Source organism: Gossypium arboreum, chromosome 9, assembly GCF_025698485.1.
Source record: "Gossypium arboreum isolate Shixiya-1 chromosome 9, ASM2569848v2, whole genome shotgun sequence".
In the NCBI taxonomy this organism is placed as follows: domain Eukaryota; kingdom Viridiplantae; phylum Streptophyta; class Magnoliopsida; order Malvales; family Malvaceae; genus Gossypium; species Gossypium arboreum.
The window spans coordinates 86897398-87041576 of record NC_069078.1 but is presented as its reverse complement, the minus strand read 5'-3'; the positions used below and the strand labels follow the sequence as shown (position 1 = coordinate 87041576).

The 144179-nt window shown below is 29.3% G+C and overlaps 17 protein-coding genes, 1 long non-coding RNA gene and 1 pseudogene across 20 annotated transcripts in view; 10 read left to right on the top strand and 9 right to left on the bottom strand.

The window, feature by feature from the left end:
- Positions 1 to 3107, top strand: part of LOC108450141 (U-box domain-containing protein 44-like) — a 4807-nt gene extending 1700 nt beyond the window's left edge. Inside the window, exons 2-4 of the mRNA XM_017747631.2 lie at positions 1 to 615; positions 1011 to 1329; positions 1431 to 3107. The exon at positions 1 to 615 is cut by the window's left edge and continues 748 nt beyond it. Coding sequence (XP_017603120.1) covers positions 1 to 615; positions 1011 to 1329; positions 1431 to 2926 — 2430 coding nt within the window. The 3' untranslated portion in view covers positions 2927 to 3107. The remainder of the gene's footprint in view (positions 616 to 1010; positions 1330 to 1430) is intronic.
- Positions 3108 to 8473: 5366 nt separating this feature from the next.
- Positions 8474 to 10864, top strand: LOC108453586 (3-ketoacyl-CoA synthase 11). Its single transcript, XM_017751776.2, has 2 exons — positions 8474 to 9458; positions 9810 to 10864. Exons 1-2 carry the CDS (start codon positions 8664 to 8666, stop codon positions 10614 to 10616), a joined length of 1602 nt encoding a protein of 533 aa, XP_017607265.1. The 5' UTR covers positions 8474 to 8663; the 3' UTR covers positions 10617 to 10864.
- A 1823-nt stretch (positions 10865 to 12687) lies between these two features.
- On the bottom strand, positions 12688 to 15270 carry LOC108450224 (uncharacterized). The gene has a single exon (XM_017747747.2). The coding sequence runs from the start codon at positions 15206 to 15208 to the stop codon at positions 13817 to 13819; it is 1392 nt and encodes a 463-aa protein (XP_017603236.1). The 5' UTR covers positions 15209 to 15270; the 3' UTR covers positions 12688 to 13816.
- Positions 15271 to 17472: 2202 nt separating this feature from the next.
- On the bottom strand, positions 17473 to 18269 carry LOC108450841 (uncharacterized). The gene is made up of 3 exons (XM_053018662.1): positions 18221 to 18269; positions 17850 to 18028; positions 17473 to 17625 (listed from the first exon to the last, which is right to left on the bottom strand). Exons 1-3 carry the CDS (start codon positions 18267 to 18269, stop codon positions 17473 to 17475), a joined length of 381 nt encoding a protein of 126 aa, XP_052874622.1.
- A 7429-nt stretch (positions 18270 to 25698) lies between these two features.
- LOC108449955 (uncharacterized) lies at positions 25699 to 27748 on the bottom strand. The gene is made up of 3 exons (XM_017747352.2): positions 26800 to 27748; positions 26511 to 26700; positions 25699 to 26425 (listed from the first exon to the last, which is right to left on the bottom strand). The coding sequence occupies exons 1-3, from the start codon at positions 27217 to 27219 to the stop codon at positions 25896 to 25898; spliced, it is 1140 nt and encodes a 379-aa protein (XP_017602841.1). The 5' UTR covers positions 27220 to 27748; the 3' UTR covers positions 25699 to 25895.
- A 12567-nt stretch (positions 27749 to 40315) lies between these two features.
- LOC108450842 (putative calcium-transporting ATPase 13, plasma membrane-type) lies at positions 40316 to 41220 on the bottom strand (annotated as a pseudogene).
- A 420-nt stretch (positions 41221 to 41640) lies between these two features.
- On the bottom strand, positions 41641 to 46370 carry LOC108450843 (putative calcium-transporting ATPase 13, plasma membrane-type). Its single transcript, XM_053018661.1, is given in 3 exon segments — positions 41641 to 41840; positions 43351 to 43780; positions 43782 to 46370. Coding segments are annotated over 3 exon segments (3219 nt in total).
- A 12164-nt stretch (positions 46371 to 58534) lies between these two features.
- Positions 58535 to 59511, top strand: LOC128280613 (uncharacterized). Its single transcript, XR_008270704.1, has 2 exons — positions 58535 to 58800; positions 59274 to 59511. It is a non-coding gene; the product is annotated as an uncharacterized LOC128280613 (long non-coding RNA).
- Positions 59512 to 65578: 6067 nt separating this feature from the next.
- Positions 65579 to 69814, bottom strand: LOC108453232 (pyruvate kinase isozyme A, chloroplastic). Its single transcript, XM_017751223.2, has 6 exons — positions 68978 to 69814; positions 68805 to 68895; positions 68515 to 68708; positions 67776 to 67897; positions 67045 to 67523; positions 65579 to 66259 (listed from the first exon to the last, which is right to left on the bottom strand). The coding sequence occupies exons 1-6, from the start codon at positions 69566 to 69568 to the stop codon at positions 65958 to 65960; spliced, it is 1779 nt and encodes a 592-aa protein (XP_017606712.1). The 5' UTR covers positions 69569 to 69814; the 3' UTR covers positions 65579 to 65957.
- Positions 69815 to 78364: 8550 nt separating this feature from the next.
- Positions 78365 to 81841, top strand: LOC108453875 (uncharacterized). The gene is made up of 3 exons (XM_017752231.2): positions 78365 to 78622; positions 78740 to 78943; positions 81278 to 81841. The coding sequence occupies exons 2-3, from the start codon at positions 78752 to 78754 to the stop codon at positions 81635 to 81637; spliced, it is 552 nt and encodes a 183-aa protein (XP_017607720.1). The 5' UTR covers positions 78365 to 78622; positions 78740 to 78751; the 3' UTR covers positions 81638 to 81841.
- Positions 81842 to 81887: 46 nt separating this feature from the next.
- LOC108453876 (guanine nucleotide-binding protein subunit gamma 2) lies at positions 81888 to 84650 on the bottom strand. The gene is made up of 4 exons (XM_017752232.2): positions 84176 to 84650; positions 82347 to 82399; positions 82197 to 82241; positions 81888 to 82085 (listed from the first exon to the last, which is right to left on the bottom strand). Exons 1-4 carry the CDS (start codon positions 84281 to 84283, stop codon positions 82001 to 82003), a joined length of 291 nt encoding a protein of 96 aa, XP_017607721.1. The 5' UTR covers positions 84284 to 84650; the 3' UTR covers positions 81888 to 82000.
- Positions 84651 to 89490: 4840 nt separating this feature from the next.
- LOC108450700 (vegetative cell wall protein gp1-like) lies at positions 89491 to 91243 on the top strand. Of its 3 annotated transcripts, none has more exons than XM_053018841.1 (3): positions 89491 to 90030; positions 90597 to 90680; positions 90885 to 91243. In XM_053018841.1, exons 1-2 carry the CDS (start codon positions 89523 to 89525, stop codon positions 90641 to 90643), a joined length of 555 nt encoding a protein of 184 aa, XP_052874801.1. In that variant the 5' UTR covers positions 89491 to 89522; the 3' UTR covers positions 90644 to 90680; positions 90885 to 91243. The 3 variants fall into 3 exon arrangements, with proteins under 3 accessions (XP_052874801.1, XP_052874800.1, XP_017603923.1); XM_053018840.1 differs by having other exon boundaries at positions 90597 to 90688; XM_017748434.2 differs by lacking the exon at positions 90597 to 90680.
- A 2345-nt stretch (positions 91244 to 93588) lies between these two features.
- On the top strand, positions 93589 to 94200 carry LOC108450844 (uncharacterized). Its single transcript, XM_017748614.1, has one exon. It carries the CDS (start codon positions 93589 to 93591, stop codon positions 94198 to 94200), a length of 612 nt encoding a protein of 203 aa, XP_017604103.1.
- An 8761-nt stretch (positions 94201 to 102961) lies between these two features.
- LOC108450845 (uncharacterized) lies at positions 102962 to 103549 on the top strand. Its single transcript, XM_017748615.1, has one exon. The coding sequence runs from the start codon at positions 102962 to 102964 to the stop codon at positions 103547 to 103549; it is 588 nt and encodes a 195-aa protein (XP_017604104.1).
- A 1970-nt stretch (positions 103550 to 105519) lies between these two features.
- Positions 105520 to 109551, top strand: LOC108450349 (uncharacterized). Its single transcript, XM_017747928.2, has 4 exons — positions 105520 to 106164; positions 106678 to 107330; positions 108220 to 108410; positions 108858 to 109551. The coding sequence occupies exons 1-4, from the start codon at positions 105678 to 105680 to the stop codon at positions 109234 to 109236; spliced, it is 1710 nt and encodes a 569-aa protein (XP_017603417.1). The 5' UTR covers positions 105520 to 105677; the 3' UTR covers positions 109237 to 109551.
- Positions 109552 to 114466: 4915 nt separating this feature from the next.
- On the top strand, positions 114467 to 116208 carry LOC108452058 (calmodulin-like protein 11). The gene is made up of 4 exons (XM_017749794.2): positions 114467 to 114689; positions 114786 to 114943; positions 115055 to 115135; positions 115867 to 116208. Exons 1-4 carry the CDS (start codon positions 114614 to 114616, stop codon positions 116002 to 116004), a joined length of 453 nt encoding a protein of 150 aa, XP_017605283.1. The 5' UTR covers positions 114467 to 114613; the 3' UTR covers positions 116005 to 116208.
- A 5989-nt stretch (positions 116209 to 122197) lies between these two features.
- On the top strand, positions 122198 to 125697 carry LOC108452190 (putative calcium-transporting ATPase 13, plasma membrane-type). The gene has a single exon (XM_017749960.2). It carries the CDS (start codon positions 122492 to 122494, stop codon positions 125549 to 125551), a length of 3060 nt encoding a protein of 1019 aa, XP_017605449.1. The 5' UTR covers positions 122198 to 122491; the 3' UTR covers positions 125552 to 125697.
- A 674-nt stretch (positions 125698 to 126371) lies between these two features.
- Positions 126372 to 129233, bottom strand: LOC108489957 (ATP-sulfurylase 3, chloroplastic). The gene is made up of 5 exons (XM_017794728.2): positions 128481 to 129233; positions 127412 to 127817; positions 127073 to 127333; positions 126913 to 126999; positions 126372 to 126837 (listed from the first exon to the last, which is right to left on the bottom strand). The coding sequence occupies exons 1-5, from the start codon at positions 128978 to 128980 to the stop codon at positions 126700 to 126702; spliced, it is 1392 nt and encodes a 463-aa protein (XP_017650217.1). The 5' UTR covers positions 128981 to 129233; the 3' UTR covers positions 126372 to 126699.
- A 4166-nt stretch (positions 129234 to 133399) lies between these two features.
- LOC108452073 (pentatricopeptide repeat-containing protein At5g43790) lies at positions 133400 to 135419 on the bottom strand. The gene has a single exon (XM_017749811.2). The coding sequence runs from the start codon at positions 135322 to 135324 to the stop codon at positions 133549 to 133551; it is 1776 nt and encodes a 591-aa protein (XP_017605300.1). The 5' UTR covers positions 135325 to 135419; the 3' UTR covers positions 133400 to 133548.
- Between the last annotated feature and the right edge of the window lie 8760 nt (positions 135420 to 144179).

The window sequence follows — 144179 nt, the reverse complement described above, 5'->3', positions numbered from 1 at the left end:
GGCAATAGGAAAGAAAGAGCTGAAGTTCTCTTCTTGGAACAAGTTATCGAGCTACTTTCTCAAGCGGATGCAGCGAGAGATCACAAAGAAATGAAGAAGCAGTATTTTCAAAGGGCTCAGGTTATAGAACGGTACGATACACAGAAAGAGTACATCCCTCCACTTAAACCTTTCAAATGTCGTATAAGTGGGGAAGTAATGGTTGATCCCGTAAGCCTTTGTACTGGTACCACGTGCGAGAGAGCTGCTATTGAAGCTTGGTTTGACTGTGGGAAGAAAACTGATCCAGATACCGGTGATGTTCTAGAAGATAGTTCTTTGAGATCTAACCTTCCACTCCGGCAATCAATAGAGGAATGGAGAGAACTGAACTATTGCCTTAAAATCCGAGCTTGTCAGGCAAAGTTGTCATCAGGTGTTGATTTAAAAGTCGAGGAAGCCTTGAACCAAATGCAGGAGCTTATCAGAGAAAATTCTATAAACAAGGACTGGATTTCCATCGGAGGGCTCACTGATAGAATAATTTCTATCCTCGGAAGCTCTCACAACAGAGAAGTCAGGAAGAAGATTTTAATCACCTTGAAAGATATGGTGGAAGGGCATGCAAGAAATAAGGTAAGCCGTAAGCATACTTATAGGTGTAATACCAGGACGTGGTATAATGGAATCCTGATTTCCGCTTGTGAACAAAATATTCATTCATTATGTATTGTAGGCTTTGAGGAGCCTGACAATGTATACTGTTTAGTATATGTACTTATGTACACGTGTATGCATTCACGAAATACATACATATACATTCATTAACACCCTTGATTTGATGACCCTAAATTGGATTTGATTCACTCTATACCGGGTTATCTATGGCTAATCATTCTGATTAGAACTTATTGCCCTGCTTTTAAGTAAATTAAATTTTCGGTTTTCTTGTTCAGTCATTGAATGGCTTTGTAAAAGACGAGGAGAATTCTTTCATTACTGACTATGTTGTTTTAAACAAAAAATTATAGGAAAAAGTGATTGAGCATCAGGGGTTTGATTACATTGTTCCGTGTTTAGGCCGTGATCGAAGTATCTCAATGGCTGCAGTTGAACTGCTATATGAGTTATTGCAAGATAGATCTAAATGGAACGTGTCTTTTTGCTGTCAACTCTCTCAGCAAAGCAGCGCAATTCTTTTTCTTGTTACCCTTCTAAAGGGTCCAGTCAGAGAGTCGGCAGACTATGCTGAAAAAATATTGAATAAGCTTTTCGATGTTGACGAGGAGAACATTTCTCGAGCTGCCAAGTCAGGGTGGTATAAACCACTTATTGATCACATCGTTCAAGGTTGGGAAATCCTTCTATGTGTCCTTTTTTAAACATCTTGTCTTTTTGTTAAATGATCCTACTCGGCATAGTGTACATTGATACCTCCGTTTACATTTCAGGGCCGGAGTCTTCACGGATGTCAATGATGAAAGCATTGGTTACTATGGAATTGGTTGATTCGAATTTAAAAGTTCTTGGTGAAGAAGGGATCATACCTCCATTGCTTTCGATGGTGGCATCCGGCAATATTGAATTAAAGGAGTTGTCATTATCCGTTTTGGTTAAACTATCCAGTTGTAATGCTAATAAAGAGCTTATTGCTACTGGTGGTGGAGTTCCTCTTGTTCTGAAACTAATGTTCTCTCCCCATGTGTGTACAATTCTTATAGTCAGATGCTCCGAGATTGTTGAGAAACTTTCTTCTGAAAGCAATGGGGTTAAATTTTTTGTTGATGAAAAAGGGGTTCAACTTGAATTGGAGCCAATCATCCGTGAATTGTTGGCTTTGCAACAAAATTCCAAATCATCGAACAATTTCCGGAGGCCTGCTTTACGTGCACTGTTAGGAATGTGCAGGTCTGAAGCTCAGCTGGTTAAAACTGCTGTTTTAACTGCCAATGGTGTATCATTAGTCCTTCCTCTTCTCGATGATCCAGACTCGGAAATAAGAGAAATTGCAGTAAACCTTCTCTTCTTATTTTCTCAACACGAATCACAAGGAGTTGTAGAATACCTTCTTATGCCGAAACGGTTGGAGGGTCTAGTGGGGTTTCTCGAAAATGACTATAACAGTGATGTCAAGATGGCCGCTGCCGGTTTATTAGCCAACCTCCCAAAGTCTGAAACATCACTAACGAAAAAATTGATCGAGTTGGATGGACTTCCGGCAATTATAAATCTTTTGAAATCCGGGACGATGGAAGCTAAAGAACATGCTTTAAGTGCTCTCTTTAGGTTTACAGATCCCGCAAATGTCAAGTCACAGCAGATTGTGGTTGAACACGGAGCTTACCCTTTGTTTGTAAATTTCCTCAAAGTTGAATCAGTAACAGCGAAGGCAAGAGCAGCGGCTCTTATTGGTAACCTATCAATGAGCAGTCCTAAGCTCACTGTGGCGTCCAAAAAAACTGGTTGCTGGTGTTTTCGAACATCTTGTGTTCCTGTATGCCCCGCACATGGTGGTATTTGCAATGTAAACACCTCGTTTTGTCTGTTGGAAGCAAAAGCATTGCCTTACATAGTAAAACTCTTACACGATGAAGTCGAGGCGACTGCTTATGAAGCAATTCAGACTCTTTCAACATTGGTTCAGGACGGTTGTACGCAGAGAGGAGCCATTGTCTTGCATGAGGCCGGAGCAATAAATCCCATGTTAGATATTTTGACGTGGGGAACGGATTCTCTGAAGGAAGAGGCACTCGTTCTCCTGGAGAAGGTTTTCATTTCTAGGGAAATGGTGGACAACTACGGAACAAAAGCTAGATATCTTCTTGTTGGTCTGACTGGCCGGAATGTTCACGATGACGGCCGTCCGGGAAGGAAAGTTGCGAAAGTTCTATCGCTTCTCGAACGATATTCAAAATCTTCAACGTCTATTATTCCAGGACTGTTTTGATGAAAAACTATGATCACTGAAGCTAAGAATTCGACATTAGACCGACATATCCCAGGGTATGTCGACATTAGTTAACGTTCCTGGTGTACACATTTGTGATGCAAATTTCATTTGGTCTACACTTATTTGGGAATACTATTATTTGGCAAGACGAATAGGAGTATCTTAATGGTTCGAGTAACTCATGATAGCTTAACTACTGAGTTAAGACAAATTGAACAACATAAATAGTACTTAACTACTGAGTTAAGCATAGAAAATTGTATGTTATTCGATTTTATGTGAATCTCGAACCCAAGCACATGCAAAATCCCAAATTTTACCGGAAAACCTCTTTAGCAGGTAATGTTAAATAAAGAAGAAATCGTTTTTTCCCCCGTTTCCAAATTAGGCACGAGCTAAATGAAGGCATTTCAGTTTGTGAAAATTAAGTTGCCACTTCAATGGTAAAACCGTAAATGCGGCATCTCGTTTCTACTCAAATCGCTTGCCTCCATTAATAGTAAAAGGAATTCTCAGATTTTAGTTTCTTTGTTTAAGAAAGCTAAAGCAAAATAATTAAAAAATTAATCGAGTCTATCGTCATAATAAATTGAATTTTTAATCTTAAGTTAGCAATCATTTGAACTTTTAAAATATAATTTTTTGTCAAAACCTTAATAGATTGTTAAGCGGTGACTGGACAAATAAGGTGAAAAAAAAAATGATGATGTGGTGATCGACGTAATATTTGACCTGAAAAAAACGTTGGTGTAGCATTCCATGTCAACCGTTATGCCACTTGCCATACCAACACCGGTTTTGATAGAAAACCATATTTTAAAAGTTTCATTGATTACTAACTTTTAATTAAAGACTTTTAGTACTTAAACATTTTAAGAAGATCAAAATTTACTATTAAATCATACTATACTTAAACTATAAATTTAGTTCCTATATTTTAGTTTAGTCAATTATAATTTTATCCTTTTAAAATTAATTTTATTCATATTAAAATTTTAAATTTTAAAATTACATGAACTAAAAATATCAAATAAGTAAAAATATATAATCCTAATAACAAAACTTAACCTTTTAAAAGGGATTTTATTTAACCCTAAAAAGAATTTTTGTTTATATGATACTATAATTTTTCATTAGTCACATCATAACCAAAAATTTTTACTTATATATTAACATTATAAATTATTCACTTACAACTTTAAAAATTAGTGATTAAAAGAATATATATAACTTATTTTACAAATGGTTATCAAAGTAATTTTTTTTTAAATTAATCGATACCAAACATACTAAATATAATATGAGTGCATGGATCAAATAAACTAGAATTCGATTTTTTTTCTAAAAAACTTTTTATATCTAAATTGAAAAACTATAATTTATATAATAAAAAAAGTTACAAAGAATGTGAATTTTTTTGAGAAAGGAAATGGGTCTCCTTGATTAATATTTTACATAATTTAATGTTATTAAAATTCAATTTTTTCCCCCACAAAGCATTAAACATTAAGTATTGAGTGAGAAGATTGAATACAAAATGACATTAACCCAATGAAGAAAAGTGCATGCATGGCATGGCATTGGGACAAACCTTTATTATTAGATGATTTCGTGTTAGGGTTATTTCTTGCGAAACCATTTTTCCTCAAATTAAGTGACCCATAAATCTTTAGCCCCCTACGCCACCTTCATCACCAACACCAATTATAAAAATATTTATATCATCATTTTTTTCATTAGGGTGGATGAAAAATATGAGCAAAAACTAGGTTTTTAAATATATATATAATTTTAAAATAAAATGAGTAATTTCATCCATTTATATAATTTATATTAAATATAATGTATTAGGGTTGTAAATAAGACATTGGTACTCAAAAGTTAATCAAGTTCGACTCGAAAAAATTCTGAATTTAAGTTTAATATTATTAACTTTAAACTTAATTCTGTAGGAACATAATTGAGTTTGAATATGAAAATTGATAAATGAGCTTAATCAAACTCAAAGAGTTCAATTATATCTTAAACTGAACTTAAATTTAAAAATTAATGTTTGATAAAGCTTGAGTTATACGTTGAACTTTAAATGTCAAATTAATCTTAAAACTGAGATTGATAGCATGAAAAGGACATAAAAAAAACCATTCTTTTAACAAGCAACAAATAATTATGTGCCATAACTTGAATTTGGTTTGTGGGCTTTATGATTAATGTTAGTGGGTATTTGGTTAGAAGATTGAGCATTAAATATGGGATATTATTTTAATTAAAGCTTGTTGGATAACCAAAAATACAACCGAAAAGATAAAAAAAAAAAAGCCTCCAAGTTGGACACGCAATTTCAACAATAAATAATAAATTGGACCAAAAGGAAAATCAATATATCGAGATTTTGGGAAAGAAAGACGAAGTGATGAAAAAGAGAGACTTTAGTTTCAAAGTCAAAGGGAGGCAACTGTTTCACTTTCATATGTTAGACGTTAGCTAGCTGTTATCTGGCACATGTTTTATTTATTGTTTAGGGGGAAAATAAAATTCTTATTACATTCCAAAAATGCCTCAAATACCCTTCCATGGGTATAGGAAAAATGGTCTTGTTTAAATTACAATTTCATCCTATATGAAATTTGACAAGTTACTTTACTTAGGTAACATTATTAAACTTTTTTTTGTTAATTCTTTGGCTCACGGGGTTCAATTAATAATCTAACAATTTAAGTTTGTGTAGTAGATTATTTTTTAATTTTTGTAAAATATGAAGATTAAAAAATTTTGTCTCGAGATATAAATAATTATAAATTTAAATATTCACTCAAATACATTTTATGATTAATATTCGAAGTTTTATATTGAGTTAAATTGTATCTAATCTTTACGAAAAAAATTTGGAACATGTAAATAGAACCCGAAATCATTGCTAAAATTATGGTTTGAAGTTGTTTAATTTGAGACTTAATAGACATTTCTGTTTTAGAACAAGAAGGAAACTAGGGAATTAAAAATATGTATTCTTCATTTGGGTTAAACTTTAAACTTGTAGGAAATGTACCCAAAGTTTTCTTGTTTACAAATTTTTGGATTAAACATTTTCTAGCTTCATTGGTAAGGTTGAGGTTACAAGAAGTTTGAGTTTTTGAGTTCAAGTTTCACTTATCTGGGTTTTTTTATCAAATTTATTTTGGTTATTAACTAGTTTAATTAATTAGTTACAGGGGCGAAGGTAGAAAATTTTTTTAGGGAAGGTCAAAATTAAATTTTAATTTTTACGATAATAAAAATAAAATTTCACCATTTGAATAGCTTATATCTTTGTAATTTTAAAGGATTGAATTAAAAAAATTATTTTTAGGGGTCAAAGTGTAATTATATCTTTATTAATTTAAATTTTAAAAATTTAAAAGGCTTAAATGAAAAAAAAATTATTTTAGGGGTACCGGGCCCTGCAAGCCCCTAGTTAAGTTGAATTGATTTAGTTGCTCTTTATTCAGTGTAGTTATTGTAATTTTTATTTTTGAATATAATAATTTTAATTGTTTATTATTGAAATTGTTGTATCTTAGAAAAACATTCACTTTAAATTGATGGCCAAATCTTTATTCTTATCAATTAAAGATCTCAAATTTTATTTCTTTGTCCTCTGTTGGACTGGTAAAAACACTAATGAAGTTGATCATTCTCTAACAAGGGCAATCTTATCTCAAGCGGATTATTTTGAGTTTGTTATGGTGATAATGAGGAAAGCTCGGACCTTGACTTGAGATTAGATTATTTTCCTCATTGTCTCAATTTTTTCGAATTATTTTAGTGATATGATATTTTCGTCAATTTTTTTAAAATTTATCATATTATAAAACTTCAAGCTGATAAAATTAAAGCTTATTATATTTTGAATTTTGATTCAGTTGATTTAATGACACGTTAAGCAAATGAGATTTTAAATATTAAAATATATAATTTTAATATCAAATATAGTATATAATTAATAACAATTGTGTATTTGACTTAAGAAAGTAGTTGATAATGTAAAACTAAAAGATTAAATGTTAAAATTTCATCAATTTTTTAAAAATAAAATATATTAAAATGGTTTTCATCAATTTTAAAATATATATATATATTAAAGTTATTTTTTTAGCCGTTCAGACAAATTTTAATGATGCATCTTATTAATTAAAGCATTATTTCTTAATTTTATTAATTTATTTGGCCAACATTAAATAGGTGAGATCTTCAAACTCCTTAGTAATTAGATGGTTTAGGGCTATTAAACCTTGACCTTAAATTCAGTGGTACCTATCTATATATACAATGGCTTGTTTCAAATTTCCTAAAAAAGAATGTGATGTGTGCAGGCATTGCTAATTTCTAGTGAGATCAGCAAAAGGATGAAACGTGTATACACTGAAAGGCTTAGAGTTGCTTACCAACACCAAAATACAGATGGTGGTATAGGATTTAGAGACTTGGAGCTTTTCAATTTGGCTCTATTATCAAAACTGGATGTTAGATTTTCTTTCTTGGACATGGAGCAGGCTTATGGAAGCATTGTTATGGCAAGTTTTTAATGGTGAGAAAGTGGAATTATGAGGGTATAGATGGGTTTTGGGGATTGAGGGGTATAGATTGAGAGGTCTAATAGTGATCATGATTTAGTACCTAGTATGGTTGCTGGTTGAAAAGAGATGAGATTTGACTAGTATTAAGGAACCGTTCTTTGAGGTTGAAAAGAAGGCAATCTTGAAAATGCATATTATTGGTAAGGATAAGTTCATTGGCATTTTAATAGCTGGGGCTCTTATATATTCAAATCGGGGTATAAAATCTTAAGGCTAAAGTGGGGGATTAATACCTATAAAAACTTTTAAACTATGGCGGATTATTGATATCTAAAAATGTTTTGCTTAAGGGTGAAGTATCTTTGATTTTGGTCCCAAATTATTAAACATTAATTGATAACATCACATTTGTTGATTTCTAGAACATAATCCGAAATTCCAACATAAATAATTAAATTAATTTTTTTTAAAAATTGATATTGAAGCATTTTGGCTTCACATCAATTGAGTTAAACTTTGAGTTAGGCTTATCTAATCGATGATCGAAATATTCATTTAATTTTGGGGTGCATTATTAAATTTGAACGGAGCAAGACATAGTTATGATTTTATTGTCGATTGAATCTTAGTTCAATTGGTATAAATATTATTTCTAAAGCAGAAAGACGTGAGCTCAAGTATATATAGTAGTACTGATAGATACTAAATCAGTATTCATTAGAGCAATTTGACCAAGTTGGAAACCCTTGATCCATGCACTCAAATCACATACACAATATACAGGAGTGGCAAATCTGTAATTTCCTAATTACGAGAAGGGCGAAAAGTAAATCATTATAAAATATTTCCATAACATAAAAAAAAAATAGAGAAAATAAAATAAATAATTTTCCGGGTTGGCGAATTCAATGCCAAGGCGTGTTAACAATTAAAAGTTCGTTGGGGTAGTTGTATCCTCCCATCTCTCTTTCCCCCCTTACCTCTTTAAATTCTCCACTAAGCCTCTTCCCCCAAACTGCAAGCAACTCATTAACTCATTCATACATTTTCCTTCATTTTCTCAGCGAATTCGAAACCGAAAACGCAAGAAATTTTTCATTTTTTCTTGATTCCAGGCAACTTTTCAATCTGGGTTTTGCTTGAATATTCATATTAACTTTGTATTATACATAAAAAAGATGACAGAAGCGAGTAAGAAAAGCATGAATCCGGAACCAGTTCATGTTCAAAGCACAGCTTCGTCAAACGAAACAAGATCAAACAACAATCTCCCCAATTTTCTTCTTTCAGTGAGGCTAAAATACGTGAAGCTCGGCTACCATTATTTAATCTCCAACGCCATGTATTTAATGCTGGTGCCGTTGTTAGCCATTGCTTCAGCTCATCTCTCAACGCTCACGGTCCTTGATTTCGTTCAACTATGGGACCAACTCAAGTTCAATCTTGTCTCTGTTACTTTATGTTCAGGCCTTTTGGTTTTTTTAGCCACCCTTTACTTCATGAGCCGTCCCCGGAAAGTTTATTTGGTGGATTTCGCTTGTTATAAGCCGGAGCCTGAACGGACTTGTACCAGGGAGATTTTCATGGAGAGGTCGGGTCTTACTGGAAGTTTCACTGAAGAGAACTTGGCTTTTCAAAAGAAGATACTGGAGAGGTCTGGTTTAGGGCAAAAGACGTATTTGCCTGAGGCGGTGTTGCGTGTACCGCCGAACCCTTGTATGGCGGAGGCAAGGAAAGAAGCGGAGGCAGTGATGTTTGGTGCCATTGATGAGCTGTTGGAGAAGACTGGTGTTAAGGCTAAGGATATCGGCATCCTTGTGGTGAATTGTAGCTTGTTTAACCCTACACCGTCGCTTTCCGCCATGATTGTTAATAGATATAAGCTTAGAGGCAATATTTTGAGCTATAATCTTGGTGGAATGGGTTGCAGTGCTGGGCTGATTTCTATTGACCTTGCTAAACAAATGCTACAGGTATGTTGAATCTCATTTTTAGGGTTTAGTTTGCTATTATCTGTAATATTCGATAATTGGAGCATTTAAAAGTCGAGTTGGATGAGGATGTTTTTACCTTAATATGATTTGGTCATGCACTTTTGGGGTCCAAGTACAAGGGAAATGTATCACAGGTTAAGAAAATTTGGTGCATTTATTTCTCTCTTACATAGCACATGTGCTTGGTCCTGGAAATTGGCCAAGTAGGTGAACCATATTAAAGGATGACTGCTCCTGTTTTGATTTAGGCCGACTGACTTAGAAGAAAGATAGGTGTTATTATAGTCAATTAAATATGAAAAGCTGAATTCGAAATTATCTGAACCGCAGGTACATCCTAACTCTTATGCCTTGGTGGTGAGCATGGAGAACATTACTCTCAACTGGTACTTCGGCAACGACCGATCCATGCTAGTCTCTAACTGCTTGTTCCGTATGGGCGGTGCCGCGATCCTTCTATCAAACCGGTCATCCGATCGCCGCCGCTCCAAGTACCAACTCATCCACACCGTACGAACCCACAAAGGAGCCGACGACAAATGCTACAACTGCGTCTTCCAACGTGAGGACGACACCAAACGAATAGGCGTTTCCCTCTCCAAAGACCTCATGGCGGTCGCCGGCGAAGCCCTCAAAACCAACATCACCACCCTCGGTCCATTAGTCCTCCCCATGTCCGAACAACTCCTCTTTTTCATCACTTTAGTAGCCCGAAAAGTCTTCAAAATGAAGATCAGGCCATACATCCCGGATTTCAAACTAGCTTTCGAGCATTTTTGCATCCATGCAGGTGGGAGAGCCGTGTTAGATGAGCTAGAAAAGAACCTTGAGCTCTCAGATTGGCACATGGAACCATCGAGGATGACACTTTACAGGTTCGGTAACACGTCGAGCAGCTCTTTATGGTACGAACTAGCTTACTCGGAAGCCAAAGGAAGGATCCGAAAAGGTGATCGGACATGGCAGATTGCATTCGGGTCAGGGTTTAAATGCAACAGTGCTGTATGGAAAGCATTGAAGACCATTAATCCAGCAAAGGAGAAGAGTCCATGGATTGATGAAATTGATGAATATCCTGTTTATGTGCCTAAGGTGGCCACTGTTTCTTCTTCTTCTTCTTCCCAAAAAACCATATAATTTTCATCATTCAAAGGAAGAGAATAGAGAGAAAGAGAGGACTTAATCAGTAATTATTAGAACTATGATTTATTTTTATTTTTTACATGTTTAATTGTGTGTTGATTTGAAGATTAATTTATTCCAAGTTGAAGATATATATATATAATATTTCTTTTCATTTTCATTTTCATTTTCATTTTCATTTTCATTTTCTTTTTAGTGTTATAAAAAATTATTGATGAAATATTGATGTTGTAGAAAACAAATTTGCTTATTTCTTTGATTAATTATTTTTCTTAACCAATTGTTTATTTTTCCTACTATCTCTGCCCAACATTTTTGTTCGAGTCAGTTCACCTAATAAAATGTTGAAATATTTGGGTTAAAAAATAAAATAAAAATTCTTTTAATGAATATATTTCATGTAATTTATTACCTAAATTAACAATTAATCTATTATTTGATAAATTGTTTATTAGATTAGTAGAAATTTAAGTACACAAGATAATTATATTGTTTAATAATAATAATAATTTTAAGGTAAAAAAGAATCTTGAATTTTAAAATTTACTTGTTTCATATTTTTATTTTACTAGCTTCTAATGTCATGTGTGATTTTACATATAATATTTAATTAGTTTTTTACATATTGTACTTTTAATTGTAGTAATTAACGTAAAATAATGTATTTTATTTGAATTATTGAATATAATTTAAATATATTAATTTATCAATTCAACTATTAGAATAGAAAATTTTAAATAATAATTAAAGCATTTTTAACATATTCAATATATAATATGGTTTTACTTTATGTAATTAATGCAAAGTAACATTATGCAAAATAATAACTAATTAACATAAATAACTCTAATATTAATTAAATGATAATTAAAATACTTAAAATTCTATCCTACGATAACTTTATTTTACATAAATAAAATTAGCACAAATTTTTAACTAATAATTGTAAATTATAATTATACAATTTTTCCTATATTTTCAATTCAACTTTTTAACTAATAATTATAAAATAAATATTATAATTATTTTAGATGTGAATTTAATAGTTTGATGCACAAAATCGTGCTTATATATATTATAAATTAATATATTATTTTAAATAATTTTGGATAAAAATAAATATTTCATTTGTTTAAAAGAAAGGAAAGATATAATTTATTTTGAATATATGATTTTTCTAAAATTAAAACCAACTTAATATTTTTAATATTATATTAAGTGATAAGTAGCTACTATTCTATTCAATAAACTTTTTATTAAAAATTTTAAATTAAGCCTAAATTTATTATAGTTTTCAAATACATATAAAAATTAAATGTTAAAAATTAAAATTTCAATGATCTATGAAGTACACCCTAAGCTAACAATTGAATTTAATTAATACCATAATCGTATTTTGGGGACTCAACTACAATATTTTGGAGTTCGGTTACCAATTTATAAATATTTTGGAGTTTGGTTACCAATTTACAATCTAGCTCATTGTTTAATGTTATCCGGTGAAATTAATCCTAATAGTATTATAATATCAGGAAAATAATCTATATTTTTAATTGAAAATTTATTTAAAGCATTATTATCAAATACGATGATAGTAGAGTTTTTTAACTTTACATGCTACTTAAAAAAAACTGATTATTTTGAAGTTATATTTAAACAAATAAAAACTAAACAAAAATACTTGATAAAAATTTTAACTCCATTTATGAGATTAAAAATTTCACATAAAATCCATCAAATAATCTAACCTTATAACACTTCTAGAATATAGGCATAGTTTAAGAATGCTTCTCAAAAATGCTTTTGAGAAAAAAAAAAACATTTTTGAGAAGAAACTAAAATTTCTGACTTGGCAACTTTTTAATTTGGGAGAAATATTTTTTCTTTCAAAAAACAACTTGTTTAAAAATATTTTTGTCTCAAAAAGTATATTTTCTAAAAAAAAAAAAACCACTTTTAACTAACATTCTTATCTGGTAAGTTTAAATGGTCTTTAATTTAGGATACCCAAACAACAATAGAGGACATCAGTATCCAAACACTAAACAATGGCATAATCATAGGATAAGAAAAATTTGTGCATTTATTTCTCTCCTACATAGCACATGGGACTGACAATTGGCCAAGTAGGCCAGCCAAATTGAAGTATGAAAATGTGCTAACAGTCAATCAAGTATGTCTGCTCTTGAATTTAATAGGCCAACTGAGTCAAAGGAAAGACAGGTTATAGTCAACTAAAAATGAAAAGGTGTCACTCCTAAATTCCAGCTGTCCTCATAATTATTATTTCGTGAACCCGAAATTATCCTAACCTCAATTTCGAACCGTTTGATATGTTGTTGAAGTACTAGTGACTGTAATGCTATGGTCCAACTTTTATAGGTGCAACCCCAACTCTTATGCCATAGTGGTGAGGATGGGAACATTACTCTCAACTGTTGGGAACCACCGATCCATGCTGGTCTCAAACTGCCTGTTCCATATGGATGGTGCTGCAATGCTCCTCTCAAACGGGTTGTCTGATTGCTGCCACTTGATTACCAACTCGAACTGGTTGTCTGATCGCTGCCACTTGAAATACCAAGTCATCCACACTGTACGTACCCATGAAACGACAAATGCTACAACTGCAGCTTCCAATGCGAGAATGACACCAAAAAGATCGTTGTTTCCCTCTAGAAAGGCCTCATGACCGTTGCCGGAGGAGCCCTCAAAACCAACTTCACCACCCTGCTCTTCCCATGTCTGAACAACTGTTTTCCATCACTTTAGTTGAGAGGAAAGTCTTCAAAATGAAGACTACGCCATATACATCTCAGATTTCTAATTAACTTTTGGGCATTTTTGCATCCAAGCAGGAAGGAGAGCCACGTTAAATGAGCTCAAGAAGAAGCTTGAGCCATGGATTGGTGCATGGAGCCATCCAGGATGACACTTTACAGGTTCAGGAATATGCCGAGCAGTTCTTTGTGGTATGAACTGGCTTACTCCAAAGCCAAAGGAAGGAACTGAAAAGGTGATCTGACATGGCAGATTGCATTCGGGTCTTAATTTTTGTCCACCTCAAAAGAATTTTAAAATGGCAAACCATAACTGCCAAGACATGCTTAAATCCTAATTCTAATATAGCGATGCTAATTCCTAATCTTGAACACAATCTTAAAAGTTGATATTGCTGAATTTGAATGAGCATATTAATTGCTTGCATCTCCAATTCTATTAATGGAATCCATATATGCTCCTGAAATCGCCAGTCTCAGTTTCGTAAGGAATTTATTTTCAGAATCACTACTTGAAGACGAACAAGGCAAAGCCTTAGCAGCGATAAGAACGAAATTCTCTACATTTCCAACATTGATTTCATATAATTCAGGGAAAACCTCCCGAAATTCATGTATCAACTTCTCGTAATACGATCTACTTCGAGGGATCACATTAATAACAAAAATCCCGGATTCACGAAGAACCGATCTAGCAGCCAAAAGAACATCCCTCCTAAAAAATTCTATTGGGGGAGCACTAACACCATTTCTTGGATCATCAGAATCCAAATCAACCATAATAACATCAAACTGAGGAACGATGTTACCAACAACATCTCCATGTGCAAGTCGGTCCATAAATTCCATACCATCTCCAACATGAACCTGAACTAAATCTCCATCCTCCAATCCAAAGTACTTGCGAGCAACCCTTAACACCTCTTCATCAACCTCAACACCAACAACCTCAAAGTCCAGTTGTGTTTTCAAAAACCCAACTAGAGCTCCACCTCCAACACCAAGACATAAAGCTTTAGGTCTTAACCCGGATTCAACATGCTTTTCAATGCACGACCCAATCAAAGCAAGACTAGCCACCATTGGCACCAAATAAACATGCACCAAAAGCCCCAAATCAGGGCTAAACTCTATACTATTGCTTCCTATATCAACTGAATCCAAACAAGAAACCTTGTTGGGCACAATTCGAATCTCTGTTTGAACCAAATTAGGCATCCGTTTAAACCTTAATCTCCTCCTAAATTCCCTACTTTGATCACTAACCTCTATCTCAACATCTTCAACAAGCATTTCACCAACAAAATTCCCAATACATTTCTCTAAAACTAAGCTACAAACAATATTATCCTCATAACACAAAAAGGGTACTTCCAAGTTTACATTACGGAAGTAAATTTTAGGAGATAATGCAATTACCAGTGGTTTTAGCGAAATCTCCAGGTTGTTTAGGGAATCGGGATCGATCCAACGGCGGTAAATGCAAGATGAACTAGAGCCGTTGATGATTGGTTGTTGTTCTTGTCCGATTAATATGAGGCGTTGGATGTTAGGGGAGGAGAGGAGGAGTTGGAGATGACCGGACTCCGTCGTGAAGATCCAGTCGGACTCGCGGTGCTTGGGGACGATCATGGCGGCGACACTGGGAATGAGAGGAGAGGAGGGCTGAATCGGTGAGTCGAGGACAGCGATTCGAATGAGTGGGGAGGCAAGTGAGGGATTGAGGGTGGGATCAGGGTTTGGGATGGCGAAGGAGAGGAATCGAGAGGGTTGTAGTGTTTCCAAGATGGACATGTCTACCTCCATTTTTGTTTTAGATCGTTTTTGCAGTGGCTTCAACTTATATAGAAAAACAAAGGTATAATTATGAATTTTATCTCTTATTTTATAAAATTGATACATTAGTCTTTTATTTAATTTATCTGAATTTAGTCCTAGGAAAATTAAAAGGTTAGTCCAGTGATGGGTAATATGAACTTTGATTGTTGATTTTTGCCGTGTGTATAAATTGTTACTGATTTTTATGTTAGGTCTGATAGTGTGTATAATTTGTTAGAATATTATGAATGTGATATAGATGCAATTAATATCATAATTATTTAAATAGAAAGAAATATATCTTTTATATTTTTTAATAAAGTTAAAAAAAATTAGAAATGGTCGATTGAGTCTTAACTCGATTCAATATTGTACCATTGTAGGAGGTAGTGCGCTGAAACTCAGTATAATCTTATTTAAGAGTTGTGGGGATGAACTATAAGTAATTTTAGACATTGTATAAAAAAATTAGAAATATTTTACTTAATGGTTGATTTCAATATGCAAAATGTGGACAAAGATATAAAGGAGAATCAAATAATACGGTTTATCAAAGAATAAGGGTGTTTGGTTAAAAATATATATAAGATTATTTTAGGTAATAAGATTACGACAATATAAATTTAGGAGATGAGATGTCAAAATGTAATATTTCAGTATTTGGTTGATAGAATCTAAATATACAAAGAGGCATATTTTACTAAATTATCCTTGTTATAGAATTGTTCTTTTAATTTAATCCTTAAAATTGAATTTTGTTATAATATAATGATATGACATTATGAGATTATTTCATAATATCACTTGAAATTTTAAAATTTATATAAAATCTAAAGTGATATAATCTCATAGTGTCCTATCACCATTCTTTAACAGAATCAATGTTTAACAATCAAATTATAAAAAACTCCTAAGTTATGAGACTAATGTATACCAAAAAAATTCAGGGATGAAGATAAAAAAATTACTAAAATTAAAGGCTAAATGTTAATTTCTCTCTTAAAAATATCACCTTGAGCCCAATGACACTTGGGCCTCGAAAAGCATTCTTCCGGTTTGTTTGCCGGCTTCTATGGATCACAATGTAGTGGGAACACATAAACCAAATACAACCATTAATATAGACGTACAACTTATAGAAGTAATAAAATTAAAATGTATAAAAATATTAAAATAAAATTTTAGTTGAGTAGCAAATCAAAGATTTTACTAATACAATTAGTTCGGGTTTAAATCTTAATAATATAACTTATTTTAATTATAAAAGTCATTTCTTTAATTTTTCTAACCGAGTTAATGACCCATTTAAAGATGACACCAATTTAATCATAAGCCTAAATAATAGTATATGTAAATATATATATATATATATATAATTGATGAAAATAATAAGGTGTGCATAATAAAATTAAAATGTTTAAAAGTATCAAGATAAAACTTTAGTTGAGTTGTAAATTAAAGGCTTAACAAATGCAATTGGTTCGGTTTCAAATCCTAATATATGCATATTCTTATTAGTTTTTTAAATAAAAAATATTAAAGTATTCTCAAATAATATAAATTATTTTAATTAAAGGAAGGACATTACGAATTAGTGACTTAATTGAGATTGACACCAACTCAATTAAAAATTTAAATAATAGTATGGACATAAAATTTAAATAAATATACCTATATTCAATTACTTGTAAATTTATTGAAAATTATAAAATTATAAATTAGTATAATTGAGGGAGAATTTGTAATTTAATTATGATGTCTCCGGTATTTTGGTATCTATCAAAATTTGAATAAGATGAATACAAAATTAAATGTTAGGCTCATGTGCAATATATAATACATGGCCTAAACGGTTTTCCTAAAACCTATAACTTCTTTAATATATATGAAATTTAATAAGTTTTTGAATTTAAAATTTCAAATTATAACTTCTTTAAATAAAAAAATAAAAAGAAAGGGTAGAGTTAAAAATTTTGAATTGTGGGGTAATTTTTTTCAAATTAAAGTCATAACGATTAATGCATAATATTAATTCTTAATAAATTGATATACGATTAAATGTAAAATTGTTACAAAACTATTGAAACAATAGCTAACCGAAAGGTACATCAAATAAATTCAAATAACACGTACCTCTTTTACAATTTTCTACTATGTTTTATCATGGGTTGAAACAGTTGAATTATCTTCTCTTTATCAATGTTGTTAAAAATATATTTCTTAGCATATGTAATCAAACAACCATTCATCCATTAATCTCCAATTCGATTCTTCAAACGATTTTTCACAATTTTCATCGTATAAAAGACTCTTTCCACACTTGTTGTAACAACTAGCAAAATCAATGCTAACTTAATGAGGCAATATACCAATGGATAAGCAATGTTATTTTTTGTATCAACCATCTTCTTATAGCAAGATCTTGAATTCCTTTCAAATTTGATAACTCTCCATTTGATCACATGTCAATAATGTATGTCTCCAATTGATTATCAAGTGCAAGAAATTTAACCGGAGAAAAATCAGATGAATAAATTTGATAAAGACAAATCAACTTCTATTTGTCAATAGGTGCAAAACCCTCATTAGGACATAAGTAAGATACACATAATAATAGTTTCGTATTTACTTCATTGAAACAAATGTTAAGCTCTTGAAGTTGTATATCTATAATGGTATAAAATATCTCCACATGATAATAATGCATATTAGTTACCTTGTGAGCTTTCCTCCGTGACCTTCCTCTGTCAACAAAGTCATCATCCAGATTAGGAACATCAATATCGTGCTTTTGACAAAAGGATGATACTTTTGAAAATAACAAAGTCCATCCATCTTCTTAGAGCTTTTGTAATCGTTCTTTTAAAATCCTTACCAATAGGATGACATTAACAATATCTTCATATTTTCTTTGAAGTGCTTCTTACAAATTATTTGTGATCCCTAACACATGTCTCATTAAATGCAAAGAAAAAACAAATTCAAATGAATGCATCAAACCTAACAATGTATTAGCTTTTGCCTTTTGATTAGATGGTAATCCAGACATTTATTATAATTTCAAGTAGATTGACTATCAAAGTGAACATGATGATTATGCTTAAAAGCGTATCATAGTGTGATCCCCAGTGAGTATTGCCTGGTTGAATAAGAGTTCTCTCTTGTCTTGATCCTCGTCCAGAACAAATTTAAGAATTGGACAAGGCCTTTTGAACTTCAAAAATTTAAAAGTATTAAAAGATTGATCACCTTTCTTAAATAAATTTTAGAGAAAAATAAGAATTTGAGAGGAAAGTGATAATGTTGAAAGAAAATAAAAGGATTTGAGATTTTGGAGATTTTATAGTGGGTGAAGAGATATTCATTTATTTTTATATAAATTAATTTTTTCATAAATTTTGGTTGGATTAAATTTTTGTGGGAATTATTTTTAAATTTTTGTGGGGACAACTATATTAAATTAAAATATATATAACTATTTTTTTTTCTTTTTGGGGTCAATTGACCCCACAATCTTTCAAGTGGTTGAATAGAAGTAAAGAAAAACACAATTTTAAGAGTTGAATAGTAAAACTATAAATGAAAATACGAAATGTCATTGTATTTATCAACTTGAAACTCTAAACCGCGACTTATTGATTGGGTATTCACTTTTCTAATATCATAGATTAAGTTTGAATCATAATAATATAAAAAAATTATATATACCAACTTACAAGACCAACGCTAATACATAATTAATATAGGATCGACGGCTTCTATTTAGGATCGTGACATCCTCCCTCCTTCAACAAGGGTTTATCATCTCTTAATGTAACATCATTAATTCTCTCATAACATACTTATATCACAATCTACATTAACCAAATTAATATTATCGATTGTAGGAGACGATATTATCTATAAGAAGCAATTGTTAGAATTATAAAATAAATTTAAAATAAAATCTAATAAATCAGGATCTATCATATCAAATTATCAAAATAAATCAAGAATAAAATTAGATATGAAAACATACCTAAATCCATGAATTACTTGAAGTTTTTCTAATTTTGAGGATTTGATCTTCCAAATATTTGCTCTCTTTTACTAAAGATGAGACATTAGAAAAATATCTTGTATGTAATTAATTTGGGAGCATAATCTTAATATTTATAACATTGTCATATTAGTTCTAATTCCTAATTAGCCCATCATTAATTAGAATTTGATTAGAACTCAATTACTAGAATATCTACACATATTTGACCCATACTTTATTTAATAATTAAAACCCAATAAAACTTTAACTAAATTAGATCACTTTTAATTTGAACTAATTTATCATTATAATAAATAATAATATATAATTACATTTATTATATATATGATGTCTATATTTTTAACATCAAACCCATAAGTTTAAAAGGATCTTCACAACGCATGACAAAATCTTCAATGTTAATCCAAGCCAGCTTTATCATGGAATTATCAACTTTGATATCCCACCTGCAATATATTATAAATATGTAACTATATATTATTGACATAAACTGATCAAATACAGATTACATCTAAAAGAAAGATGAAAGTGGGTGGTTGCTTGATTTGCAAGATGCAACCTGGATTTAATTATAGTTTATTGCTTTGAAAATGTTATCATTATTAGTTAATTATTATCAAGTACTACAATTTTACAAAAGGAACCTGATTTCCACTTCTGACTTGTCTTATTCTTATAGTTAATCATTAATATTTTAACAAATTAATTGCTCAATTTAACATTAATAATTGCTCTCATAAAATATTTTTTATTAATTGAGAATGTTGATATATATATATATATATATATATAATAAAAAATCAAGTTATTCTTCATAAAATATAATTAGTATAAAAATTCTAAAGCTAATTACTAATATTACACTAATACAAATGTATATATATACACGAAAGACACATAGTCACTTTTTAATTTACAAATAAGAACATAATGTGTTTCAAATAGCATTTAAATTCACGTCATCCTGTATTAATAGTAATATTAATGTTAATCGAGTTAAATAGTTAATCTAATATTGTATTAAAGTTTTTAAATATATTAGTATAAGTTATTCTCGTAAATTAAAGAATAGTTGCATCGTCGTATTTTGTTGGTGTGAATTGGTGGCGAATGCCACCCAACTATCCTATGCATTTAGGTACCCTTCTTTTAACTTATTTGGGTTTTGTAGATAATTTTATTTTTCAACTGGAAAAAACAGAATTAATTTCTCTAATGTTGAAGTAATCTACCATTTTCAATGTTTTAATTGATTTTTGGAGGAATATTCTATTATTCGGTTTCTTTTTAAATATTATACATTGATAATTTCTTTTTACATATATTATCTATTAACTCAATTATATTTTTTTATATGTTGTTTGTTATTTTGGTATAATTCACGTGTATTGGTAGACAATTCTTGTTATTTAATCAGAATGAGGTGAACATTTTTAACCAATGGGTAGATTTCATATGGCGATCAACCTTTATTTCTTTTTAATCTGTTTTTTTAATAGTTTTAATGAAATTGTCATTAAAAAATTAACGGAATAATGTGGAATTTCATATGTGGATTATTTTTAATAAGATGTAATTTATTATTTAAATAATTCAATAAGATAATTATACGAGGAAATAATAAAATAAATAATATATTAAATTAAAAAAACTCTTAATTTAAAGGAAATAAATGAAATTATCTAAAAAATAACTTAATAAAAAACTTCTCAATAAACATAAAAGATTGAAACATTTCAAATTAGAAAAGAAAAATTGAAACATTAAATTTATTCATTAAATATGTTAGAAAAAACAAATTGAAAAAAAAGAACAAGTGTTGATGGCAAAAAATAATACTCAAAATACAATTAAAACTATTTTGACAAAACATATAAATATTAATAGCTAAATTTTTCATTAATCCTTAATTAATAGATGTTTTAATTGTTGTTTAATTAGTGTAAACATTTAAATTTTTAAGAAATTGGTGGAAAAAGTACAAGTACCTAATCGAGGAGAAATATTTTTAGGTACCACATTGTCAGCTAAAGTACAGTGGAGAGTTAATCAAATTTTCTTTTTAACGAGGAAAAAGGTACAAAAAGGAAAAAAAAATCAGCCCCCTAAACTTTTCAAATCCTGAATTGAATTTAGCTGTTACCACGTTTTAATCTATAAAATTTTGTAACATTGTAAAACTAAAAGAAAAAGGGAAAATGACAAATTATAACAGAGAAAAAGTGTTTCTTTCAAATAATTGATGTACGATTCATTAAAGAGTTAGATTCATAATTATTCATCTATTTAATTTTTTTACCTTTCAATGGTTTACATTAAGGATAAAATAATATTTAGTCTTTAAATTTAATAGTTTTTTAAATTGATGTTTAAACTTTTTGTTCTTCGTTAATTTTAATTTATTAATTTAACTCCTGAACTTAGATTTGTTTAAGGTATGATTTGGTATTTTGAAATTATGCCATGCCATCACTCAATAAATTTTAAAAGTTGTAGATAAAATATTATTTTTAAAAAGATTTCAAGCGATTATGTGGCATAATATCAAAATGTCACATTATCATACATTAATGGAATTTGGTTTCATGGACCAAATTAAGAAAATTTATCAAGTTCGAGAAGTAATGTCGACCAAAACAAATTTAAAGATCAAAATGAAAAAAAAAAAAAGATAAGCTATACCCAAGGTCATTAAACTATTAGTAAGATAAAAAAAAGTTATAAAATGGTCACTAAACTATTTAAAAGTTTTCATTTAAGTTATTGCATTGTTAAAATCGTTGTTGTATAGCATTTTTTGTTCGCAACGTCTATACCAATCGAAAGATATTCTTCCCCTTCTCTTCTATAGTTTTTTTTTTTCATGAAATAGTTTCGAACATCATGAATTTACAAATCAAAATCCAAATAATTTTCTTCTCTGATCTTCAACACTTTTCGTCAAATCAACTTGGATCTGAGGTATGTTTTTCTACTCATCGACGAGTACCGATCCACTATACTGATTGTCAAATTACAGCGTGAAACTCACTAGTTGGACTTTAAAAAAAAAAACTTAACAGCCCAATGATTGAAGTAAAAACTCTCGAATAGTTCAATGACTATTTTATAACTTTTTAAAAATAAGTGACCAAATGTAAAGTTACTAATAATTTAATGGAGTTGAATGTTATTTATCCAAAAAATTATCAAATTCAAGAATTGAATGTGGCTTTATCCCTTTACCTTATAAACAATTGAAAAGAACAAAGCAAAAATGAAACAAGTTTAAAGAGGGAAAGAGACCAAAACAGGACCACATGTCACCAATATACAAGACTCCATAGACGTAGTGGATAAATAAGGAAAGAAACTTAATGAATAGATTCAATAAAGCTATATATATATATATACACACATATGTGTATATATATAATATTAAAAATTAATATAACGTAACATTTTCTAATTTTATTAATTTTATTTATAAAAATTTTAAAATTTCTTTGATAATGTATGAAGGAAAATGGTTGAAAGAAATGTTAATATTTGGGATAATGTATGAAAGAAAATAAAAATAAATTTATTTTATGCTTATAAAAAAATCATTTATTTTATTTTATTCAGACCATTTTGTGGGAAGAAAGCTAATAGTTGGTGAGGGGTTGCTTTCATGAAGACGTTATATTATTACTATCCAACTTGGGCAATTTGCTTTTGATTATTTTTCCTTTGTAATAAAGACAAAAAGAAAATAAAAATATAAAATAAAATAAAAAGGAAGAAAAGGATGACCCACCAATCCATTACCAAACCTAAAAAACCAATAAATGGAAAATTAAATATATAAATATTAAATACCATAAAAATAACATTAACACAAAATATCTCAAATTTTATATAATAAAAATTATTAACATATCAAAATTAGAGTAACAATTTCATAATATTATATTTACTTAATAATCTGAAAATATGTAAATTTTAAATATTTCAAACTCTATAATTTGAATTCATAAAATAACATATACTTATTATGATACATTAATATATATATATATAAATAAAACATTAATTTAGAAATATTCTAAGTTTACTTATAAAATTTAAATTTTTGGGTCACCGTTACATTGAAAACAAGCTTCGGTATAAAAATTATTGATTAATGGCCCACGACAATGATTGTGAGATGTATTATTTTTCTTATAAAAGTAACTAAAGCATTAAAATAATTAAACAAATATTTTTCCTTAAACAAATTGATAAATGGAAGAGTTGAAAATGTCAGCAGGCTGGGGATTAAACAAAAAAATTATTTTTAATTTTATTGTTATTAGTATGAGAGGTAATAAATTTAAACATGGGAATTTTTTAACTTAAAATAATTAGAATAGTAATCACAGTCGATGTAATTATACGGAATTTTAATTTTTAGATATGTTTTGTGTCGCGAAATGTAATTATTTCTTTAAAAAAATTGAAACTCGATAAAGCTTTATCTGCATAATTTTCAATTTTAATACGAAATGGAGAGTATTTAAAGTGTTTCGACGATTACTTACAATAGTTACCTAAACATGCAATATATATCTATTTACAAGTATACTCATTCAAAGGTTGTGTTATCTCCAAAACTTGAATGTTCGGTTGAAATTTGAAAAGATTTTGATAAATATTAGACTCGAAAAATAAGTTTTGACAAAAACTTAAGACTGTTTAAAATATGGACTAGGCTCGAGCTTCAATATTCAGAATTTAATCCATTTTGATTAGTTTTCAAATTTATTTTTTCCGTTTGTTTATATATTATGTAACTTTTATCATATAAAAATATTAAATATACATTATTATAATATAAATAGTAAAAAATATTAAGTTAATTCTGTTTATAAATTTAATAAATGAATAAATTTATAATAAAAGTAAAAGATATATATTTTGAAAATGAAAAATAATACAAACATATTTAAATAAATTCAATTATTAATATGCTTGAATAAAATTTGAGATACATATTTTAGATAGAAATGGAATCGAACAATTATACTAATATTGATACTATTTATGAGCAGAAGCCCGGGCCACCTAAATTGGAAAAATTAACTTTTAACCTGTTTATAATTTTCATAAAAGATTTCAATTTTTTTAAAATTCTCCCTTACGCCGAGCCCAAAGGGTTCTATTCTTATGAATTTTTCCCCTAAAAATGCCTTGTTTTTATCGAAAAAGAAAATTATAATTTTTTTTTTCATATTATTAAACCAATTTTTTGAACCCAATTTTCACTTCTTCATTTTGTTGAAATTGTTTGAAGATTGAACTATCTGAAAGCCACCAAGACAGTCAAAATAGGAACCTTCAACATTCAATCAATGGAAATTTGCACACGTGGAATAAAGAAATAAAATTTAAAAATGCTTTTCGATAAAATCATAAATAAATATCAGGAAACTTAGGAAAAAGCATTTTGATTACCAAGTTGTAAGCAGTCTTTATTAAAATTTTAAAAATGTAATAAATAAAAGTTTATCTTTTTAAAATATTTGCTCAATATCCATCCACTTTGTTTGATGCTCGAAGAATGAGACTCCACGAGGCCTCCTTTGGCTTTTATATGCCGTCATAAACAATTACCTCGTTAAGCATTTAAAAATAAAATAAAAACTGAAATCCAATATCCTAAAAAGATGAGAAAAATAAATAAATTATAGTGAAAATAATAATAATAAAGTTGCATACTCCATTGTTCCCTCTCAAGCAACAACACCTACCAAATTTGCACATAAATAATCAAATAAAGGCGAATCATAAAAGACTTAACAATGTGTTTCTGATTTTCACTACATTTGAGAATTTTTTTTTTTTACTTTCTTTAAGGTTTATTTCTGCTCTCCATCCCTATATTCTTTTATGTATTTCAATTTTAATCCTTTTACTTTGCTTCTCATTAACCATGTTGAGGAATTTTACAACCCAATTTAGAATCGAAAATCTTACAACACCATATTCAATATTTTATTTGTTTATTTGGTTTTTCATGTGTGTAATATTAACTACTTGAGCAACTTATTTTTAAATGTCATGTAATTCAATTTAACTATATTAATGGGATATAGAGACTAAATTCATAAGACTATATTATTGTACATTTGAAATTTAGTCACCTATAATAAAAATTAATTTATTTATTTTTCAAATTAAAAATATAAGTTGAATTATTATTACTAATTTTTCTGTAAATTTTAAGTTTATTATTTTATTTTATTAAATGACTACTAAGTAATTTTTTATTTTAAAATCATATCATATAATTTTTAAAAATAATTACGACGTTAACAATTTAATCTCAATTTTGAAATCTAAAAACAAAACAAAAATTAAATTCTGGAGTATAAAATTAAAAACCAAATTCTAAGTGAAAATATAGGGACTCAAAGCTTATTCTACCCTTGTAATCTTCTGAGAAAATTTTACTTGTTTTTTTAATCTCTATTTAATTATTTTTATTACAACGGTTCACGGTAATAGATTTACTGCCTCTTACAAACGAAAGAAAATTGTACGATTATACGATTATACGATTATACGATTTTTTATATTATCCAGATTTTTTTTTATTTTTTATAATCCGCTGAAAATTGTAACAAAATTTTTTTACGGCTTCTCCTTGAACAGAGAAGCCAATCCGGTGACGATCTTGGTTCCTCTTTCTACACTCTTCGGTTTGACCGCCGGCGGCTGCCACGTAGGGACCGGATTCTCCGGTAATTTTATTTCGCCGGAATTTTCCTCCGATAAGGCTGTTTTTTCCTCGCCAAAAATTAAGTCTAGCTCTCCACAACCAACGGAATCGATTGTTTCTTTGACATCGGTTTGGGCTGAAACGTCATCGGTTTGGGAAGAGGTTCTGGTGAATTGAGATAGCCATTTGGCTCGCATGTACTCGGTTTTCCTCCAAGGAGGTAGGTGCATGCCTTTGTTTTTCAAGCTCTGTTTGGCCGCTTCCGATACGATCGTAACAATCCGGTCGAGACGGTCCGGTTTTCCGACGAAAATGAACGGCAGTGATTGGACGATCGCTTTGTAAGTCCCGGTTGATCGCGCCATCTCAAACTCCGATCTGAAATCAACGTCGATCAACATTCTCTCCCCTTCCATAACCACATCTATATACTCATAATCACCTAAAATAACAAGAAATCAAAATTTTAATTACTTGTTTAAGATTACATTTTCAAATTTTAGAATAATCTAGAAAAAAATAGTTACCGGCAGGGAAAGAAGGAGATTTGTCCCATTTTGATTTGCAAATTGAAGAGTTATAGCCAAGTGACAGTAAACCGTCGGTCACGATCTTCCTCAAATCATCTTTCCGTTTACAGTTTTTATTCTTTTCAACGATCACCGCCGTGTCAGCTAAGAGGTTTCTCTCGACCACGGTGGTGCATTGTACCAGACTCTGAAATTAAAAATTTTCAACATTTTTCTGTTAAATTTTGTTGGAAAAAAAGGGGGAAATAGGACTGTCATTTCTTTAATTTTTTTAAGAAAGATTTACCTTGAGAGTTTCGCAAGTATCAGGCGGTGATCCGTTGGAAGACTCACTGAACTCATCAAACTCGTCATCGGAGCTATCGTTGCTGTTACCATTAAAGCAATTACAGCGGTTACGGCCGTACTTAGCTGGAGGCGGCTGCGGTGGCGGTTGCTTGTCGTTGTGGCTATCTTCTATGAAATTTCGAACCATTTTATCCAAACATATCGAACTCGGCTCGAACTCAGTCGTCCCATCTTTGTTACTAAAATGAGTTTCACCAATACTCGACTTCTCCGCTGCTGATACTCTCAGAACGCTCGGAAACTGCCGGTCGAAGAGCCTTTTAATAAGAGATTTAAGCACTGGCTTGACCGGTTCTGCTCGAGCCGGAGCAGTTTCTTTCCCTGCCCGTGAATCAGTGTCGATCGGCTGAACCTTCATCGGAAAAAAGGTCAGAGCTTCTCTTCCCTTCTTTCGGTCTAAAACTCTAAAACCCTCCTCACTTCTCTGTGTTCAGTTCTAATCAAAATCTTGAAATCTTAAAAACTCAACTAAAAAATCTAATCAGTTAATGACTCCGGTTACATCTGCATGTACATCCCAAAAAACAAATCAAACGAGAAAAAAAAAAAAAAATGCATATTAAGTAGCCAAAACATAAGAAGCTGCTTTAGCGCCAAAAGAGCTAGGTTTCTTCGTGAAAGACGTGGCGACGATGATCGGAGATGCGAACATAGCGTATAGAGAGAAAATATCTGTTCGCCGGAATATACATTCTCCGGCAACGGTGAATAGGGAGCTTTTTCTTTCTTTCTTTCTTTCCTTTTTTTTTTTTTTGGATGATGGGAAGAATGAAGGGAAAGATAATCTGCCCGTGGCCTTTTCTAGTAGAGCTCGAAAATTTATTTTCATTTTTAATTTTTTTTCCTCTGTGAAGGCTGACTTGGACTTAGTAATCCCCCCTTGAATCCTGCGTGGCATCATTTATCCTTAATGACGTGGGTTAAATATTAATTTCACACGCTAAAGGAAAGTGAAATTATAATGTTGTCCTTTCCCCCCCACAGTCCCACGATTTTCGGTGGTATTGGGAATTGTAAGGAAATAAGGCGGGGGTAAATTTGAAATTTAAGAAAAAAACGTGAAGGGCAAGAAAGGAAGGGGCATGAATTTTTATTGTGAGTGCAGTATATTATTTTGAGAGGTGTGCGCCTAACATTTTGCGACACGTACTCCATATACAGAGAATCTATCATAACCTTGATCTTGGACCGTCGGATCATGATTATTTGGTTTAATGCTGATGATCAGTTTTAGTGGGGGACGTATCCATGTACCCTTTTTTTAAGTGTTTTATTTTAATAATTAATAGAAATTAATTAAAGATAGAAGCTAATGGTTTTAGAATCGAAGCACCAGGGGAACGGGGTAGTCATTAATATTCTATTTGATTGGTTTGTTGAGTTTAAATTAATTTTTGATTTAAATTAATCAATTTATAATTACTTACGAGTCTACTTAAATCATATTTATGTATATTTTATGGTTCATAAAATTAATTATTTCAAAATTAGCAACTATTCCTCTTAATACTGTTTTACCGATTTACTATTATGCTCAACATTTCTTTTGTCTTATATTACAACTCTTTTACAATTCTTTTTATGAAATAAAATCCTGATTTCTTTTTCATTAATAGAATGTTTGAATAGATTTATGAAGACAAGTCTTTTATTGTTTGAATATGGCAGTAAATAGAACTGTTTAAAAGATAACAGTAAGCAAAGAAAAGTACAAATGTTGTACCATGGAAAACAAAGAAAATATTGTTTGGGTAAAGATGAAATAAAATTGTAGAAATTATGAGAAAAGAAATAAATAAATTTATAGAAATTAAGGTTTATAGTTAGCATCATGATATAAACAATTTAAGTTCTGTTTGGTAAGAAAATTTGAAAAATAATAAAATTAAAAATAATTGTTAATCAAATAATAAGTTGTCACATTAATAAGATTATTGGTGTAGGTTTTGTATGATTGTGGTGTTTTAAATTTTATATTACAATAGTTAGTGTTTCTCTAATAATATATACAAATTTGAATATATACCTTTCTCTATCTGGGTGTTTAGCTTTTATGGACTGCCATGCTTTAATCATAGTTAAGGAATAATATAATAATTAGAAATATATTTTTATACGATTGGGGAAAAAGGGTGGTCCAATTTATAAAAATAAAAATAATAATAATAATAAAGTCTTGGGGATAGGTCACATGAAAATGGGGTAGGAAAGGTACAATTTGATAATGATAGGTGACTCAAATTGCTAATAATTTAGTTGAATTCATGTTAAGATAAGAAGGAAATGAAGATCAAGTCAAATAGTGATTGTTTTTATATAAATTAATTAATATGTATCGCATTTAGGGAATGGATAATATAATATAAATATATATATTTTAGAGAAAGATATAAAGATAAAAAAACTATAAGATATTTGTAATTTAAAATTAAAAAATAATAATAATTGTAGTCATTTGTCAAAATCTAGAGTAATTTTCAATTTTGTAAAGTCTAGTAAGATGATAGAAATTAGTAATCAAACCTTTATTATTTACTATTAAAATTATTTTAAAACATTTTATATTTTATTAAAATAAACCCATTTGATCCAATGGATTAAATCCAAATTTTGAGCATTATATAAAGGAGAAATGGATAATAAAAAAAGTTAAGAAAAATGGGGAAAAAAAGGTTAAGAATTTGATAGAAAGAGTTTGAATGAAGATTCTTACAACTCTTCATATGTACGCTTGTCTGGTCATTATCTTCAATGTTGTGTTCATAAAAAGGCACCAAATTTAAGACATGACATTATTTAGTGTACGACTTATCTCTTTTTTCCCTTTTAATTATTGATTTGTGTGTGAAAGAGAATTATTGGGTACAAAAGATAAAACTAAGCATAATTACACTACAAGTGCTTTTAAAATTATTTTATCAATTATAATATTGGAGAAGTTAAAATTTTTATTTTTAATTAGGCACTAGAAAAATTAATTCCCAAATTCTAGAATTTCCGAATCCGCCTAAATCATTCACCATAAGTTTTACTAATTTCCAAATTAAGGACTAAATGGCATTTTCTTGTTTGGGTGACTAAAACCCAATATGATTATGTTAGAAAATACTCAAATTGCTATTTTAGTGTTATTAAGTTAATAAATTCAAGCAAACATGTCCCTAAAAACGATGGGAACAGAAAGAAACATAGAGTGAGTTCGTTGGAAATATGTATATATCATTTTAGTTTTTAGTAAGTTTAAGATGCATGAATTCAGAGAATATTTTTAAAAAATTAACTTTGTTTTTAGAGAATTTTAAAAATAATTTATAGGCCGATTGAGTCTTAACTCGATTGACATGAATATTATTATTAATGTAGGAAGACATGGGTTTGAGTGCGTTGAAATGTATTACCCTGCTATATATAGGTTGAGGAAGAGAAAGTTTTAAAATTTATAAAAATAGAGATTTTTAGATTAGGTCTCTACCTTTTGTCTTCTTTTTTGAATTATTTTACACATGTTCATTCAAGCCGGGTAAGGTTAGGGTAATTCAAATAGTCTAATTTACTATTTTAATAATAATTTTATATTAATATTTATATATTTTTATAATTAATTTAAGTTGAATCGGCTTAACCAGAATTAAAAGAAATACTATGTCCCAAATTCATCTTAAACGAATAGTTTGGACAAATATATAAAGTAAAATTATGATGGAAGAAGAAAAATACAAAAGGTATAGCAGGGGAAATGATCATATAAAGGAAGGCATCTAATGTTAATTAGTGTGAAACCTTTTGAATTTTCATTTTCACTTTTGAAAGATGTAGGGCTATTGCCAACAAAATCCCTATATTCAAGGGGAAGCAAACAATAATCAAAAAGTTTGAAAAAAACACACCATACCCTCCCTAGCTTTCCACTTTCCTCACACAACACTAATGGGGCCAAACCTAATATTCAATCTTTTCTTTTTCTTCATTTATGCACAAAGATTATGATGGGAAAGCCTAAACCATGTTTCATACATTACAAACAAGCCATTAATCCAATAGCTTTGTGTTTCTTTTTAGGCACAATGTTGGATCTTTGATGTGTCAAGACTTATTTGATTTCACTTTAGTGAAACTTACTTCCATTATGAATATTTATATTATTGATTTTTTTAAAATATTATTTATCACTTTTTTTATAAAATATATATATATTTTAATTTTTGGGATTCCTATGCTTTGAATTGATGTTAAGAGAAACTTGAATAAAAATAAAATGGTTAAATTATTAATTTTGATTCAATCAATTTAATTAGTTTGTTGTATTTTTTTATTTTTTATTTTTGTGTTTAAGTGTTAATTTAACGTAAAATGCCAATTCCAAAATTTGGAGTCTATAGAGTTTTATCTCAATATCACTTTAAGAACAAAATTAAGCTTAGACTGCAAAAATAAATGAAGATGCTTATAGATATATAAAAAATACTACATATTTAAACAATTATAACTATAATGAAATCAATTCAAATAAATTTGTAATATATCTAAATCAAATCAGCGTATTATGGACTTAAATCCAGAATAAATTTGAGAGAAATCTAGACATGGTGATCACGAAGGATGAAACTCAACTCTAGGTAGCAAGGCGCCTCAAATTCATAAGTTGTAATATTATGTAAACATATTTATGAATTTAAAATTTATATTTTTAGATTTTTTAAATATAATTTATAAATAAGTAATTATTTGATATACTAAAAGTTGAATTTAACACTCATAAAAATCCAAAATAAATTTGAGAGAAATCTAAACATGGTGATCACGAAGGATGAAACTCAACTCTAAGTAGCAAGGCGCCTCAAATTCATAAGTTGTAATATTATGTAAACATATTTATGAATTTAAAATTTATATTTTAGATTTTTAAATATAATTTATAAATAAGTAATTATTTGGTATACTAAAAGTTGAATTTAACACTTATAAAATTTTTAACCTTTAACCCACAAAGTTAAAAATATTTCTCAATCAATTTATTTGATTTACAATATTAAGCATTTAATTTAATTTAATTCAAATTTTAAAATTCATGAATTTAGACATAAAATTTCTTGGACAATGAAAGAAAAAGCAATTAACCTTTTGTGTGTTTTTGAACTTTTGATTATAGATATTGATAATTGATAATTGCATAGGAGATGACTACCTTCATAATTAAAGGTTTTATTTTAGTTGAAATCTTTATTCATGTCCTTAGATCTTATTTTCCCCATAAAACTTGCTTTATATATCTCCACTACTCTATATTCTACTCATTAATATCGTTCATCAAATTTACTCACATTTCTTACTCATTGCTCATAGTTAATTGGTGGGCGAGAGCTAAATTGTAATTTTAAAAAATACAAATAAATACGTATATAATTACAATTGCAACTATAAATAATATGCATTCGAATAATTATGATTATTATAAAACATGATCGAATTAATATTTTAACCTAAACTACAATAAATTTAGATAGGATTCAAATACGAGAAGACTTGCATTCAGGGGCGAAACAAAAAAAAATTTAGGGGCCGAAATTAAATTATAATTTTTACGATAATAAAAATATAAAATTTAAAAGATTAAATCAAATTTTTATCATTTTTAGAGGGTCGAAACCCCTGTCAATCTCCTAAATTCACCCATATTTATATCATAATAAAATATGGATCAAAAACTTATACATAATATTTAGGCATAGTAAGACTCGACGATAAGATTTTAAAATTTTCAAATCTCTAAGTTTCAACCTTATATTCAAGCTAAAGTCTAATTAGTAATTTTATTGATGAAAATTTACTTTATAAAACTGAAAAAAATATAGTAGAGCTTTTTTTTAAAAATTTCTGAGATAAATAATTAAAGTTATTTGTTCTTAAAAAAATCATAAGATATCTAGAAATATGATAAAATGGGAAATAATTGTATAAAACAATGACATCACATTATATGTATCATTTTCTCAATAGTTTAACGTCACGTTAGCAATTTCATCCTGAATTTCAGCATTTTCACCCTAAAAAAAAATTAAATCCAAATGAAAACCCTATAATTCAAGATTAAATTGCTAACATGGCATTAAATTATTGAAAATGAATAATATCACTGTTTCATACCATCATTTCTCTAGATGGACATAGTAATATTTATACATAAAAGTTAAAACAGTAAATTAACGGAAGAAAACTTTTGAAAATTTTAAATTTATTTCTTCTCAAATCAAATATTAATATTTGTTGAATATTTAATTAGTAATTAATTTGAAGTTTTGTAATGTTTATAAATTGAATAGAATCACTTTTTTATATATATATATATTTTTCAAATATATAATTAGTTTTGCTCATTTTCCTATTAAGAAAATTAGTGAATGTATTTAAAAGGTCCCTCTAATATAGGGATCTGATTAAATTAATCTCTCTATTATTAAATGGATCAAAAAGAATCAAATAAGCTAGAGTTAACATTTACTATATAAAAATATTATTTTCTGTTTAATGAGTTAATATATTTAAAGTTTTATGGTTTTATAAATGAAGTCTTTTGTTTGTAGTTAAACCGCAAATGAAAACAAATTCAATACATCTTTTATACATTAAATGTTAACTCTATTACAATTTAGACTTATTTGTTTCTTTTTAATAAATTAGGGCTAAATTAATCTATTTAATAATAGAGTGACTAATTTAATATAGTCCCTATAATACACGGACTTCCCAAATACTTTAACCCAAGAAAATCACTATTAGTATTTGTATTTAGAAAAAGGAAATAGCATATCTTTGCAAGCGAACTGCCTTAACCCAACCCAAAACATTTCTAACCCACCACTTTTAATTTAAACAATTGTTAAAATATTCTCTAAGTCCTTGTGGTTTCTATGTATTTAGAATTTAGTCCCTCTATTTTTATTGTCAAATTTGAATCCTCTACTTTTTTCTTTAATTTGAAAATGCAAGAGTAATTTTTTGTACTGTTAAATTTTTTACTAAAATCGGGTCCATTATAATGTCATCTATTTGTTACATGGTTATCAAGTAAGTATTTTTATTGAAAAATATCATACCACCGAATCTAATACAATAATTTTAATAGTGTTAACAATTGAACCTACATTTTTAAATCTTAAAATATAGAAACTATATTATTAAAAATTAAATTTCAAATATAAAAAAAATAGATTTCGTATTTTAACCTTTAAAACCAATTATTCTTTTAAAAATTACAATAAATAAATTATGATATTGTGAATATATAATTAGATAACTCTCTTTCTTTCTTTCTTGAAGAAATGGGTCTTCTGGAATATGCTAATGTCATCATACAAATTGGCCAAACTTTGGTCACCAGTACCATCCTAATATTTTACAAATATAAATTTATATGATTTATAATATTTTTATATTTTATTCAGTATAAATCATACTCATAAAATATTTAACAAATTAAAATATATAAATTGTCAATAATTTTGATTCAAAATTTTACATTTATTATTAAATTTCACAATTAAATTATTAAATAAAATTATATAGAGAACCTATATGATGGCCTGGTGGTCCATAGTATTCACTATCTCAAGTGTGACCTGAATTTGAGTCGCGCTTGTTATTTAATCTTTACAATTCACAAAAAAAATAAAATTATTAAAAAATATAAAATTTAAACTATCAGAAGTGGATCATAAAGTCATGTTGAATGCCAACCAATTAAAACCAAATAGGGGCAAATGTCATAAAGTAGGAGTGCCACTATTACCTCTTATCTTCTCCACCCACAAACACCTTATTTGTTAGCCTAATCTGTATCTTTAATTTCTAAATACCTAATCAAAATTATCTATTCATATTGTACTTTTAATAAAATTGTACCTAATCAAGCTGCACTTCAAAAAAAAATCTAAGCAGATTGTACTTTTTTTAAGGTTTTTTATTTTATTATGTCACCCACTTCAATTTATTTTATTTTATTATATTTATATTTGTTTTTATTTTGAAAAAAAAATATATATATATATATATATATAACAAAACATGTTATTACACTTTAAATTTCTTTCCTTTTCATAAAAAATTAAAATAATCGAGATTTTTATAAAATACGTTATGAATTATTATTTGATATATAAATCATGAAAGTTTTGAGTTTTAGAAATGGAATTAAAAATTCTCAAAATGGAATTATTATGAATTGTAATTTTATGGGAATTTTAATATTTTATATCTAAGAATTGACAAGAATGAAGATTTAATAGCAAATTCTTTCTTCTCAATAATTTAATATTAAATTCAAAAATATAAAAAAATTAAAAATATATATATTACAATGATTAATATGTCCTTAATCCCTTATCATAAAAGACCCAACATTGTTGATGACAACAACTATGTATTTTAAAGTTTGAAGTTAGTGATAGAAGACATTAATAATGAAGGTATATCATTTTGTCAATGTATGTATCACTATCCTATTATTAATATATTATTTTAAGATTTCTCAAGCAATAGGATCCACAAAAAGAGAGAAAAATATATTTTTGTTCATAAAAATTAATAAAATTATTGCTTTCCTTGTTATTGCCTATTGCTTTAGTCACATTGACAACAGCTTAAATATAATCTTTTCTTAATCTTCTTACAATCATATATTAAATTAGTAGGTGCATATCATAGTTTAAAATTAATCCCATTATTGTCATCAAAATTAATTTTATTTTTGCAAGGAGATTATTTTGTAAAACTTATTGACATTTTTTAGTTACATGATTATCAAATGAATATTTTTCTTATTTTAAAATTTCACACAAACTAGTTTAATCGTGTTAACAATTGAAGTTGCATTTTAAAATTTCAAGAAATAAAATAATTAAATTCTTGAAAATAAGCGTAGATGGAGTAAATTTTAAATTTGTAAAATATAAAAAATTACATTATATTTTAAAAATAAAAATACTTGACTTGTATAATATACCTTCCATTAATTATGAAAATATAATATCCATAATAATACCTTGTTTGTTTGTATCAATTACAACAAAATTGGTGTCTTAAACCATGGAAATTTTTTTCTCCATGTATATAATAATGGAGATGATGACTGATGAGGACATAAAGATGTTTGATTAAGAAAGCTATTTATATGAAATGATGGCAGTTGGAACTGTTGTGGTTTGGATTCTTCTTTTGGGTATTTTTTTTTTAAATTTTATTTTTGGCAAAGCCAAACAAAACTTTGTACTAATATTGTTTTATTTATTTGTTTTTTTTACCCTCTATAAGGTTAGGTCCACTTTCAAGAAAAAGAAATTGTATAATTACCTATTTCATTATAGTGTTTTATATATAAAAATTATTATTATTATTATTTTGCTAAGATATATATAATATGGTTGAAGAATTCCATTAAAACATTTTGGCCCCATTTGTGGTTAGTTTGAGTGCGACATCTACATTATGATCCTATGATATTATTTAATGCTCACAAAATTTATTTTATATTTTTAAATGTTAATAATTATTTAATATGCACCTTTAATTGATTTTAATTTACAGACTTCTCATGATTATAATAACTTTGAACTAAAAAGTGTAAGAAGAAACAAACTATCAGCCAAATAACAAAAAATAAGAGTTCGTTTTGAGTTAGTATATTAGATTTTATGTTTCAAAAATAATGATAGTTAAATTAATTTATTAATGAGAAATTATATGATAAATGGATAGTTTTACGTAGATTTGTTTATGGGTCAAGTCGAAAGTCCGTTTGAAAAGTGAGAGGATTTGAATAAAAATATAAGTTTAAAAAATGAGTTTGGATAAAAAAGAAGAAGACCTGTTTAAGAAATAGGTCAAGCCTCAAGTAAGTTTTTTTTAGTTTGGGCCCGACTCAAATTTGCAAAGAAAACCAGTTGTTTTGCTGTTGTTTTCCCACTATTTGCTGCAGTTTTCTCACTGTTTTGTTGTCACTTTACTATTATATATCTCTTGTTTTTGTAATAGCCTAATTTTTAGTGGTGTCGGAACAGTGATTCGAGATCACTAAATTCGACAAATGAGTAGGAAATATTATTAATTTAGTGAGTATAAGTTAAATGTGAAGTTAGGAAAAATTTTGAAATAGTGAAATGTACAAAAAATATATATATATTAAAATAATTAGAATTGAAAACGAGGTATCGAGACCTTGGGAATTTTAAATCGAGCCATAAATATTTTTATAAATATTTATGGAGTGTTAATAAGTTAGTATTAAAGTTTCGTCAAGAAATTTTAAAGTACTGATAGCTAATTGAACAAAAAGGACTAAATTGTATCAAATGTAAAATTGTGGAAAATGATTAAATAGCTTAAATGATAAAAGAAAGAGGGTTTAAAAAGGAAAATAGACTCAAGGTCTATTTGGGCTGGACGGCAAGAGCATGAAATCACCAAGAAAATAAGGGCAAATTTGAAAAATTACAAAATTTACTTAATAAAGCTAGGACTAAAGTGGAATTATCTAGATTTCTCTTTATTTTTCTGCATTCTCATCAGCAAAAACACCATGGAAGAGTTCCCTTAAGCTGTTTTTTCATATTTTTACTGCAAGTAAGTTCAATTCTTGATTATTTCTTGAAATTTTTGTGTTTTTGTGACTTTTACAACTAGGTCCATTTGTTGAATTCATTAGTTCTTGATTCTATGAAAGAAATTGAAAGTTTCTATGAATATGTGCTGGAAGTATATGATGATTTGATATAGAATTAGAGCCTTAAATTGTTTATATGCTGATTTTATTGAAAGAATTGAATAGAAAGTGAATGTTTGGGACCTTAATAGTAAAAGAGTTTGAAGTTAGAGTTTTATGTGGAAATTCTGAATTTCAATAGTTATGAAATAACTTATAATGTCTAGGAAAAGTATTAATTGAGAAAATTAGTTTAATTGAGGGGTTAATTAAGTAAGGACTGAATTGTATGAACTGTGAAATTTGGGGCAAAATGAAAATCAACATTTTGCACTAAAACAGTTTTGGACAGCAGCAATAGTCTAACTTTGAAAAATATCCAAAAATTGTAGAAATATAATTAGAGGATGAATAAAATATGAAATTAAAGCTTATTGAGTCTAGTTTCTTATAAAAGAAACGGTGTAAGCAATGGAATTGTAAATCATGAGATATAATAAGTTTTATGAGACAATGTCAGAATGATTTCGGGTTCCCCTATTCTGACTTTGGAAAATCATCAAAAAGTGAAGAAAAATAATTAAGGGATTAAATTTATATGTTTAAAATCCTTAAAGAGTCTACTTTCAATAGAAATAAGTGGGAACATCATCCGAATCTCGTACGATGAGATGATTAATTCTTAGTGAAGAAGGGTTGGAACTATCAGATAGCAGAACAGGGGCAACTTTAAAGAATAAACTGTACTTATTAGCTAAACCAAAAATTCTGAAAATCTTATAGTAATAAGATAAGTAAGTCTAGTTTCAGGGAAAATTAGCGGATCTTAATTTCGAGTTCTGTAGCTTAAGATATAAATAATTTAGTGACTATGATGCAAATGGACAGTTTTGAATATACATAAGTAAATAGCGAAATTATTGATAATGTTACTTGTTGCATGTTATAAAAATTAAGGATGTGGAATGGAGAGGAGAAGGAGGAAAATATGTATGAATATTCAGCTAGCATGGCTAATTTGTACGTTTTAGGCTCATGGACTAAATTGAATAGAAGTAAAATTTTATGGGCAATTTTGTAAAAAAATGTTAGAAATGACCAATTTGCATGAAATGGATTATTTTATTATTTAAATTACAAAATTGAATGAAATTATTAATTTAGCTCAAGATCAGGGAAAAACATGTTTTAAGGATTAAATTGAAAAGTATTAAAATTATGAAAAATTCTGACATTTTATAGAATTCATAGGTTGTTATCAATTTGTGTGAGAATAACGGCTGGAAATAAAGATTAAATTGCAATAATTTTATTTTATTTTAACCTAAGGATGAAATCGCCATTAATTAAAAGTTTAGGGGTAAAATGATAATTTTGTTTAGAGCATTAGTTGAATGTATTATAACATGAAATAAATGAAAACGACAATCAAATTTCTTTATAAAGATCCGGATGACTTGAATACGAGACTTGAACGTGGAAAAGAAAAGATATCGGATTAATGAAATATCTGATAAATGAATCGGTAACTCCGGTAATGCTCCGTAACTCTATTCCGGTGACGGATTCGGGTTAGGGGCGTTACAGTTTTATTGTTAATTTTGCTACTATTTTAGAGACATTTGCTTGTTAAATTACACCTATCTTAGTGTTATTTAATTATAAAGATTTTAATTTTTTTTTTCAATTTGTTTATAATGTTTTTAGTGTTTTTGATGTATTATATATTTTTAAAATTTTTTATATACAAAATGAAATAAAAAAAATTAAGGGCAGGTGGAGTCTGGATTTTAGCATTCATATTTGGGTCAAAATTGAGTAAAAATTTACACTCATTTTTTGAGTCGGGCTTGAGCCCATCAATCGCTTAGAATTTTGTTAAGGCTCGACTTGAACCCAATCTAACCCATGGACAACTTTAGTTTTATAGGAATGGATTAATTTTTTATATTATATACAAAATTTAAAGTACATAGTTACCTCTATATTATATATAATTTTGGTATTTTAGTACTTTCACCTATTGATTTGGTATAATTTAACGATGATATTAAACTCAAAGCATTAAACCTTAAAATGATAAAATTATTATATCATATTTTTAAAATTATAAATTAATGTAATGATACCTTAAAAATATTATAATTCAATTTTAGTTGTATAATTCTAACTTCACACCTAAATTCAATTAAGGTTTTATTAGACTAATATATTAAATAAGCCCTTAAACTTGGTCACTTTTTTACCTGAGCCTTATATTTCTACTACAATCAAATAGACTCTTAAATTTTAATTACTACTCTAATAAACCATTAAAACTTTAATTAACATCCAAATAATCCTTTAAACTTTTATTTGAGCATAATTCTATCTAAATGATAATCTAAGTTGATTCACATTGGATCCAAATTATTTATATTTCGATAAAAAATTTAGTTTGAAAATATGTAATTTATTAAAATATAAAATTCCAAAATTGAAAACAAGATGCACAATAACAACAAAAACTCAAAAATTAGAACATAATATAATGCACACAAAAAATAACATAATTATATAAATAGGCTTTCAACTTGAAGTGGGCTTTCAAGTCCACTTGCACAGCCCTTTTTTCTTGGTGTACCGTCAAATATGAGCGTCAAATTGTAGGTCCATTCAATATGACAATGAATTCAAGGAAATTCCATTTAGAATAATAGCAACGCAATTTTTATTTCTTGTATAAAATTAGGGTAAATTAATTAGGGATAAATATAAAAAATTATATATCAAAATTTAGAAAAATGGCGATGCAGACTCCCCATTGTCCCCAATTCAACCTCTCAGTATCTGTAAATCGTTTAAGAAATTCCACCATCACCACTTGAAGAACAATGGTTACCTCCAATGATTCATACAAATAGCTTCTTCTATTCGTTTAAGACCTGGCAAAGTATGAAAGTGTTGAAGATCAATGTGTCACCCTAAGGATTGATTCACCATTGAATTGTAAGGTGCTATTTGGTATAGAGCTTGATACTACTTTCCTCCACATGATGTTTGTGATGAGCAGCTGGGTTCGACTGATGGGTGGTTTCGCCATCAACTCCTTTGTAGGCCTCTCAGTGACGAGAGACAAAGCAGCCAATGTATTCATATATAGGTTCCCCCACAATAGCTGGACCGTAGTTAGAGGACTTCACCTTCTGACATTGCTGCTATGAAGTCGATACAAAGTGCAGCAACATTTACAGTGAGCAGGAACCGAATGAATTTTTGGATGTTGGTATAAACACATTTTCCCCACCACAAGACCATGGTGACTGAAGCGAAATTATCGTCTAAGATGATGATATCTGAACTCTCTTTCGCAACTTCAGTTCCTTGAATTCCCATGGATAGACCGATATCTGCTTCCTTGAGGGCTGGGGCATCATTTGTGCCATCTCCAGTGACTGCAACGACTTGCCCTTTCTGTTTCAAGCCTTGCACCATGAGGAGTTTATCGGATGAGGTGGATCTTGCCATGACTTGGATTTTCTCAACTTTCTCCATCCTTTCCTATGGGTTATAATTTCTGAATTCCTCACCTTCTACCACTCCACAACTAGGCATGTCTTTATCAAGCTTGAGAATCTCACATTCTGCAGTTATGGCTATTGCTGTGAAAACATTGTCACCAGTGATAATTTAATGTAAAATAAATGTTAAATATAATTGAGCATTAATAAAAATGTGCATTTACCTTCACGGTAAGTTCTTTTAACATGTTAAAAAAGGATAAATCTTATAATCCCCACTAAATTTTTTTAAAGAAAAAAACATAATTCTAAGAAGTTTTTAGAAGTAAAATTATAGGTATATTACAAGTGCAAGCAATATGCAATTACAATTACCAATACGTAATTAAAAAAATATGAGTAGAATTCTTTTTTGTACCCAAGTTTAAATTTTAGAGTCTACATTATTGAGAGCTTTGTATCTGAATATCACTCCCAAATCCAACAGAACTATGCTGCTATAAAGTTTATACAAAGTGGTACATTTAAAGTGAGCTGGAAATGAATGTATTTTTGGATGTTGGTAAACAGACATCTTCCCCCCACCTCAAGACCGTGGCAACTGAAGCGAAATCATCCTCCAAGATGACGATATTCGAACTCTCTTTCGCCACTTCAGTGCCATGAATTCCCTTGAATAGACATATATCTGCTTCCCTGTGTGCTGGTGTAGTGGTGCAGCATTTGTGCCATCCCCAGTGACTGCTACAATATGCCTTTTTGTTTCAAGCAATGCACCATCAAAAGCTTATAAGTTAAACAAATGTGAATGCCACCAACAGAGGCACTTCTGACTTTGTGAACCAGGTTTACTAGGCATATGCTCTCGGCAGCTGACTCTTGATAAAGCATGGGAGATAAAACCCCATTGAAGGAAACACTTTTGACTATTTGAGGACCGGTCAACAGCGTGACGAATAACATATCAAAAGCTTCTCTCGAAGCCTCAACAATAATAATGAATATTACTATGTATATTTTTCCATTTTGGTACTTAATGATGTTAAAGGTTCTGATACTTGTTTCAACTTTTTTTTTAATGAGGTTAAAAAATTCGCCGCCATGTGGCTCAAATTAGAACATGCCATATGACATTTTAAACTAATCATAATGTGCCACATAAAAATTAAAGATATTTAAGATAAAAACATTAAATTTAAATTAAAAAACACATTTAATTTTGACTTACTGTTAATCTGATGTTGATCGGTGTTGACTATTTACGTGGCGCTATTACAACATGTATTTATATATTTTAGAATTTTATTAAAAATTAATTTTTGAATTTTTGAATTTTTTGAATTATTTATATATTATATATTATTTTAACATTAAACAAAAATATTTAAATATAAAAGTGAGAAAATAAGTAAAATTTAGCATTAAGCCTTTGGAGATGCTAGAAGTTTGAGATCCTTCACATAGAAGACACTAGATTTATTATAAATTAATTATATTTTTTAAAATATTTATGCATTTTATATATTTTAGAATTAGGATTAAGTTGAGATCATATATAAATTTTGATGTTAATTTGTTAAAATTATGATAAAATCGATATAAATTGTAAAAGTTAATGGCTGAGTTAACCTCAAAATTTACAAATCATCTCAATTTGTTAGCTTTTTTTCCCAACTACATGTCTCCTTAGGATCAATCTTCTTGTATATTTCTTTCGTCATCTCAACCGATGCCTTTGAACTTTACCTTTAATACCAGCTACCATAGGGCTAGAATTTTAGTTGGCAAACCGCATGAGCTTATGCAAAATTTTTATTTTAAATTCGTCTAAGTTAGCTGAAGTCTTAAAAGTGAGAATTCTCTTAAGCACTAAAATAAAGAGGAAGCAAAGTCAAATAAAAAAGAAAAATGAATTAACCAAAAAAGTCACAAGAAAACTAGGCACACCAAATGCTCAAATATATTCAATGACTTTAAATGAAATTATTACAAATGAGAGAAAAATCCTTGTTTATAGTTGAGCTCTCCCAAATCTAACAATATAATTTAAATTATATCGACAGTTAAGATAAACTCTATATAATCTTATCCCTTAAAATTAACAATATTCACTAAAATAACTCTAGTTTTACTGGTATATTTCACTAAACTATCAAAGCTTCAATTAAATGAGTTTCTTCATGTATTTTACGGACCGAAACAATTCAAATGAGTTAAATAAATCTCATCTAATTAGTTTACCTTTATGGGAAATTATATATAAAATTGGTCATGAACTTTGATCCGAAGCCCGTACCATTCCATTTTTGATAGCTGAAAATGGGTTTCTTTGGAACAGGTAAGCACTTGACAGCCCAACCAAGAGGACAAGAAGCAGCTGCAATGGCGATGCATGCTCCCCACTGTCCCCAATTCAACCTCTCCGTATCTGTAAATCGTTTAAGAAATTCCACCATCACCACTTGAAGAACAATGGTTACCCCAATGATTCCTATAAACATCTTATTCTTGTGTATATCATCAAATACGTTCTTCTTTTCGAGCTTTCTTGCGTTAAAATTGTTAAAGACCTGGCAAAGCATGAAAGTATTAAAGATCAATGTGTGATTAACCTTCTTTGTCACCCCAAAGATTGATTCACCATTGAATTGTAAGGTAAGTAGAACTGCTATCTGGTATAGAGCTTGAGCTAGTAGGTTCCTCCACATGATGTTTGTGATGAGAGAGAGGCTCGGTTCGACCAACAGGCGGTTTCTCCAACAACTCCTTTGTAGGCAGCTCAGTGGCCAAAGCCAAAGCGCCCAATGTATCCATATATAGGTTCACCCACAATAGCTGGACCGTAGTTAGAGGGACTTCACCTGTTGACACTGCAGCTATAAAGTTGATACAAAGTGCAGAAACATTTACAGTGAGCAGAAACTGAATGAATTTTTGGATGTTGGTATAAACACATCTTCCCCACCTTAAGACTGTCGCAACCGAAGCAAAACTATCATCCAAGATGACGATATCCGAACTCTCTTTCGCAGCTTCAGTGCCTTGAATTCCCATTGATAGACCAATATCTGCTTCCTTAAGTGCAGGTGCATCATCTGTGCCATCTCCAGTGAATGCAACTACATGCCCTTTCTGTTTCAAGCATTGCACCATGAGAAGTTTATCACAGGGAGAGGATCTTGCCATGACTTGGATTTTCTCAACTTTCTCCATCCTTTCTTGTAGTGTATACTTTCTGAATTCCTCACCTTCTACCACTGCACCACTAGACAAGTCTTGACCTGGTTTGAGAATCCCACATTCGATAGCTATGGCTCTTGCAGTGAAAACATTGTCACCAGTGATCATTTTGATGTTTACTCCAGCATATTGGCAATCTTCCACTGCTTTCTTCACTCCAGGTCTGCATGGATCCTTTATACCAACCAATCCTAACAGGGCCAAGCTGTCTTCTTTAAGCTTTTTCTGCTCCTTTAAATTTTGATACTCTTCTTCTGGAACTTGTTTATGGGCAAAAGCAATGCACCTGAGGCTGCTGGCTGCCATGCCTTGAATAATTTCCTCGAATTTCGTCCTTTCACCATCATCGAGATCTTTCACAACTCCTGAAGCATCGTAGTAGCTTGAACACATTGCTAGAATCATCTCAGCAGCTCCTTTCCAGTGAACATGGACAGTGTCATCATCATTCCTTTCAATCAAAACACCACTTCTTCTTCTCTGAGAAATGAAGGCTTCAACTTGAAGTACTGCACAACTCTTCTTCGTTTTCTCCACATCCATCTTCAGTTCCACTACAGCCCATGAAAGGATTGCTTTTTCGGTAGGACTACCTGAGAATTCATATTCTGTTCCTGGAGAAGCTCTATAAAAACTGCCAGTAGTGTTTAAGGCAACACCTTGATGGATCAAATCAACAACAAATGGAGAAATTGAGGAAGCTCCCTCTTCCATAGATTCCTGACCGAGCCAAAACTTCGTAACTTCCATTCGGTTGAGTGTGAGAGTACCTGTTTTGTTGGTACAAATTGTGGTGGTAGAGCCCATTGTTTCACAGGCAGAAAGCTTTCTCACCATTGCTTGATCTGCCACCATTTTCTTCATGGAGTAAGCCAAAGTCAGCGTGACAACCAGTGGCAGTCCTTCTGCAACGGTGGTAATAGCCGTAGTGGCAATGCCCACAATAGAATTTATAATATCAGAAGTCTTTGCCTTGCTTCTATGGAACTCCCGGTTTCCCTTCTCATCTTTTGTATGGCCTGTGAAGTAACGAACCAACAAAACAAGAAGAACCGGGAAAGCAACTGCTAAGCCAACCTTAGCAATAGATGAGGACAGCTTGTTCAAACGTGCTTGTAAAGGTGTCTGTTCATTGGTTTCACGGCTGATTTGGCCCCATGTTGTGTTCGAACCAACCGAAGTAACGAGCATCCGAGCGTCCCCATGAGCTACTTTGGTCCACGACAATAGGAACGGATTTTGGCTGCTATTTACCTCAGTATGCTCAGTTTCTCCAGTCATGCTCGATTCATCTACTTGCAGTGAATGGCCATCTAAGAACAACCCATCAGCAGGAACCTGATCTCCCATCTTTAGGCACACAATGTCTCCAACAACGACATCGAACATCCGAATTTGTTGGCGCTGACCTCCTCGTACAACATCAACCAGAATTTTGTTGTTGGTTCTTGACAACTCCTTGAATTGTCGGTTCTGCATATAGTTACTTATAGCAGAAACAACAATGGGTAGAAATACAGCCGCGAAATTGCTTCCAACCTCATACCAACTGTCTTTGTGGCCATGTGCTTTGATTTTAAACCCAAGTGAAAGAGCTGCACACCCCAAAAGAATCAATACAGCGGGTTCTTTAAGTGCTTCAATCACAAAATGGAAAAAGCCCTTTGTTGGAGGTTTGTTGTAGGTGTTGGACCCGAACGTATTACGTAGGCGTGCAACATCGTCGGCACCACCTGAAATGCCAACTTGAGTGTCAGTTCCAAAATTAGAAGCCACACCATTGACGCCACCAAACTCCTGCAATCTGTCAAGTTTTTTCTCTTTCACTAGCTCAATGAGAGTTCTTTGATCAATTTGGTAGAGAGGATTTTCTTGCATAACATTGACCGAAACATGAGATGGTGAGCGACGAACAACTTTGGCTTCTTCTTTGGGTGTTGGGGACTTGGTGAGAAGAGATGAAAACTTTTTGGAAGCAAATATGGAGTGCCAGGCTTTATCGGATGTGCTAAGCGAGGGAGGGACTTGGATCGTATGTTCAGAGCAAATTAAGTTTGGTTCAAAAATGGTAGTCATTGGAAAAGAAAGAAAAGCAATAAAGCAAGAACAAGATGGTAAACAAGATGGTAGACAATGAAATAGAGGAAATGTTTATGTATTGCTCCGACTTCAGTTTCCTCCACATAAGAAGCAGCCGGGAAGCCAAGCCGTATTTTATCTGCCAAGCCGTATTTTATTTATTATTATTTTGACTTCAGTTTCCTCCACAGAAGAAGCAGCCGGGAAGCCAAGCCGTATTTTATTTATTATTTCGCGCTTCAATTCTCCCAACTTATTTCCTCCAAGCCTGGTTGCTTTAACCCATAAAATATCAATAAAGTTATTAAAATCATAAAATATATTTTTATAAAAATTAAAAAATTATTTGAAATATAAAAAATTAATTTTTTAAAATTTATAAAAACATTTAAAATTATTAAAAATTTGTTCGAAATATAAAAATAAAATTTATTATAAAATATAAAATTTATAAAACAATATAGAAAACATTTAAAAATATTAAAAATATAAAAAATTGTTAAATTTTATTATAAAAGAGAGAAAAATATAGAAAACAAGATGGTAGGCAATGAAATAGTAGAAATGTAAGCAACAAAGCAAGGACAAAATGGTAAACAATGCAACAGAGGAAATGTTTATGTATTGCTTCAATTTTAGTTTCCTCTAACAAGCCGTAGTATTTTAGCCGAGAATCTTATTTCTTCCAAGCCAAGCCGTATTTTATTTGTTATTTCACGCTTCATTTCTCCCATCTTAGTTCCTCCAAGCCGGGATGTTTTAACCCATAAAATATCAATAAAGTTATTAAAATCATAAAAATATAATTTTTAATAAAAATATTAAATTATTTGAAGTACAAAAATATAGTAAAATATTTAAAAACATCTAAAAATTATTAAAAAATTTAGAAATATAGAAAAATAAATTTTATTATAAAATATAAAATTTATAAAAGTAGAAAAAATTAAAATTTATAAAAAATATAGAAAATTTTAAAAATATTAAAAATATAAAACATTTGTTAAAATTTATTATAAAAGATAAAATAAAGTATAGAAAACAAGATGGTAGACAATGAAACAGAGGAAGTTTTACGTATTGCTTCAATTTTAGTTTCCTCCTTAAGCTGTGGTATTTTATTAAAATAAAATTTATCATAAAATATAAAAAATAAAATTATTAAATTTTATTATAAAAGATATAAAAATATTAAAGTTTATTATAAAAGATACAAATAAAATTTTAAAATTTATAAAACAATATAGAAAACATTTTAAAAATATAAAAATGTTAAAGTTCATTATAAAAGATAAAAAAATATAGAAAACTTTTAGAAAATTATTAAAATTTATTATAAAGATATAAAAATATAGAAACTATTAAAATTTATAAGAAAATAAAAACCTTTAAAATTAAAATTTATAAAACATATGAAAATTATAATTTAATCATCTCAAACATCAAAAATAGTTTTGAATGATTAATCGGATCCGCTTTTAATATTTTATTTATTATTCTTTGACGATGCTTTTTATATATAGTCTTGGAAAATGAGTTTAATTTTGAGTAAATATAAATTTAAAAATAAACTGATTTTGAGTAAAATAATATTAGAAACCAAATCAAGATGGCAATACATAATTTTATTTACTTAAAAACATAATTTTTATTTACTTAAAAATTTCAAGTTATATTTTGGTATATTTAATAAAGGTTTATTTTATGCATACATCTCTAAAAACTTCTTTCCCGATTACATGGAAGATCCTTTAACCCTTTTATTAAACTATTTTTTAAAATTGACTTTTCTAATAAAAATATTTTTTTAATTATAAAATAACAGGTTTGAATAAAAAGAGAACAGAGTTTGAATAAGATTTTAAAAATATAAAAATGTCTTACTGAAATTCAAAAAGCGGGTGCATGAATATTTCTTTGAAATGTTTTTATATAAGAAAACAAATGACAAACAATTAGAAAACCAAGTTTTTTTTTTAACAGGAAAACTTAAAAGGACCACTTGGACGGAGGCGATCGTAGGGGGCTGGCATGTGCCCGGCCCCCTAAAATGAAAAATTATCATTTAGGTCCTTTAAATTTTTTTAAAATTTTAAATTAGTAAAAATAAAATTACACTTTAACCTCTAAAATTATAAGAATTTAATTTAATATTTTAAAAATTATAAAGATATAAACTATAGAAAATCAAATTTTCAATCGACCCCCTTAAAATATTGTTCTGGCTTCGCCCCTGCACTTAGAACCTTTGGATCAATGCATTTTTGAAAAATGGATAATTTTGACTCGATTCTTTATATTTTTTTCATTTTTTTAATTTAATCCCTCATTCAATTTTAATTTATTCAATTTAATTCTAATTGCACTCAATTTATAAATATGATTATATATACTATTTAATTTTATATATGATTTTAATTTCAATTATTTATTTTATATATTTACTATTAATTTAATATACGGTTTATTTTATATTCTTAGATATATAGATTTTATATTTTTGCTTTTAGTATATTGCTAATTAATTATAAATTTATTAATTTTAATTTTTTGTATTATAGGTTATTAATCAATTTTATGTTTTATCTAATATTTTTATTCCTTTTCAATATTATTTAATTAAAATATTCTAAAAAATCTAATTTACCACCTTAACATTGAAGCATATAATATATTCAAAATATTGTACACATTTTATATTCCAAAAATATTATATACATAATTAACCCATGTATTACACCGCTATAAAAACTAATATATTACAAACTACTCAATATTTAAAGAAACAATCTGACATGGAGGACGAAAATTGTGATAAGTGGATACCTTATTTGTTTGACACATCGTCATCATTAATATTAAAATAATGTGTGATTCTAATTATCAATTACTAATATTTATAATAATTTAGTTTGATTTATTTTTAAGGATAAATTAAGTTTATATGTTAATTAGAAGTATTCATGAGCTGAGTCGAATTAGTCCCAATCAAAATTTTAGGCCTATTTGTTATGCCTGAACTTGGTTAGACTTGAAAAATAAGCCTAAAATTTTTCTCAATTCCAGCTCAAATAAAAATACTAAAACCAGGCTTGATCCATTTGTATTAAATTTTTATATAATTTTTAAAATATATATAATACATAAAAATATTAAAAATATTAAAATAAATATTTCCTAATAAATTAAAAATAAATGACAAAATATATGTATACTTTGATAACAATGTTTTTAAGAATGAAAAAAATCCTATTTGTACAAATAACATTGTTATAATAGCACTGTTATTTAAGTTAGAAATATGTATTATATTAATCCTATCTTAATAACAGTGTTATATTAGCATGCTATTTTAACGTTTTAAGTAACAAATACAAAGAACTTTTTTATTTAACCTTGTGAAGTTGTTAATAACACTGTTATTTATTTAATAATATGTTATAATAACAGTGTTATAATATATTAAGCTTATTTGTATTGGGCTAATATGTTAGTAATACTAAGAAATTTAAAAATATATATATATATATATATATATATATATACGTAATTGTGTTATTATAACATTAAAATAGGTACAATTTAATAAGTAAATACTTTTAAAATAATAAACTAAAAAAATTATATGAGCATGACTAGATATTTGTTTCTTTCTTTTAATTATATGAACATGACTTCCTAGATGACTTTCTAAAGTTCTCGGCTAGTGGAGCTGCCAAAAAACAGTGGTTGCGTGAAATCAAATTTTTCATTTAAATTTTTATAATTTATAAAAATTTTAAATTAATTTACACTTTAACTCATTTAAAATAATAAAAATTTGATTTAATTTTTAAAATTATAAAGATATAGTTTATTAAAATAGTGAAATTATATTTTTACTATCATAAAAATATATAACTTAATTTCGCCTCAAAAAAATTTCTAACTCCGCCACTGTTGTTAGGTCTAAAAGTTCTTCCTATCCCAAAAAGTTGATTTGCTAAGAAACCTTATATAGAAATTAATTAATGTAATGACCTGAAATTCACGGGCACCGGAAAAGTGAGTTATAGGGCCTCCGTCTTAGTGAAATAAGTTCAAAAATAATTATAAAAAATATTTATGAGCCTAGTGGTGTGTCTAATTAGGATCTAATTAAGCGAATTTAGCTTAATTTAGAGTAAGTAATAAAAAGGATTAAATTGAATAAAGGGTAAAAGTTTAATTATAAAGCAATAGAAAATAAAAGGATTAAAATGGCAATTAAGCCATTGACTACAAATGAGGTGGCATATTGGTGAAATAAAATCAATGATTTTTTTAGGTTTTATATATTATAATGATTATTATTATGGTTTTATATTAAATTGTTATGATTATTTAATTGATAATATATTATAAATAAATTAAATAGAAGACAATTGTATGGTAATAAAATATACATGTGTAAGAATTGTATGGGTACATTTGTAATTTAAATATTTAATTACTTATAATTTAAGTATAAAAATATTTTATAATTATTAATTGTATTAATTAAATTATGAGATTTTCATTTAATAAGCAAATTAGATAATGACATTTGTAATAATATAAATATGTACACTTGTTATATAATTATTAATTTACTTAATATTAAAGTAAAAGATATTTTAATATATTATATTAATATTATATTATGTTAATAAAATAATAAAGTATAAAAGAATTAAAGAAATAAAGAAACAAAAGGAAATAGAAACAGAGTTGAAAAAGGGAAAGAAAAATAAAAGAGAAAACTAAGGATTTGAAGTTTGGAGTTAATTTGGTAAGTCAATTAAGTCTTTTTTAGTTAATTTTGATGTTTTAGGAGCTTTGAAACAAGATTTTGATGAAATTAAGTTGATAGTTCAAGAGTTCATATGTTTCCAAGTAGGGTTCATGTTGGAAAAATTATGGAATTAGGGATTTAATTGAATGAATTCTAAGTTAGAATTGATTAAGGGATTAAATTGTAAACTAGGCTATAAGTTTTATGTTGTAGGGACTAAATTGAAGAAATTTCGAAATTAGGGAAATATGCTGGAAATTTTATAGTTAAATATAAGTTTAGACAAAATTTGAATAGAAAAGAGAGTGAATTGGATTAAGAAAATAATTAAGTTTAGTTAGGATTAAATTGGGAATAAGGTAGGAGTTATTTAGAAATTTAATTATTTATTATAATTAATGCTGTAAATAATAATGTAAATTACTATTATTTTCAGTAGCCAACAAAGAACCGGAAGCATCAGCATCGAAAGGAAAGGAGAAAGTCATCGAGGACTAAAACGGAGAATTACGGTGTGTATTACTATAATTCAAATTTTAATTATTATTGATTGCTGAAATTTTAATTGTTATGTATGGTAAATAAGACTTGAGGTAAGTATGTGAAATCGATATGAATATTGAGTGAAAATGAAAGTGATATAAATTGAATCAAATTGAATTGAATAAATGAATTATGGAATATGTGATTATTTGAAAAGTGTATTGATTGAAAATAAATAAATTGTGACAAATGTATGGTGTTGATGGTATACACTTGTGTGAAAATTAATTTGTATATGAATTAAGATAATAGATATTTGAATTGAATGAGTATTGAAAATTTTGTGTAAATGAAATTGAAATTAGAAAAAAATAAAATAATACCCTATTAACTTGTCGGACTAGATTCGATACAAATGGCATGCCATTGGATTTGTGATGTGATGAAGAGATTGTAGTTCGGCCGAGAGGATGTTTCTGTTATTATATACTTCGTTTTATCCGAATAGGCATTTAATGCCTTATTGGTGTGTTTGGGAGGATATATTATACCGGTGTGTTACGGAGGATTTACAATATTCCGGGTGTGTTTGGGTGGAAATCCGCGTATCTGTCATAGTCCGAGCTTTGTTAATAGGGTAAATAATTGAAATGAAATTTTGAAAATGAGATTATTTATTTTAGTACTATTGAAAAGTACGAGAAAGAATGTATGAAGTAAATTATGAATTGAGTTAGTATGAGAAAAATGAATTATGAATTTAAGATTTATGAAGTAAAATAATTTTATATAAAAGTAGTTTAAATAATTATAAAATTTATGGTTGATGTTTGTAATTTATTAATGTTAAATAGTCTTGAGTTATAGTAATACCATTGAGTATATCCATACTCAAACGATTATTGTTTCGTCTGTGAGTTAGTAGAAGTCAAGTGTCCCTACTCAACATCCGAACAATCCCGACTCCAACACAAACTTGGTGATATATATTTTCTTTTGGGTAAAGGTGGCATGTACATAGGTATTATTTAGTCACTTGAATATGTATATTACTTTGGGTAGTGAAGGATGAATTATAAAATTTAGATGGTTAAATGAAATGGTAAGGAAAGTACATGATATTTTGATACATGAACATTAAATTGTTAAATGAATGAAGTTTTAATCAATTTTGAATGATGCTATGATAGTTATTAAATTAAAATTTTGTTAATAATATAAATATTAGTATATGAATGTGAAATATTGGTGTTGGTTGTTTTGGTTTGAATTTGCAGGAGGTTTAGGTAAAAATAAGCGAAATCTGCGAAATTTTTATAAAAAAAATTGGAATACTCGAACAAGTCCCGTTCTACTTTTAATCGTGTTTGAACTTGAGAGTTCAAGATAGGGACTTAATTATTATATTATAAAATGAAAGTTATATTAATTGTAAATTATTCGTAAGTTGTCTGATATGTCCGGTAATGCCTCATAACCTCGTTCCGGTAACGGTTTGGGGTTAGGGGGTGTTACAATTAATCACGTGTCCACTCGCTAATCTCCACTAAAAAAATTAGTTTCCCATGTATCCCATAAACAATATAAAATTGATAAAACAAATAAACATAAAGAACATATCAAGATTAGAAGTTTGAGAAGAATCCTGAATTGTATTTGAACAAAATGTAAAAATTCAAAAAGAGTTTGCGTTGAATCCATAAATCAGATTCTCCAAAAAAATATGAATGAAAATAAACTGAAAATAAATACTAGTACAAAAGATCCTAAAACCTGAAAACTAAACTAAAAGAAAAAGTCTAAGTTACAGAAAAGACAATTTCTCAAGTGTTTAATGAGCCTATTTATAATATTAGGGTTTACCATCGTCTTTAGCCCTAGTTCGGCTAACGTTTTTTTTTATTTTCATTATACAAACCAAAACACCATTAGCTCTTAATTTCTTCTTGTACAAGGCCGGTATCACGAAATTCATTGCCTATGTCATGACATTGAAGGCAGTTTGCTTGGATAAGGTTCCGCTTTAGCTTCAGGGGTGTATTGCGACATTGTCTAGCTATGTTGCGACACTAAAGTCAATATGGCTATTTCTACATTCTGCTCACTATGTTGTAACGTAAACCCTTTGTGTTGCAACGCGGCGATCAGTATTGAGTTCTCATGCCTTCGAATGGTGTCCTGTACACTCACTAAACATGTTACCTTTCCCTTAGGCCTATTTTGGCCCCTAAAGTCATAAAAAACAACTAAATTACACTTTTTATCAAATAAAAACTAAGATTGAAAAAACTAAATAAAACATATTAAATTTGCTCATATTCAAACTCCTTTAGTATGAAAATTAGTTTAATTTACCGCAACGAATTGCGACAGATCAGATACTTCTTGTATGATTCTTTGGTGATTCTACTCTTTTATATAGATACTAGACATAAAAGGAATGTGCTCTTTTTATTGAAACACGACATTTTGCCTTTTTTTTTTAATTATTAAAAAATTTAAAATTTTATTTTGGTCTCTCTATTATGTTTAAATTTGATATTTAATTTCTATACTATAATTTATACCATAATTAAGTTACTATATTTTTATAACTTTATTAATTAATCTAAATAGTTAATATCATTAATTTTTATTAAGATTGTAACGATTCAATTTTTAATGGTATCAAAATTATGATTTTGGGACCTCGTTTTCTACACGAGTTCATAAATATTAAATTAATATATTTACGGAATTATTATATAGGTAAATGAATTTTGGATAAGTAATTTAAGCTGAATTAGTAATTAAATAAGATTCACGAACTAAATTATAGAGTCTAATCGCTATAAATTCTTAATTAGAAAATCACTTTAGAAATTAAATTACAATTAATCAAAGGTTTAAAATAGAAATTAGACCATGCAAAATTAAACATTAGTGGAAACTAATGATTAATTAACCTAATTAATTTATTAAGCATAAGGAAGCAAATATGGAGTGCCAGGCTTTTTCAGATACGGTGAGCCGTAAGGGTGAGAGGGTCTTGAATTGTGTTCAAAGCAAATTAAGTTTGGTTCAAAAATGGTAACCTTTGTAAACGAAAGCAAAGTAATAAAGCAAGAACAAGATGGTAGACAATGAAACAATGGGAGGATATATGTACGTGTGCGTTTCAAATGCGTGGCCATAGGGATGTTTCTAATCCACCCTTATAAAGTCAACGTTCCCACGCTTATGCGTGGTCTTTATTATTATTATTATTATTATTATGAATTTTTATATATATTTTTATAATTTTTAATGAATAGAAATCCTCTTAACTTGGTGATTAAGATACAATGTGAACAACCATCACACTAAATTACTTTAACTGTTAAAATACATCAAAAAATCTATAGAAGTTAATAATTTGTCAATTTTCCTGTACTTTTTTTCTTTTGGAGTTAATCTTGTCATCTATCATGTTGTGGTTAGAGATATATAGGGAAAATAATAATAAAAATATTTAAACTCATAAAATATCAATAAAATTATTAAAAATGATAAAAGATTGAAAATTTTATAAAATTATTAAAAATAATTAAAATGACTTGAAATATAAAAGATAGAAATATTTAAATTTTATAAAAGCATTTAAAATTATTAAAAATATTTGAAATATAAAGTAATTAAAATTTATTATAAAATATAGAATTTATAAAAATAGAAAAATGAAATTTATAAAACAATATCGAAAACTTTTAAAACAATTATTAAAAATACTAAAAATTATTCAATTTTATTATAGAAGATAAAAAATAGATTTTTTAAAAATTAAAAAAATCATAAAATTTATAAGATATATGAAAATTATAATAATTTAACCGCATTGAACTTACCGGAACAATTTGCGTAATTATAGAGATTTATGGAACTATTCTGGAATTTTCTCTTTTCCTCGTTTATCTTCGATTTCTTAATCTATAATATAAAATTTTTCACTTATCAAATTGACTTCACATTCATTCTATTTCACATCCTTAATGTTTATAATCCCCTTATAAGTAACATTATCTGCAATTTCACTATTTCACTATTTATATTCAATGCCGTCCATCCGTGTCATAGTCACTAAATTATTTTTATCTTGAGCTACAGAAATCAAAATTAGGATACGCTAATTTTTCCTAAAACTAGACTCACATATCTTCTTATCATAAAATTTTTAAAATTTTTGGTTTATCCAATAAGTACAGTTTATTCTTTAAAGTCACTCATGTTCTGCTATCTGACAGTTCCGACCCTTTTTTACTAAAAATTAATTATCTCCTAGTAAGTAATTTGGATGATGTTTCTGTTTATTTTTCTTGAAAATAGACTCATTAAGGATTTTAAACATATAAATTTAAGCTTATAATTATTTTTCTCCAATTTTTGATGATTTTCCAAAGTTAGAATAGGGGAACCCGAAATCATTCTGATCTTGTCTCATAAAATTTATTCTATCTCATGATTTACAATTCCATTGCTATCATCGTTTCTTCTATAAAAAACTAGACTCAATAAGCTTTAATTTCATATTTTATTCATCCTCTAATTCAATTTATACAATTTTTAGTGATTTTTCAAAGTTAGACTATTGCTGCTGTCCAAAACTGTTTTAGTGCAAATGTTGATTTCGATTTTTGCCCCAAATTTCATAGTTCATAGAATTCAGTCCTTGCTCAATTAACCCCTAAATTAAGCTAATTTTTTTCAATTAATACTTTACCTAGAAATTAAAAGTTATTTCACAACTATTGAAATTCAAAATTTCCATATAAAACCCTAACTTCAAACTCTTTTACAATTAGGTCTCAAGCATTCACTTTCTATTCAATTCTTTCAATAAAATCAGCATATAAACAATTTAAAGCTCTAATTCCATGCTAAATCATCATATAATTCCAACACATATTCATAGAAACTTTGAATTTCTTTCATAGAATCAAAAACTAATGAATTCAACAAGTGGACCTAGTTGTAAAAGTCACAAAAACACAAAAATTTCAAGAAATAATCAAGAATTGAACTTACTTGCAGTAAAAATGTGAAAAACCAGCTTAATAAAACCCTTCTATGGTGTTTTTTCTGATGAGAATGCAGAAAAATAAAGAGAAATCTAGATAATTCCACTTTAGTCCGAACTTTATTAAGTAAATTTTGTCATATTCCAATTTTGCCCTTAATTCATCAATTTTCCTGCTGATTTCATGCCCCTTGCCGTCCAGCCCAAATAGACCTTGGGTCTATTTGCCTTTTAAACCCTCTTTCTTTTATCATTTAAGCTATGTAATCATTTCTCATAATTTTACATTTGTTACAATTTAGTCATTTTATTCAATTAACTATCGGAACTTCAAATTTTCTTGACGAAACTTTAATACTAACTTACTAAAACTCCATAAATATTTATAAAAATATTTATGGCTCTGTTTAAAATTTTCAAAGTCTCGATACCTCATTTCGATTCTAATTTTTTAATATTTATTTTTAGTACACTATTCGCTATTTCAAAAACTTTCCTAATTGACATTCAACTTATATTCACTAAATTAATAATATTTTCTACTCATTTATCGGATTTAGTGATCTTGAATCACTATTCCGACACCACTGAAAATTTAAGCTATTACAATGCAGGGTACTATGTTTAAAATTTAATATTTTAGTTAATATTTTTGTTAAAAACAACAATTTGACTATTTTTAAAAGATTAATAATAAAATTCGACTCTTTTAAAAATGTTGAGTGTCAAATTTAGTTTTAAAAAGGGGTAATATATAATTTGGCCCTTGAATTTGTCCATTTTACCTAGTTGGTCCCTAATTTTTTTTAACCTAATTGTTCCTAAATTTGTATTCTGTCGACCAAGATGGTCCTTCGCACTAACACTGTTAATTTGTGTTGATGTGACATTACCAACAAATTTAGTGGTGCCATGTGGCAACCTCTTAAAATTCCATGTGACAAATATAAATTTAAAAAATTAAAAACACATAAAAATATATAAATTAGTTAAAAAATTATTTTTTAACATCAAGAATGAATCTGGACACCTCTTTGTCCAAGTTGTGCTTGTAGTAATTATATATATTTATAAAATATCAATTTTTATATATTAATTAATATTTTCAAATTTTGATTGGAATAGTAATTAAAATTCGCGTTTCGCATCTAGGTGACATGGATGGAGATGGGATAAAGGAAAGGGGCAAAAAAGAGAAAGAAAACAAATGATGATTCATGTTGTAGTAAATTATATATATTAATCATTTATTTATTTACCAAAATCATTTTACAATCTTATATTTTTAATTTAATTTATAATATTTAGTTATTTTATAATTTTAATAATTTTGGGGCAAAAGGTTAAAAAACAGTAAAAATCGAAATATCAATTAAGCTCACATCAGCATATTGATTTATAAAGCTTATTATTTGTCAATATAGCAGCGTCTTTATTTGTCATTTCAATATTTGTTAATTTTATTAATAAAGAAGCTCAATTAATTGAAACTTGATTAATATTTTAATTTTTACTAATAACTTTTAGATCCTTACAATAAATAAATAAAACACTAATAAATCAAATCAAAACAAATATGAGAAAATAGAAGAAAAGAAGAACATAATCTTCAATTTTATGAACACCAATAAACTACATAACGATTAATAAATAAATATTATTAAAATTAGAAATCCTATTATATGTAAAAATCATAAATTTAAAATATAAATATGTGTTTAAAATTAATATACAATAAACAATAAAACATGTGTTTGTAATTAATTAATCATAATAAGATATAAAATATGTACAATGTTAAAATAAAAATAAATTAAATTAATTGTAAATAAACGAAATCTAACACATGAATATGGCTCATTTCTTTTTAAAATTTGGCAGTTAAGTGAAGACGCCCACTATTAGTGTTTTTATTTGTTATTATGGCTTAATTAAGAAAACGGAAGGTGATTGGATGGGACGTATGTCCCACCAAGCATGAAACTTGACTTTCACCGTCAAAGTGGCGAACAAAGGAGATAAGAAAGGAGAAGACGAGCCAAGGAAGGCTACAAACACAGCCACAACGGAAAGAATGATGGAAGAGAAGAAAAAAAAAAAAAAAAAGAAGCTTTTTACAGGTACTGTATATTTCTGGGTTATATAACTTGCTTTTATTTTTACCTTCGTTTGCATATTGATGGATGATTTTCTTGAAAGCTTGTATTTTTTCGTGAGGTCCATATTGTGTTTGGGTATTTAAGTGTTGGAATCTTTACAAATTACAACTCCTTTTTTATGAAGACCTGTATACATTTCCATTCATATTCTTGTTTAGTTACAGATTTTAATGAGAGACAGTGTGATTAGTGATATTAGTTAATAATAAATATACTAGGATTTCTGTGTCATTAAATTGAAGTCGGTGAAAATGGTCATTGGATTAACAGTTATGAATTATGGTCATATTCTTGTGGCTACAAATATTTCAATCTTAAATACAAGACAATAATATGAATCAGTAATAAATGAATATCAATGAATTGTAATTGTGACCTATGAAGATTCTATTTCTTCCATTTTAGATAGCTGAAAATGGGTTCCTTTGGAACAGGTAAGCACTTGACAGCCCAACCAAGGGGACATGAAGAAGCTGCAATGCCGATGCATGCTCCCCATTGTCCCCAATTCAACCTCTCCGTACCTGTAAATCGTTTAAGAAATTCCATCATCACCACTTTTAATGTGCTTTATAATTTTAAAGTGCTTTATAAATTATATTATTATTTTTATAATTTTTTATTAATTTCCATAATTTTTATATTCTATAATAATTTTTTCAAAGTTTTCCATATTGTTTTATAATTTTTTTTTTCTGTTTCTAATAAATTTTAAATGTTTTTATTAACTTTAAATATTTTACTATATTAAATAAAACTTATTTTAATAATTTTATTGATTTTATAAGTTAAAATAATTTTTATCATTTACTTCCACTTATCACAACTACAGCATACCAAATAATGAAATTAACTCAAAAAAGAGTTAACTTTAAGAGATTTGTTTTTATGTATTTTGTTGAATGACAAGAGACATCATTCTACTCATTATCTGGATTCTTCAGGGTCGAATTTTAAAAAAATTGTATAACCCACAAATAGATGAAGGTATACGTTGAATTTATGTCCACTTATATGTTAATGTTGTAATGCACCAATGACTATAATTTATCTAAGCCATAAATAGATTGTCCTAAAGCATTTTTTTTGTTCTAAATTAACATTATACACTGAATTGATATTAAAAAAAAATAAAGAACATTGTTTTGTGTTTAAAAGGAATTTGTATGAATTCAATCAGACATTAAATTTGAATTGGTATCAATGAATATAATTGTACTTTTTTGCCAAATTAACGTTATGCACTTTGAATATAAAAAACTAAAATGATATTAGATAATTACAATATTATCAAATTCATACCAAAAAATGAAATTAAAACCTAAGTACACTATCATTAAAGTAGGCAATTACAATATAAATTCCATTTTAAAGTAAAAACATTCTACGGAAAAATAAAGAAGGAAATTTTGCCTTCATAATCATTATTGGGAAATTTTGTAAGTAATTTGAAGGGAAAACTAACCCAAACCTCAATGCTTTTTACAAGTTGCCTTCCAGAATTTATATGGTATTTTTCGTAAAATATTTAATGTGATATTTATATTTTAAAATTATTTAATTTGGTATTTGAACTATAAATATGAGTTTTATTATAGTACATGTACTTTCATAAAATGTCTAATGTGGTCCATAAACTATCAATATATGTTTTATTATGATACCCGCTTTTAACATTGTTAGAGAATAGCTAAACCAACCAATTGGTCCTAAATTTGTTTTATTATAGTACATGTATTTTTTTGTAATCTAGTTGTTCCTAAATTTGTATGCCGTCAATTTGGTTGGTCCTCCGCACTACTACTATTAGTTTGTGTTGACGTGACATTGCCAACCAATATGGTGGTGCCACGTGGCAACCTCTTAGAATTCTATGTGACAAATATAAATTTAAAAAATTAAACATACATGAAAATATATAAATTAATTAAAAAGTATATTTTTCATGTCAAGAATGAATCTAGACAATAATTTGTCTGAGGTTCATTATAATTGTGGTTGTAGTAATTTTATATATATTAATTTTTATAATATATCAATTTTAAGTTGCTATTGTTGTAAAAATATATAAATTATAATTGATAAAATTAAATAAATTAAATAAATAAAGCCTATAATATATAAATTTATAGAACATATAAATTTATAAAAATATTTATAATATATATTTTTATAATATAAATTTTAAAATATTTTTTACGTAAGCCATTAAAATATATTTTATAATATATATTTTAATTTATTTATAATTTTTATAATATATTTTTAATATATATTTATAATTTTATAAATTTCTAAGGTTTTATAATTTTTATATATTATAGGCTTTTATATATTTAAATAATTTTATAAATTTATAAATTATATATTTTCAAAATAATAAAAATTTAAAAATGATATTTTATAAAAAATTAAAATTACAAAATTATTACACAAACACATTTGTAATGAACATGGATAAATGGTTGTCCGGATACATTTATGTTTAGATTCATTTTATATTTTGAATATTTTTAATTTATGTTTATCACATGGCATTCTGAAGGGCTGCCACACGGCACCATCAGATTGATTAGCAATGTCACGTCAGCACAAATTAACGGTGCTAGTGCAAAGGACTAACTTAATTAACAAAATATAAATTTAAGGACCAACTAAGTTAAAAAAAAAAAATTAAGGATCAACTAAGTACCAATGTACAAACTCAAAGGACAAATTATATATTTTCCCTTTAAAAGAGGTAAACAATAAATGACTAAATATGTCACTGTATCAAACTAAAATAGTGTCATGTGTTCTTCTAGAAAACAACATCCCAGGTAGATGGCTTTAACAAGCCAAATCAAACAAATCCGTGTGGCTCAGATAATCAAATATAACTTATAATTAAATTATCAAATTTTTCACTGTGAACAGATAACAGTCCTACAAGGATCCTTTATACCCACCAGTCCTAACAAGGTCAAGCTCCTTCCATCAACTCTTTTCATCTCTTTTAAGTCATCATACTCTTCTTCTGGAACTTGTTTATGTGCAAAAGCAATACACCTTACGTTGCTAGCAGCCGTACCTTGAATAATTTGCTCGAATTTCGCCCTTTCGCCATCATCGATATCTTTCACAACTCCACAAGCATCATAGTAGGTTGAGCACATTGCTAGGACCATCTCAGCATCTCCTTTCCAATGAACATGGACAGTATCATCATTGTTCCTCCCAATCAAAACCCCACTTCGTTTTTGCTCAAAATCCAAGGCTTCAACTCCAATAAGTACTCTACAACTCTTCTTCATCTTCTCCATATCCATCTTCAGTTCCATCACAGCCCATGAATGGATTGCCTTTTCATATTCTGTCAATGGAGACCCGGCAGTAGTGTTTAAAGCAACACCTTGACGGATCAATTCAACAACAAATGGAGAAATTGAACCACCTCCGTCCTCTATAGACTCTTGACCAACCCAAAATTTTGTCACTTGAAGAGTACCTGTTTTCTCAGTACAAATTGCAGTGGCAGAGCTCACTGTTTCACAAGCAAAGAGCTTTCTCACCATTGCTGGATCTCCCATCATTCTCTTCCCCAAATAAGCCAAAATCATTGTCACAGCAAATGGCAATCCTTCTGGAACTGCAACTACAACAATGGTAACAGCAGCAGCCACAATTCCCACAACAGCAATAACACAAAGCAAGCTTGATTTAAGAGTGGTACTCATTGAAAAACAGCAAATAAATTCAAAGAAGCGAATATGGTAGATAATGAAACAAAGGGAACCTCTTTCGGAGTTTGGAGTGACCAAAGCAACTTAAGCTGATACATTTGTATTTAGTAAAGATGAACGGAGTCCGGGTTTTATGCAATTAAGCAAAAAGCTGAAACGCGTATATGATATTTTCCTTCATTACCATATTCTGAGAAATTGAAGGGAAATTTTGATGAAAAAGTACACGGTTTCTTCGAAATTGCCCTAGAAATTGTTCACGCGGACAAGACAAAACTTCGGCGTTAAGATTCCAACTAAAACAACTGTTTTGGATTTAATCTATATATATAATTATTACTTTAATCTATAATTAATGGATTGTTATGCTAATATATGGGGAATAATAAAAATTATTCTAAAATAATGCAGACAGCAAAAGGCAACATAGGATTAGTGAAAAGGTTGTTTTTGGTCTCTCAAATTGGAAGTTGAAATTGAAATAATTTTTTGTCACAACTGATTTTTACTTTTGTTGAGTGAAACTGTGACGGTGACACTGGTTGAAGCTCCTCTGTTTTCCGGTGGCAGTAAACTTTTTTTCCTTAACAGTGATCATAGCCGATTGATGGTGAAAGATGCAGCAAATTCAATACACAAATGATCGGATTATTCGGAAAATCGAGCACAAACTAAATATTCTTGTTTGCGATTTGTTCACATAAGCTATGGTCACGTATGAATACGAGAACTTCAACAAGTCGGTACTAACAACATTTTGAGTAAAGATCATTTGAAAGTGATAAATATTCTATAGGATCGAACTTGTAAGAGTGTTAAATCAAATTTGATATCATAAAAGATACAAGAGTATTGAAAAAAAGAGGAGGATGAATTGTTTGTGGTGGAAATTACACAGTTTATTAAACGAAATGAGAAGATAAAAGAAAATTAGAATAAAAACAATATTCAAACATGGCCATCAATGATCAATTTGATGTTTACTCCCAAATATATTGGCAATCTTCCACTGCTTTTTCACACCAGGCTTACATGGATCCTTTATACCCACCACTCCTAACAAGGTCAAGCTCTTTCCATCAACCTGTTTCTTCTCTTTTAAATCATCATATTCTTTTTCTTGAACTTGTTTATGTGCAAACGCAATGCAGCTTAGGTTGCTAGCAGCCATGCCTTGAATAATCAGCTCGAATTCCGCCCTTTCGGCATCATTGAGATCTTTCACAAATCCAGAAGCATCATAGTAGCTCGAGCACATTGCTAGTATAATCTCAGCAGGTCCTTTCCAATGAACATGGAGAGTATCACCATTATTCCTCCCAATCAAAACCCCACTTCGTTTCTGCTCAAAATCCAAGACTTCAGCTCCACGAATTAATACACAACTCTTCTTTGTCTTCTCCACATCTATTTTCAGGTCCGTTTCAGCCCATGAAAGGATCGCCTTTTCTATAGGACAATCTGAGAATCCAAGACTGTCGGTAGTGTTTAAAGCAACACCTTCATGGATCAAATAAACAACAACTGGAGAAATTGAAGAAGCTACCCCCTGTTGACCAACCCAAAATTTTATCACTTTCATTGCGCTGCCTGTGGGAGTACCTGTTTTGTCAGAAAAAAATGTGGCTAAAAATCGCATTGTTTTGGTAAGTTAATGAAAAAGGGAACGGCAGGAATACGAGAAGAAGAAGAAAAAGAAGATGATGATGATGATGAACAATGAAACAAAGCAACTAACTGCTTGCTTGGTGTAACTCAAATCATTGGGGTATTAAATAGTAACTAAGCAAGAATATAGGAACCACGGAATATGCTGTTTCGCCTGCATTATCATATTCTCGAAATTCATAAGAAAGTTGAAGGAAAAGGATACGGTGGTTCTTCCAAGTTTCCTCTCAGAAATTGCTTTTTTCGTTTTAGTTCACACCGTTTTAAGAAACGCAATCTTCGGCATTAAGACTCCGGTCCAACTACCTACTGCTTTGGCAGTAAAACTATATATATATATTGAGTTAATTGCACTATACATCTCCAAATTAATCTTTATTCTAACTTGATCCCTAGATTTTACAATGTTCTGATTACATCCTAAACTATTAATATTATATCAATAAAGTTCTATTATTAAAATTATTAATATATCTGTTAAATAAAATACCAAATCTCATGTGTTATAATTTAAAATGAAGTTAAAAAAATAAAACATACCACATAACATTTAAAAGTTAAGACTAAAATTAAAGTAAAATAACAAAAGAGAGTGAACGATAAATGTTTTGTAACAGATTCGAAAATCTTATGACCAAATTTTTTACCATATTTATTTTTCTTTAATTTTATTATTTTAAGCTATATCATGTATGCTTTGAGATTTAAATTAATGATTTTAATTAATAAAATATCATAAATAATTTCGATAATTTGAAAATGTAATTAAAATCAATGAAGGTTATAATTTAGAAATGCATAGTGAAATTAACTTTCTCTTAATTAAATTATATTTTGTTGATATAAGTTAAGGGATAACTTTTTTATTTGGTTCTAAAAGATAACATTAATCATTAATTAATGAATTATTCTGCTCATACGTGGGGAATAATAAAAGTTATTTCAAATAATGCAGAGCATGAAGCATTAAAGGTGTGTTTGATTTGTTAATGAATAAAAAAGAGTATGCTTTTGTATTTAAAATGTTTTTTATTTCATGAAAATTGAAAAATAACCAATTTTAATCTGGTTTCAGACAATTGAAACGTATTAATATAAATTATAAATTGTGACTTCACTTGTAATTCAATCTATACTAATTTTTAAAGTGAAAAGCTCGAAGAAAATATGAATATTTTTAATTTTATATTAACTAAAATAACTTCTTTTGAGACCTTAGTACCACCTATCTCTGGACACCAACAAAAAAAATATAAATTATACAAATTAATTAAAAATAATTAAAAGGTTTTAACAATAGTAGTCTTTTAAGCATTTAAATTAGGGTTAATTAATGTCAAATGTTCACATTTAATAAGTCTTCATTGATTCAATAAGCTGAAAAAAAAAAAAAAAACACCCCACACATATTATTCTCCATTTCTAGGAACCTCATACAGCACAATACATAGTAAAGAAAAAAGGTCGTTTATGTCTCTCAAATTAGAAGTCGAAATTTCAAATAATTTAGGGGGTCACAAAATGATTCAACTGATTTACCTTTGTTGAGTGAAACTGTGACCGCAAGATTGGCTGAGCCGAGCTCCTCTGTTTTCCGGTGGTAGTCATTTTCATCCTAACATTAATCAAAGCCGAATAGATTGCGAAAGATACAGCGAGTTCAATACACAAATGAGTCTACAAGCAGGATTCGAAAACGAACATAATTTGCATCATACTGTGTTGTTTCTAGGGAACATTCATGACTTGGATGGACTGCAACATGTCTGAGACGGCAATTACGAGGTCACCAGATTTGATCATTCCCCTGGCCTTGAGTAACGAGAAGGTTTTGTTAAGGTTGCTTTCCATATCGTCGGAGAAGCCGAGACGGAACGGAATGAGACCCCATTGTAGGTTCAGACGTCTCCTGACAGAAGTTGTGGTCGTAAAAGCAAAGATGGGGCAATCTGGTCGACAACGTGACAGGAGAGATGCCATGTGACCTGTCTTTGTGTAAACAAAAAGGGCATCTACCTCTAAATTGTTAGCTGCAGATCACACAACCAAACTCATGTCAATACCATAATCAATGAAAAACTAAGAATGATGGATGATGTCATATAATTTACTCCATCTACAACAAAACTATCGAAGCATCTTGTGGGAAAATAAAATAAAATCGAGAACAGGACAGGATGAAAACTGGCAACAACAGAGGATAAGAGGGAAGGTGAAGAGAAAAGAACATCACCAACTTTATAAATTTATAAAATTCCTAGGAGAAAAAATGTAAGCAGGTAGATATTTATTATCATAGTTTATCGGATCCACGAGATATTGACAAGCTAGAAAAGGTATTTACAAATCAACTGACATGTGAATAAATGAAGCTATCTACCAAATTCCCGTCTTGAATTGCTTTCCTGAATTCGTTTCTTGAAAAAAAAAATTTAACAAACTTGATAAAAGCAATAATCTCATGCTTGAACGATGAACTATGAATCTTGCCTCAACCGTCCAAATGCCCTCCCAAAACAGTTAACTTGAAGAAAGAAAACGAAGAGGTAAATTACGTAACCCTACAAAAATTCTTTTCAAGACCTACACCCTACCGGGATAAATAAATTTTTGTCTCAAATACTGAAAGAGAACAAAGTTTAATGTCTCAAGATGTAGAGAGTTCGTTTAACTTTGGGCCACAGTGAACTCAATGAAGAGAGATGACACATTGATGCAGGATAGATATATGCGTGCAGATATAAATTCACACATCCATACTTGTGCAAGCACATAATTAGACATGGATTATAGAACCAAAACCAAAGATTCTTACCCATCTTGGCTGCAGAATTACAAATCTCTTCTGAGATGCTATCTGCAAATGAAGTTCCTACATCCGGCAGTACCATAGCCTCGTGGCATTTTTCCTCCCTCCACCATTTCTCTATTCTCACACTAACACTTCTCAGAACAGCTAATGCCTTATCGGGGTACTGCCCCATTGCTGATTCACCAGACAGCATTAAAGCATCAGCTCGCTGCCGTACTGCTTCAGAAACATCGGCAACTTCAGCTCGGGTGGGTGTAGGGTATTCAATCATTGATTCAAGTAGCTGGGAAGCAACAATCACTGGCTTATTCAGTTGCCTGCATAGCTGGACAATCTTTTGCTGAGCTGATGGAACCTGTTCCAATGGTATCTGAGCACCCAAGTCTCCTCTTGCAACCATAGCTCCATCTGATGCTTGAATAATTTCTTCCAAGTTCTTTAATGAGTCAATACTCTCAATCTTTGCAATCACAGCTATGTCACTGCATCATAACATTGAGATGCCGTTTTCAGGAAAGGAAAAAGACTGATATATGGTACTCCTTTTTGGTATATTAGCACTAATGTTACTAAAAGAGTACTTAGTTTCAGTCTCAAATTCTATTTTGTAACCTTTGAAAGCGCACAAGTAGCATCTACATCAAAAGTAGAACCTTAAAGCTTCTTCCAAAATATCAGAATTGACCAAAACTATTCTAATCTTCCAAAAGTGCAAGGGAATGTATGACACTTACCTACCACGTGACCTAGCAGCAATATAGCTTTTGAGATGTTTAATCACTTCAGCAGATTTGACAAAGGATATTGCAATAAAATCAACACCTTCTGCAATCCCAAAGTCGATGTCTAACCAATCCTGAAGTGGAAAAAAGCATATTATCATGCAACTAGGAATAAAGTTTTTATTTGTAGATAACGACATGCAGGCAGCACAACAGAAGAAGAAGGTAATCAAGTGAATGTTACAAATGCATGGAGGCAAACAATAAAGACATGCTTCACTACTGAACCACAAAAGTTTCAAAATCACGAGAACCTACGGGGTAAATATAAAAAATCAGATCCAAAACACCAGTGCTGGGATTGAATGAGTCAGGGTCACTCCACTACCTCATTTCACAAATGGACTTCTAGCTATTAATTTTGAATTTTACATACCTTGGACTTCTTTTTGTAACATTACATAAGCCAATGCCTTGTTGAATGGGAAAAGAAAATGCTAAAATGTTTAACAAGTTAAATAATTAATACCAGTAAGAAGGAAACAGAAAATTTCAGACAAGCACATGGTTAATTCAAAGAGACTCTAAAGTTCTTAATATTGGTAGCTCCTAATGTCTGATTCCAATGTTAACATATGTGACCAAAGACAAATCATAGATACCCTAGGATAAAACTAGCATTCAAATTGGCTAAATCATTCAATACCAATTAACAAAACTCAATGAGCAAAAATGGGAAACAAGTAACAACCTTGGAAGAAATGGTAGGAAGCATTGCATTACGCTCGCGAACAAGACTCCCATCCCTCCAAAAAGTCAAATTGGCTCGAGGAAGCAACAATCCCGGATCAGTGCACCTACACTTAACATCAGGACCAATCTTCTCAATCACCTCAAACCTCACCATTCCACCATCAACCAAAAGTTCATCTCCAACTTTCACATCTATATACCAACATCAAACAATTTTATTTAAATCACCAATAAGTCAGTTTACTCAACATAATTATATTTGTTTTTACTAAAAAATTAAGCTCAAACCTTCGGCAAAACCATCGTAATTCACGTTAATTGTTCGCTCTGGTCGCGGTGTACCGAAAGCTCTAACGCTGAATGTCCAGATTTCTCCATCCTACATTTCAAAAATAAATAACTTGTGATTAATGAGATGAACAGATTTGAAATTTTATCAAACTTTTTTTTTTGCACTTTACCTCAGCTTTAACGGAGGCAGCGCCACCGAGATCTCCCATGTGAATCTCGCTACCTTCAGTATCCATCATAATGGCGACAGCGAATCCTTTCTCCTCGTTAAGCCTCCTCACCCGCTCGATCACCATTTGATGCCACTCGCGAGTGCCATGGCACATGTTAATCCGAGCCACGTTCATACCTCCAACAGCCAACGCTTCCAGCTGCTCGAACCCGCACGTTGCGGGACCAATCGTGCATATTAACTTCGTCCTTCTCGTGCTCCGGAATCCATTCTCCTTTAGCTCCGCCTCCGTCACAGCGTCAACCTCGATCCCGGCCGCCGCTCCCGATTCCGACGGCGCATGAGACTGAACCGCCACCACGTTGTCCGCTGATAAAACCCCCGAAACTCCGGTCTGTCCGTTTCCGGAATCCAGTACTTGAGATGACGCTGCATCGAGATCTGAAGATAACGATTTCGTGATAGTGATATGGTGCTTTTTGCTCGGGAAGTTAATTACCGGGAACCGGGTGTAGGATGTCGACGGAAGTTTATGGAGAGTGAAATAAGGAGCACGGGAGGGAGTGAAAAATTGAAGGGAGCGCGACATTGTTTCGGGGAAAGAAAAACAGTTACGGTGGCCGGAAATGTATGGAACAAATGTAGTAGGAGTTTTCCTTTATTTTCTTTTTCAAGGGTTTTTTTAAGGGGAATTTTGAGGAGGGAGGCGGATAAACCGAAGCAAAAAGAGCCGTGTTTGGAGCTTGGGAAATGCCGCCAAGTGAGCGAGCAACTCACAAGAGACAAACTTTGCTTTTATCTGCTTTCTGCCAAACAGAGCTTTGAGGACTAATGGTTAGTTAAACGGCTAAATAGTACAAATCAAAATATTAGGACCTAATTTTTTGTTTTTACGTGGCTATTTTTAATTGGTTGAATTAGATATTCCAAAAATATTAATTGCACCAGACATCCCCAAATTCTTACCCTCATTTTAAATTAATTTTTAAACTTCAAAACATTCTAATTATATCCTGAATTATTAATGTTATATCAACTAATTCTTTTTGTTATTAAATTCGTTAATTTAATTGTCAAATTATGTGTCAAGTCTTATGTAGCTTAAAACTAAAAAATAAATGAAGGTCATAATTTAAAGATTTTTGATGCAATTATTTCTTATTCAAATGCAATTCAAATTTTTAATTACATATTAGTAAAAATAAATTTAAAGAAGTATTTAGAAAAGAATTTTAAATTTTCTTTTAAAAACAATGCTTTTCTAAAAACAATGATATTTAATTTAGTTTTGGTTTGTTCTTTTTTAAATCCGAATATTATAAGATTATTGCAATTTTTCTAAAAATCAATCAAATTTGTTATCATTCTTAAATTGTTAAACTCTATATTTTGATAAAATTTAATATTTATTTTATGTTCTTAAAATTTTTAAAATTAAGTTTTTTTATTTAAATATTTCAGTCCAAAAATTAAAATCGTATGATATGGGATACGATTGATGAAAAATAAACATGATAAGTTGACAAATTTTATAGAAACTACTAATAACGATAATGATTGGACTAGGATATTTAAATTGAAAAAGTAAGAGGATTGACTTTTTAACATTTAAAATACTGGAGGTAAATATCAAATTTTATATAAATACAGGGACTAACAACAGAGTTTAACCTTTATAAATTATGGTTATTTCATTGCCGGGCTTACGATGAGATTGAACCACTTGAGTTTAGCTACAAGTGAACTGTACAGGTGTGCTGAAAAAGTGTTTTAGTTTGGGCCTTGACGATGTGGATTGATAAGATCGGCATCACCATATTTGATCCTCTGGCCCACTTAAAAAGATGTTTAAAGCAATGTTTTTTAAACGTAGCGGGTTGAATCGATTAAATTAAAATTTTTAAAAATTAATTCAATTGATATAACTGATTTAATCATAATTTAATTAATTTTTTAATTTATTTATATAGTTTTTAATCTAATCAAGCCACTTTACAAATTAATATTTTGATCAATTCTTAATTCAACAAGTATGATAAATAAATCCAATTAAATTCAAATAATATTATTTAAAGTCAAATTTAATTAATATAAAGTTTTAATTTCATAAACACAGTTAAAAAAGGCATGGGTAAATATTGTAAAATCTATCATGGCTTCACCTTTTTACATATTCTGTCTCAATTTAACATGTCTTTATTTTAGATGTTGAAAATTTAACATTATTATTGCTTCCATAAGTAGTGGATACATTCATAATTTCCTCACTCCACTTTGTCTTAGCCCATTCTATATATTTTTTATATTTTTAATTATTCCAATATTTATTTACAATTTAATTTTATTGTTTAATTAAAATATATTTTAAATTTAGATTAGCGACTAATTAGTGTTAGGTGTAGTGGTAAGAGACATTGCACTTCAAATGAGATAACATTGATTCAAATTTTAAAGATAACATTATTCAATGAGACAATTATGAACCCCAAACATAGACCGTGAAACAAACACGAGGATAAAAAAATTAAAATGAGTTAAGATAGAAAACTATTATTGTAATACCCCAATGTTTTGGTTTCAAAGAAATCACAAGTATTTTAAAGGTGAATTAAGTATTTAGAAATAAAGTAGGAATAATAAAATTTATTAAGGATTAAATTGTAAATTTTAAAAGTTGAAGGATTGAAAGTGTAAATTTACCATTTGGGGAAATGGATGAAATTTTAAGAAATATATATTTTTTATGAATGGGACATGGAGATATATTGAGATGTGAAGCTAGAAGATCGAGGTAAAGGCTAAATTGAATAAAGTAAAAAGTATATGGATTAAAGTGTAATTTTTCTATTTTATGGAGGAGGACCTAAATGTAATTTTTTTCATCTTTAATTGATATTTAGAGACATTATGGGATTAAAATCCATATACTTTATGAGATTTATTGATCTTCAATTGAAATTTGTTAAAATTTGATTGGTCAGAGGAAAATAAGGATGAAATTGAAAGAAATTTTCTTTATATTATTTTTAGCATGAGAGAACAGCAAGCAAAAGCAAGGAAAATGAAAGAAATAAAGAAAGGAAGGAAAGCGATGAAAAGAAGGAAAGAAAAATTTTGTATGAATTTTTCCTGTTGTATTTCAAATTTGTAGCCTAATTTAATTTCCTAAAGTGTTAATGAGATCATTTACTACTATGAAAATCAATTGGTTGAAGAAAACTGTGAAGTTCAAGTGAAAAATAAATAAACACTTAATTGAATTTAAGTTAGTTTATTTTAATTTGAATATTTAAATATTTAAATTTTAATATGAAATAATTAAATAAGAAATGATTAAGATTGTTGAATATGTCTATTGAATTTAGTAGTGAATATGTAATTAAAGGCATATTAGTAATGTAAGAAATAATAAAGTGATAAATTAGTGATTAGTGAATTTTATGAAACTAAGGATTAAATTATAAAGAGTGAAAGTTATTTATTTGTCATTGATTAATAAGTGAACAGATGTAGAATAGTGAAAACACTATAGAAATGACTAAATTGTATAGAGTGTAAAATTTGGTATGTGAGATGAATATTGTGATTAAAGGTTTAAACGAAGTGAAAAGTGATATTAAAGTGTTATAAAAGTAAATATCGAATTTTCATGAAATCGGGTTTAAATTGTAAATTGTTCAAAATTACTAAGCATGGTAAAATAGTACAATAAAATATTTAAGTGAAGTGTTATAAGAAAGTAAAGTGCTTAATGATAGTAAATTGAAATCTAAAGTGCTAAGTCTTGAGAATGTATGTTATGTTTGTATTTTTATGATTTGTGAATAAAGTGTACATGTGAAATAAAATTACACTGAATGTGTTTATATGATTCAAAATGAATAAATAATATGATACAAAGTGACATATGTTGATATATAAAGTATGTTACGTGAATAAATGCTTTAGTGAATTCAAATGAAATGTGATACATGATAATAAACTGATTTTAGAGTTGAGAGGGGCTAGGGGTTCCACGGGAACTGAGTTGGTGATATAGGGTTCGGAAAGGATTAGGAGAGGAGTTTCCATTATTAGAGTTTCGTTATAGACAATGAGTTTATGTTTGGTCCGGATATTTACAATATATTGAAATTATTGAACTTTTTTATATTTATTAAAGATTGCAAAAGTGATATATGAAAGTAAAATTGTTATGGTGATATATATGATTCAGTAATATATTTGAATTAAATATTTATGTTATATTTGTGATATGAAAAAACATTTTGATACATGAATGTGAATGTTGATTGGTGATTATACGTGTTAAAGTAAAATCTATAAATTATAAAATTAATTTATGTTTTGAAAAATAAATTAAAAATTTAAGTATATTAGTAAAATAAATTGTATGAATAATAATTCAAAAATTTTAAACTATTCTTGTGAAAAATAAAATAGAATAAAATAAATAAAATAAAGAACACATAAATTTTACGTGGAAACCCTTTCGGAAAAAAACCACGGCAGAGGAGAAGAAAATTCACTATGTCGAAAAATTTTTACTCTAATACAAGAGGAATAGACTATGTCTATTTATAGGCTTGCAAAGCCATATTCTAGTAGGATTGAAACACCTTATCTAATCAATATAAAATAGATGGAGTTTAATAAGGTTTAAAACCTTATTCTAAAATAAAATAAAAGAAGTCTAGTTCTATATGGATTTTACTTTTATTTTATTTTCCATCGTATTTTATTTAAATAAGAATTTGGGTCACTTAATTCTAACAATCTCCACCTTGACACAAATTCTCAATGAACAAGTTCTTCATCGCGAACTTTCAATAAACAAGTTCTTCACCTCTTCCAAAAACCCCTTAAGGGTTTAACTTCAACAATGAACACCAACCAAGTCTAAGCAATGCTCAAACTTGGTTATAGGAAGTGACTTAGTCATCATATCTGCAGGATTTTCATGAGTGCTAATTTTGCTCACAACAATATCACCACGAGCAATAATATCACGAACAAAATGATACCGAATATCAATGTGTTTTGTTCTCTCATGAAACATTTGATCTTTTGTAAGAAAGATGGCACTGATTGTCACAAAATCTTGTCTTGATTTGAAGGTCTTCATTGAGTTCACTAAATAGTCCCTTCAACCAAATAGCTTCTTTACAAGCCTCAAGAATCGCCATGTACTCACTTTTGGTAGACAAAGCGATCGTAGTTTGCAAAGTGGCTTTGAACTAATTGCACAACCTCCGATTGTAAAGACGTAACTCGTGAGAGATCTTCTTCTATCAAGGTCTCCAAAAAATCAGCATCAACATACCCTATAACTCCATCTTTAGTTCTTCCAAACTGTAAGCAAACATTAGTAGTGCCTCGTAAGTATCTTAAAATCCACTGAACTGCTTTCCAATGTTCTTTACCAGGATTCGCCATGTATCTGCTAACTGCACTGACTGCATATGATAAATCTGGACGTGAACAAACCATAGCATACATGAGAGATCCTACTGCACTAGAGTATGGAACATGTGACATGTACTCAATCTCATTATCGATTGAGGAGATAAGGCCGATGAAAGTCCGAAATGGTCGCTAAAGGAGTACTAATGAGCTTAGCACTCTGCATATTGAACTCGCAAAGAACTTTCTCAATGTACCCTTCCGACTTAGGTACAATTTACTTGCTTTTCTATCTCGAGAATCTCCATACCAAGTATCTTCTTTGCTGGTCCTAAATCTTTCATCTCAAATTCTTCACTTAGTTGGGCTTTAACCTTTCTTATCTCTCTTTTATCTTTTCTTGCTATCAACATGTCATCAACATAAAGAAGTAGATACACAAAAGAACCATCACTGCTTTTTCTTAAAGTAGACACAACTGTCAAAACTACTTCTTTTGAAATCATGAGAAGTCATAAAAGAATCAAACCTCTTGTACCCTTGTCTTGGTGATTGTTTCAAACCGTAAAGGGACTTTTTCAACAAGCAAACATAGTCCTCTTTTTCGAGACTATAAAACCTCTCGGTTGTTGCATGTAAATATCTTCCTCAAGTTCTCCATGCAAAAATGCGCTTTTACATCTAACTGCTCAAGCTCCAAATCATGCATGGCCACAATACCAAGCAAAGCTCGAATCGAACTATGCTTAACAACTGGAGAGAACACATCTGTGAAGTCCACTCGGAATTTGATCAGTAACCCTTTGCAACAAGCCTTGCTTTATATCCGGGTTCTTCAACTCCGAGTCCCTCTTTCTTTTTAAACACCCATTTACAACGAATGCCTTTTTACCTTTAGGAAGTTTTACAAGATCCCATGTTCTGTTTTTTGTGAAGTGATTCCATCTCCTCTTGCATAGCAAACATCCACTTTTTCGAGTCTTCACACTAATCGCCTCGAATAATTAAATGGCTCTTGATTCGCATCTATATCTTCAGCCACATTTAAAGCATAAGCAACTAGATCAACCTCGGCATACTTCTTTGGAGGTTTAATTTCTCTTCTTGTCCTGTTTTTGGCGATAGAGTATTGCGGTGAAGAAGCAACTCTATTCTCAATTTTATCTTGGCTTGAGGAGTTGATTTCGTATTAACGATGCTCCACCGCTTTTGGTTTTCTTTATTGGAAGAGTCTTTAAGAGATAAGTTAGGTAGCATAGCAGTTTCATCAAAAACAACATCTCTGCTAATCACAACTTTTCTATTTTCAGGACACCATAACTTATAGCCTTTTACACCAGCTTTATAACCAAGAAAACGCATTTAATGGATCTCGGTTCCAATTTTCCATTATCAACATGAGCATACGCAGACACCCAAAATCTTTAAATCGAATAATTAGCGGGATTACCGGACCATACCTCTTGTGGAGTCTTTTCTCAATGGCAGCGGATGGAGATCGGTTGATCAAAAACATGCGAGAGGTCGCTTCGCCCAAAATGACTTCGGTAAGTTGGCATTTGACAACATACATCGAACTTTCTCCATGATCGCTTCGTTCATTCGCTTCGCAACACCGTTTTTTTTGTGGAGTATGACGAATCGTCAAGTGTCTCATGATCCTTCCGACTTGCACAATCTATTAAACTCATCGTAAGCGAACTCTAAGCCATTGTGCAGACGGAGGTATTTTATCTGTTTTCCCATCTGCTTTTCAATCATAATTTTCCAAGACTTAAATGTGGAAAACACATCGCTTTTCGCTTGGAAGAACGCCCAAACTTTTTCGGAAAAATCATCAATAAAGGTTAGCATATAATTAGCTCCACCTCTCGAAGGCACTCGGACGGCCCCCCAGATCGAATGGATATACTCCAACGTTTCCTTCGTGTTATGGATTCCTCTAGTGAATCGAACTCTCTTTTGCTTCCCAAAAACACGGTGCTCACAGAAATTCGGTTTGCAAATTCCTTGCCCATTAAGAAGTCCTCTTTGCTTAATTCGCCATGCCATTCTCACTCATATGCCCTAGGCGATATGCCAAAGTTTAGTAATATCATCATCGACAAGGAAGAGGAAGCGGCAATTGCATCACCGAGAATGAGAGAACCACAGAAAACATATAACTTGGCAATCTTTCTTTGCCCTTTCATCACAACAAGGACCCTTTGAAATCTTTAAAACCCCACTTTCATTTGTGTATCTGCACCCTTTTGAATCAAGAGTACTCAACGAAATTAAATTTCTTTTCAATTCGGAACATGCCGCACGTCACTAAGTGTTCGACAACTCCATCAAACATCTTAACTTTAATTGTTCCAACACCGCGATTTTACATGAAGCATTATTTCCCATCAAAACAACACCTTCAGACATCTTGTTTCATAAGTTGTAAACCAATCCCGATTGGGACTCATGTGGAAGGTGCAACTGAATCAAGTATCCACTCCTCGCTTACTTTAGAATCATTGATGAAGCAACTAGAAGTTCACCATCATTGTAGTCTTCTACAACATCGACTTCACCAAATTTTCCGGTTGTTTTCCTTTTGATTCGCAGCCTCCCTTTTAATCTTATTTTGTAGCTTATAGCACTCAGATTTAATGTGCCCTTTCTTCTTGCAGAAGTTGCAAGTTTTACCTCTGTTTGAAGATTTCGATCTACCCTTAGATTTACCACGAGGATTCCGTTCCTGTGTTCTACCACGATCATCATCAACATTCCAGTCTTGTCTCCCACGAACAATGAGACCCTCTCCCTGAGAGTTGGGTTTAACCACAAGATGCTTCATCTTATCATACGAGGTTAAAGAATCATAAACCTCATCAAGCGTGAGAGACTCATGGCTATATAAAATCGTGTCTCTAAAGGTTGAATAAGACGGGCAACGAACAAAGTAGAATCAACCCTAGATCTTCCTTATCATCTTGAACCTCCATGGCCTCCAAGTTTGAGAGAATTTCTTTAAACACTTTGTTAAGTGTTCGTGTATGACGCACCTTCCTCCAAACGATGAGCATAAAGACGCCGCTTCATATGCAACTTGCTTGTTAGAGTTTTCGACATACATATTTGTTCTAGCCTCTTCCATAATGCAATGGCAGTTTTCTCTTTCATCACATCCCGCAAAATTTCGTTGGACAAATGCAGATGTAATTGTGTTAATGCCTTTCGATCCTTACGCTTCTTCTCTTCATCTGTTAATGTCGAAGGCATCTTATCTATCCTAGCAGGGCATCCTTTAGATCCATCGTGCAAGAAGCGCTTGCATCTTAATTTGCCACAACGCAAATCGGTGTTGCGATCCAACAATGAATTTCATACTTCAAAGACGCCATTACCGTGATCGAGATGAATAACCCTAAGCTCGATACCAATTTGTGAAAAATAAAATAGAATAAAATAAATAAAAATAAAGAACACATAAATTTTACGTGGAAACCCTTTCGGAAAAAAACCACGGCAAGAGGAGAAGAAAATTCACTATGTCGAAAAATTTTTACTCTAATACAAGAGGAATAGACTATGTCTATTTATAGGCTTGCAAAGCCATATTCTAGTAGGATTGAAACACCTTATCCTAATCAATATAAAATAGATGGAGTTTAATAAGGTTTAAAACCTTATTCTAAAATAAAATAAAAGAAGTCTAGTTCTATATGGATTTTACTTTTATTTTATTTTCCATCGTATTTTATTTAAATAAGAATTTGGGTCACTTAATTCTAACGATTACTAATATAAGGCGTACAATTACGCGTATAACATAAGAATATAAATTATAAATACAAATATATATTCTATCAACTACAATTATATATCAAATTAATTCAACACAAAACATAGCAGATGAAAATCCGAAGCCTGAATCAAATTTTGTGTGCATAATGTATGCAAGTAAAAAATGTACAAATGAGAAAAAAAATGGCAAAGTGGCCACCAAATCATCACTAGTCATACACGTCACCAGCTACCGTGTCCAATAGTCCAAGCATCAATGCCCCTCTATCTCTCCATTCTATTTCTTCTTCTTTTCCTCAAAAATTAATTTCCACTCTTTCTACAAAATTTTCCGAAACCAGATCGGAAATTCCCTTTCGTTTTCCCCCAAAAGGTTTCCAATTTCCCCTCCTTCAGGATCGACGCTAGACTATCCATCGCCACCGTTCATCATCGTCTCAGCCGCCTCTCTTAAAACCAGGTAAAATAATGAATATTTTTTTTTGTTCTTTATTTTTTTAGATCCGTTTCATTGATCGGGTTATATAAAAAAAGGGTTGATAATTGATTGATTGGTTGATTGATTTTTTTTCTTAAGGGATACGAAAAGATGGGAGCTTTCATATCGAAGTTCTGGTTCATGTTATTTCCCGCAAAGGAATATAAGATTGTGGTGGTTGGGTTAGATAATGCTGGCAAAACGACGACGCTTTACAAGCTTCACCTTGGTGAGGTTGTTACTACCCATCCTACTGTTGGTAGCAACGTTGAAGAGCTTGTTTATAAAAACATCCGTTTCGAGGTATTCTTTCTTTCTTTTTTTTAATTTTTAGATGTATTTACGGTTTCTCAATTATTTAATTTCCTAGTTTTCATTTTAATTAATTTTATTGAATTTTCTTTTGTTTTCGTGGAAAAATTTGGTGGATTATAAGTTCAAAACTCAAAGGGCCTGTTAATGTATTAGTGCGTTGTTAAATGGCTTGAAATCTTCTTAGTAGATTCGTTTAGACTTGGAAAATAGGTTTAAAACTTGGAAATCTTTTGTTTAATTTTCATGCCATGATTATGTAGCCAATCAAATGGGTTTTTTGCTGATTGTGAACCATGGTGAATATCTTCATAACTGTGATTTTGTTTTATGAGCGTTATGAAATGAATCCACACATTTGAAGGGAAGTCAGTTAGTACATAGCTTTTGATGCTAGGTATTCAGAAATTCGTTTTTGGACCTCTTTTTTTTTTTTTTTTTCATAACTGCAAGTGCTCTCATCCGTTTTAAGGTTCGAGCTTAATTTTGTTTGGACCGAAGTAGTATTTAGTAAAGCCCTTTCAATAGTGATGACTCTAAGATTTGAACTTAATCTAAATGCCCGGGGGAAGAAGAACCGCGCCACTTCTTTTGATCACCTATTGGTAATTTGTCTTTTGAACTTCACCAATACAAAAAGCATTAAATTCAAATATAAACTTCATCAATGACAACCCCTCATATCCAAATCCCCCTAAATCTTGTTCAGGCCAGAGTGGTATTCAGGTAAAGCCCTCCCAATAGTGACGACTCCAAGATTCAAATTCAGTCCAAATGCCTAGGGAGATGTCCACTGCCACTGTCTCTGATCACCTGTTGATAATTCATTTTTGGAACTCCAATACAAAAACCATTAAATTCATATTAAACTTCACCAATGACAACCTCCTATCCAAATCCCCCTAAAATCTCAATGCCCACACAGGCCCTACCACCACCTCGCTCTTCTTTTTCTTGTGTGTATCTCTTTTCGTTCTTCTCCTCCTATCCTGTCTCGGTCTGCTTATACTGCCTGCTCATCTCCTCCTCCTGCTCTAATCCTTAACCCGAGTCCCCTGCTGCCTTGAAGTATTAAACAAGCAAACCAAATACTATAAATAGAAAGTCAACAAGATAGTTCTTGACAACCTAAACTCGTAGATTTCCGCTGGAACCATGAGTTTTTGAGTTTTGGCCTGGTTTGTGTTATGTGGTCTCTTGCTCTGCATGTCTCCAACATGTTTTGATATTTTGTTTTCTATCCTACTACTTGTTACTCTATCTTATTTCATACTCTATCTCTCTTTACTTTGTTAAAGGACAAAAATTTCTTTTAAAAGGGTATCAGTTTAATGGAAATAGTGAACCTTTATCTCAGTTAATTTCTGCTAAACTGCATTTGCAGCGGCAATCAACCACAATTTATGTGAATTATTTTTTTCACAATGCTATTGAGGCTTTTTAATGGTGGTGGATGGGTGTCTCACCCTTGAAATAGCAAATGCAGCGCCATTATGATTTGAAACCCTAGGTTATACAACTCTGATGTATCACAGATTTGTTTTCTAATTTCCTGTAGGGTGTGTCAACTGTCAAGAGCTTTGGTACTACCTACTTAGAAACCTATAAGCTCATCTTACTAGTTCTGATGGAAAGTGCATTATGTGATTTCAGTAAAACATACTACTGCCTTATATGATGTGAATATTTATCCTGTTTATGTCAAGGTTCTTTTAAGAGACCTTTTTTTTTCCCCTCTTGATACAAAGCCTAAACTGCCCATAACCTCTGATCCTTTAAGTGGAGGATATTATGCATTTAAGCACATTCGAACCTACATTCTCCAGGTTGTTGCAACAACAACAACGTCAACCGAGTTAAGATTCAATCAGCCTTTTAAGAGATTTTTTTTTCTCTATACAGATAATGAAATGACATGAAATTGTTTATCCATGTGTGATTATGTGCCATGAAGTAAAGAGATGGAGACACTTTAAATAAGATGAATTGGACAGGCTGTCTTTGTTTACTATGCTGATTTGGTGATTCTGTTCTCAGTTTGCTTTCCATCATTTTCGTTAATATAATCGTCTTTGTTGAGTTACTGTTTCTTTCTCATTTAGTTTGAGTAACTTAACTGCAGAATTCAGTAGTTTAGCTAGCAAGCATCGACTTCAATTATTTGCATCAGGATCTTATTCTTGCTATGATCTTCAGCTTGTCATTATGAAGATCCAATTTTGAAGCAGCCCCTTCTATATTTAAGATTTGTCTTAAGAACATACTGGATAGTGAATATAGATTTTAGGTATCTGCTGGGCACCTAAAAGTTTGTATTTGCCTCAGGTATGGGACCTTGGTGGGCAAGACCGACTACGGACATCGTGGGCAACATACTATCGTGGAACTCATGCTGTTATTGTGGTGATAGACAGTGTGGATAGGGCCAGAATCACCATTATGAAAGAGGAGCTCTTCAGGTTGCTCGCACACGAGGACCTACAACATTCTGTTATTCTCGTTTTTGCAAATAAACAAGACCTAAAAGATGCAATGACCCCAGCTGAGATCACCGATGCCCTTTCGCTTCACAGCATAAAAAATCACGATTGGCACATCCAAGCCTGCTCCGCACTTACAGGAGATGGACTGTACGATGGTCTTGGGTGGATCGCCCAGCACGTTACCGGAAAAGCACCAAGCTGAAAAGGATCTGATCAATGAAAGAACGACCCATTCATTCTCCATATATATATTATGGATTCTGCTGATTTATCACCAAAAAAAACAGAGTAAACTTTTGTGTACCATCTTCTGTATGAACTTTTTCTAGATTGTTTTTAAACATTTCAATTTGCCTCTCAAGAAATTGTCATTTTTATGCACAATGAAATCTTTTTCATTTAAAAATATGAGAATGATGAAAACGTTGCTATAGATTGCTGTAAAATTGTCGTTTTTCCTGCACAATGAAATACATATATCTCACAAACATCAACAACAATGTAAATAAAGCCTCTCCAAATTTAAGATCAAAAAGAAAAAAAATCATCCAAATAAGCAATATTGTCACAGTATCCAACATTTGCAGCCTTGAGATTCCTGGGGACCTTCAAACCATCTATCCCACGTCAGATTTAGAGGACCATTTGTGCTGTCAACAATGGTAAACATACACAATTTTCAAAAATAGTTGAGTTTTTCTTTAATATTTTAAGCAATTAAAAAGGAACTAATAAAAAAGAAAAAGGATATATGTAATCACATTGGAAGGAGTGGATCAGGTGTACTTTCCACTTTACTCAGCATCCTGCCAATTACCATGCATAAATAAAAACAAATTGGAATCAGCTTTTGCCCTTAATTTTCATCTAAATTAAGAATCCAAATTCATTTTTATAGTATTAAAGCTTACTCTTTGCATGCAGTTGATGCCTTCTCCATCTTTTCCAAGTGCTCCAGCTCTTCCTGTGTGTACACGGATCATCACATCAATTTATGGGAAACCATTTGGCAAGAATCGAGTGAGTTTTGGATACGACGTCATATGTGAAAAACGAAGAGTTGGAGCAACCTAATGACATTTTATGTTTCAATCTTTTAAGCATGTATGGTAAGCTGTGAAAGATCAAACTGGAACAACCTCAATGTTGACTGCATCAATATTTTTACCCCTGTTAATATGCAAAGACTGCAAATAATTGCAGTTCCTAGAACTGATTCTCCCTATAAAATAAGGAAGACGAGAACTTAGTCGTTCAAGCTAATTTGGTATCTTTAATTATTTCTCATGTTAGACAACTGAAACTGAAAGAGAAGGCTTCTTTTATTGCAGTCGAAATCAACCTGTTCCGGCTACAAACCACTGTCCTATATATGTACGAGACTATAGCCTGATTAACCAATTAAGGTGCCTTTCAACTTATAAAAGAAACAATTAACGTAATCCAATAAATCTCGGGTTTAATGAAATAAACTTTACAAAAATGTCCCAACAATAGAGGCATATGGACATCAGTAGGAAAGATATGCAAACAAGGAACCTCCATGTAAGGGATATAAAAGAGGATAATGGAGAATAACTTTCTATGTATTTTACCCCATAAATTTTCATGGATTCGGAACAATCAAACAACTTTTGTCCATTCAAACTTTTGATGATAATAAGTAGCACCCTTTGAATTCCATCTACATTCCTTCCCTAGTTGTCGGCAAAAACATATAATGTGCCCTTCAAGTGACGTTCATGAGGTTGACAATTCAAACCCGGTGTGAAACAAAATGCCAACATCTAGAAAATGGATACTAACCGACTACTAAAATCTCAAATTCAGTTGTTCGGATTTTGTCCGAGTAACTTTCAGAAAAAGCCTTCCCATCATTTTGGTGAGTGATGGTAACTTATTCAACATAAAAAATGAAGCAATGACATTCACATTACAAGTTAATAATAGATAACAGAGTAAGCTTCTTTTTCACTGATGCATAGTTATCCAGGTAGATTATAAGTACAGAATACCGATATAGCAATTGACAGCCACCATGCATTAACCAAAAAAAGGACTTGAAAATAAATTCCAAGACACTGAAAACCTGGCAACCTAACATGAACTGCAAGTTCTTAAAGCTTTTGTATCTCGAAAGGAAATATATGGTCACCAGACAGACAATATAAAACATTAAGGCTTCTTCAGATGGGGTCGAGAACTGTTATGACTTCGAACCGACTGGTTCGAGCAAAGGAAGAAGCAACTAAATAAGTTGACATTGAAAACCAGTCCACTAGTGTCCCAGTGAATTAAACTAAAAGAAATTAGTTTAAAGTTCATCGTATATAGCAGAAGGCTTTTAACTTCATTGCCAAAACCAAGAGGACCACCTATGTATTAAAAGTGATCTAGAGCAATACTATATTACTATGTAATTCAAGTTTTATCTAAAGACTACACTTAGTACACTGTTTAAGGTCAATTAATATACTAACAAAAGAAATTTTTTTCATTAACTAGAGACAAGATTCAGCAATTGAGTTCAATCTGTCTTAAAAATAAATAACATAAAGACAACATTCAACAATATAACATCAAGAATTTATCATATCAAATTCAAAGACACAATCAGATAATCAATCAATACAATAAAAAAACAACTATATCAGACAAAAAAACCAACATTTCAGCAGCTAAAACCAAAACCACGAAACAAGGATGATCTCTTTTTTTTTTTTTGGTTTTTTTTACTAACCTCTAAGAATCTAGCTTCTTGGTCTAGCCTTTTGAGTTCAGCTTGTATCCTATGTTTCCCTCTGGTATCAATCCGACCCACCATGGATTGTGATCGACGCGACTGCATCTCCTTTACAATCCTAAAAACAACTTACCAAAGAGGGGGAAAAAAAAACCAAACAATCCCAAAAAAATGGAAAAAAAGGTTGAAGCTTTATTTAGCTTATTATGTCGGAAAAAACATGGGAAGAGAGGGGGCAATTAAGGATGTCCCAGAGAAATCCTCATGGACCCCATAAAAAAGGCTTGAAACAAATTTAGTCAACAACCAATTACTTCTTCTCTTTGAAACAAAAAACAAAGTAGCCTTCTTTTAGGCAAAGACAAATTGGATCTGTGGGGGGAATTTTAAGATGAAAGTGGTGAAACAGAGTTGGGTTTTTGCTCCCCTTGTTTTATTTCTGTTGGCCTCTGGAAGAAATAAAAGAGAATCAAAGAAGAAAATAAAGGGACTTTTTTGAGTTTAAAAATGAAAAGGAAAAAGAAATAAAGGTGGTGTCATTTTCTGTCTTTTTCATTTTAAGGGTGTTGGTATTGAAAGGTTTGGTACAATGTGATTATTCAAAATCCAGCATGAATGCATGATGTATCTTAAAATTAAGGTAAATTTATATTTTGATTCAGTTAATTTTAAAAAGTTTCAAAATTATTATTAAATATTTAAAAAAATTTATTCAAGTCATTAGGTTGTTAAATTTTTCTTTTTTTAAAAAAAGTAGGCTAGTGAGCTACAAGTAACAATTCGGTAATTGGTATAGTGAATTGGTACCTATCCTTTATTCGCATGTGTTCAGATTTTTATTCGTAGATTCGTAACATTTAAAATTGTTTCGTGAAAAAAATTGTAGAAGAAAAATGGAGGAGAGCTTTCAAGGCGATGCGAACCGAGAATGTCACACATTAATGTTTTTTTAGCAGTCAATTACTTCAATGAAAACTTCCAAATAGTTTATTGATCATTTTGTAACTTTTTAAAGTTGAGTGACCAAAGTATAAACTTACTAATAATTTAGTGACCTTAAGTGCAGTTTATCCAAAAATAAATCTGATTAAATATACCCGTACGTAAATTTAGGGTTGGACAAAAATAAATTATTCAGAGTATGTATAGATTTATCCGAAACGATTTACTGATTAAAATTTAATTATATAAATATATTTTTAAATAATAAAATAGATTTTTGGCCAAAAATAATAATATAGTTTGTTTTAATTTTTATCTTTTGGCTAATTATCAAACTTGCTTTTATTTAAAATTTGGACCGTTTATTTAAAATAGTCACAATGTAATTTAATTTTATACTGTGAATACCTCTAGTTATAATTTATAAGGTAATGACGGCAATAATTTATGCTTAGTCCTTATTATCATTTTAAGTACTGGTTTTATTCATTAATGAATTTTTAAGAGTAAATTATGTAAACACTAAAATGGTAGGGATATAAAAATCTCCATATTTCGTAATCACTGGTAATTTTTCTTTCCTTTTAATACCAAAATTATTGTTTAAGGCAAATGTGATAATATAAATTCATTAAACATCGAATGTTTCAATTTGAGGGTTCTATTGATTGGATTAGGTCGAATTATCGTCCGATTTAAAAAAAAAATTGTACAAATAGTCTATTTTAGATGAAAGTATTAAGGAGGTTCTTATATTAGGAGTTACTTAAAATAAATAAATTAATCCTTATACGTTACATCAGATAGAAAATTGGTTTTTTTCAATTAAAAGTTACATCTATTTCTAATGTTAAAAATTAGTTTAGCTGATGGAATAAGTAAACAATTACACGTTATGTGTTATGTGTACCTCGTGTTGATGTACATGACCAGTTTTTAACAGTAAGGAAGGAATTTTAATAGAATGGCTAATTTACTCTTTAATTCAACATATAAAAATTAATTTATCTATTTTTTACAATTTAAAATAATAAATATAAAATTATATTTCCATATTACTAATTGTATTTTGATATAATTAAATTTGAATAAAAAACAATGTTTTTCAAATTATTTAATTTTAAACTGACACAAAATTTTAAAAAATTTCTCAAATCCAGTTGGTGTAGAGCTAAACCTACCGAGCCAAAGGATTATCCAATAAGTCTAATTTTATGTTTTTCGAAAAAAATTGTATATAATCATGAAGTATTTAATTTAATCCACCAATAATAAATTAGTCTACCGCATATTTAATTTTTAAATTTTTATTTATTCTTAAAAATATACGAACCATTTTAATTCTTTGACATGAAATCTTTACTCATGTTTTTCATTTTTAATTATTATTTCTAAAAAGTAAAAGAACAGAAAAGATATCCTTTGAGGCCTGTTTTTTCCCATGCGATGTTTCCAACTTTCACTTTTCAAATGCGAAAAAAAAGTATTGGGATTATTTTCTAATCATGAATTTCAAATATTAAATTCTCGATTTTAAGTTTATTCTACTTGGCATGTTAAACATAATTTTGTATTAACAGTTTTATATATTGAAAATTAAATTTAGATAGCAGATTGAGTATTAATTTGATAGTGTAAATATTGTTGTTAGTGTAAGAAGATATGTGTTCAGGTACGTTAAAGTGTATTATCCTCCTATTTAAAGGTTGGGGGAGGACTACGGGTAGATTTGAAAGGCTCGCCCCAAAAGTGAGAGGGTTTGAACAAAAATATAGACTTAAAAAATAGAGTTGGGAAAAAAACATGAGGGTCATTTTCTAAACAAGCTAGGCCTCATATAAGTTTTATTTAGCCTCGACTTGGCCTGAATTAAAAAAAAAAATTGTTCATTTTTGCTGTTGTTTTCACTATTTGTTGTTGTTGTTTTGTTAATATTTTGATTTCGTTCCGTTATTATATTATTACTATTTTGTTGTTATTGTTTGAATATTATATAACTTTTGTTTTGTTGTTAATTTTACTACTATTTTAGATGTATTTGCTTGTTAAATTGTACATATTTTAGTGTTATTTAAGTTTTGATATATTATATTTTAAAAATTATTTTTATAACAAAATAATAACATAAAAAATTAATACGGGCAAACTCGAGTTTTAATAGTTTTATTTCGGCCAAGCTTGGGTAAAATTCCAAGCCTATTTTTTGGGCCAAGTCGAGTCCAAATCTAGAAAACTAACCTAAAATTCTATTGGTGATCACCTCTAGCTGTGGATAGTTAATAAACATTGTATGACAAAAATAGATATGATAAAATTTATAATGAAATTAATGTTAAAAATTTAAATTTAAATAAAACTTTCTATCAATTAAATATTAATTCAGAGATGAAATGAAAACAAAGAAAATTCCTCACCCTATGAATAGATTTGACTGTTGGGATTTTGAAACAAAACAATAGTGTTCATCTATGATCATGAATAATGAACTATACAAGTCAAATTTGTTAATTGATCAAATGATTGCTTTGTAATAAATTGTCAAATTAGCAATTATGAAAGCCAGTTATGGTTCATTGAACCTTAAATTATTTTGTAATTTCACTTGTGTTTATTTCTATTTTACTAATCATGTTCTTTATTTCATACAATTAATATTATTGAAATTGTTTAACATAATTGAAATATATTAATTATTTTTATAATTGAAATATTATAATAATAAATTCAAATTCAAATTAATAAATAATGAAATTGTGATTATTTTAGCTTCTAATTAAATAGAAATACTTAAATGATGAATTCTAAATTTCTAATGCATCTATTTTATAGCAATAAATTTTTAATTTTATATTATTGAAATTTAAATAGCAATAAAAGTATAACTCAAAATAAATATTTAGATATTAATGAAAATATAATTTAATATGATACAAAGTGCGATCACCTTTAATAAAATATTTTTATGATGATTTGAAATATAATAAAATAAAATATCTTTCTAATGTTAATTTACTAATGTAATGAACAATTAATTGATTTAAAAAATTTTCAATCTCATACTTTTTTTTATATAAGTTTAATTCACAATTTAATTTTTTGGCTTATCGTAGTGCTTAAAGTATTGTTCCTTATAATTTTTAACTGACGTTAAAAAATCAGCTAATTAGAGAATGCCACATAATGCCTTTTATATATTTTTCGTAAAATAATTATAAATATAAACGAGAAACTGAAGGAAGAATGGATAAAGAAACTCACAGAAAACTGAGTCTACGACATCTTGAGGCAATGGACCCGTCTAAACCAATTTAGTAAGAGCCCACCAATAAAAAGAAAAAGACTACAATAGACCCATCTCTAATTCACCACTTCGATATTTATAACTCTAGATTTATTTTATAAATCTTTTAATTCTAGAATAATTAATATGATTTCTTACTTTATTTTTTATATTATATATCGATTTTATGGTTAATATTTAAATTTATAACTTTTCATCTTAATAAATTTTTTAAGATTTAAACTTATATTTTTTAATAAAATAGTTTTTATTACTATCTGACATTTGTTACAACTATTTTATGTTCCTAGAACAACACATAGATTTTAGGATTGAGTAAAACTCAATTCGATAAGAAGAATTAAAAAAATTATATTTAGAGTTAATCAAACCGAGTTATTGGAATAATCAACTCGAATAGTAATTCAAGTTTCGAGTTCGAGTTGAGTTAAATTTTACAATTCGAATAACTTAAATAATTTGAATAATAGATTGGTGTAAATACCTTTTGGTCCCTATCAATTTTAAAATGAACAAATTAATCTCTCTCAACAATAATTACAAAAAAAATTTAAAATAATTTTCAATTATTTAAAATATTTATAAAAATTTCAAAATTTACATATTTTAAAAATTATAAAACTTTAAATATATATATATAAAGAATATATAAAGTTAAAATTTTAAATTTTAGAAATAATAATTTTAGGACTTAAAAGAGTTAATTAATTATTTAAGTTTATCATACTAAAATATCTTATTTATTGTTATTATTTTATTTTAAAAAAATTTTAAATATATATGTTTTGAAATTTACTTACTTTAATATAAAATTAATTATATTCTAATAAAATTTTAATTTAATATATTTAATTTTTTTAATTTAACTTGAATTAAAATAATAAATAAAACTCGCTAAGTCGAAATTTTTCTAAGATTCGAAGCAACGCTCCATTAGATCTTGTAATGACAGGCCCTCTCGACGTTACACGTCCCAAGCTTTGCATGAAATGCACGTATTAAGACACTGTTACACGTAATACGTACACATGTCGATTTCATTTGTGTTTGGTTTCACAAAGCTATATTTTTAACTCCATAAAATTTTCTCTCAAACCAATCATGTTCACTGCACCCAGTTTCTTGAAAATCCTTCCTTTGTTTTCTTTCAAATCAACCACAGTTAAATTACCCATCCTGCCAACAACCACAAAATTATCGCCGCAGTCATCGCGGCGGCTACGCCTATTAGCTGAAAGTTCCTTTGGGGTCCCAATGGAGATTGTTTCGGGTCCAAAGTATAGGCCTCTTTCAGTTTCGCCATCGCCACCGGAGATTCCTAAAACTCCTAAAGTTAACCCTTCCGATGCCCCATTAGAATTCACCACCGGTGACCCTCCGCCACTTGGTCGCCCCGGGCCCGACCCTGGTCCTGATTTTCCAAATCCTCCATTGGGACCTCCTCCAGTTGGTCCAGAAGTAGTTCCTCTCCCACCGCCTGAAGTGGATCCGCCGCCTTCAACACCTCCGGGTAATGTGCCGCCACCGTCTATACCGCCGGAAATTCCAACACCGAGCATCCCTCCTGATATTCCACCACCTAAAAGTCCTGATATTCCATCACCGAAAGGTCCATCCTTCGTTTTCTAGCAAGATGTAGAACTTTTCATCAGAAATAAATGGAATTCACTGTCCATATTATCACAGAGGAAAATGGATATTCATCTTAAAAACGCTTCTTGAATTATATAAATCCAAGTAATATATTTTATAACGTAGCATCTAAAACTTGAATTATAATGATTTTTTTATATAATTGCACTAATTTAGATTTCATTTATCTTTGGGAAAATAATAATTAATATGGATTTTAGTTAAGAATAAAATTCCTCTGTCCCTATGCCCGTTTATGTGCCCCATCACTAATTTGTTTGACATATTCAATTAATGAATATTGAGTAAATTAATAGAACTTTACTGTTTCTCTTGTTTCCTTTTCAATTTACTCCTCCTTCTTCACTTCATTTTCTGTTTACAAAATTTATGTTTAAAATGTATAAACACTATTAATTCTATTAAAAATATATCTAACAAAGAAAGAACTTTCTCTCTAAAGTTCAAAATATTTTTCTGCCCGTTTACTCCTACTCCACTTACGGTATGTTCTGTCATCGATATGTCAAATATAAATTGTAGATCCCGGCTTGCTGCTGACGAGTTTTATCCGTTCCGTTTCGGGCTAGCCTCTCGCCCTTGCAGCGAAAATAAGCGTAACATCAGGTCCTGAGGTGTGGTTAATCGGTACATCCAGGCCCTAGGTTTTGGTTTGAACTGGACACAAGAAATGCAAAGTTACAACCGTAGCAATCGTCCTCAATAATTAGAATGATTATTAACATTGTCATCACTATAATCATCATTATCGGTGTCATCCTCATCAATAATAAGAAGTTCTATACTGATCACCACCCTTCTTGAATGCAGCAAGAGAGAAGAAACGAGAGAGCTTGTTAGGGAGCCATTTGTAAAGTAATGGCTGAGAGATCAGCTCCTCGACTTGTCATACATCTTTCGAATGGATATTGCTAATCAATCCATGAACTTGAACATGAAGTACTAGTGTTTATACTTTTCAATTTTGTTTTAGATGGGACCACGGTGTGTGCTTTGTTTTTTTCTTTAATCCCTCAACGCTTACGATGTCATGTCATCATTACTTGCATGGTGGTTTTCTCTTTCGGCAGATATTATACAAGTGTTGAAGTCTCACTTTGAGCGAGCTTTAACTTTGAAATAAGTTCATTAATACATTTGGCAGTCAATTTAGAACAGTTTCACATAAAGCTCTATATCTATTGCAAGTCTTCAACTTTGGATTTTTTTTTTCATTTTCTTGTTCACTCTTATCAATATTCTTAAAGCCATGGAATTTTTTCTTCACATTAATAGCATCAAGAAGTTCCAATGCATGCTAAAAGTATAATTTCATTTTATCATTTTTTAAGAGGGTAAAGTATAAATTTATATTTATTAATTTAAAATTTTAAAATTTCAATAAAAAAATTCATTTAGGTGTATACTTTAAAGATTTCACACAATAGAGGTATATCAACATTTTAAAACATGAAAACGTTTATAAAAGAATTGTATGCATCTTCAAAACTCAATCGTGTTGTCCTCAATCCAGCTAAAAATGTATTTCTTTCCTATCTCATTCATCATTTCATTTTTCTTCCAATGTAAAAATACCTACAAACATGAAATATTAATAAATATTAAAATTTTATATTTAAAGTTATAATATCTTTTAGCTATTTATTTTCTTAAACTCCATAATTTTTAGGTATAATTTCCTACGCCTTTGCAAACTCTTTTTCAGTTTCATATTTGTAGATAAGTTCGTTAAAATTAATATTAAAAAAAATCTGAACTCTTATATGAATAGTTAAGGTGGTAGTACGTACATAATCAATGATATAATCTGGGCATCACCTTTTTTCTCACACATCGATCGTTCTGATAAATATATTAAATAATCACTCAAATGAATCAATTATTTCACCATACAGTAAAACAACACCAACTATAATTCATCCCAACAGAGATAGTAAAAAATCTGTGTTCTTTATTTGTTTGATATTTTGTATCAAAGGGTACAACATCATCAAAAAGATTGTAGTCTACTATCATTTTTGCATCAACCTAAAATATATTAGTAATTAAATCATTACCATCTAACTATATAGAAAAAAGAACAAAGGGTCTTCAACTTTTATTTTCTCAAAATAATCTAACAAGCTACATGCTTCTCCAAGCATCAAAGATTGTTTCCGTTTAGTTCGCGAATTATTTTTTTGGTCTGTTTTTGTAAACCCCAAACTATCTCGACCACTTGATTCTCGAGAAATCCTATCAAATGCAAGTTTAAGTTGCAATGGTAGCATATGAGCACACGATTTAAGAGCAAGAGAATGATTGTGCTTCTCTTCAAAATCAGTAACTCGATAATTTTCATTCGATTAGCACTTGATAACAATATGAGCCAAGCAATTGGTTCTAGCTTCTTTGTGATGAGCTTTCACCATTGTTTTTTCTTCTCTCACGAATACCTTCTTTAAAACATGTGAATTTCCTTGATGTTACAACCCCGTGTTTTCTGCTCTTATTCACATACTAAAACCAAGTTCTCCGGCATAATCATTGTAGTACACATATGCCTCCATCCCAAGTTTCATTGGTTTGGAAGTGTAAGAGGTACATAATCAATTGAAATTGTTTGCATATCCATAAATCTACCACGAAAAATAAAAATAAAAATAGAAAAAAAAATGAAAATAATTAAAATAGTTAACTGCTTGAATCTAAGAATTATTTCTATGTAATAGCTATAGATTAAACATTGAAAACACCAAGATCAAATATTTAAACAAATGAAAGATGAATAAAAAGAATAATATACCTGATATTTTTAGAATTTTGTACAGTTGCTTTTGATTGCTGTAAATTTGTTTGATAAATTAAAACATAAACTTTGAGCTTTGATACAAAATAAAGAAATGAAGATATATTTTATCTGAGATTAATGTAAAAAGACCAGCGGTAGTAAGACTAAATACTGTAGTTTGAGAAAAAAAGTTTAAACAGACTATAGTAAAGAAAAAGCTCATTAAAAAAAACCCTTAATTTTGAACATTAAAAGTAATAATCCAGGTCCATTAATATTATTTAATATTGGATACAAATAGAGGAAGCCCAGCCCAATAGAAGTAATTTTAAATAGACTGATATTTATAATATTAAATGTTAATAAAAAATTTTAAATTAATTAAGAGAAATTTAATTTATTAAATTTATATTTAAAATAAAATTTATCTTAAATTTATTTTCTTTATAACAGAAATGTAGCAAGAAAAACAATCGTCAGAGTTTTTGTTATGTAACAGCATCCTAATTCAAAATTTATTAATTTGTAGTTGTTAAATTTTTTAAAATATGTCTTTAACAAAAATTAAATTTAAATAACGAAAAATGGTTACGATAAAATTAGATTGTGTAGCACAATTCAAATAAATATGTTATTTTTGTCCATAATCGATGTCTTAAACTATTTTAAATGTATCACCATTTTACGTTTTAACATAAAATTTCCATTTCTCAATCGTCTCAACTAAGAGAAAAGACAACAAAGATGAAACATTTAATCCTCTTCCTTATTTTGTTCTCTTTCTCTAGATCTACTACTTCTTCATCAATATCTTTAGCTCCATCTTCGCTCCATGCTCAATTTTTTAGCTTTCCTAAACCCGAAGAGGACCAACCATTTTCTATGTTGCCTGTCGACGTGGATCCTAGGCTTCAACAACTCTGTGAAGGAACTGAGTACCCGATCAAATGCTTAACGACAACTATTTCATTCCTAGATGATAAGGCTGTTGTAGATCCTGTATCTATTGTTAAAGAGGAGGTTGATGTATTCTACGGTAAGGTTAAGGAAGCCTTGCACAAGGCTTCAAAACGATTATCAAATCGTTCTACCTCAAGATTTGTTACTAATCGCCTTAAAAGTTGCATTGATGACTACAAAACTATTCTCAAAAACAAACAGAAAATCATTGATGCCATCGCTATGGGTGATACCAACAAGTTGATCAAGGACCTAATCTCTAATGTGGACAATATATATGCATGCGAGGATGAGTTTAAAGAAGCCAATATAAAATCCCCAATAAAAGAAATGGATTCTTTGCTTGGCAGGATGATTATAAACAGTTTAAGCATTGGTGTTGACACAAGTGTTTGATTGATCGAATCTTACATTAGGGCATAGTTTATCATTATTTTTTTATTTTTTATGGCCGAGATCTTTCAAAAATCTCTTTTTAAAGGGCAAATCCAAAAACATGTAATGCCAACTTTATTCTTTGATGTTTCAACTTTTTTAAATAAAAATAAAGAAATTATTATATCTAAATTGTATTTTTATATACAAGCAAATGATTACATTACAACGAGGGAAGTGAAAAAGGGTTTACAATCACAAATATCGAATCTTAGGTTTATTAAGGCTTAATCGAGTCCCAACTCGGTTTGAAGATATCAAAAACCTATTATTTTTAAGAACAAATATCACTTTTAGGAGATTTTTATCTTTTATATATATATATATATATATATAGTACATACATATATAATAAGATTTGAATCCAAAACATCGTGATATTTACCCATTCAACTTTACCATTTCAATTAAAGTTATAATTAATTTTTAATTATTTTTTATAAATTAATTACGTACATAATTATTTTTCAACTAAGCATGTGCCATAATCTAATATTTATTATAATATTTCAATTTTAACACTAAATTCATTTAATTATAATTTAAGCATTACAATTGTTATGAATGATACAAATATTATATTTTAATATAATTTCTCAAAGTGTAGCAAGGAGATGTTTTAGTTTTGATTATGTTTATTTTTCATAGACATAATTATTACATGGAAATTTTCACGAATATGTAAAATTTAAATAAAATTATTATTTAATTTTGTTATTATATGTGAAAAGTTAAATAATCAAATAAAAATATTCAGAAGTTTTTAAAATATTACTGAATTTAATTCAACATATTTAATAGAATTCATTTCAAAATTTATGAATTGAATTTTAATTCTTACTATATCTTACATAAAATATTATTAAAAAGAATAAAATATAATTATCATCAATAACAATTTAAAAAATAAATTTACAATTAAATTTAAGAATTCTAAATCCGTATCTTTTTGGTTTATGTCCCACTATGTATAGTGTATACATTTATTCTGGTCTAGATTTGAATATTTTGGTTACTAATTCAATTATACTTTATATAATTAATCCTAATTATAATTATTTTGATATATTTTTATAAATGCAATTCTGACTGTATACTTTTTAAAAACTTACATAAATATATTATGCTTAAAATATAATTGCATTAAGTAAATATATACTACTTGAATGTTAAATTTTAAAATATTGGATATTGTTTTTTTTTTCAAATGTTACTAAAAAGAGTAACATTTTATGTATAAATTTTATTTTTAATTTTAATAATGAAAAGTATGGTTGAAATTTTTCTACAATTGAAATTTTCATATATTTTAAATTATATAACCGAGATATTCACACATAAATTTTAAAATTTTAAAAATTAATGAAATATAATATAAATTAAAATGATTTTCACAAATTTAATTCACACATCGATTTAATATATAATCAATCTTAAATTATTATTGTAAGTAAATTTAATCTTCATAATTGAAAAATCATAATATAAAGAATAAGTAGATAAATATTTTATATAATAAACAATTATTTTTAATTATTTAAATTAATAATTTTTAAATTGAATTTAATTATTATTTATTTAAATAATTTATTGGAAAGTTATTAACGCCCTGCTTTAGCGGGCAAAACCATAACAAAAACCCTTCTACTTAGTTGACAAAGATTTCCAAATATTTCTTTAAAGGTTAGTGAATTTTGTTTGCATTATGTTACATTTTAGATATTTATACTTGAAATGTTATGTTTTAGTTATTTATATTATCGTTTTATAACATTTTAGTCACTGAGTCATGACGTGGCGCGTTAAATCATCACTTCAAACGAAAATTTTAGGTTAAATTATACAATCGGTCCCTATATTTTTTTCATTTTGAGCAATTTTTTATGTTCTTTTAACTTTTCTTTTTTTCTTTATTTTCCATTCTCTTTTGCTTCTTCCTTTATTTTCCTCTCTTCTTCATTTCTTTTAATGTAGTTTTTCTATATTTTTCAGTTGTTAAAACTAGCCCACAAGCTTGTCTCACTCGAAAAAAATTAAATTATTCAAAAAATAAAAGTATAGGGACTAGTTTAATTAATAAATGAAAAACATAGAAAAATTACATTAAAAGAAATGGAGAAGGGAGGAAAAACAGAGGGAGAAGCAGAAGAGAATTGGAAAAAAAAAGTTAAAAGAATATAAAAAAAATAAATTGCTCAAAACCAAAAAATATAAGAATTGTTTGTATAAATTAACCTAAAATTTTTGTTTGAAATGATGATTTAACGTGCCACGTCAGTTTACTGTTACACCGTTAACGACAATTAATGGTTCAATGACTAAAATGTTACAATGCGACAATGTAAATGATTAAAACATAACATTTTAAATGTAAATAACTAAAATGTAATATGAGGTAAACAAAATTAGTGACTATTTTAGTAGTTTAACATTCTTTTAACAATGTATTTAAATGTAAGCCATTATAATAAAACAAAAAATTGTTATACTAAAATTAGATTGTATCGCATAACTCAAACTAAGATGTTAATTTTGCCTACAATCGAGGCCTCAAACTAGTTTAAATTGATCATTAATCACTATTGCTTAACTCATCTTTCCATTTCTCAATCTTTAGCCTCTAAAAGAAGAGATAATTAAGATGAAGCATTTGATCCCCATTCAAGTTTTCTTCTTATTCTTTATGTTTACTACTTCATCAATAGCTTTAGCTCCATCTTCGTATGATGTTCGACAAGGGGATCAAACATTACTTGTTGTTATCAATCCTAAGCTTCAACGAATTTGTGATCAGACTAACAACCCAATTGAATGCTTAATAACAACTGTTCCATTCTTACGTGAAAAGGCTACTATAAATCTTGTGTCTATTCTTGAAATTGAGGTCGAAGCCGTTGATATTAAGACTAAAGATGTAACATTCCAAAATAGGGCATAAACGGAACAGTGGTTGCGAAACCACAAATTCAGGGTAAAAAAAAAAATAAAATAAAAAATATTTTATTATTATTTTGAGGTTCATGGTATGATTACATGATTGTGTGAAAATTTCGTGATAAAATTCTATGCATAAAGTGCTTAAATTGAGGTTAGGGACTAAATCGAATAATTTGCAAAACTTGCATTCTAGAAGTTTTTAGTATGAAATTATTTTGGAATATTAATTAGGAGATCTTAAATGGTAATTTGACCAATTTTAAGTTCATGGACAAAATTAGGACATGGAAGGAATTTTTGAAAGTTTAGTAAGGAGGGCATTTTGGTCATTTGGTTATTAACATTAATAAAAGGTAAAAAGATGATAAAATTGTATCATCTTCTTCAAGTTACCAGCAGAACCTTACCTCTCTCCATAGCTGGGGTTTCTTCAACTTTCAAGCTTCATAGTAAGTGATTCCAAGCCCGCTTTTAATGATCTTTACGTTTTGAAGTCCCAGTAGCTCGATAAAGCTTATGCTAGCAATAATTTAAGTTAGGAATCAAATTTGGAAAAATACCCATAGGTGAAATTTGTGTATTTTGATGTTTTATGATGGAATATGAGGTTTTAAATTATGTTAGGCAACTTGTGCTACTTGGTTTTAAGTGAAAACGAGTAAAAAGGCTTAATCGGTAAAAATACCTAATAGTCATAAGTACATGTTACTGTGTGAATTTGATGTTGCCATAGAAGGGAAAAATGATCAGCATGTCATAAAACATAAGAAAATAGGATGAAGTTTAATTTACGAGCCTTGGGGCAAAAGTGCAAATATGTGAAAGTTTAGGGGCAAAAATGTAATTTTTCCAAAGTTTGAGTAAAGGGTTGTTTTGATAAATGTTGATATTAAATAAGCTAAATTTGCTATTATAGATCAAGAAGAGCGAAATTCGAGAGTAGATCGGGAAAAGAAAAGTAAAGGACTAAATTGTAAAGTTTAGTCACATTTTATATCGAGGTAAGTTTACAGTAAATAAATGCAATATTCTTTTATTTTACATTATTATTGTCAATTTCAGCATTTATATATTTATGTTATGAAAATATTTAAAGTCGAATTTAAGGTGAAGTGAGAGAGGAAAAGTGTTAGAAAGCCGGTTGAACCCTAGGAATGTTAGGATATTAGGGTTGACAGGATAGAACGAAATGAGCCATGTAAGTCCATATTAGAAATATGGCTTTGGAGACAGGATTGAGCCATGTAAGTCCATATTATATATGGCATTGGAGCAGAATAATTCATGTAAGTCCATGTCAAAGACATGGCATTGGCGAGATATTGATAGACAGAGCGACCCTAGTATCCTTAGTATTCCGAGTGGTTCAACGGGTCAGGATCTGAGTTAAATTACAGTGAATTAACAGCAAAGGAAAAGTAGATTATACTTATGAAAAGGAAAGGTCGGTAAGAAAGAAGGTAAGGAATAAAGAAGAAGATAGAAATTGAGAAGTAAAGAAATTTATGATGTTAGATGATATTATGCATAATTATCCATTATGTTGAATGTTGTGATTTATTTGCTTGTAAGCTTACTAAGCCTAGTGCTTAATCTCTTTATTTTCTTCTTCTTATAGTACTTATCTAGTCACTCGGGATCGAAGGAAATGTCGGAGGCCGATCACACTATCAAAGAAATAACTCGGTATAATTAGGCGTTTTGTTTTGTGTATGGCATGTATAGAAACTTAGCCACTTTTGGTATAATATGAACAATGAATGATGTGTAAATACTTGCTAGTGATTAGCTAATAAAATGGCCGATGATATGCATGTTTATTAATATGTATGATTGAATGGTGATTATCACATGAAAATTATGAAAAATGTGAAAGTAACCTAAAACAGATTCAAGTAACAGCAATGACGTAACTTTGAAAAATCACTAAAATTGTATAAACATAGTTTGAAGATGAATAATATATTAAATTAAAGCTTATTATGTCTATTTTCTTATGGAATAAGAAAAATAGGTAAAGGTATTATATTTCATGATATATCTGAGTTTTAGTGAAACAAGGTCAGAGCGATTTTTAGAACCCCTGTTTCAACTTTGGAAATTCACCATAAATTGTACAAAACTAATTAGAAGATATAATTTATATGGTTATAATCCTTGTTGAGTCTAGTTTTAAGAGAAACAAACGGCTTAGTGATATGAATTTTGTACAGGAAGAAACATGGTTCGTAGTAACAAGAGGTTAGTGCAGTCAAGTTTTGAAACAGGGGAAACTTTAACTAATAAACTGTACTAATTGGCTAAGTCAAAAATTCTAGAAAAAAATTAGTAGATATATATATGAGTCTAGTTTCATGAAAAATTTACGGATCTTAATTTCGAGTTTTGAAACTCGAGAAATGAATTTTTAAGTAACCATGACGCAGAAAAACAGTTTATTCTGAAAATTAAAATAAGTGATTTAGAGTTGTTTAAAAGGTAAGATAAGTTTAGTAACACCTCAAGCTTGACTCCGGTGATGGTTTCGGGCGTGGGGGCGTTACAAAAGAAGCCTTGGACAAGGCCTCAAAGCTCTTATTATCTTCCTCAAACTCAAAACCTGTCGCTAATTGTTTTAACATTTGTATCAATAACTACAAGTCTATTCTCGAAAGTAAACATAGAATCCTTGATGCTATCTCGCTTGGCGACGACAAACAACTGAGGGTGGAGCTAAGCTCTAATGTGGACAAAATATATCATTGTGAGGATGCATTTGAAGAAGCCAACGTTAAGTCACCAATAACAGAAGTGAATTCATTGCTCGGCAAGATGATTACAAACAGTTTAACCATTACTATTGACATGGTACACTTTTAAAGTTTGAAAATCAAATGTATAAAAAGTGTTGTATTTTTGTAATAATTTAATTTGTAACTGCCAACTTCTATCTATTTAATAATCAATTTATATGAATAAGACATTACATAATTCTCCATGAATCTATGAATCTGTAAGGGTTAAATTACTTTTTAAGACTTGGTAATTTTTTTTATATTGGAGTCTAAATCTTTTTTGGTCTAATATTTATGCCTTGAATTTATCCCACACCAAAGTCTAAACTTTTTTTGGATCTAAATTAGGCCTTAAACTCGACAAATGTTCACACATTAAGACTTCAACATTTTCTTATCCAAGTTAGCCTTTTGAAAGCCCAAATTCAAACCTTAATATTAGAACAATTGTCAAGTTCAGACCTCAATGTGGAACAATTGTCAAGTTCAAAGTTTAACATGAACCGAAAAAAAGTTCGGGTCCTAATGTAGGAACAATTGTCAAGTTTAGGACCTAACTTGGATAAAAAAATTTCGGACCCCAATATGAAAAAAGTTACCAAGTTCAGACCCCAAATATTGATTTAACTCAAACCGCAATTTTAAAAGTTTGATTAGGCCTTTACTGAAAAAAAAAAACAAATATATATTTTGGTACCTGAACTTAGCTTCAAGGTTCTAATTGGTATTTAAGGGTTTTTTGGTCTAATTAAGTACCAAAATGTATATTTACCTAAAAAAAACAGTGTAAAGTATATCCATGGTCACTCTAAAATATGATTTGTCCTATTTTTGTCACTCCAATTTTTTTTTAATTTAGTCACTCTAAATAAAATAATTGTGTGAATTAGTCGCTGTCGTTAAAATTCTCGTTTTCTTTTAAGGTATTGTTGATGTGGCACATTAGCACATTGAGTGATTAACATGTGACATTGTTTCACTTTTAACTAAAGTTTAGGGACCTCCATATAATTAGTCCAAGTCTTTTCCCCCCTAAAGTTTATAAAGAGGTTCATAAACTTTAGTCAAAAGTTAATAAAAAATGGCACATGTCAATCACCCAAAGAACTAATGTGCCATGTCAGTAATCCATTAAAAGAAAACAAAACTTCTAAGGATGGCAACTAACTTGCACAATTATTTTATTTAAAATGACTAAACTAAAAAAAAAATTTGGAATAACCAAAATAAGACAAATTAATATGGATATGGTTTACTTAGAAAATGCTCTCACCTTATGGAGATACCCACATAAAATTATATTTAAAATGTTTATGATTGATATCAATATTATATTTAAAATTTTAATATAATTTTCCAAAATATTTTAGTTTTCATATAAAATACCATGTATCAATGGCAACAATCAAATAAAATATTATTAACATTTTATGATATGAATGATTAATAAATTAAAGTTATACATCTATATACCATATAAAAGTAGTGTTCAAACCATTCCTCATTTTGACACTTACCCCAAAAATAAAGGTTTTATTTATTTATTTTAAAATAATGATAATTCCAATTTTAAGTCTATATCCATAAGGCATAAGGGCATTCTAACACAGGTGTCCTACTCTTTACATTATAAATAATGGTTCAATTGTAATTACGATACCTGTACTTTTTAATTTATAAATAATAATCAAATTTTAATTTTAGTCATTATATTACGCTTAAATTTATATAGTAATTATATTTTATTACTTCATTTAGAATTTTATTTTTAATTATATCATGAAGTAATTGATTCACACATTAAATAATGTGTTATGTTTTAATTCTATCACATTATATATTTAATCTCACATTACCTCATATTTTACTAATTTATCTTAATTTAATTCCAAAATTATTTTTCATAAAATATTAAAGACATAAGATAATGTTTTAATTGATATATTTTAAAGGTTTTTAATTGAAAAGTGTTCAATGTAATTAAAATTTTATATTTTAATTAATTATTTAAATCCCCAAGAAAGTAGGGGCATTTAATCTAGTTATATATAAAAGTACTGTCCAAACCATTCCACACTTTTTTATTTTTAAAAACGTAAAACAACAGTATAGTTTTAGTTATGCTCAAAATCTATATACCTATATATAAGAGGATTTTCCTCAATCTTCATGCTGACCTACCTTTCTTTTTTAGTTTTATAAAAATTAGTTTAAATAGTTAATATCGTTAATTTTTCAATTAAAATATTATATTGTTATATATAATTTGAAAGCATATTTTTAAATCTAAAAAGTAGATTAAATTTTGAAAATAAAAATAAGAATACTAAATTCTAAATGCACCAATTGTAGAGACTTAATATCATGGTTGTTTGAATCAAAGTGGTCAGTCGGGCCGAGAATTGATCGGGCTATCGATCTAGAGAAAGATAAATCAAGATCCACAAATCGATATAAACTGATTAAACCAGGCTAAAAAAAAAACTGATTAAATTGGTTTTTTAAATATTTTTTATATTTTTTATTAATTTATTGAATCGACCATACAAACTCGTAGCCTGACTAGTTCAACCATCTGTCAAATTCTGAAAACTTTACTTAAAATATATTTTAATCTTTAAAATTTTATTTTACAATTTAACATAAACAAATAGTCAACCCAGTCTAAGTTAAATTTATATTCTTCATACTAAAAAAAATTGTCAACGAAATAGTTTTCTATGTTACGTAACAATATCCTAAATTAACAAATTGTGAGAAAAAAAACTGGTAATTTGTAGTTGAAATTTGTTTTCTAATATTTCTTTAACAATGTATTTAAATGTAAGCCATTATAATAATATCCAAAAATCGTTATACTAAAATTAGATTGTGTGGCACAACTCAAACTAATATTTTAGTTCTATCTAAAATTAACTCCTCAAACTAGTTTAAATTGATCAATAATAGTTACCACTTAAGTCATCTTTTTATTTCCCAATCTTTGGCCTCTAAACGAAGAGGTAATTAAGATGAAGCACTTAATCTCCATCCTCGTTTTCTTTTTATTCTTTACTACTTCATCAATAGCTTCAGCTTCATCTTCATATAATGTTCGACAAGGGAATCAAAAATTACCTGTTGCTATCGATCCTAAGCTTCAACGAATTTGTGATAAGACTGACAACCCAGTTGAATGCTTAATAACAACTATTCCATTCTTACGTAAAAAGGTTGCTATAAATCCTGTGTCTATTCTTGATATTGAGGTTGAAGCAATTGATATTAAGACTAAGGAAGCCTTGGACAAGGCCTCAAAACTCTTATTATCTTCCTCAAACTTAAAACCTATCACTAATTGTTTTAACATTTGTATCAATAATTACAAGTCTATTCTCGAAAGTAAACATAGAATCCTTGATGCTATCTCGGTTGGCGACGACAAACAATTGAAGGTGGAGCTAAGCTCTAATGTGGACAAAATATATCATTGTGAGGATGCATTTGAAGAAGCCAACGTTAAGTCACCAATAACAGAAGTGAATTCATTGCTCGGCAAGATGATTACAAACAGTTTAACCATTACTATTGACATGGTTCACTTTCACAACAAAAATTAAATGTAAAGTATTATAATTCTGTAATAATTTGATATGTAACCACCAATTCTTATTTATTTAATGGTTAATTTATATCAACAAGGTATTATATAATTATTCATGAATCCGAAATTTTAAGAGTCTCGTAAGGCTTATACTAAAAATAAAAAAATAAATATACATTTTAGTACTTAAACTTTACTTTAAAGGTATAATTAGTACTTAAATTTTTTTAGTTCAATTAGGTACTAAAATGTATATCCCCCCAAAAAAAATACTCTCATCTTGTGGAGATATCGAAAGTTAAGGGGAACTAACTCTGATAGGAAGTGGCGACGGCGGCTAGGCCACTGAGCCACCAGAAAGGTAGTCTGCTTTCTTTTGTAATAAGTTGATTTTGGTGCAATAAACTCTTTAATATACTAAAAAATATAATAATTGTGATTGAATTTATTATCACTTGATCCGATAATATCAATTTGGATATTAAAAAAAAAAGAAGAAAAATAATAATGTTTGAAAATTAGATGTATTCACCTTTTTAAGAAAATAATCCAAATATTGTGTTATTTTTTCATGATATACTATTTTAATTTTTCCGATGTTATATATTAATTTCATCTTTTATTTTACTTAGTTACATTTATTATAATAATCATAATAATTTAAGTTTAGTATTAAATTTATTTCTTCTATTTTTAAAATTTAGAATTCAATTATTATAATTTTTATAATTGATAAAATATTATATTTCAAAATTTAATATAATTTATCAAAGGGCATATTTTAGTTTTCATATAAAAGTTAAAATTTTATGATATGAATTATAATTAAACTAAAGTTTAATAATTTTACTTAGGAGTTGAAAATACTCGAAATACTTGTTAAGCTTAAAAGTGCAAAATTACCATAACAGGTGATTATTGAAATTTACTATTATATTTTTATATTTTGAAACTATGAGTAACTTCTAAATTTTAAATTTTATTAAATTTTATGACAACTTTAAATGTTTTTAATAAAATTTACCTCTCAATATTAATTTTGATAACTTGAAAACATAATTTGATAAAAAATTCTTTCAAATATGTTATTTTAATAATATTTAAATTATAAATATTAAGAATTAGTAAACTAAATTAGAATTTCTATTTAATAAAATAAAAACTTGAAAAATAAAATTATCATATATTGTAAAAGAAAAAATAAGTTTATTTTTATAAAATGATTTTTATTTAATTTTAATATTTATATTAATTAACTTATTGTTGTTAAATATCAATCAAAATATTTGGATGTTAAACTGTGCAACGTTGCAGAACTATGTGATATCCATTTGACGGTTTCAGAAAAGGTAAATCCGTTAAATCTGAACCGACCGTAGCCAACAAAACCGCATCTGAACTTTCCTTCGATGCCACGAAATTATTTGAATAAAAATAATATAGGTTAAAATCTGCCATTAGTTCCTGTATTTTTACAAAATTGATATTTAGTCCATGTATTTTAAAAGTTTAAAATTTTAAAAAATTATAGCCTTGGGAGAGAAACTAAAAATTTTTTAGGAGAGTTGAGATAAAATAAAAATTGGGGAATGCCAAATCTTAAAAAAAAAGAATTCAAAATAGATTAAAGTGAATTATTAATTATTTTAGAAAGGCCATAAATACAATTTTATGTAACAAAGGTACTAAAAAATTAAATTGAATTGCTTAAGTTTAAAAAGGAGATTTTACCCTAGATTCGCCCTTGATTAACATTTTAGTATTTTCTTCAAATTTTGTTGACATGTTTATTTTTTTTCCTCAATCATGTGCTGTAATATCAATACAAATTAGTTAATATGTAAAATTAAAAAATTCTGATAGAAAATACTAATGATAGTGGTGAGTGAGCTAAGATTTTTAAATAAAAAGAACGAGTTCTTAGCTCTTAACTTTTTAAATAAGTATTAAATATTAAATTTCGTTAAAGTACAGGGATCGATGACAAATATAAACCTAAAAAAACTGTAAAAATCTCACAAAATCACGCGCTAACTTCAAAAAGAGAGTCCCAAGTCCCAACGTTCTATATCTTCGCTCACGCAGTTCCGAATTCATTTCCGATCCACTTTCATTTCACTCTCCCAAGAATAAACACCACAAATATGGCTTCTCTCTCACGCGCCACTCTACGCGCCTCCACTCCTCTCCCTCCCGACCACCATAAACGCGCGCTCATTGCCGCGCCAAAATCAGTTTACCAAAGGATTTTTAGGAGGAGCAGGACGAGCTTGACGGTTGTTAGAGCCGTTGATGGCGACAATTCGTACCTCGGTATGTGGAGGAAAGCTGTGGAGAGGGAAAAGAAGGAAGCCGAGTTTCAAAAGCTCACTCAAAATTTGGCTAAGACTGACGATGATAGCGGCGGCGGGAATGGCGAGAAGAAAGAGGTTATAGAGAAGAAGAGCAAGGAGTTCCAGAAGATTCTGGAAACTCCGAAGGAAGAAAGGGATCAGATTCAGAGAATGCAAGTAATTGATCGTGCCGCGGCGGCGATTGCGGCAGCTCGCTCTCTTATCGGGAACAAGGATTCTTCGAGAAAGGATGATTCCAACAACAAAAATCGCAACTCAATTAGAGTTCAAGAAGATGGCAAGAACTAAAATCCTTTTTCATCTGAAAACTTTAAATTGTATTTATTTTTGTTGGCATCTGTTTTTTCTAAAATGATTTAGTTTGGTTTTTTTTAAAAATATTATCTGAGGATATCATTTTTTAAGAAAATGGATAACATTTCTTTGAAGCGAATTAAAGAATCCGAGAAGCTTTTTTTTTTTTTTTTAATCTTTTGGAGAACTCAAATGAAGGGAATTTATTATTGGATTAACAAGAAAAGGAAAAGGGAAGCACAGCTTAGTTACTTGAGTATGTGAAGCTACAATGACATTTTTGTAACCAGCAGCTCACATATTTTCGATCTTTAGTAGTGAAAGCACGTTTACTCCATTAACAATCTAGATTGGCAAGAATGTCTCGGCTAATTTTACTTTTGGCACTTAGCAGCTGATAATTTTCAGAGAACCCAATGTCGGAATGATCATCAGAGTTAAGCTTATTATAAAGTTATTACTATTTCTTTCAGTAAACGGAGTCTTAATTTAACAGGAAAGCAGGATGGGAGCATTTTTGTTACTCGACCTGAAAATTCAGGAAATGGGACACCTGGTCCAGATTTTTGGTCCTGGACACCTCCTTCAAGTAATGATCAAATTTCAGATGAAGTGGATGTGTTGCAGGCTGCTAGACAAACTTCGGAGTATCCAATTTCTAGCAATCCAGTTCTAGAGAAAGAGCGGTCCGTTGGCATTCTCTCTATTCCTTTTGAGAGTAAAGCTTACGAGACCACCCGCAATCTTCCACCGTTTCAGTCACTTCTAGAAGTTGATAAAACAAAAGCATCTGAGGTTGATGTAGACGAGATTTCTGTAAAAGAGGAACGTGACCTTGAAGTTGAATTTTCTGCGCATGCTGCAGAAGCAGCTGATGCCCTTCATAAGGCCAAAGAATTATCATCTCAAGGAGTCAATCAAGATGGAACAAGATGGTGGATTGAAACGGGAATCGAGCAAAGGCCTGATGGTGTGATTTGCAGGTGGACAATGATCAGGGGTGTTAGTGCTGACCAAGCTGTTGAATGGCAAGAAAAGTACTGGGAGGCTTCTGATGAGTTCGACTACAAGGAACTAGGTTCTGAGAAATCAGGACGTGATGTTTTCGGGAATGTTTGGAGTGAAAGGTGGAGAGAATCAATGTTGCAGGTCAGTAACAACAACATAATTGAAGCAAGATGATACATTTCTCAAGACCCTTTCTTTTTATTGCATTTTACTTGTAGGGTTCATATCATCTAAATTAAATTGTGATATAATTATGAAGTTCAATCATCCTTAGAGTATATGGTCCATCTTGGCTCCACGTAAGCATATGTAGAGAACCCTGTATAATGAATGGTTGGGAGCAGAGATTTGTCGGATTGTAGTAAAATAATTGTGTGGAATGAATCCCTTGTAGGGTTAGCTCACCCGTCTAGTCACAACTAGATCACTGTAGCTGAATTTCATCATTTTCCATAGTCTGACTGTAGTGCATGATAGATGTACTTTTAGATACATATCAAGCATAACTTGACAAAAAATGGAAAAAAGAGCTGTCGTTATGAGGTTAAGAGATACTAAATTGTCTGTATGCTAGTTATGCTTTTCCTGGTCTCTCTCCTTTTCTGAGAGCAACATTATTAAAAGCTTCCACCAGCAGTCAAGCCAGGTGGCATTGACGGAACATCCTTCTTCTCTCAAGGAGAAAAAGAAAAGGAGAAAGGAATAAAGCTAAAGGGAGATGTATTCTAATTTAAATTTCACACATTTGCTTGCTTTGTGAAGAGATTTAAATTTATGACTTCATTTTAGCATCTTTTACTTCTTTGCTACTGTTCGTGTCAATCTCATATCTAGCTCAAAGTGTATTGATCACAGTTTTTTTGTGCCCTTTGTTGTTTTCTCTAAATTATTGCACCGTTAATAAATTTTAACTGTGTTCTAAAGCAGACCAAAAATATTGAAGTATGCTAAGATATTGTGTTTTTATCAGAATATTGTTCTAAATCTTGTTAAAAGAAAAAATATATACTGAAAGTGTTCTTTGGTTCAGGATAGTGGGCTTGCACATCTTGAAAAAACTGCTGATAAGTGGGGAAAGAATGCTAATGGCGAGGAGTGGCAAGAAAAATGGTGGGAACATTATGATGCATCCGGAAAATCTGAGAAATGGGCTGACAAGTGGTGCAGCATTGACCCAAACACGCCCCTTGAGGCTGGTCATGCTCATGTCTGGCATGAAAGGTATTAAACATCATATCTAGTTTAGATATAATTTTCACTGTTTCTATTTTCTTTATCCAGAATTTGTTTATGGTTGCAATCTTGAACCGGTCATAAATTGCTTACAAGAGCATTGCCTTGTTTTATCCCTGTCGAAATTTACTCTAGCAAGATCTAAACAACCTCTTGAAACGCTTAAATCCATGTCTTATGTCATCCAAAGCTTATTTTGGATTTTGTCAGAATGGTTTTGTATGACATTGAATTTGGGTCCTATTTGTCAGTTGACTGAACTCAGTTCTAGCTCAATGGTTTTGATTCAATCATTAATGACTCGACTCAGCTGAAGTACTGAACTGATGAAGAAAATGGTCACTTCGTTTAAGATCAATCTCTGGAGGATAGATATTCAATAATCATCCAGTTTGATTTAATACATTTGATCACAAGTTTTTGCAACTATCTCAGGTGGGGTGAACAATACGATGGATATGGTGGCAGTGTGAAATACACCGATAAGTGGGCGGAACGCTGCGAAGGTGATGGTTGGTCAAAATGGGGTGACAAGTGGGACGAACATTTTGACAACAATGGGCGTGGTGTAAAGCAAGGAGAAACATGGTGGCAAGGAAAGCATGGAGATCAATGGAATCGCACATGGGGTGAGGAACACAACGGCTCGGGATGGGTTCACAAATATGGAAAGAGTAGCAGTGGGGAGCATTGGGACACACACGTGGAACAAGAGACCTGGTACGAGAGATTCCCACACTATGGTTTTTATCACTGCTTTGACAATTCCGTGCAGCTACGAGAGGTTAAGAAGCCATCAGAGATGTCCGAATAATAAACAATTTTCCATACCAAGGTAAAATTTATTTAATAAGTAGTCATAGTTCCTTATGCAGAAACTACTATTTAAAAGAAAAATAAGCTTGCTGAAGTTTGTATATAGACTAGCATCTTGAGTTGGACGCCGACTTTAATCCAATTGCTTCATGTAGTTCATGTAGTCACTATTAAAAGGGTGTCATCTAACAAGTTCGAGATTCGAATTTCGGTATCCGCGACTCTTACTCTATCCTAGTTCATGATTTGACTGTTGGAAGCCTCTATTACTTACATATGGAAGTGATTTTATTTCTCTTTTCTTTCTTCCCAATGCTTTTATTTGGATGACATTTGGTTTTTTGGTTTTCTTTTGTGTTGTTATTTGTATCACATGTACTGATAGATTAATGTCTATAAGCTATGTTTTCTTTTTCTTGAATTGTGGGTGATTTGTTAATTTTGGTAAAGAAGATGCAAGATATCGTATATCCACAAAGTTGATCAAGATTCATTTCTGGTTAATTACGGTTTACTTATCATTTTGAGATTAATAGTAATAAAAGAAAGTCATAATCACTTTTTTGTCTTTTAACTTTACTATAAAAATGTCATTCAAGTCGTCAATTTAATTTTGTCTCTTTTAATTTGTATTTTTGTCAATTTAATTCAAAATAAATAAAAAATTAATGTTTGTTAACTTTGTTGATATGACATTCATGTGAATAGTCATGTAGATATTTAATTAATTTTAAATTTTTAAAAACATATAACTTTTATATATTTTTAATATTTTTAATGATTTTTAGTTTTTAAAAATAGTTTTTATGTTTTTTTGGAATTTTAAATTTTAAAAAATTAATTAAATCATGAGGTATCATTTACATGGTAATTCACATGTATGTAATATTAACAAGTTAAAAATGTGAACTTTTCTATTCACTCTGGCGTGATCTAACAAAAACACAAGTTTAAGGGTTAAAACACGAAAAATTAAATGTGTTTAAAATAACTTTTTTGTAAAAATTTGAAGGTCATATAAGTTATTATACCTAAAAAATACTAATTTAATCATAGTCAAAGTTACAAGATTACTAAATGTTGACATTTAATTTCATTCCTTTTCTCAATTGTGTAATGAAAGGAAAAAAATTGTAATGAAAAAACAGTAATAAAGGAAAATAAGTAAAGTTGATGAATATTTTTTGTTAAGTAGGGTTTAATTTTATAGAATTATGTTTGGATTAATAAAATAATTAACAAAGTCTTTGACATTATTAACAAGGTTGAGCTTTGAAATTTAAGTATTTATATTCGAGTCCTATCATATAAAAATTATTTTAATTAAAATAATACTAAAATAAATATTTTTAAATGTTTTTGTTCGATTAAATAATAGAAACAAGAGGAAAGGATTCATTATATTGATTTTTCATAAAATAATAACTTAATTGTACAAAAAATCCCCAAATTATTTTTAAAAATATTATAATATAAAAATATAAAAATTAAAACAAAAACAAAAATACTCTTATAATGATATAACTATTAAATTTAATGGTAAATAAATAGGATAAATCCCAAATGCGTAATGCAACACTGATCACCGACCAAGACCAGTATTCAACCACACAACTAATGTCCCTTCATTTTATTTGCCTTCAATGTCTTCAACTTCATTTGGATCTACAATCAACTTCACATCAATGAATTGAAATATGGTAATAAAATTATTTACAGTAACAATAAACTCTTTATATTGTACCATTTGAAACATGGTAGTTTTTGACTATTGGAGAAATAAACTTTTAAAGTGTCATTTGCTTTATTTTTACGTGAAAATTTTATTTTACAATTCTAATAAAAGGTTGAATGTCTAAAATTATTTAAAGAAAAAATAAATTTAACAAAATAAAAATATTTAGCGTAGCACATAATCACTTCAAAAAAAAAAAAAAAGTACACAAAGTCAATTCAATGATAGATATAGTTCTTAGAAAGCATGAGTTTTCAAGGTCTGAAGAATCAAAGTCTAAACTGCCGACCATGATCTTGTCTCCTTGTCTCTTATTCAATTATTTCTACGTGTCTTTGTGTATTCTTTGCTAGCCTTTCTATTCTTATTTATTAGTATGTTAGATCTTTGGATCATATCTCATTTCTTTTCTTAAATATAACCACATTTACAACTATAATTATAATATAAATTACAATTAAAATTTATTATTATATTGCACGATTATCTCAACATAAATCCAAATAAATTTAGCCATAAATTAAAATAAGTTTTAGAGTACGTACAATAAAACTTAAATTTAGTGCTTAAATAATAATAAAAAGGTGAAGCGATTTCTCTCACCCCAATTTCAACTCAACTCAAAATTAAATATTATTTTATTCCCTTTGAAAAATCAGAGATAGACTCAACATCACCTAAGATATGCTATAATTTTAATTTTTTTTTCAAAATAATATTTTTTATTATATTTAATGATAATAATAATTTTTTAATGGTGCTTTTGCCAAACTGTTGGTTGATCGTGTTAAGACCCTCGTACTATTCAGATTTTTGTTATTTGAGAAGCATTATCATGGCTCCACGCCAATAGGTTTAATAATGTTCAATGCAATGACTCAACTAGTAGTTGATGTGTTTGAGTTTAATATTTTTGTTTAGAATTATATTTATCTTAGTTCGTTTTTTTTTCGATTTGTCCTTTCATTAGATAATAAAAGAGGCTAATAAGTAATAAGGCAGTTCATAAGTTGGCTAGGATAATCATGATTTTGAATTTTTTTTTAATGTTCATTTAACTTCTTTAAGTAGCAATATTGTTTCAAGTACTCGTGAGGATGAAACGTATAGGTTTGAGTATATGGGATAAGCGTATTAGTTAGATCTTTAGTTGTCTTCTTTAGATGTTTCGCTTATTTTCTCGCATTTTTATTTATCATAAATTGAATTTTATCTTTAAAAAGTAAGATAGTTTTATTGATAAAATTACAAGTACAATATAAATGTAAAGATATGTCCGATCACTTATAATATAGAATCAACTAGAAAAAATCAACACATAACACACGTTCCTTCTAAACCCGATCTCGATCTTATTCTATTAATTGAAAAATTAAAACTAATCAACTCTATCGATCCCAAAACCATTTTTATTTATTTACAAAAAACATATATATTTCCATCACATGGGGTGGAATGGGGCCAAGTGTCTTCACCATCCCTAAATATATCCGAAGGTTTTGAATGGCCTAAGCTTTGCCACAAATTTGAAAGAGTGTACAAAGTGACGACCGTACTCGAAATGACTTAATGTTTACCGCGCCGTCCAATACAAAAATTAATTAAAAATTAAAACCGCGTCGACAGCAATGCACATTTATTTATAGAGCTCCCCATTCTTTCCTTTATTTATTCACCTAGGTCCTTATTCCTTACAATTAAATTATGCCATTACAAAATCCCTTCATTATATTTTATTAAACCATGTAGTATTTAACTACAAAACAAATTACATTATATTAAAATTTAAAATATAGATATATGAGTTTGAAATTTTTATTATTAAATAGAAAAGAAGTGTTATTATATATTTACGTTTTAAAAAGAGAAAAAATTAATTACATACTTGAAAAAAGTGGCGGCTGTTTATAGTATAATTACCTTAAAAATAAAGTATTAAATAATAAAACATTGGTGCTATAGGTGGATTAAAGATGATTTATTTACTATTTTTCATTTCATTTTATTTTTCTAAAAATTTTTACTATATCTATTTTCTTTGTCCAATATATAGATCACCAATAGGATATAGCTCTTTTCCAATCTTTAAATAGGAAAATAGTATACTTTAGCGCATTTGAACTTATATTATCTTACACTCTCAAGAGAAAATTGTAAATTCAAACTTTTGAGATAATATTATTAAAAAGTAACCATAAGCCCTAAATATGAATCATAAAATAGACATATATAATATAAAAATAAAAATAAAATGATAAATTAATATATATGTATATATAATCCTTAAACTATATGTTATGTACACTACTCCCCATAGAATAGGTCCCATGCTTATCTGAGTCTCCAATGTTTTTACTTTGAATGCTTTACTAGTTTTGTCTCCTAAACATTGAACTCTTACAGCTGTCTTACAATTTTTATTTCCCATTACTTCAAAAAATAATACTATTTTGTAGCAATTATGTATATGTTTGATTTGACCTTCAAAATTATTATTATTTTTTACTTTTAACTAAAATTGTAATATCTTCATATTTTAGAATGACCTATCATTGTAATTTTGATTTTTTTTAAAAACTTTATATTTTAACTTAATTTTAATAATTTAAATGACTATAGGAAAAGAAATGCTTAATACCTAATTTCGCCTTTATAAAATAAATGTCAGCTTGGTACTTTGATTTTTTTTCAATTTCGTTACATGTAGTTTCATTTTATCTATGAATTTGGTACCTCCCAATTTTTGTTTTAAAAGAGAAAATTAGTTGTTGTGGCAATAAGCAGACAATAAAAGCTGTTAGTGTCTATAGAATGTCATCTTAAAACCACATCATCAAGGCCAAATTATTAGAAGAAAAAAATCATAAATATATAAAAATAAAAATGAACATCATAAACAAATATTTCTTTTGAAATTATAAATATATGAAAATTTTCACCTTAATTATTTTCTTGAAATTATAAAAACCATAAAATTATAACAAAGTTCAAAATATTCTTAATATTTTTTTAAAAAATTCACATCGTGCTTTTCACAATTTTTAGATTTTGTTTTAGAAATTTTAAGAATGTTTTTAGAATTTCATGAGCATTTTATTTTTATGATTTTTTTTTTTTGCATGGGATACCTTAAAAGAGATAATTTCAAATTTAGTTATAATTTTAGAATATTTTTCTTGGAAATTTAGGGTTTTTAAATATTTTCAGAAATTTATGAATCTTTTTAATTTTTAGAATTTTCTTATAATCATAATTTCAAAAAAATATTTTATAATTCCAGAAAAATAAATTCTATATTTTCAGATTTTTCAGAAGTTTTTTTATTTATTTTTTAGATCCCAACAGATGGACGGAATAAAAGTACAAGCATCAAGCCAAATAAAAAATTCCAAGGTACCAATTTGACATTTTACCTATTGTCCAAGGACCAAGTTGTTATTACACCTAAAAGAAGATTTCACTGAATTTCCTTGCATTGAAACTCCTACATAAACCCAGCTAAGCCTACACTTTGAGCTATACTCAAACATACGCTTCACCCTCATTTTTCTCATTTTCTCTCCTAAACTTCCCAAAGCTCCTTTTTTCAAGGTTTTTCTTTTTTCCTTTCCATTTTCCAGGCAACCAAACAAACAAAGCCATGGGTGATATACTAACTCAAGAACAGATTGTTGAGTTCAAAGAAGCCTTCAATTTCTTTGACAAAGATGGAGATGGTCAGTTTTTTTTTTTTCATGTTGAAAATTCAATGCATTATATATATATGAATCAAGTTCTTTAATCCTTATAGCTTTAATGATGTGTTTATATAGGTTGCATTACAGTGGAAGAATTGGCAACAGTGATAAAATCCCTTGATCAGAATCCCTCTGAAGAAGAGCTTCAAGATATGATTAATGAAGTTGATGCTGATGGTAATGGAACTATTGAATTCTCTGAGTTCCTGAACTTAATGGCCAAGAAAATGCAGGTATAAAATAAATCCCAAAAAAAAATTAAAAACTAAAAACTCGAGTTCAATTCGGGTTCTTTTTTATAAAAAATATGGGTTTAAATTATTTGTGTGAAAAAAAAAATACAGGAAACTGATGCAGAAGAGGAGCTTAAAGAGGCTTTCCGGGTTTTTGACAAAGATCTAAATGGCTATATTTCAGCTTCTGAGGTAATTTTTTTTAATTATGAATTAATAATGAACATTAATTTCCCATTATCAATGCATTGTTTTTAAAACCCAGAAAATGGAAATTCAAACAAAAGTTTTTTGAAGCACTCATTCAACTTGAAAAACTTTTGACTTTTAGCTTTGGGTTTTTCATATAGAAAAGTATGAAAAATACAACTTAGCTATTATTATAACTAATAACAATCCATGAATATTATATGACAAACTTTCCAAATATTTACACACATTGATAGCTAGCATGTGGAGGATCAAAGGAAAAATAATGACCAAACATTAATAAAAGTAAAATGAGAGATATATATTTATATTAATTTTCCATTTTTTAAAATCTTAGGGATTTCATCATTACATTTTGAATTGGGATGATTTAATTTTTTCACTGCTATAATTAAATTTGTTTCTTAAAAAGAAAAATCCGATTTTAATATATTATTTAAAAAGTGAAATTATAGTTACTAAAATAGTTACTTCCACTAATTTGTTATTCAAAGAAATAACATTAATAATTAAATAAAGAAGAAATAACATTAAAATATTTAAACACCAAATTATTCTAAATTGAAGTATTGGGATTATATCTCTAAGTTGAATATTTAATAAGGACGAAAATCATAATTTAATCGTTATTTTTTATGGATAATTTTGTTATTATATAGTTTAAAGAAAAATAAAGACTGAAATAATAATTTGCCGTTTTCAATTAAATGTAGCTGAGAAATGTGATGATGAACTTGGGTGAGAAATTAAGTGATGAAGAGGTTGAGCAGATGATCAAAGAAGCCGATTTGGACGGTGATGGTCAAGTCAACTATGATGAATTTGTCAAAATGATGACGACCGTTGGATGAACATACTTTTCTTCATCATCAACACATATGTATAATATTATTACTAATTTTGTATTCAAATTTTATTTTCTTTCAAGCTTGTATTCTCCAATAAGTCCTTTTTAGTTTATTTGTTGTACTCTTTTTTTTTTTTTTCTTTGTTCTCGTTGTATCCATTGATGTCAAATGACGTCCAGAAGTTAATTAGATGAATGACTTTCACAATTACCGGCCCCTTCTAATATTTATTATAAATCAATATAGTTGTATGAATTTAATTGAATATATATTTCTATTATAAGTAAAAACTCAATATTTGGATTATACTTATATTTATAATTTAATATATATTTCTATATATTAAACTCTATTAAAAACAATTTTTTGGATTATGTCAAAATCCTTAGACAATAATATAAATATATATGGAATCTAATTTATGCATTTAATTTTATAAATATAAAATTTGGTTGGCATTAACATTGTGTTGCTTATGCAGTAAGATATAGGTTTGAGTGCATTAAAGTGTATTTATTCTGTTATTAAAGAGTTGAAGAGGGTATATAAATAATGTTAAGTATTTGTATATAAAAAATAATTTATTTATACACGTAATTAGATGGTTTGAATTCTTACATCACATATTGGGTAAAGAAAAAGAATAAAGTCAAACAAGTTAAGAAACCGCGTAGCGTGTTCCTAATTTTTTTATTGCTACGTATAGATTCTGCGTGCATCACATATTATATTTAATTATAATTATATATTGAGTAGTCCACAATTAAATTTTGGAGATGATATTTAATGCATAAAACTGTGGTAACATTTACCAAGTAAAACTTGTACATTATAATATTTTAATACGAGTTAAATTAATTTTAACTTTTATTTATTATTTGTTTAAAAATAACCTTTTATTATTATTAAATCCAAGTCTAATTAACATGAGTATTTTAATAAAATTAAATAGATCTTATTGATAATAAAATGTGTCGAAACTATTTTTACTTTAAAAAACGGGGATAGAATTTAAAACGAAAATAGAGTCGTCATCAATCATTTTTGTTTAGGTGTGATCGGGTCACCTTGTGATTGATCATTTTAATAAAATATTTTGATTTATTAAAACGATGATTTTAATTTACGAAATTTGAGAATAAAGGTTTGGGAGTCTGTTACGCACAAGAAAGGGTTAACACCCTCATAACGCCCCAAAATTGGTACCGAATTAATTAATTAATGTCTTAACGTTGAATGTTTGAAAAGATTTTAGAATACGATCCTTTTATTTTTTTTTTTAAAAAGAACACTTGAATAAATTAAATGGAATGCTAAGACCTTCTTATCTCGAATAAATAAAATGTCACACCCAGTAAGTTAAGATACAACATTTCAAATCCTCGAAAATAAATTTGTGTTTTAATTTTCAAAAGTCATGCATTTAAGTTAAAAAAAATATTCGGTTATTTGGGTCAAATGAAAAATCGGAACCCAGTAAATTAGGGCACAATCTCTCAAAATTTCAAATACAAAATATTGTCTTTATTTTTTAGAAATCCTTACATCGAGAAAACAAAGTGTCATATCCAGTAAGTTAGGACACAACATCTTGAATTCCCAAGAATAAGTTTTTATTTGAAACTTATTTGTTTTGATTTAAGGAAGGGTACTCGATTACTTAGATTTGACGAAGAAAATCGAAACCCAGTAAGTTAGGGCACAATTTTCTCGAAACTCCCAAATACGAGGATTGTTTTATTTTGAAAAAAAATTCGAATAAAAAGAAACAATTAAACGAAATACATTTTTATTTTAAACAATAATTTGTGAATAAAATATCGCGCTAATAAATTACAAAACACAAATACTAAAAAACAATTCACGAAAACTACAAGATGGACCAATTTTAAAACTATCATAGACAATAAAAAAATGATAATAAAATAACATAGTTAATAACACAAATAATAATAATACATTAATAAAAAATACATTAATAATAATATTAATGGTAAAAATAGAAAATAATATATATGAGGATGATGAAAGTATGTAAGAAATAATAATAAAACAATAATAGTAATAATAATCATAACAAATATAAAAAGAAAATATATAAGGTGATGAAAATATAAAATTAATTAACGGTAATAATAATAATAATAGAATAATGCTAACAGTAACCATAAATATAGTAATAACGATTAAAATAATAATAACAACAACAAAATAGAAGACAATAATAATATATTAATAAAAATACTAAAAATATGGAGAAAAATATTATATAAGGAGATATAAATAAATGATAAAATAAAATAAAGGTACATAAGGTTTTAGGTAAATAAATAAATAGAATGAAAATATAATAATAGTAGTAATAACAGTACAAGACTATTTAATATAGCACCATGATAATAATAACAATAATAAAATAACAATATGTTATTAATAATAATAAAAAATAATGGTAATAAATATATATAAAATAATAGTAACAGTAATAAAATAAATATAATATAATAAATATAATAATAATATATAATAATAACAACATTAAAAATAACACTCTCCCCCTCCCTTTTAAATCCGGTCATCGGTCTGACTTTGCTCCTGTCACTGGACCCCCATGAGCCGCTGTCGGCGCCACCGTACACGGTAGCCAAACCTCAAAAAAGACCTTTTTCGGTAATTTTAAAATGGGTAAACTTCTTCTCTTTACTTTTACTTTCGTATAAAAAAACAAAATAAAATTGAAAGGAAAAAAAATAAACAAACAAAGAAATTAAAACGAGAATAGACAAAAAAACACATCTTTTGCTTTGATCTTTTATTAATCTTCAAAAACCAACCCTCTCTTTAGAATAGTTTTGAATGGCTTTTATAACCAAATTTTACAACTGATTGCCTCCTTCCATGGTGGCAAGTAGGGTAATGGAGTTAGTGTGGTGGTTAAGTGGAGTGATGAAGTTAGTGAGGTGGTTTAGCAGTTAGTGGTCGGTTTAGTGAGGTGTTAACTGGATGGTTGGTATTCTGGGCTCTGCTTGTTGGACCCGGGCAAAATTTAGACTCTACAAAATGTTTATAATCCATTTTAAAGAAACTTTAGCAAACAACCCTTTAGAGGTTGTAATTAACGAAGTTTTGTTTAAATTTTTTTTTTGAGGTTTTTTAAAGTATTTAATGAATTGAGTCTAATGATTAATTTTTATAAATTTTATTAAAGGATCGACATTGGTCACAATTTTTAAGTTACTTTATATTTAGGATGAGAATTAAATCCTTTTATCATCTCGTATTTATTGAGATATTTAAATAATAATACACATGAACTAGTTTTTAGATAACAACGGTGCTTAATTTATAGACCAATAAACAATCGGGACAGAATTTAGCTTCCAGACTCTTACAATTTTAAATTAAAATAAGTGTATCTAACAGATAAGATTGCAAACAGATCTGAGCTGAAAATGTGGGGAAAAAAAAAGAAACATACGAAGCCGACTTGCATTTCCTACTTTATCTTTATGGGTAAATTATATTAAGGTTATTAAACTATTAATAATTTTACGTTTTGGTCATTCAACTTAAAAAAATTACAAAATGATCATTAAATTATTTAGAAGTTTTTATTTAAATCATTAGACTGTTAAATGGTTTTTTCCATTCGTATTGAGTACATCAATCGAAAGCTTTCATTCCATTTTTCTTCCACAATTCAGTTTTTCTATGAAACAATTTTAAACATTATTAATTTACAAATTAAAATCTAAATAATTTTTTTCTTCAATCTTCAACACTAATCGTTAGATCAACTTGGATTTACTCGTCTATCTACCATATCAGTCAATAAATCGTCGCTTGAAGCTCACTAGTTAAAATTTTTTTAAAAAGTATTAACAGTCTAGTGACTTGAATAAAAATATTCGTATAGTTTGATATCTATTTGTAAATTTTTAAAATTAAGTAATTAAAACATAAATTTACTAATAAGTTAATGACTTTAAATGTAATTTATCCGAAAATACAAAACCAACTGGCATTCCCTCGTTTATTTTATTGAAGAAAAAAAAAGTAAGCGGTTGCTTTTTTGCTTCCGTTCACAACTCAAAGCTCTCCAACGCGTAACGTCGCGTATTATTATATGTTAATATTGTGTGTCAGTTAATATGGTGGCTGTTCGTTGTATTATGTTTTAGTTTTTCCACTGAAAAAAATGTTTAAAAATAATATTTTTATTCAAATTGTGCCGTTAAATTATTATTTTGATATTTTATATAAAAATAAAATAAGAAATTTACTTCACAACATTTATATTTCGACTTTTCTATTTAAAATAAATTGTATTTAAACTAAATTAATTCTCAACCCTTATATTACTCATATGAAATTATTTTATTTTATATGCTAACTCATCAAATAATTTAAAGCTTTAAAATTAAAAAGATAAATATTATAATTTAATTTCAATAATTAAAATTTTGGATAATTTTTTATCTTTCTTGATTGATATTTAATTCAATTCTTGAGGAATAAGCTAACGTTTGATCCACGATGTAATAAATTTAACTTCAAGATTAGAACTTTTAATTTTTAAAATTAAGATATTAAAAATTAAAAATAATAAAACTTTTGAGAGTAGATAAATGTTAAAAATTAAAATTAAAATAAAACAGAAAATTAGAAAGATTCAAGGCATAAGCAAACTTATGTAATATAATTGTTCTTTGTATTAGTAAATAATTATTAAATACCAAGTGTCAAACAAAATGAAAACGCAGAGTTTGACATGATGAAGGTTACTTATTTTCATGGACCAGTCGCCACGCTTTTGACTCGTCAATGACTCAATTGTCACTCAATCTCTTTTTCCTTAATGCAAATATGCAATTTACAATAAAACTTTTATAAAATAAATATTATCATGAAAATGCTATTTAATCACTTGTGATAATTAATACTAATTAAATTTATAAAGTTTTTATGTTCTTCTTGGGGCTTAAAAGTTCTATGTTTTGGACTACTGAAATTTAAAGAGCTATTCATAACTATTTTTATTTATATTAAATAACTATTATTTTAACTTATATCGTATTTTAAAAATTATGATAAATATAATAAATTATTAAATAAATTGAGATATATGAGAAAATTAAAAACGATAAATGAAACCATTATATAATTTGTCTCATTCCTAAATAATATGCTTAAAGTAAATAATTTAAATAATATGAACGATTTGGTTTTTTTACAAATGTTAGGAAAACATGTTTTTCTTCCACTTTTGAGTCTACATTTGACAACTCTTTTAATATATCAAGTAAATAATGATAGTATTTTCTAACAATTTTTCTTCGTTGATTTCATTATAATCCCAAAAATTCCACAAGCATGTCAACGTGGGAATAATTTTTAAAATTTAAAATTTAAAAATAATTAAGTAATAAAATATTTTCTTTAATGTAAAAAATTATTAAGGAAAATCAATATCAGCAAAAGTAATTAAATTGAATCATGACACAAATAGAATTTATGAAAGTAATTAAAATACAACATTAAAAATAACATAACTACAACATAAAAAGAATAATCAAAAATATAAAAAATTTAACAAAAATATAATAGAAATTTAAACAATAAATCTATAATTATACTTAAATAAATAATAATAAAATTCCTTTCTCTTTCTCTTTATTTCCTCCCTTTCTCCTTCACCAGCATCCATGTCCCTGGCTCCAATTGAACTCAGACAAATTGTTTTAATATATAGTTATTGATATTTTTATTAAAATATATAAATAAATTTTTTAACATTAATTTTATTATAAATTTTTAATATATTTATTCTTTTTAATACAATGCTTAGAACTATCGATAGCCTTATTCAACATTTAAATTGGAAGATAATGCGATTCAACGCACTTGAACCTATGTACTATTGCACTGACAATAATACGAGATCAATTGATGATAAAAAAAATCATATTCTCACTTCGCATCTTAGCTTTAACCTTTATTTAAAAAAAGAAAAATTCCGACATAAAAATTACACGATAATAAAGATCCATATGACAACTATGTTTTACAAACTGCTTCTCCAGCTTAAATAATTAAAACCCAAAGTAGGAATTACGCAATTTATTTCAGTTTCATTTACTAGTGTTTTATTTGCAGGTGAAAAGGCATTAAAATTGGTCAATAGCAGTCGACCTACTTTTACCGCGGTATTGGGGATTACGCCAAGGATTAATTCCTATGGTACTTCCAGGAAAAGTGCAGGTGTTTCCTTAATGGCATTGATTTGTCATTTCCATATATTACACAGCAGCTATTTATCACAATATTCTATCCTTACGCGTCATTTCCTTGTATTATGTATAAATAAACTTATTGATATTCTTCTTTACATACAACATATCATCTGTAAATCAAATTAGATACCACTGAGCATTTCCTTTGTTTCAATCTATATCATCTTGTTCTTGTATTACTGTTGTTTCCTTGTTCAATGACTACCATTCTTCAATCGAATTTGCTTTGTTTTGAATATACAATCCAAGTCCCTTCGGCCACCTTTACTAAATCCAGAAAGAAATGGCACTCCCTTTTCGCTACCATCTATTGTTCTAGAAAGTTTTCTTCTCTTATTACCAAAACCGCAACCGCCAATGATGAAGCCAGAGTCGTTCATCGATCGCCGTCTCATGTTTCGCTCGCTGTCATGCAAGAAAACAGTCCCTTCCGAATTGATCAACCTACTCTCATTGAGCTAGTGAAGGAGAAAAAGATTGAGAAGTTACGGAAACATGGTGGGGTTGATGGTGTGGCTTCTGGTCTTGGGACCGACACTCAGGTAGGTGTCTCAGGTAGTGCCGAGGACATTGAGCGTCGACATGAGGCATTCGGTTCCAATACGTATAAGAAACCGCCAACCAAGGGATTTTTTCATTTTGTGGTTGAAGCATTTAAAGACCTTACTATAATGATTCTTTTAGGGTGTGCAGCTCTGTCACTTGGGTTTGGAATCAAAGAACATGGCCTCAAAGACGGTTGGTATGATGGTGGAAGCATTTTCGTAGCTGTGTTTCTTGTCATTGGTGTTTCTGCTGTAAGTAACTATAGGCAGAACAGACAATTCGACAAGTTATCGAAAGTCAGCAATAATATTCAGGTTGATGTTGTGAGAGGAGGTCGGCGACAACAGATTTCTATATTTGATATCGTTGTTGGAGACATTGTGTGCCTAAAGATCGGAGATCAGGTTCCGGCCGATGGGTTGTTCACAGATGGCCATTCACTGCAAATTGATGAATCGAGCATGACTGGGGAAAGTGATCATGTTGAGGTAAATGGCAGCCAAAATCCATTCTTATTGTCAGGGACGAAGGTGGCTGATGGATACGCTCGGATGCTTGTTACTTCGGTTGGCATGAACACAACATGGGGCCAAATGATGTGCCAAATCAGCCGTGACACCAACGATGAAACACCTTTACAAGCACGTTTAAACAAGCTGACCTCATCAATTGGTAAAGTTGGCTTAGCTGTTGCTTTCTTGGTTCTTGTCGTGTTGTTGGTCCGTTACTTCACAGGGCATACAACGGATGAGAACGGAAACCGGGAGTTCAATGGAAGCAAGACAAAGAGTGATGATATCATAAATGCTGTTGTGGGAATTGTAGCTGCCGCTGTTACCATTGTTGTCGTTGCAATTCCAGAAGGACTACCATTGGCTGTGACACTGACTTTGGCTTATTCAATGAAGAGAATGATGGCAGATCAAGCAATGGTGAGAAAGCTCTCTGCCTGTGAAACAATGGGCTCGGCCACCACAATTTGTACAGACAAAACAGGTACTCTCACACTCAACCGAATGAAAGTTACGAAGTTTTGGCTCGGTCAGGAATCTATGGAAGAGGGAGCTTCCTCAATTTCTCCATTTGTTGTTGATTTGATCCATCAAGGTGTTGCTTTAAACACTACTGGCAGTGTTTATAGAGCTTCTCCAGGAACAGAATATGAATTCTCAGGTAGTCCTACAGAAAAAGCAATCCTTTCATGGGCTGTGGTGGAACTGAAGATGGATATGGAGAAAACAAAGAAATGTTGTGCAGTACTTCAAGTTGAAGCCTTCAATTCTCAGAAAAAAAGAAGTGGTGTTTTGATTGGAAGGAATGATGATGACACTGTCCATGTTCACTGGAAAGGAGCTGCTGAGATGATTCTAGCACTGTGTTCAAGCTACTACGATGCTTCAGGAGTTGAAAAAGATCTAGATGATGACGAAAGGATGAAATTCGAGCAAATTATTCAAGGCATGGCAGCCAGCAGCCTCAGGTGCATTGCTTTTGCCCATAAACAAGTTCCAGAAGAAGAGTACCAAAATTTAAAGGAGCAGAAAAAGCTTAAAGAAGACAACTTGACCCTGTTAGGATTGGTGGGTATAAAGGATCCATGCAGACCTGGAGTGAAGAAAGCAGTGGAAGATTGCCAATATGCTGGAGTAAACATCAAAATGATCACTGGTGACAATGTTTTCACTGCAAGAGCCATAGCTACCGAATGTGGGATTCTGAAGCCAGGTCAGGACTTGTCTAGTGGTGCAGTCGTAGAAGGTGAGGAATTCAGAAACTATACACCACAAGAAAGGATGGAGAAAGTTGAGAAAATCCAAGTCATGGCAAGATCCTCTCCCTTTGATAAACTTCTCATGGTGCAATGCTTGAAACAGAAAGGGCATGTAGTTGCAGTCACTGGGGATGGCACAAATGATGCACCAGCACTCAAGGAAGCAGATATTGGTCTATCAATGGGAATTCAAGGCACTGAAGTTGCGAAAGAGAGTTCGGATATCGTCATCTTGGATGATAATTTCGCTTCGGTTGCCACAGTCTTGAGGTGGGGAAGATGCGTTTATACCAACATCCAGAAATTCATTCAATTCCAGCTCACAGTTAATGTAGCAGCACTTTGTATCAACTTCGTAGCAGCAGTATCAGCAGGTGAAGTCCCTCTAACAGCAGTCCAGTTATTATGGGTGAACTTAATCATGGACACATTAGGTGCTTTGGCTCTAGCCACCGAGCGGCCTACAAAGGAGTTGATGGAGAAACCACCCGTCGGTCGAACTGAGCCACTTATCACAAACATCATGTGGAGGAACCTACTAGCTCAAGCTCTATACCAAGTAGCCATACTCCTTACCTTACAATTCAGCGGTGAATCAATCTTGGGGGTGACAGAGAAGGTAAACGACACATTGATCTTCAATATTTTCGTATTCTGCCAAGTCTTCAACGAATTCAACGCAAGGAAGTTGGAGAAGAAGAACGTATTCGAGGGCATACACAAGAACAAGCTGTTCATAGGAATCATCGGGGTAACCATTCTTCTTCAAGTGGTGATGGTAGAGTTTCTGAAACGGTTTGCAGATACAGAGAGGTTGAGTTGGGGACAATGGGGAGCATGCATAGCCGTTGCAGCTGTTTCTTGGCCACTTGGTTGGGTTGTCAAGTGCTTACCTGTTCCACAGAAACCCATTTTCAGCTATCTCAAATGGTGGAAATAGAATCTTCATAGGTCACAATTCCAAATCATTGATATTCATATTCTTTTCTTGTATTTAAGATTGAATTATTTTGTAGTTACATAACCTTTACAGATTACAGAGATGATTCTTTATTCGTTAATTAAATAGTACAATCATTTTTTAAACCGAGGGAAGTTTCAAAATTTGTTTTTGAGCTTAATAGATGTTCCTAGTGTTCCCATTGATCTCTGCTGCCTCTGTTTCAAATTCAGCCGACTGATGATATAGTAAGAAATATAGATTACCTTCTCTCTGTAAATGTAAAAATAAGCGAGTCAAACATTTCAACAATGAAAAAAAAAAATCTTATTGACGATAAGATAATGATAATCTAGACCAAGAATGTGACAACAATGGGAAACCGGTAGGTCAAAGACAGGAAAAAAAGATATGTGATCACCATTTCCACTTGGCAGAGAAACTGAGGAAAGGAAAACTCTGTTTCCTTGTCCACATCTTGATTTGGAGCGAAATTATTAAGACACATCTGCTTCAAAAAAACCGCTTAAAAAGGTGTCTTGTGCTTTTTACTTTTGGAAAACATTTTGCATTTTTTTTTATTTATGTTAAAATCTTCATTCAATATTTGAAATTTAATTCATATATTTTTCAAATTTTAAAAGATAATTAAACATTTTGCATTTATTAAAAAATTCCATGGACATGATTCTCATAAATAAAATTTATAAATGTTTGAAAAAAATTAAGCAAAAACACATTTTAATTAAACACGATCCAACATAAAATGAGGGTCGTTTTGGATTGAAAAGGCAATGCATATTCACTTTTCACCCATAGATTTTCATGTATTTTAGCCTATCGTTTCCACCGAAGTATAAATGAGAAAACATGAAAACATGTCCCATAGCCATTGCTTTTCATAAGAACAAAACAAACCACACAGACATATATAGTACAATGTTGCCCACAAGCAAAGCGAGCACCAATGGCAGACACCATAATGGGGGCAACCTAATTACAGGGAGAGGCAAACTTTTTTCATTGTCTCTGTACCAGTGCCTCTCATGGTTTTATTAAAGAGATTCTGCATCACACACACATTGGAAATCAAACAGTGTTAAATATGCTCCTTCCAATCATATGGAGTATCTTTATCGATCATTTGTCTAAGCCGGAACGGCTTCATGGATCCTTCCATTGTCGGAAGGTGTCAAGCTGTCGTAGTATTTGACCAACACTTTCCAACCGCCAGGGCACATGAATCCGTCCGGAGGGTTCTCTTTGTTCTTCGCAAGAGCCCGCATCTATAGAATTGCAGCAAGTGGTTACTATTGGAACCTGAATCGTATTTCTAGTGATGGGTTCGGAAAAGAAGATACCTTGGTGCCTGATATGAAGAGGAAGTCTTGAGCTCTCGAGGGATCGAAGAAAGCCATTTTAAATTGGGTCTTATCGTACGCGGCAACCTGTAAATGAAACAATCCAATAAGAATATGCCACAAGCGATATCATAGTAATGGGATTGAATGCTCAATATACCCTGAACGGAAGGATGTTCAGCCGCTCGAGTCCAGGCGCCATGCTCAGGACCTTTTTCCCGTGATCGGCATCATACAGGTCTCTCTTCTCATTGGGATGGCCCATGCCAGCTGGGTCCCTACCAACGATATAAAAATTAGCCCCTGCATTGATCCGAGCTTTAGCATGCCACTGCACTTCAGTTGGGCCAGCATAGTGCATAGGAGATGGGAATATAGAGACCACTGTTGTTTCAGGATCGAGAACACCGTCCTCAAGCACCTGGTCGAACACATTATGGCATTTTCATGTCAATTGGCAAAGCAAATATATAACCATTTTCAAGGGTTTAATGAATACCTTCTCGTGTTGTTTCATTCGCCAACTAAGTGGAACATCATCTGCCTTCGTGTAGCCTCCCAATGGATGAAGCAAAAGTATGGGGTTCTTGTACCCCATCTCAAGAAGCCTACGACGAGTATCGGTCATTAGCAAAGCATGACCATTGTGAACAGGATTTCTGAGCTGGAATGCAAACACGGCATCAGCATTGCGTTTTTCAAACTCTTGACGTAACTCAACAGGTGAAAGCCGAAAACGATCGAGACCATCATGGTACTTGATCGGCTCTATAACCTCCAAATCACCTCCAATGAGCCAATTTCCAGCTTTTGTTATAGTTTCTTCAACATATGGCAATCCAGGGGCAGTAGTTCCCCATGTCCTCGCTATCCTTTCTTCCTTCGGGTGCTTATAAATCTCAATGCTGAATCAATCCATTAACGAAGCAAACAATAAGACCATATAGTTATCGAATCGAACCAGACACCTATGATACACCATCGACTCATTTGAGTCCTAGAATGAAACAACTGAAAAACATTAATCTGATGACCTACATTCAGACAAACTTTAATCGAACAACTTTCAGTAGGATCATAGACCAAGGAAAATGCGGCATTCGTCGAGGATCGAATCATATGAGGGTTACAAACGGCCGGAGGCCGGCGCTGAGCCGCCTCTTCTTCACTCTACCATTCCCCCATCCCCAATTTTGCTAAATATCATCAAAAAGCAGGGGAGCTTTCTAAATCTAGAATACTGGTTCATATAAAATCACATCAAAGTGATCTATAATTTCTATATAAAACATGAAATCATAGCAAACGAGCAATATATCAAATTTGAAAAAAATCATGACAATTTAAGCTACAAAAAAGGTATAAAATTTAAGAATTTTAAGCTACAACATTAAAACAATCAATTTCAGAAATCTTTACTGTAGGAAGTCAAATTGTATTGAAAAGTGTATATATATCCAATTAAACAGGAAAGCAAAATGTGAAGAAAGAAAGGAAAAAGTTGAAGAATAAAATACAAAGAACAGTTACCATTACATTATTTCTATATTAGGAGTTCATTGACTTACTTGTTGAGGATCGCAACGGGGTTATCATCCGAGTCAACGAGCGTGACTCTTTTGGACTCAGCGATCCTCTCCTTTTGAGAATCATCAATCGCCAACACAATCGGCACCGACATGTTGACGAAAGAACCATCGCCGAGTCGGAGCGAATTAAAATGAAGAGTTTGGAGGAACTCGGATTCTCTCATGAACCCGGTGAGGGGGCTTGCCCAGCCCTCACTCAAAACATGGACCCATTGCAAGTCGATCCTGCTCAGCTTCACCCTGGGCAACAGAGCCGCTTCTCGCTTCTTCAACCCCCGCTCCGGCTCCGCCACGTGGAGGTCCACGAGCTTCCCACCGTCAGGCTCGATCAACCCGGCTCGAACCGACAACTGGGAAACCGTTCGGGGGTTGAAGGAGACCGAACCGGGGAGTTTGAAGGAAGGGACGAAATGGGTATTCAGGGACTTATTCAAAGACTTTGACGTAAACGAAGGTTGGATGAAAATGGTGGAAGCCATTGGAAGAGAGAACCAAAACAAAACCCGGTTTGGTTCTGCTTCTTCTTCTTCTTCTCGGTGGTGGTTCGGTTTTTTGAGAGACTGGTGGGTGAGTTGAATATATATGGATTGGGGAATGAACCGTAGAAGGGTAGTTTGGGAATAAAAAAAGACAGTGACACAGTGTTGTTGATTTGGACGAGAAAAAGTGAAGAAAGACAAGACAAAGAAGAAAAGTGGAAATCAATGTTGGATTTGTTAAGGGCTAATTAAGTTTAGGGTTTAGGGAGGATGAACCTGGACAAATTGCTTAATTACATTTTGTTGCTGTTTTTTTAATTAAATAAGAAATTATTTATTATTTATTTTGATGTTTTCAGGTCAAATTTTGATATCCATTTGGGTCGTTTTTAGTGCCATTAGAATCTTATCTTGTTTTAGTCCTTTATATTTAGCATAGGAATATAAATAAAAATATTAATTGTCCTTACACATGTTTAAGATTCCTGCAACAAACCTAAAAGTTTATTTGAAATTTTAAAGGTTTTGCATAAAATATTAAATTTAAAAGTGAATTGAGAGAAAAAAATTTAATTTATTTAAAATATAAATTTAGTTTGAGTTTTGATATTCAAAACTCGAGCTCTGCCTAATACAATTCATTTTTAATATTATAATATATCATTTTTCTTTTCTATTCTTTTATACATTATATGATTTATATCATATAAAATTTAAATATATTATAATATAGCGTGGAATGATTTTGATAAAATTTGATACTCATATTTTAAATTAAACTTGAACAACTATATACGACATTGATATTATACATAATTTCATCCAAACTCGACTCAACTCGATTGATGACCACCATCTATTTTCATTTATGTGATTTAAAAAGAAGGTCACGTAGATTAATTTGAATTAAATCTGTTTAAGGTTTGGGCTATCCACCTAAAGTTTTGAAAGATTTGACCAAATATATTAGATTTGAAAAATAGTTTTGGACAAAAAGAATTAGATCCGCTTAAAATATAGGTCGAGTTAGGGCTCAAACATTCAACGCTCGAGAGCCCAAACCCAATCCGTTTTCTAAGTTTGTAACATATTATATTATGTTATTTATAGCAAAAAAAATTAAATCTATAATAATATACAATTTATAATGTAAACATTTAAAAAATGTTAAGTTGCCAATAGATATATATATTTTTAATAAATGAACAAATATTTTTATATTTAAATAAAAAAATATAGGCTAACCAAAAATGAGCCTTAACTAACCATTTACAAATATTAACAAACTTAGACAAAATTTTAATATTCTATTTCAAGCAAGCCAAGCCTAAGCAAGCATGGTAATGCTTAAGCTCAACCTATGAATTGATCTAGTAATTTATGCATTTGTATAATATTTTTTCAGTTTATTGTGCCATTGTTGTATTTAAATTATTTATATTTATATAAATTTTAATAGGCATAATGACACATTTAGTTCTCAATGTTTACATATTTTGTCAATTTGGTATTTCTTTTAGCGAGCACTTATTTATTTTGAGCTAAAATTGTCCATTATCTTTCAAAAAAAGAGTTAAATCATTTTTTTTTACTGAGATATTCGACTGAAACACTAATTTTTTAACAAGATAAGTGTGATAGCCCTCAAGACAACTTGTATGTACTTTATGTTGACATATTATTATTTATCTTTTATGTCACGTTAATAAATAATTTAAATTATAAAAATAAAAATTTAAAAGATAGCCGAAAGTACACATAGATTACCATTTGAGGTGTCATGTTTAAAAGTTACCATTTTAGTCAATATTATCGTTAAAAAATAGTATTTTTTAAAAGTTAATAATCAAATTTGACTTTTTTAAAAAGACTGAGGGTCAAATTTAATTAGTAAAAGGAAGATTAATCAACTTGACATAAAAAAGAAAAGGTAAATTAAAAATAAAAAAATAGCTAATTTCTTTTGGGTTAAAAGTTTTGACACTCTTCGAAAAACAATTGATTAAGAGATTTTTAAACCTAATAAGTAAACTATTGAAACAATTTAGGTGATGAAATCATAATTTAAGTATAATTTTAATAATAATAAACACTTTAAATATCTAAATAAACAAGCAGTTATCTTTTCTACCCAAAAACAAGAGCACTTAAAATTTAGGAGCGAAGTTTTCATTTAACCTTCATTTTTTCGCCATTTTTTTAGCTTTTCTTTAAAAGGATGATATGCTTTATTGGAAATAAAAAATTAATATTTAATATATTAATAATATTTTTTATATTACAAACAATTTTAAAATTATCATATATATATTTTTAATATTTTTAATATATTGTTGGCAATGAAGTCAGGTGATTGATTGATTGATTGTGAATGCTTTGGACATGGCATGGAGGAAAATATGTTACCTTTCCATAATGCTCTGTCATATATAAAGTAATTAAAATATATGTTCATAAATAAAAATTATGAAATTAAATTAAAAGAAATAATTAATTAATTAATTTACGTATAATTTGATAAATTTGAGATTAAATTGAATCAAAATTAAATACGATTAAAAATAAAAATAAAATTTATAAAATCTAGTGTTTTACTAAAATAAAAGTTAATTTTAATTTATTTTTAAGGAAATCAAATGTCAATTAAAATTTTATTTCAAGAAAAATCTTTTACCATTATGTCACAAATTTAATTGATAATTAATTAATAATTTATTTGTTAAAATATTAATTAATACACATCAATTCTAAGTTTGAATAATTTAAATTAAAAAAAATTAGAAAAGGAAAAGTAAGTCCTATACCATTTATATATTTGGAATTTAATTTTTATATTTTTGTTTTGAGAAATTTAGTCTTATTATTTTTTAGTTTTCAAAATGTGGGTCAATTTGTTAACATTGTTAACTTTTGTGGTTAAATAAATTGGTGTGACATTTTAAAGTAAAAGAAATAAATATTTATTTGGTAGCAATGTAATTAAATAAATAATATTGTAATGAACTTGAATTTAACAACATAATTTAACAATGCTAACAGATAGACCTGAATTTCAAAAATTAAAAGTAAAAAAACTAGATTCCTATAAATAAAAGTATATGAACTAAATTCTAAATTTATAAAAATAAAAAATTTATATTTTAACCCATCTTTTCTTTATTTTCTTTTTAGATCAATATTTGAATAAACTTGTTTCTTAAAAAGAATTATACCTAAATAATTTTATTTAAAGTGTAATGATTTGTACTATATTTACTTATAATTTATTGATTTTCAATTTTTAACTAAAATAATCACTTGATTTGTTTTGGTTCGATGATGTATTGCTTTATTACTCGATCAAGCATTTCAGTAATGTTTATTATTTTTATTTTTGGTGAATATTTCATTAATTAAAAAAAAAGCATTTCATTAATTTTATAAAATATATTAACAGTATTATTATAAGATAGAATTATGATATGATGATGTGTCCAGGATTTTGCCATGAACACGTGTCATTAACTCATTGACCGACTAGGAAGCACTAATGCTTTATGGCTTATGCTCGCCCCACTAAGCTTAATTAACATTATATATTTTTATAAATCCATACATCATTCTTCTTGGTTCTTTATGGCATTTGATATTTGCGCTATTTTAACACTTGTTTTGTATATAAATAAGATCACAGTTTTGGATAAACAAAGAGTTGTAAAGGGTAAATTTTGATTCATCGAATGTCATCTATTAAGGATAATTATATAAACTGTATTAATTGAACAAGTACACATTATTATTTTTATTAGAAGAATAATTGAGCCAAGTTGAATTGAGTTGAGTTCGATTCGAAAATTGGTAAGTTTAAGCTTAAATTCGATTAAACATATGTTTTTTTTTAAGTTCGAGTTCAATTTGAAATATAATTAAACTATTCAAGCTTGGATTCAATTAAGCTCATTTATCAATTATCATACTCAAGTACAAACTCAAGCTTAATTAAGTTATTGCGTATTCAAACTTGAGTTTGAGCTCAGTTTGATAATTAAACTTAAGGCTAATAATATATACTAAGGGCAATAACATAATTTAATAGTATAAAAATATTTAAAACATATATTAAAAATGGAAAGCTCGATAAGACTCACGTGTCATTCAAGCTAGTTATTGCTAAGCTCAATAATTACTAATTTGAATTCAAATATTTTTTTATTCAAATTCAATTCATTTACACCTTGATCTTGATAAGAAACAATGTCATAGCCCCCAATAAAAGAATTTACTAATTTTTTTTATATGGGTCAAAATGCAATATTTCCATTTTAGTAAGAAGGCCAGGGAACCTCTCCCCTTTGAATCCGCTCTGAGTAACAACACTCAAAAGGCCCATTTGTTTAGGATGACCTTAAAAACCTGATATGTTGAGTCCAATGCACATAATTTTACTCAAAACAGGCCAAGTTGTATATATAGTGTAATCAATAATCTATCTAAAAAATCATATAAAATGGAAACCTAAAATCAAAGATGACTAACCTCTTTATAACCAAACTTTTTTTTGCATTCAAACACTATCTTTTAACACTATCTCACCAATAGTCTCTGCAAGAACAAGTTCCATTTTTGAAATGATGAAACCGAATTCGATCTCTTACAATAATATCTCTTCCATATATCATCGAAATAAGCTTAGTACTTTCATGGCAATCGCTACAAACACGAAGATTTTTAATGATACGAATAGGAGCAGTCGAATCAGAAGCAACCAAAGCAAATGCAATTGCTAACCTTTCACTATGGTAAGTAAGTGCATCTTCTTTTTCCTCCTCATCTATGTCAAACAACACTTCTTTAGTTCTAGGCTTATGACCATATTGCTGTAACCTTTTGCCAACTTCTTCGAGCTTCGAATAAATTCGTTTTGACCACGGGTGTGTTTTGTCTCCAATCAGGAATTGATGCATGGCACCATTAACTTCAACTAAGCTACTACCTGGCATTTTATTAATCCCATGATCCTTCATTAATTTCCTCACTCTTTTAACATCTTCCCATCTATTAATGCTTGCATACATATTTGATAAAAGTACATAGTTCCCACTAGTTTCTGGCTCAAGTTCTAGTAAATGCTGCAAAGCAATTTCCCCAACTTGTAAATCACCATGAACCCTTGCTGCCCCAAGTAAAGACCTCCATAAAATGGCATTGGGTTTCATTGGCATTCCCTTGAGCTTTTCTTCAGCTTCTTGAACCCTCCCAGCTCTACCTAAAAGGTCTATCAAGCACCCATAATGTTCAAGTTTTGGCTCCTTACCATAATTTTCATTTATTGACTCAAAAACCTTGCAACCCTCATCTACTAACCCAACATGTGAGCAAGCACACATTGTAACAACAAATGTCACATCATCAGGCACTAAACTTTGAAACTTCATTTTCTCAAAAAGTTGAAGTGCCTTGTGACCATAACCATGTATACCAAATCCACCAATCATTGCATTATAACATAATATATCTCTTTCAGGCAACCCATCAAACACCTGATATGCCAAGTCCAAACACCCACATTTTGAGTACATATCTATCAAAGCAGTACCCACATAATAATTTAACTTAATATTGTACTTCAACACATAAACATGCGCCCATATACCTTGACAAAGAGCACCTAAATTTGCACAAGCACTAACTAAAGCTACTAACGTAACTTCATTTGGCTTAACTAAAGGATTTTTCTGCATCTCAGTGAATAAGCATAAAGCCTCCATTGATACACTAGTGTCCTCCTCCTCACTAGTAACACCACTACCATAAGCGGATAACATTGAATTCCAAGTAGCTAAATCTGGGTTCCTAATTTGATCAAACAAATATCTAGCCACACCCAAATTGCCATACTTGGCATAGAAATTAAGCAATGAGGTTTGGACAAAATCATCATATGCAAGTCCAAGGAATTTTAACACATGGGCATGTAGAGCTAGACCATGGAGATGAGAACCACAAGCCTTGAAAAGAGAAGGGTAAGTGTGAGAATTGGGTCTAATTTTTTTATCCCAAAGAACTCTTTCATACAAGGAAAAAGCAAGGTGGGTTTCACATTTTCGGTTGGTTGATGATATTACTGAGGAAATGAGAGTGTTGTAAAGGAAAATTGTTGGGTTTGGGATTTGGTTAAAGATTGTGAGGGAATGGGGTAAGGCTAAAGTGGAAGATAAATAGAGGAGCTTGCTGAGAGGGTAAGTGTGGTGAGTAAGGCCTGTGGTTACCATTTGGGCATGGACTTGCTTCAGAGAGCTTAGGGTCTGGCATTTTGATAAGTAATTTAAGGTTATGTGATTGAAGATTGGATTTGATGAATTCATTAGCTATTGAACTTTTTCTTCTAGATGGATGGTTCCTATGGAGACATTTGACCACTAAATGCATGTATAATATGGGGATTTTGGTCCTGAGCTTGGGTTTCAAGCATGTAAGCCAAATTCACTGTTATGGGCTCATATTCCATTTTGAAAGCAGAGTTATGGATTATCCTTGAATGTTTGAAGTTGGCATTCGGCTCGGGCTTTCAAGATTGATGGTGGGTTTGAATTTGATATGATATTTTAGCTCCCATACAATGTTTTTTAAAAATCATCCTATCTTAGTTTATTATGTAATTTGATACATAAATTTTAATTTAATGTAATTATATATATAATGTAAATTGTGATTTATATGTATACATAAATTTTAATTTTGATTTAATTAAACACATTAAAAGAAATCAATATATACATTTATTTTCATCTTGGATTAATATAATTGTTTGTATATAAAATATATCAACATAAATAGTGTTAATTTAATAATGTTGTTAGTGATTTATGAAAATTGAATTAGATAAAAATATCATGTATAGAATCGCACAAAATCAGTGTTCATATATATTTTTATATTAATGCCTAAAAATTGAAATTTATATTCGAGTTCTATTATGTGTCATAAAATCATAAAAAAATCAATCTGAATTGATTAAATCTAAAATCTATTGTCTTTTCAACCAAAATATTATATAAGAACCAAAAAATATTCAAATAACTAAAAAATTATTTTTTATGTATTTATATTTAAAATTTAATAATATATAATAACAATTTTTTACCACTTCACCAATAATAAAATCCACCATAAATATCTCAATTTTAAATTAAAAGAATAATATCGACCCTACATTATATGATAGTAGATAGAATAGGGACCTATTATATTCACTTTCTTGTTGGCACCAATTAATCAAAAATCAAAAGTAAGAATAATAATGAGATGATATATGGTCATACATAATATGATTGTATCAACCAAATAATTTGAAGTTTGATTTGAAAAAAAGGCATAGAAGAAGAAATTTTCACCAACAAATATTCATTTGTAATGATGATTTCATGATAAATTTGAGCTCACTTTATTCTTTTTTTTCCTCCTCATTTTTTGTGGTTCCAACTTATTTGACTGCCAAACATGGAATCCATTATGGAAACTAATATAGTCATTCATTTATACCTTTTATTTCTGGGTTTTAAATATATATATATATATACTACTAAAAAAGCAAAACTAGAATTAAGTTCATGTGACACATTTTCATGTTATATTCACAAGAGCTTTTGATTTAATGAACTTGTATCCCTTCTTTGTTATGTTCAGGATAAAAATTATTTAAATAACTTAAGATTTAAATTTTGTATTTGTTAGATTAGGTTCATCTATTAATTTAATTAATCCGTGTCAAACAGTTTAGTTTGTTATCTTAGATTTACACCTAACTAATTTTTTATTCAATTAATATGATTGAAAAACAGTGCTACAAATAATTCTTTGTAGCAAAATGAGTAGTGATCTAGGCAAAAGGCAATGCCCTTTGGTGGATTGCCCATTACATAAATATCATATTGATAGATCAAAATACTATCATTTGACATTTAGATTAAATCATATGAAAAGATCAATGTTTAATGATGATTATAGTTTTTTTATACAAAACTTCTATCTATAATAACTTTTTTCGCTTTTTAATTAAAAAAGAAAATATATTTAAATACACTTAAATTCATATTTTCTTAATTGTTGTAATAGTAATAATATTAACGGAACACTGAATTAAAAGTAGATTTTATATTTATTGGTATCTCAGAACTTTGTATTAATATATCCAATATTGAATTTTTAAGTTTGTTTTAGTAAGAGTGGGGAATTGAAATTGATGGACCCAGCTTGTTTAGAAGAGTGATTAATACTAATTTTATAAGATTAAAAGTTAGGTGATAGCAAGATTAATTATTAATTTTGAAAATTATAATAGAGAGATCAAATTTAATGGTAAATTCTATATGTATTATTAAAAATATTTATTTTAAGTATCTAAAATATAAAGTTTACAATTTAAGCACTTACGTTATATAATTCGATCATTTTGGTTATTCTCATTAAAATTATAAAGAACAAGTGATGGGACAATTAAAAATCGATATAATAATAAATTTACCTCTCAACTTTTACATATTATATCGATTTAGTCACAATTTTAAAAATTAACCCTTAAATTCTACAAATGTTCTCAATTTGATCTTAATTCTAAAAAATTAAAAAAAAACATAAATATTTTTAAAATATAATAATAAATTTAATATTAAAAAAAAAAACCTCCTCTCCCCACCCTCACCACTCTCCTTCTCCCCCACCGAACCTCCCACCATCAACGTCCCTGTCCCCCTCCTCCAACCCCCTACAAGCAATAGACTCTTCATTGTTGACCGTAAACTTGACATTATAAAGATATACAAACATAAACACTGCACGAACCAACCATAAATGAGCAGCCAATAATCCTCCCTCCTAAAAGCTTCATTATTGTCAATAGAAATCAATAATGATCTTTCATTTCCCGTATAAAAGAAATAGGATCCAAGTCTAAAAGATTAGCCAACAAGAAAAGAGAAAAAAAATCCAACATCTTTATGCTTCGGTGTGTATAAACTCTTCTTTTGGTTGTAAATTTTTTTGTCTGGGGAGTTTTTTTAATCTAATATTAATATAATCATTTTATTTATATTAATATAAAATTTAAATTTATTATTACATCTTTTGAAAATATAGATGTATTTTTATGTATTTCTTTAAATCTTTTGAATTAAGATCAAATTTGTAAAATTTAAAGATTAATTTTAAAATATGACTAAATGATATAATATGTAAATTTTGAGGTTAAATTTATTATTATAACAATTTTTTAACTGTCACGTCAACTAGCTTTGTAATTTTAACGGAAATAACCGAAATGATCGAACTATATAATATAAATGCTTAAATTATAAATTCTTTATTTTAAGTGCCTAAAATAAAATTGTTTAAAATAATTAAATAACCATCTATATAATTTACTCAAAATTTAAAGATAATTATGTACTCAGATTTTACACGGAAAAACGACAAAAATAAAATAAATTATAACGAAAGAAAAGGATGGCCCTTGGAAGAGATCATAATTAAAATTTATGCATAATGAAGATTTAAATTTATTTGATATTTATGAAATTAATAAAAATCATATAATAGTTTAGTATATAAGGTTTAGACCTAAAAGGGCACTAAGAGCTTAGGGACAATAAGTTAATTTAAATAAAGTAGTACTTTAACTATGATAGGAAATAAAATAAAGGATTTATTAGTAATTTGATCCCTAAATTAAGCATGGACAAAGATTGAATTTATTAATAAAGCCTACAATAAATTTAAAGGTAAATTACTCAATTTCACTTAATTATTAGTAACTTTATATTTTGATCCTTTAATTTTAAAAAGTTACAATATGATTATTGAACTATTCAAAAAAATTTATTTAAGTCACTGAACTGTTAAAGTCATAGTTGTGTGTCATTTTTTGCTCGCACCACTTGCACTAATCAAAAGCTCTCATTCTTCTTCTCTTATACTGTTCAGTTTTTTCTTCTACTTATTAGTGGAGTACTAATCCGCCGTACCAATAATCAAGTCGTCACTTAGAGCTCACTAACTAGGCTTTTTTAAAAAGAAAAGAAAATCTTAACAAACTAGTGGCTTAAATAAAAACTTTCGAAAAGTTCAATAACTTGAACGAAAACTTTCAAATAATTCAGTGACGATTTTATAATTTTTTGAAGTTGAGTGATCAAAATATAAATTTATTAATAATTTAATGACTCTAAATGTAATTTACCTTAAATTTAAACCCTAGAAAAAATAAATAAAAGGAAAGGATGTAAATATATTAAAAGGAAGGGATAATGCAATGTCAGTCAAAGTAAAAGGAGAAAGAAAAGCAAAAGGGTGATGTTTGGCCTTTAACACATCAAAAACTCTCTTTTTTTTCATTTTTTTGTTTTTTATTGGTCCCAACAACAATCACCTTTTGTCATCTCCAATAAATCAAAGTGAAACCCTTTCACCTTTTTTCTAAAAAAGTTCAATTTAAATTAAATTTAGAATGAATATGATTAACAATTTTGTAATCTTCCTTATGATTCAATTTTTTATTTTCTATTGAAAATAAAATTAATTATAATTATTAATCATGTAAATTTTATATACCATGCTAAATTATTTATAACTTCTTAACTCCCTAATTTTTTTAAAAAATATGCTTTAAACTTTAAAAAATATCATAAATGAAAAAAGGATGGTCAAAAAGTAATAAAATCCAAAATAATATATATTAACTACGCAACTGCCAAAGAGCCCATTTCAGTGTACGGACAAAAGCTGTGGGTGGGTTTTGAAAGGACTGCATAATATTGATGGGCCCTACTATTTAGCCCATCGCTTTATGATCTTTATGGGTCCTACTTTTTATTTTATATCATTATTAGAAAAATTATTGAGAGATCAGTATTGTATTATAAAATAAATTGATTTAAATGGATAATACAGCAATTAGCAAATCAACTTTTTAAATTTATTAATGGATTAAGTGGTGGTTTGATAAGTGTGTCTAATTAATATTTTTAAAAACAAAAAATAAATAATTGTGATATATAATAATTTGTTAATTTTACTTGTTGAGTTAAAAACTATCCCGTTTATAAATTAAATAATTATTATATGTATTTATTAAATATGAAATTAATTGAATTAATTTGTTTTTATAAATACAAAATATATATACTATAGCAATATGATATTATAAATAGGGAAATAAAGAATTAGGTTCACAATTTTTTTTACACATGACATTCTCCATTTAAAGCATTTATTTACATTTTGAGTAAATTACTTTTTACTTGTGACCTTTTTTTATTTTTAAGGTAATTTATTAATTTTAATTATTATATAATTGAAATAATTGTTATTTCACAATAATTAGTATTTCTACTTATTTCATGCCAATAAAATTCATAGACCTTACATATTAAATTAAAATTGTTATATAAATTTTAAAATATTCCTAATTTTTATTAAAATAATAATTCATATATTCCTCACATTGAAAGTATATAATTTCATGCACTATCTTTAAAACATTATTATATATAAAATAATTTAATTTTTTATGCATCAAATAAAATTTATATACTATAATATGGTTCCTAAGATTTCAAACCCATTTCAATTCTAATAATTTAATACCATAATTGCAAAAGGAAATAATACTAATATAATAAATGGGTGACACATATACAACCAAAAAGAATGAATGACTCAAAACTCTAGATTTTTTTTTTTTAATTTTCAATAACCCCATCATGGAAGGAGTTGCACGCATGCATTACCCAAACCCCAAAACATTTTTTTTTTTACAATTTATTTAAATAATCTTTCAATGATCAAACCTAAATAAATAAATGTTAAGGATAATCAAATGCTTGCACGCATCTTTATATGTAAGAATGTATAAGGAAACACCAAAACATTTGTAGGTTGACCATGTTACTCTTCATTCTTATTTATTCACTTTGGTAAAATCAATATATGATAATTTATGTATACATGTCGTGTTTTACGGTTGGTATTAATCATATTTACCTAAATATAATAATGTATATTCTCAGTTGAATTAAACTTGGTTCAACTATTGTTTATTAGTGGCTTTAATTTGTAAGTATAATGATAAAATTATATTTTAATAATAAACGTATTATGGAGGGTCGCGTATTATATGTGAAATTATATTTTATTACTCAACTCAAAAAATAAATAAATTAGTCATTGTATATTAGATTAAAGACTAATTTATTTTTAATTTTTTATTTAATATATAAAGACTAATTTATTTATTTTTGAGTAAATAAAGTAAAATATAATCTAACTCTTAAATTTAAAGATTTCCATATACTTTTACCACACTTAAACCTCTGAAATTTTTAAAATTGATACATACAAATAAAATTTAAATCTTAACATTTAATTTCAAATCCAAATTGATTAAATCCAATCTATGAGCACCCAAATTTTTTTTTGTTTTATATAATATGGAGGTTGGGGCCCCCCACCGTAAGCACTCTCCCATCTCTCTTTGCTTATGTTTTAGGACATAAAAGAACACACTAAAGAAATATATAACTTGGGAAACTCACCCACTTCCTCTATTTATACCTATTTTTTGTCTACAAGCTTAGGATCCTCTCCTCCATGCTGTACATACCCTTTCACTTACAAGAGTATTTAATTTTTTATTAATTAAAACAAAAAAATTCCAATCCCAAAATAAAACAAAATTTGCCCATCTATCCATTCTCCCTTTACAAAATTTATTTCCTTGAAAAAAAAAATAATTCTATGTCACAACAAAACAAGCCCATACCTCAAAATATATATTTTTAAATTTTAGAGATTTCATCTTGATAACATCTGTATCAACTAATTAAACTAAAATCCAAATTAATTTTTTAATCTTCTTTATTTTGTGGTCTCAAGAAGGGAGTGCAATGAATTAAAAAGAAATTACATATATATAATTCTATTCTACTCAAATTCACAACTTTCAATAGTTTGCAATAATAATAAATGACAATTAAACTAATAATTACTTGATTTTTTTTCTTGCTGTTTTTGATTCATGGCTATCATGAATAGAATCCAAGATGAAAGTGGTCCACCTTTTTTTTTTAAAGTCCCTTCACACTTTGCATTGGATTTTTTTTCTTCTTTTTATGCGTCAAACTTCTTATATTTACAATTTGGGTTTTGAGTGTATGCTTAGCTTCTTCACTTTGTCATTAAAATGAAATATAAAATATATGAAATTTCGATTTTTTTAGATTAAGTATATACGTATAATTTTGAAATAAAAAAAAGACAATTTAACACCAAAGCATGAGTCTTAAAAACACAAAATCATTTCAATAGATTAAAAGAAAAAGCTTTAGAAAATGGGTAAACCAAACAATGAAATATTTGAAAGCATCCAAAATATAATGAGTGTGGGATTTGCCTTTGCCTTTGTATTAGAACTGAAAAAACATAAAAATAACACATAAAATTTGACTTTTAAATGAGGGGTGAGTGGGACCCAAATATCTCTCATCTGAAGTCCATAATGTCATCATACACAATCACTGCATCACTCCACCACACTCTGAAATTGAATGGTGTTTTGTCCTCTTTTTAACTCTCTCTCTGTTTCAGACTCTGAGTCTTAAGGATCCATCATATGGTATATTGTACATCCATACCCCACCTAATCTCATGAAATGACCCCCATCACCACCGTTGATCTTGGGCCCCCCAAATCATATCATGCCAAACTAAAGAATGTAATGGAGAAGAGACGAAATCGAATACTAACAAGCTCCAATTTAGTTATACATTTTTTTATATAATAAAGGTGAAAATTGTAATTTTAGGATATACTACAATGAGAAGCTTGATTAATTTCGAGTTGTTGAAATCAGTATTATAATACTTAAATTCAAATTTACACTAAAATTTAACTTAATAATCATTAAATCATATTTAAATTTTTTTCAAATTAAACTCAAATAATTTACCAGCATCAATACATCATTTATATACCTATACCAAACTCTATTCAATCGCGCACAAACCTTATTAGGGATGCCCGCTACCGTCTCAATTTGATTTTTATATAATTTATTTTATTTCGTTTTGAAATTAATTTTATTTAAAGTTCTAACGTCCAAATTTGATTATATAAAAAAATCTTTTGAGAACCACTCCTAAAATATAATCTGTTATATTTTTGTAATTTTTAAAATTATTTAATTAAAATATATAAAATAAATGTTATAAAATTTTATAAATTCAAATTTATAATTAAAAGATGTAAAATAATTATAAAATTAAAAAGACAAGTGTTTGAATTCTCTTTTTTTTAAGATGATTGGAGTGAGTTTGATTTTAATTGATTTAATTGAGAGGGTCTACTCTTTTGAGAGAAACATTGAAGTGTCGTCTGTCCGGTAGTTGATATTGTTCTTTAATAATCAAATATATTGTTCCCATGTCGGGGTTTTATCCTTATGACATCTGCAAAGAGCCATGTACAGTTCATGGATAGGAGTGCCTCAATTAGTGAATATCAATATCTACAAAACTTAGGACATGTGTTAGATTTGGTGTGTGAATAAATTATAGAGGTACTTGGGTGCGTCATAATTGGAACCACCAATATTGGCCTTATGTGCACTTTCGATTGTTGATGGTATGGGTTAGTTTGTAACACCCCAAACCCGTATCTGTCATCGAAACAGGGTTATAGAGTATTACCGAAGTTTACATATAAATCGAGTCAAAAATCCTATTTATATTCAACAACAATCATATAATCTCTTAAATAGACCCTCGAGGCCCAATATGAACAGTAGTACCAAGATGGACTATTTCGAAAACTCTGAAAATTTTTCATGAAATTCTAAATTTTCTTCCTATGTACAGTACCCACACGCCCGTGTGGATTAGGGGCACGCTCATGTAATCAGGCCGTGTGGTCACACATGCCGTGTGGACGAAAATAGGCCATTTTAAGGCCACTTTTCTCACCCTTTACACTATCAACCTGCATATGATACTTTCACATACCAAAATACACAAATCAAGCAGCCAACAAAAAAATTAATACAAGCTCTAGACCTTTGTGTTAACACACAACTCATTTGCATAAACTACCATATAATCTCCTTCATTGACTATTTAGATTCTACTTATCATATACATATATACTAACATATATGTGTATGAGCCATTCCAA

Coding starts and splice junctions, on each gene's coding strand:
- LOC108453586 (XM_017751776.2), top strand. CDS start 8,664: ATGACAGAAGCGAGTAAGAAAAGCATGAATCCGGAACCAGTTCATGTT. Junction 9,459..9,809: donor TTGCTAAACAAATGCTACAG/GTATGTTGAATC, acceptor TCTGAACCGCAG/GTACATCCTAACTCTTATGC.
- LOC108450224 (XM_017747747.2), bottom strand. CDS start 15,208: ATGGAGGTAGACATGTCCATCTTGGAAACACTACAACCCTCTCGATTC.
- LOC108450841 (XM_053018662.1), bottom strand. CDS start 18,269: ATGTCTGGATTACCATCTAATCAAAAGGCAAAAGCTAATACATTGTTA. Junction 18,029..18,220: donor AAAAGCTAATACATTGTTAG/GTTTGATGCATT, acceptor TATTTTCAAAAG/TATCATCCTTTTGTCAAAAG. Junction 17,626..17,849: donor TTAACATTTGTTTCAATGAA/GTAAATACGAAA, acceptor TGCTATAAGAAG/ATGGTTGATACAAAAAATAA.
- LOC108449955 (XM_017747352.2), bottom strand. CDS start 27,219: ATGAAGGTTCAGCCGATCGACACTGATTCACGGGCAGGGAAAGAAACT. Junction 26,701..26,799: donor ATACTTGCGAAACTCTCAAG/GTAAATCTTTCT, acceptor TTTTAATTTCAG/AGTCTGGTACAATGCACCAC. Junction 26,426..26,510: donor ATCTCCTTCTTTCCCTGCCG/GTAACTATTTTT, acceptor TTGTTATTTTAG/GTGATTATGAGTATATAGAT.
- LOC108453232 (XM_017751223.2), bottom strand. CDS start 69,568: ATGTCGCGCTCCCTTCAATTTTTCACTCCCTCCCGTGCTCCTTATTTC. Junction 67,898..68,514: donor TTCCTACCATTTCTTCCAAG/GTTGTTACTTGT, acceptor TTTCCACTTCAG/GATTGGTTAGACATCGACTT. Junction 67,524..67,775: donor GCTGCTAGGTCACGTGGTAG/GTAAGTGTCATA, acceptor GTTATGATGCAG/TGACATAGCTGTGATTGCAA.
- LOC108453875 (XM_017752231.2), top strand. CDS start 78,752: ATGGGAGCTTTCATATCGAAGTTCTGGTTCATGTTATTTCCCGCAAAG. Junction 78,944..81,277: donor ATAAAAACATCCGTTTCGAG/GTATTCTTTCTT, acceptor TATTTGCCTCAG/GTATGGGACCTTGGTGGGCA.
- LOC108453876 (XM_017752232.2), bottom strand. CDS start 84,283: ATGCAGTCGCGTCGATCACAATCCATGGTGGGTCGGATTGATACCAGA. Junction 82,242..82,346: donor GCATCAACTGCATGCAAAGA/GTAAGCTTTAAT, acceptor GGTAATTGGCAG/GATGCTGAGTAAAGTGGAAA. Junction 82,086..82,196: donor CCTGATCCACTCCTTCCAAT/GTGATTACATAT, acceptor CATTGTTGACAG/CACAAATGGTCCTCTAAATC.
- LOC108450700 (XM_053018841.1), top strand. CDS start 89,523: ATGTTCACTGCACCCAGTTTCTTGAAAATCCTTCCTTTGTTTTCTTTC. Junction 90,031..90,596: donor TGATATTCCATCACCGAAAG/GTCCATCCTTCG, acceptor TATAAATTGTAG/ATCCCGGCTTGCTGCTGACG.
- LOC108450844 (XM_017748614.1), top strand. CDS start 93,589: ATGAAACATTTAATCCTCTTCCTTATTTTGTTCTCTTTCTCTAGATCT.
- LOC108450845 (XM_017748615.1), top strand. CDS start 102,962: ATGAAGCACTTAATCTCCATCCTCGTTTTCTTTTTATTCTTTACTACT.
- LOC108450349 (XM_017747928.2), top strand. CDS start 105,678: ATGGCTTCTCTCTCACGCGCCACTCTACGCGCCTCCACTCCTCTCCCT. Junction 107,331..108,219: donor GGAGAGAATCAATGTTGCAG/GTCAGTAACAAC, acceptor TCTTTGGTTCAG/GATAGTGGGCTTGCACATCT. Junction 108,411..108,857: donor GCTCATGTCTGGCATGAAAG/GTATTAAACATC, acceptor CAACTATCTCAG/GTGGGGTGAACAATACGATG.
- LOC108452058 (XM_017749794.2), top strand. CDS start 114,614: ATGGGTGATATACTAACTCAAGAACAGATTGTTGAGTTCAAAGAAGCC. Junction 114,944..115,054: donor TAATGGCCAAGAAAATGCAG/GTATAAAATAAA, acceptor AAAAAAATACAG/GAAACTGATGCAGAAGAGGA. Junction 115,136..115,866: donor GCTATATTTCAGCTTCTGAG/GTAATTTTTTTT, acceptor AATTAAATGTAG/CTGAGAAATGTGATGATGAA.
- LOC108452190 (XM_017749960.2), top strand. CDS start 122,492: ATGACTACCATTCTTCAATCGAATTTGCTTTGTTTTGAATATACAATC.
- LOC108489957 (XM_017794728.2), bottom strand. CDS start 128,980: ATGGCTTCCACCATTTTCATCCAACCTTCGTTTACGTCAAAGTCTTTG. Junction 127,334..127,411: donor GAATGAAACAACACGAGAAG/GTATTCATTAAA, acceptor GTGTTCGACCAG/GTGCTTGAGGACGGTGTTCT. Junction 127,000..127,072: donor TGAACATCCTTCCGTTCAGG/GTATATTGAGCA, acceptor TTTCATTTACAG/GTTGCCGCGTACGATAAGAC.
- LOC108452073 (XM_017749811.2), bottom strand. CDS start 135,324: ATGAATTCATCAAATCCAATCTTCAATCACATAACCTTAAATTACTTA.